A 122857-nucleotide genomic window follows, 5' to 3' on the forward strand; every position below is an offset into this window, starting at 1 on the left:
TTTTGATTTTTGCTGGAAAGGAAGTATATCACTTAACCAGGTCATATTGCAGTTTTCTCAAATTACATTTACCCCTTTCTTGAAACAATAGAGGTGCTGCTAATTGGGTTACAACACACAGCACATTTCTGAATAGTGTGGTACATAATAAATCGACCTTTAGGAATGAGGGGTAAGCAAAGACCTGATAGAAACGCAGCCCTGAAGACCTTAATTAGCTGAAACCGTCTCCGACCTTCACTTGGCTTTGTCCAAGCAGAGCCTCCAAGACAGGCTGGAACACATTTATCCAATAAACTTGTCACATGAGAAAGGCTCTGCAGCAGTGCTTGGTTGGGCCTGCCTGCACTGAGAGGTAAGAGGATCTCAGGTTGTTTACCAGAAGGTGTTGCACAACGCACAAGTTAAAACCAGGCTGGCAGGCTCTGTGGGAGCCACACTGCATAGCCCTTCCCCAGCTGCCTGGGTCAAGGGCTTGCATAACATCAAGAAAAGTCATGTGTATCTATGATATTATTTGAAGAAGCTTCATAAAAAATATAATCTAGTGTAATTTTCCAACTCAGCATGCAATTTTGAATTCCTAAGATATAAAGAGAAAAAAGGAGTAGCTCATTGTATTGGCATATATTATTTGGTTGATTTCAGACTTTGTGGCACTCTCAGTAAACCATTTCACACATTTAGGTAATTTCTTGATACAATTGCATATGAATAATAATGCCAGTAAACACAAACTTGCTTTATGCCTCTTTCCTGCAGTGCCAAGTAAGAATCTCTGATGAAGTCAGAGCAGTTACTCCAATGTGAAATGCACGAGTCTCACCCTCACACCACACAGAGCAATGCTGTCACTATTTTGTTTTAAACACACTATTCTGTGCTAAGTCTTCAAATTTATGTTATTTGACTCAATAAATGTTTGATGGTCTCAGTGTAGCATCTAGTGGAGAAAGGGTAAATAACAGAAAAAATGCAAAGCAGAACGGTGCCATTAACCCTGGTGCACAGTGGGGATGAAAGTGTGTTCTTTTGGGGAGGGGGAATACTGGGAATATTCCCTCAGATCATTCAGTGGAACACTTTGGGGGTTTCTGCAAAGTGGCTGCAGTTAACTGGGTACAGTGCAAGGCTTCTAATCCAGGCAGAGCAGGATGGTATCACTGGCCTGAATTCAGCTCAGGAGAGTCTCTGTGTCTGAGCTACACAATTGCTATGAAGGCAAATTGTCCTTTAGAAACTTCCCTACTTAGTTTAAATTTGCTTTTGCTGCAGCAATAATGTTTCTGTCCTGGCTCAGTGAGTTTTGTGTTTTTTGAGTTCATGCTAATACTGTCTCAAATTAAACTACAGAGCCAGAGCTGCTGTTCCCCAAATTTTGTCCTGACTTAGCCCTTGCACAACCCAAACAATATCAGTGTTGCTGCAGCAGCTGGTCACACTGGAAACACCACAGCCAGATCTGGCTCACAGGGGACTTGGCTCAGGACTGGTCCAGGACCCGTGGTGCAGCCAGACCTTGCAGGGCTCAGGGAAGTTGTGAATGCACAAGCAAAGCAGGAATTGTTCCCGCTGCCTTTGCATATTTAATCTGGGATTCAAGGGCTTAGCTTTTGAGACATACCAAATCTCAGCAGGTCCTGAAAAATGGGCTCCTCTGTGTAATTACTTAACAGCAGCAAAAAAAGCTTAGTGTAACATTTTTAATATAATTTTTTCTGAATGTCATTATTATATTCTGTTTAGAAACAAATTAGAGTAGCATATCCTTGGTAAAAGAGAAGAAATCTTAATTTTCAATAACTGCAACCTTAACAGAGTAAAGAATAGAAGGCTTGTTTTATAATTATTTTCTTTAAACTTTATTGTGACTTTTTAAGTGCATAATGTTTTCAGTATTTCGTGGGGAGGTGAACAAAGAAGCACAAATCCATATACCAGAGTCTGCCTCTAGGCACAGTTCATAGTGAAGAGTCCTCCACTGTTAGAGGGGGGGAGACAGCTATGAAATTAATGATGGCTTTGTAGAGCCAGTTCCTCATGATATGGCATGGAAATGTGCTGCCTTGGGCAGGAATACAAAGTAGAGGGTATGTCCCTCATTAAAAGTACCTCTAGAGAAAACTCTGATTAATCCAAAATTATCTAAGATACAATTTCTTTGCAATTCATGAGGCCTTTGTATGTTGCCACATATGTGTAGCAAGCAATTACAGAAGAATCTGCATTAGCCTTGTGGCACTAACCAATAGGCAGCAGAAAGAAGGGTTCCCCATTCTGTATCTGTCCTTACTAAATCTTGGGAGTAAGACAGGCCAGACTGCTACCTCCTGAATCCCCATTAGCACATTGGAAGGTGTAAAGTGGGGGGGATTCCTGTTTTCCTACCTTGGTGCAGAGTGGAGCTGATAGTGCTGCCTGCAAGCAGTGGGACTGCCCAGCTGTCTTCCAGAATGCCTCCCAGGTAATCTAAAGTGCCTTTCAGCTCTGTGCTAATCTCAGTCCAGCTCCTCATTACTTGATGTTTTCCTGCTCCTCTGAACTGCTGAGGGTGCTGTCCCATGATCCCATAACAAGTTCACTGCAATGAGGGTAACTATCCTGGTTTTGAATACTTAAGAAATGGCAGCAGACATCACCAAAAAAACCCTCTCACTCCAGTCCAGTAACTGCTGAGACTGGAGCTGGACAGAAAGAGCTACAGATTTTTACCTTTTGATGCAGAGAAGAATATAATTACACTTTCTACTGTCTTAAAAGTGACTTGGGAGTATCAGTAACAACATTACTGGTAAAGGCAAGTATTCAAAAAAGAGTTTGTTTCTAAGATTGTGAAATAATATAGGTGCATTTTAATTTTCATTCTGTTGTTCTTTGGGGTTTTTTCTGACTTTTTAAATTTCCACATTTCCAAGTCCCTGCAACTATTATGACTAGAAATATTGTCATTATCACTCATCATCAGTACCATGGCTGTTGGTAACACTAGCACATGAAAGCTAAGATTCTTAGATAACAAGCAAATTTTATGAGCTGTGGGTAACATTACAGACCTGCTATAGATCAGATAAAAGCCACATTCAATGTGCAAATAAATGCTAGCCTTGGTGGTGGTGTCAGCAGAGCCACGAAGCACTGAGAGATCCTGCCCTCTGTGTGTGGCCCCTTTGGGGTTGAGTAAGGAAGGTGCAGGTAGAGCAGTGGTGTAAGAGCAATATTGTGCTTTGCTGGTTTCAATGTTGTCAGTCCATAGGGCTCCTAACTCACCCTTCACTGGCATCTCTCTTCTTCTATTCCCTGGTAACCCAGAAGCCACTTTTGTGTCTGTGAAAGCATCTTTCCAGGGTTCTATTCACCAAATGGCAAATAGTTTGAAAATTCCTGCTGGCTCTCTGGTCCTCTTGTCTTTGCTGAAAGTTTCAGATGTTAGCTGGTACACTCTACCCATGCTATTGTTAGGAAACAAATATTTTTATATAAAAACCAACACGTACAACATTTTGCATTCTTGATCTGAAAATATTTTTCTGCCTGATTAGAAAATGCAGTGAGCTGAATTTTCTGTAAATATTGATGCTTTTTTATTATAATTGGTCTGGCTAATTTCTACATGATCAGCCCAAGCTTTCTAAAATTTTTTCTGCTTATGACATGAACTTTGGAACCACTTCAGGAAGCCAGAAAGTGAACATTCTATGAATCAAAAGTGCAGAACAGGTTATACAGTTATTGGAAGAACTTAACCGGTCAAAAAATCTGTCTTGGCAAATTTTTTTGCAGGAGGCCAGAATGTGGGTGTACCAGGAAGTATTTTGCACATATGTTTTGTTTAGTTGAGTTGCTCCTGTGCCATATTTGTCTTTTTCTTAGGGCAGGCGAAATTTGGCAGTTTTCTGTACCACACTCTATTTCAAGGTCAGAGCAAACCACAACAGTCAATAAATGCTCTTTTATTTTCCTCTTCAGAAATACTTGTAAAGAACACTTACTTTGGAAACATGTCATGTTATACTGCAATGGACAAAGGAATTTTCAGGACTGGGGGTGCATTTCTGGCTATGTTTTACCAGCAGGGGAAAAGCCCTGCACTGCTGCTGGCTGCAGGCAGACAGTGGTGACCTCAAAACCACAACTGTGAAACTGTGGCGCAGTGAGAGGTGACACACGGTCTCCACTGGGCCTCACATGGGTGAGGAGTTCTGTGCAAACTTTATAAAGAAGCCTGGGAAAGGCTGAAGTAACCAAGCACTACAATATTTTTTTAAATCCTCAGGAAAAAAAATGGGAAGGGATGACAGAGAGGCCATTTTCTCCTCTCTTCTTCTATATGTACTGGTATTTTTCAAAAGGTTTCCTGATGTTGTACTGGAAACAGGGCTGAAATATGAAACTGCCCATCTGAAAGTGTGACCTTATTCCAGTGTTTGTCTTGTAGATCAAGGAAGCAAAACCAACTCAAGAAACTTCTTTTCCAATGTACAGTGTGCACTGCTTATCTTCACAAGTTGCTGTCACCTTAAGAGAATAAAGTGCTTTGGCCTTCACTCAGGGATCTTAGCAACAGAAATGTAAATAGCATTGAGTACAAAACACAGCAACCTGTGCACTTACATCATTGTTATTAGAACCAGTGCTATCTGACTTCCAGCTTTGAAAGAAAACTGTCTACTTTCTGGATAGTTACCTACAAGTCAGTCAAATAAAGGTCAACATAAAGTTAGGGGAAAACAAAGCCTGTGAAGGTAAAACTTGTGTGTGTCAGCTGCTCATTTCAAATATTACTTCAATTTTTTTTATCACTGTAGAAAGAAATCAATAGTAGGATTGAACCAATTCCACACAAATGGAGCCCACTTATACTCCACTTTTTGCATGTATCTTTCTCTCCTCCCAAATACTCCAGAAATTTTCTGAAGAGTTCCAAATCCAGAAGGCTTTAGTGGCAGTTGTCAGTGCTGGGTTGCTTAATGATGGGCTTAGAAAAAGGGAAAAAAAAACTATTCTAAAACTTGCAACACAGCTCAAACCAAAGTTATAGGCTGTTGCAGAAATTACTGGGTGAGGTTCTTTGGGCTAAGTCAAAATGAAGGTCTAACTAAACCATCATTTTTGGCTTTGTATCTATGCAACTGGTTTGCTAAATTAAAATCTTAAAATGTTGATTAAATCCCTTTTAAAGTTCTAAAAACGTTCATTAGATGTTCCATTGATTTAAATGTTTTACTGGGATTTCTCAGGTTCAGTCCCCACAGGGTATGATAGGAAGCAGGAGGTTGGAGGTGGGGACATCTCTCTGCTGCAGCTGCAATGCAAGAAAGGCTGACCCAAGTCACACCAAAAGTCCAGGTAACCTGGTGCCCTGCAGCTCCCTACAGTGGAAATATAAGGAGAGAGCAGTTAGAGCCTAATTTACCAGTTCAATCTCTGAATATCTAAGGATGGAATTGGAGGCTCTCTCCATTTTCTGCAAAGCAGCCTGTTTTTCTGCAAATTTGTCTAGGAACTTCTTGCAGCCCTAAGTATTTTTGGCATCTAAAAGATCTCATGATGATGAATTATCCAAATTAAGCAGATGTTGTTTAAATAGTACTTCCTTTTGCTTTTTTTACACTTCCATTTGAAAAAATATTATTAGATTCATCGTTGTTCTCATAAGAAATGAGTAATTGTTCCCTATTCACCTTTCCCATGTCAGACTTGATTTTTGATACCTGTATTACATCTGCCATTTCTCATCTATATTCTAAGTAGTTGCAGAGTAATTAACCTGTCTTAGAAGGCATTCCGCCTTTCTGATCAATCTGGTCACTCTTTCCTGTTTTTTCATGTTTTTCCAATGCTTAAGATGCCACCACATCTCAAGATGCTATAAGCAGAATTTTGTCTTGTATTAAAGGAAAGAACACGATTCCTAAATATTTATAGGATAGCATTTTATTGTTGCTTTATCATTCTCTTCTGTCCTTATCAGTCCAAACTGCCTCTCTGAGCACTGAGATAACAATTTCAGAAAACTTATCCATAGTGACTTCAAAATATCTTTGCTGACTGATATGAACTAATTAGAGCCTACTATGCTGCACAAGTATGTATTTTTTTGTTTTCATTTCATTGACTGATCGTTGCATTTTAGCTGTAATTTTATCACCTACTCCATCTTTATCATGATGGATTTTTCTTTTGGCTACTTTGTGTCAGCAGTTCTGGTTTTGATTTTCCTGAAGAATTGTGAATCCCTAAAAACACTGTCCAGTCCTGTTTCACTTACCACTTGTGAACATGTTGTAAAGCTCAGGTGCATTTGGTATCTCACTGGTTACTGCCTTTGTGATAATTTACCCATCCATCCTCCCTTTGAAGCAGTTACCAATCAGACAGAGAGCTTGCCTCCTGGGCTTTGTAAAACTGTTTGGGGAAATCTTCAAATGTGATTGCTTCATCCAGGCTGCATGTTAAATGTTCTTCAATCATGTCCATAGCTCCTGCATGGGTTGGACTGGGAAGATACCCCGAACATGCTCTGTCTCCCCTGGTGCCACACATTTGGATTTCCTTTCTGTGGCAATTAGACTGAGAGTAAAAGCAAGCTGGGAGGAGGAGAGGAGAAAGAAGATAGCAGGAGCTTGTACAAACTTGGTCTTCTTCCAAAAGGGAGTTGATTAAGGCTGAAGATCCAGAGTCCCAGTATTTATACAAAGTCTACATAAGCCAGCTCCTCTTTATCAATATTTGCTGACTTTGCTGACATTTTTAAAGCTCTACCAGGTTTGCAGTTTCCACTTCTTCTCATTACATGGTGATGAGCCATGTGTTAGACTGACTGGGTTGTCATTTCTGTTTTCTCTGAAGTCTTGTCTAAAATCTTCTATTCTTACAGAACTGGGTTCACTCCAAACCATAAATTACAAAGCACAGTTAATAGTTTGGCGATTTCAGATCCAAGCTCCCTTTGAACCCTGGGGTAAAAAATACATTGTCCTGGCAGTCAGGTACTGTACAGTTTACTGACTGGCTCCAAAACCACAGACACTCACTTTTGCACATATGTTTTTTCTGACCATGCCCCTAAAAAAGGTTTAGTTGTAGCAATCACCTCAAAATCTGCCAAAAAGAACAGTGACACAAAAAAGGTACTTAGTTTTCTCCTGTTTTCCCTGAATGCTTTTGTTTCATCTCTGTTGCCTGCTAGTTCCTCATATTCTCTGGCAGATCTGCTCTTGATGTGTTTGGGGAAAAAAAATTATGCTTCAAAGTATTTTTTTACCTGGTTTATTATGGTTTTGTTTTGCCAGTTTATGCTACTTGCCAGCATTTCTCCTTTTGGACAGAAGCAGAAAATAACAGTGTTCCACGAGTGAATGCGCAAATGGACTTCACAGAATCACTGGGCTGTTTGCAGTGGGTATCTAGAAATTCAACCTTGTGGTACTTTGATGTGCATTAAAGGCAAAGAAGTTTGTCAAAGAAGGCTGGCTGGAGAAAAAAAGGACTTGGTGAAACATGGTCCAGAAACTGTAAGTACTGATGTTTCCATTATCTTTTTGTTTTTGTATCATTTCTGAGCATTATCTATAACATATATTTATAAAATAAATACAGCCAGCCTCCAGACTGGATGATAGCTGCAACAAGCTTATTACCACAAATTGCTATTTTGCAGTATTCTAACAATTAGTACTGTGGAGCCCTATGGCACCAGGTATTGCACAAACTTGAAGAGAAAGTGAGTCCTTGTCCCAAGCAGCAAAATTCTTCTGTCCCCATAGCTTAGGACACTGCTAACACTCACATTCAGTATTTATGTCCATACAATGCACTGTGGATACAGTAACAGTGATCCCAAAGCACAAACTGCTCTGCCATTAATGCTGAGCAGTGGCACTGCCCATGTGGAATTTGGCCAACTTTAAGGTTGTTCCCTGAGTAATGTGTGTATGTTGTAAGGGCTTTGCTGAATTAGGACCTCACTTTATAGAAAACCCATCTGCTAACAAACACGTTATGCTTGATCAAGCTTAGCGTTAAGATTAAGTGCCTTGTCTCCTCTTTTCACAGCTAAACTCCACCTGTAGTGAGAGTAATTTATCTTGAATAGCTTTAATGCAGTGTTTAAGTATGTCTTCTTGGCCACAAAGCAGTTTGCATGTATTTCAGTGAGAGGCTTAAAATCCCATTCACATTTTTCATATACAGTTTTCTCAGATAAATTAATCACAGCTCGGTTGGCAGGTCTTGCATGAGTAATAAGGTTGTTGGCGCAAACACACACCACGGGTCTGTTAGGTAAAGGAGAAGCTTTTGTTTGCTTCTATATTTACCCAAGAGGTTTAACTTGTACAAAACAGTTTAAGATAGTGGTGCTTTACTAGCAGGACACAACAGGCTGTGAGATAACATGTCCTCCCCAAAAAGCATCAACAGAGTACAGATAAATCCCCACACACTGGTTTGAAAATTAAACTCTTGCTATGCGAAATATTTTCACAAAATGCAGTTTCCATTACTTATGTACACAGGCAGACAACAGCCAGAAACTTGCTGTTATATGAAAGAGCCATGCTCTTGAAAAAGAATTGAGCTGAATGCACTTTTTACATGAGAAAGGAATGTGCTCTTTTGAGTAAATAATGACAAAGTGACATTTTAGTTTGCTTTTTCTCTTTCATTCATAATTTTGGGAAGTGATTGCTCAGGGTTTATAACGTGTAACTCAGAATTCTGCAAAGTAAGTTTTTTGCTAGATTCGTCTGACCAATATCTGCACTCAAACATTCTGCAGTGCAATTTTGCTCCATTGCTGTTGTAAGAGCATGAGCTGGAGAGCTTTGTCTCAATATCCGTGTAGTGCTCTTGCAATTTAGGCCTGACCTGAGGTACTCTGCACATGGTGGGAATCTTCCACTGCCTCGATTTAGGGCTTTCAATCAAGTCTTCTGTAAACAACAAAATGCAGAAAAGACAATGTATTGCAAGGAATTAACATTGGAATGCACATATAATATCTGTATGTGTCACTAATTTTGTGTTAGATCAGCAAAACAAATCCCTTTGTACCACTGCAAGGCTGCATTTGCCAAAATGATGTTGTGTAGTTCTACAGTCACCACAGGGAGTGGTTTGGGTTGCTCCTCCATCACACACTCTGTTGAAAGCAATGTATTAATTATTGTTCTTCTCAGATGGAACATAACTTTATGTCTGACACAAACCATGCACAAGAAAATGATATGAAAATGTGAGAGGCAGAATTGGAATCTTAAGTGCAAATGGATTGAAATGTACGTGTGCAATTTGTGCCTAAATCTGACATGAACTTTTGAAAAAGAATTATCAGGCAACCAAGCCAACTCTGCAGCCAAGGATGTCTTTAATGCCCAGAGGAACATATGCCCTGCTGGAGAGGCTGGCAGCAGCTCACAAATGCAGGATACAGTGGTGGGATGTCTCTGCTTGCACCACAATCAGTCTGTCAACTACAGAGATGTTCAGGAAGAGCTGGAGGAACAGGAATGCAACAAGGAATGGCATTACTGATGCTGTGTGTACTATTTTGGGGCTTTATGAAATCATCAGTCTAGGAATTGTTCAATCTAAGTTCAATTCACATTTCAAGCTTTGTCATCTTTTAGATTTTTGTTAATAAAATGTAAATCTCAGCAATTTATAAGTGTTTTCTATTCATTATCATTAAGAAGTCTATTATTTAAAAGAGCTCCAGAGATTGTGATCTGAAATTTCTGCTTGACTGCTTTCCCCAATTTTGGTCTTCTCACCCCTGATTCACATTATTCCTGAAAGAAGTCATATGGAGTATCCTGTATTATCATAATACTCACTAAGTAAATGGGAAAGGTTACAAGTCCTTGGATTATTTAGCCCATTATCATGGAAGGGGTATGACTGCTTTATTAAAAGCAATTGAGGGAAAACACTGCTAAGAGGGAAGGAGTATTTAAGCAAAAGAACAAAACTGGCACAAGAACAATTTAGGCTGGAAATGTATATAAAGTTTGCAAACATCAAACAAATGAGATTTTAGAAAGCTTCCTATTTAGAGGAGAACATGCAAACTCCTTCAGTACTACTCCACATCTTGCTATGGTTAGGAATTTAATTGTGAAATCCAAGAACTCATTCCCAAACATTGGACTCAGTAATCTTAAGGGTCTTTCCCAGCCTAAATGATTCTATATATTCTATGTGTCTGTTACTCAGTAAACACCTTGTGAGAGGTTGCATTTTAATAAGTGGACATTAAAGACATTTTTAACCAAACCCTTTCATACACAATATAAGTACATCAAAGGACCGGGTTGTGTTAAACCACGTCTTTGAACGCAAACCTTCCCATGGGCCACATATGAAAATGTTTATGTGGCCAGGGCGCACAATACACCTCATGCTCTGGAAAGCTCCGGCAAAGACCTACAGGCAGTAATGACCCCCTGGGACATTTGCAGGGTGAGGCTGGGCGGCCATGTGACCAAGACGAGGGTTACGACATTAACACACCCCCACTGCTCCACTGTGGCTCATTTTTCCCTCGGAACGGAGCGGGTCAGAAGGGCAGCGTGCGGCTCCCACGGGCACCAGATCCCTCAGAGGACCCCGTCCCCAGGGCGAGCTGAGCGCGGCGGGAGCCAAACCGAGCCACCGAGGGCAGCTGAGTGCCGCCCGCCCCAGCGCACCGCCACAGGTGTGAGTGACGGCTCACCTGACCAATCAGTGCTCACCGCCGGCTTCAGCCATGGCAAACCCAACCAATCAGAACGCCAGCTGCACTCTCGGTCCTGCCCCCTCCCTTTTACGGACACATGGCGGACCAATAGAAAAGGGAGCACAGCGCCCGCCCCCCATCGGCTCTCGCGAGCTCTCGGGGGCCGCCTCCCGCCCTCCGCCGGGTGACTGCGCAGCCGCCATGTTGGTTGCTATGCTGCCCGCGTGAGGCGGGCAGGAGGGCGGCGATGAGGGGAGGAGGCTGCAGGTCCTCCCCCCTCCTCCCCCACGGGCGCTCGCTCGCTCGCCGGCAGGGAAGGCGCCTCCGCAGCGCCCCGGCGCTCCACCTCCCCCCCGGTCCCCTGTGCCTCCCGGCCGGGGCTGCGTGCGGGACAGCCGCCGGTCCGAGCGAGGCAGTGCCGCGCTCCGTGAGGGACAGCCCCGGCCCGTGCGGCCCCTCCGGCCGGTCGCTGTGAGGAGAGGGGGGAAGGAGAGGCCGGAGGGTGGGGGTGTCCTCCGCCTTCCCCCCGGGGCTCCTCCGTCCTCTTCTCCCTCAGCTTTTTTTCCCTCTCCTCCCCCCCGCTCCCTCGGCCCAGTCGCTGCAGTACGATGCGGCGCTCGCCGCTGCGGCGGGGCGCGGGGCGGCTGCTGTCGCTGCTCCCGAGGCTGCGGCTCGGGCGGGCGCTGCGGGAAGACTGAGGAGGGGGGGCGGCGAGCGGCGCCTCCGCTCCCGGTCTCGATCCCGATCCCGCGGGGGTTGCGGGCGCTGCGCGTGCCCGAGCGTCTGCGGCGCGCGTGCCCGTGCGCGCGCCCGCGGAGGCGGGTTGGGGGTCGCGCGGGGCGGCGCGAGCGCGCAGCCCCCGCGCCTCTCGCCTCGGCGCTCCCCGCTCCATCTGGAACCAGGACGTGGATGGTACATGAAGGTAAAGGCGGCCGCCGGCGCGCTCGGGGCTCCGGGCTGGGGGCTCGAGGGGTGCTGCGAGCCGCGGCCGTGTGTGTGCTGTGACCCCCCCGCTCCCCCTCCCGCAACTTCGCGCTCAGCTCGCCGCGGGCGGAGAGCGACTGCCCTGAGCCCTTCGGAGAGGGGGGGTGGCCGTGTGTGTGCGCTCTCCCTCCGCTTCCCCCTCCGAAAAAGCAGCAGAGCCGGCTCCCCTCGGCCAAGGGGGTGTGTGGGGGTGGGGGGGAAATAGCCTCGAGGGGAACGAGCTGCGGGGGCAGGTCGGGGTCTCTAAAATGCACAGAGCTCCGCCGAACGCCCGAAACGGATTTTTATTTTAGCGTGTTTAATAAAAAACTTTGCGATCCTGTGCTTTCTAGGCACATGTGCGCGTTGCCCTGGTTATGGGCAGGGAAAATAGGTTTGAGTGCTGTCGCTGCATTCCTCTGGTACATTTTTAGTGTCTCCCTCGAGCAGAAGGCTTGTATAATCGCTGTGTCTATATGCGACAGAGGCTTTTCGTCTACCTGGTGATGGGTTAACTCGTGCATGCTGTTGCAGCACCGGCTGGAAGAAGCAAAACGTCTTTTTCCTTTCAAAAATCTCCAAGAGCTAGTGGCTAAAACTAGATAGCAGCCGGTGTACGTGAGATGTTCCCACCTCTGGTCTGTTCGAAGGGTATATGCATCGTTCGGACGTAAAATACACGTGAACGAACTTTATGCTGTTATTTACAGCCATCCAGGATTTTAGTGTGGCCAAGCTGTTACAATTTTTGAAACTGTGAGGTAGAAAATATTTGTGTGACTTGGTGTATTACAGAAGTGCTAATGGATCTCAGCTGAAGGATAATTTTTAGGCTGCGGTGTGCACATACATTTGCTCACCCACGGGGCATTTCTCTTGCCCTGAGCTAAACTCAGAGTTCGGTGGTGAGGGGGTTTTGTGAGTGCACGTTTGCCTGCTTGTTTTGGCAAATAAGTGCTCTGTAATGTTGGGAGCCACCGACGTGTTCACACGCATGCAGGCATGGTGTGCTCCTCACATTGGAAATGTGCATTGCAGGAATACAGGAAGGAGTTACATTAGAATTGGTAAAACCATTTTTTGTTAGATTTGTATATTGTAGGAAAGTTTTCCAGTTCGTTGCTTGAACATAATATATTCACTATTGTAATCTTATGGGTGCCATTTTCTTGACAATGGATTTCTTGCTTCACTGACCTAAAAAGTTGTTTTTACATATTGGCACGACTCTGGCTTGCACCATGTTGATAAAAAATGATTCTGGGTGATAAGCTTACAAATATGTACATGTGTGTCAGTATGTTTCCCAGGCAAGTTTATACTTTGTAAACTCAGAAATGTACTGTCGGTCCGATTTTTTTTGCTATAATTTTGTTGTCATTACTGTTTCTTTGTATTTTTAGATGATGTGCGTGTTTTTAATTTTAGTTTTTCAGAGTCAGATTAAACATTGAAATACAAATGCATATTCTTCACAAGCTGAAATGTATTAAGTAATTTTACCTTTCAGTATGTTTTCCTTACGTTTGCAGTTAAATTTGTTTGGAATCAGATTTACCTGTTTAGAGTTTACTTCGATGGTTACTTCTTGTTCAGCAAAATTGTCCGTGGAATGTATTGTTTGTTGCCATGCTTTACAGTTCTCATGTCCTGTTAATGTCTAATTTAGGATGTACATAGCAGTATTGATTGAACACCCTTGCTAAAAATACTTTCAGGGTTGGGTACACTTACACCATAGTAGCAGGAAAGTTCAGCCAATACCGTTTTTCTGTGACTAGAATTAATTCATTATTAGCAGCTATACTTTTAAAACATGAACAAAACCCAAAATCCTATAATCTTAGAAGTAATGCTAATGGCTCTCTGTTAATGAGCAGGGTTCATGTAGTACTATTTACATGTCACTGTCATTAGCATATTTGAAATATATGGTAAGTTAATACTCAGGGTACATCATTTTGGCTCAGGTCCTGCAGTGGCCCCTCTGTGGGCAGATGTTTGCACCTGCACAGAAGTTGCTGCAGGAACTTGAGCTCCAGCATTGGTTCAGGAGGCATCAGGCCTGTGTTTGTCCTGGGCATTGCTGTGTGTGAGTGTGGTGTCACAGGGGCTTGTGGGCATGCAGAGCTCCAGGGCTGGCAGCCTCATACAGCAGTGTGTGACATGATTGTGGGGATAAAGGCACTTCTAAAAGATTGCTTTCATACTGTAACAGCACTGCTGAAAGGTCCTGAGCACCATCTGGGGGCTCCATTTCACTGGGCCATTATTTATGGTTGCTACTTTGTAAGGATTTTGCTGAGTGTACATGGGAGTTGTGTGCCTTGGTTTGTGTGCACATGTAGAAGGTGGGATGCACACCAAAGGCAGCCAGGACGGGTCAGCCCTCAGCTCACCTGTGTGTGGGAACAAGAGCAGCTTGCTTGGGGCAGTTTAGGCTTTGGATGTAGTCAGTGGGTTGGGTAAATGTCTTCTTAAAATTACAGTGGAATAATAGTCTGTTCTAACTTTTCAACTGGTCAAATCTTTAACTAAAACAAGCAGTAGACATGTGCATGGCTTTTTTTGGTGTTGGAATCAATGTTAGACTATTTTCCCTAAACTGATAAATAGTGCATTCCTATGGTTTGTCTTCTTGGGTCTTCTTACTAGTTTGATCCTCTGATTGCTCATGATTGTGCCTTGCTCCTCCCCTCCCCCAGTTTGGGTTTAAATTTGGTGCAAGATCATATGAATCCCATGCCTTCACATCCTGTTTCTGTGTCACCTCACTTCCATTCTCACCAATTAAAAAATGGCCAAACAAGAGAATCTTTCAGCAGATGGTTGACTGTGCTTTTTTTTTTTTTTTTTTTTTTTAAATACAACACTTTCACTCTGATGCTGTCACTTTTCATTAAATGCCCAGACAGAATTCTCATGGGTATTAATGTCCTCCAACCTAAATAACTGTAAAAATGGTTTGTGTATGTATATAATATGGAATTGTTCATGGGGGAAAGTAGGAACTGTGAAGGTGGAAGAGCAGAGGGAGGGGAGAATGGCCTGAGCAGGAGACAAAACCCAAGGAGCTCAGCAGAGTGCTGGTAATACAACAGCAGGTCTTTACTGGCTGCACCAGCTGTTCATATATGCTTGTTTGGGAACAGAGGCTGGTTTTCCTTCAGGACTTGTAATCCCCTGAAGTAGCACAAAAACAATTTTCTGTAGGCTTTGGAAAACCTTTAATTTCTAAAATTTTGGAGTTCCTTCTAAGTCTATATATATATATATATATATATATATATATATATATATATAATTCTTACAGTGCTATATATGCAGGTACATATTCAAAATCTCCATCTTTATTTTGGAGAATTCCAGAATTAGAAAACTATTGCTGTTTGCCACTTAGAAAATAAATTACTTCAAGTTTATAGCAGTTAAAGTGTTCAGAGAAGTTTTATTGATGAGCTGACATACCAGAATCAGGGTCCAGATGTGTGGGTTAAAGGAATCAGGTTAACAGCACACTGAAGTGTGTGCTGGTTGTGTGCAGTGTCCCAGTACATGCACAGAATGTTACAGCTGGTGGTCACAGAGATTCTCAGTAGGTCACACAAACATAACTTGATGAATTTCTCTTTGAAATGTGAGAATTGAGGCAGCTTCTCCTTTCTCAGCTGATGCACCTTCAAACAAAGTCTGGTAGGGTGATGCAATTGGGCCTCTCTTGGCACCCTGCTTTGTCTGACGCTGCAATTACTCTTGGACAAGTTTCCTGTGACTATTGGATGATAAATGCAATTCCAGTTGTGTGGTTTATGGGACACTGCCATCTCTACAGTTACATGAGGAAGGGGAAATGGCTAATATCCATTTTAAAATAAACAGTCTTTTGATTATGAGTATTTATGACCTGTAATGAAGAATGCTCTGGGAAATATTTTTCCTGACTGGAGTGTGAAGTGAGCTCTTCATTGCCACTTGACACTTTTCAGTCTGACCCTAAGATTGATGAGGGAGAAACAGACAACCCACTTCCCATGGCACGTGCATTCTTACATTGCCTTTCTGGGTATTTCTTATCTTTTTCAGGGTAACTAGATTAGAGAATAGTAACTGAATTATTTTGCATGACCAAAAGCCCAGATCTTCAAATGACAATCAAATGTAGTGCTGCTAGAGATTACCATTTTCATACTTGGAATTTTTACTTTTTTATAATTAGAATGGTGTAGATAAGCTTTAAGGAGGATGTATTCAGTTCTCTTATTAGCCTGGATTTGGGACTTTAATTTAAAAATTGCTCAATATCTGCTAGTCAGAACCTTGTTCTACTGGTGCTTTTTCTTGGGAAACATCAGTTAAAGTCTGAAGGTATTGAGTTCTATATGATTTTGCTATTTTGTTTGATAGTTTTAATAAGCCAATTGAAAAAAAAAATGAAATATAAGCTCTTTTCTGGTGTTTGCTAGAAGTAACAATTTAAATTGGTTTGGTTTTGTGCTGTTAACTGTGCTTGGATTAAGCAAATGATCCTCATTTTGTCTCCAGAAGGATATTCACTTTTAAGACAGCTGAGCGTATTTTAGCTTTTCCTGAGTCCTTTGGCCACTTTTTTGTGTTTGTGCACCAACATCTCCCTGACCTACAAATCCCCCACTCTCCCAAAAACCCACCCACCCAACCAAACCTCCAAGGAGCGTTTTGTGTCTGCTGCAAAAGACAGAAATGAGAAACAAATGATATCAGTAGTGCTCTGCAGCTTGTGTCAGTTACTGAGTGCAATGAAAGTTACGTAAGTGGTGTTTTCTTAGATGAGAAAACGATTCTTAGTTAAGTTGTTTGCTTTTTTATGTCAGGTTTGAAACCAGCAATTGAAACTGAATCTGCAGCAGATCCTGTCCACGCAGCAGCTGGTGACAGAGCCTGCTGTGGCTCCTTTGTCCCAGAGATGGGCTGGCATGCTTTGTCTGGGAGGAGGTGAACAAGCGAGATTTCTGTGTTCTCTGGCCACAGTGGAAGGTGCATGTGCAGTGGATTTGATAACACTGCAGGCCTGTGCTTCTCAAAGGAGAAATTCAATGTGACACACCAGAGCTTGTGCTCTCTTGTGTGTGCCAGCAGAGATACAGGGCTGAAGTAACTCCATACTTAGTTCAGGCTTGACTGGAACTGGAAATGCTGTTGATTCCTGTCCTTCAGGTAGAGAAATTACCACATAGTCAGTAAGAGCACCTGGAAAATACACCAGTCAGTGGAAGAACAGTTATTGCTGCTGATGCTCTCTGAAATTCCAGCTTAGCACAGTTTTGTATCCAGGCCAAGAGAGAATTTCTTGATGGTGCTTTCCCTTATATTTTCCTAGGCCGTGAAGTTGCAAAACATATTAATTGTAATTAAAGTTCTTATAACTGATTTGAACAAAAAAAAAATATCAAAAATGTAATGTATTTCTTTTGGTACTGAAAAAAATTGCTTCTCAGATTTTACAGCTTTGACTCAATGCTTTTGCTTTTAAAAATGACCATTTATGAGGAAGACATAATAAAACTGGGTTTGTTTTGTTTCTGTTAGCCTTGTCATTGAATTCAGAGATGTTTTTGGGGAAAAAAACTGCAGTCTTCCCATGAAAAATTGGCTTTGGAGAGAGTTAAAATTAACATATGTCACTTTGCATTTGTCTGTCTTGATACGTGCAACAAGCTTGTAGTGTCATCTGAAAAAGTGAGAGATATTTTTGTCTTTTGATGTGTAAATAGGGTTAAAGATGGCCAGTGCTGATGTCCAGTGATGTGTTGCATTGTAAGTTGTTTTTTCCCAACGAATTGTGTGTGCACTGCATATGCCAGTTTTGCATTGTCTCTGAACTGCATAGAGCCTCAGTACTGCTCTTAAAATGTTTTTCTGAGTTTATTCAGTGCCCCTATTTAGAAAAGCTTTACTTTGGGAGCAGGGGTGTTTATCAATTTGTTTGACTTAAAAATAAAATTTTATGGAACTTGGCATTTGAGTTTGAAATCTGTGGCCTGTAAGCTCCAAACTGTGAGCTGCTATTGACTTCCCTTGGAAGAGGCTCTTGCCTTTTTTTGGGAGGCAGGCTGCAGTTAGGATTGATGCCACAGTCTGTTTTTAGTGCTTGGGTGCAAATGAGGCTATGGATGGGAATCCTCATCTACCAGTAATTCCCCACTTACTCTGTTTTAGGCTTGTGTGTTGGTTCTGTAAGGAGAGAGTGCATCCTGTTAGCTCATCCAAGTGCACCTGCTTTCCATGGAGCAGATCTCTTGAATATTTGCAAGGGTGTAGTATTTATGAAAAGAAGGTTTTGAAAGACTGAAATGTGTCTGCCTCTAAAACTGAAGGGGTGTATCATCTTTGTCTAAGTTGGGATAGAAAAGAGGGGAAAGAGAAGGACAGCTGCCCTGCAACAATTTTAAAGTGTGTTGGGTTTTGGTAAACATAATGAAGAAGGAGAGGTAATTTATTTTTTTTTTTATTGTCCACAAATCTCATGACCTGTTGTGAAGCTTGTGCTGCACTAACTGTGGCACCCACCACCACAGGAGGGAGAAACTGAAATGCAGAAGCTGTGTTACAATGGAACAAACACACCAGATGGTTACATTGTGGGGTCTTACCTCCAAGTGATGTGAACTTTTTTTTGGGCTTATTTGTTTCCTGTGGGCTTAAGTGAGACTACTGATTTGGATTGTCCAGCACTGAGAGCTGATGCAGTTGCTGCTAGTTGTGGTTCTGTCACCTGTTCTCAAGTTTGCTATACATGCAGCTGGGTGAGGAGGGACAGAACATTAATGGTGGCAAAAGCTTCTTACCTTTCTTAACCCTTCCCTAATTAACATTTTGCTTCTCCTTTCATTGTATGATATATTAAAATATACCATATAAGTCAGATTTGTAAATTACTCAGGCTGGAGGTGGCCTTAGATATTCAAATTTGGACTAAGGAAATAATTTTGGAATTTGTTGTTGGGAAAGGGTTATTTTTGCTTTGCTTTTCTGGGTGGTGTAATGTGGTTACAATTTTTTGGCACCTTCACCTAATAGGTTTACTGTTACTTAAGAGAATTATGGTATTGGTGATACTGTCTGTTCCCTTTTCTCATAGGATAGATTTGAGTATTTTGTTCTGCAGTTCCTGCATCTGTCTGGGGAAGTGACCATGTGAGTGTGCCTGGGGAGGGATGCACTGTGGTGGATGTTCCTGGGTTCTTCTGGTAAATCTCTTTTTGACTTTCCACAGTCCCCATGCTTGCAGAAACTCTGGATTATGTTCAAGCCTTTCAATAGTTAAGTAAATTGTATAGGATTGAATAACAGACATTATAAAGATATTAATTAAACTATCTCTGCTTTCAAAGACATGCCACCTGAAGGATGGAGAGCTGTACAGTAAGAAAATGAGGTGTGAGTAACCACTAAGGATGTGTACATACAGTTACACTTGGAACAGAATTCCTCAGCAGAGGGCTAGAAAATAGATTGAAAATGAACATCTGACAAAAAGTCCTCCAAGAGGAAATTCCTGCAGGAGAACTTCATTCTTGAGATTAATTAAATGCAAGATTAGAAATTCTCTAGATAGCTGTAAGCTATTTAATAAAACTGAAGTGAGCAATTAAAAGGCTCAGTTGTAGTTAGCAGCAGAAGCATTGCCTCCCTTTAATGATCGTGCTGCTGTCCCCTCCCCAGTTCCATATGCTCTCCCTCCTTCTACAGGAAAGCTGTATGGGAGCTCATTAATGCTGGGTGCTTTCTGCAGCATTTTCATAAAAAGCATCCTTCTCTGAATAAGGGTCGTGTGGATAATAACTTCTTTGGCATTGGAAACACATACACAGTCCTGAGAAAACAGAAATAAAAGTGCTTTGTAGAAATTATACTAATGAAATGTATGTGAGAGAGTAGCTTGAAAGAGAAACCTGATTAACATCTGCAACTTCAGCTCATGTTCAGCCACCTTTGAATAGAACTTATGTTGCCAGTGAAGCTACTTTGTCAAATCTCTGTTTTCTATTTCTAAGTTACATGGATGTAAGCATTTTCCAATCCACCTTTTTGCAGTATTTTTTTCCTTTGTTTGCCAGACAAACAGATTCATTCTAACTGTTGTGGGAAATGATTGTAGCTGCAAAAGCCTTTTTCCACTGAAGTCTTTCATATTCATGTGAATATATTTTGTGTTGTGGTGTGCCATGATAACTGTGTGTGCTCCAGCAGTTGTGTACAATAAGCTGGGATGTGTTACATGACCAGAGATCCATCCCTCATTGGATAGTGCTGTGTGATAGCAAATTATGTCATCATGTTAGGGACAAAGATGTGTAACTGCAGATTCAAAGAAGTTGCTGTAGTTCAGCAGAATGAGTGTGCCATGAGTAATTAGGAAAAATAGAAAAAAAATTAATATATGTATTGAGTAATGCTCTAATAATAATAATTTTAAATTGCTTCAAAATAAGATACTACTTAAGTTGTTGAAGAGCACTCTGTGGTAAGATTATTTTAGAAGTGCTCATTACTTTCAATGAGAAAACAAATGTGGTTTCTATTAAAATAAAAATAGGCTGATACAGAAGTTCTGAAGATAAACTTATTAATGTTACTATTTTTCTGCTGTAGACAGAAAGCTACATTCTAAAAGTCTGCTTTCCAGACTTAAATGTCTCTTGTTAGTACTCAGAAAAACCCACAGTGAAACCTTTTCTTTTGGCATTGTATAAATATCCTTATTTTCTTAGCATAATTAACATAATACACACTTTGGATATATCTGTGTGCATAGTAAGTAAAATATCATCATATTGGTGGTGGATAAAAAGATGGAGTGATTGCATTTTAAAATTCTGTAAAATAAAACTATGTTTTACTATAGATTATATTTCAAGATTATAGCAAGTAATTTAGAAATAATGTCTGAGAAGCAAATACCAGTGTTTATGCTTCCTCTTCAGGAGTGCTGGGGAAATGTATTTTGAATATTGTTTTTGTATTACACTTATTTTCTGTCAAGCCATGTCATACATGCTTGCACTTCAAAAAACGTTGAAATGTTCTGTTGACTTTTTGATACTTTTTGGCAATGTGACACTCTCCATTTATTTTGTCCCTTGTTTAAGAGTTTTTGTGTGTGTTTTCAAAAGCACTTCCATTCACCATTCAAGGAATTCAATAGAATTCTAATAGGAACTGCTCATAAATAACTACAGAAATCAATGCTTCAATTCAGCCAAGAGTTTTTTTGTGACTTCAAAAGCCACAAGAGCATTTATTATTAGAAACATACAATTGACTTTTCTTGTATTATCATTTTGCATAGTGATTTGGTTTTTACCACCACAACAAGATGTTTGACAGTTTCATTTGAAAATGATGTATTTACATTCAGCATTCCAAAACAGTGTAATTTTTATCTTTTCACTCGAGCTCTATTCATGTTATTTTGCATGTTGAGCTCTGTGCTAGGGTTGTTAGTGAAATATTCACTGGTGGGTTTTTCCTCAGAGATCAACCAAATGTTAGGCACAATCTCCTGTTCTTATATTGTGATGAAAATGTAAAAATTGTCTTCAAAGAGCGGAGTTTGATTAATTTTCATCTGTTCAACTCATGCAGTGTAAAGCATTTCCTCTCCTCCAAAACTCTCAATTTTCTGATGCTAGCAATCACAGAAGTGACCAACCTGTGATCATGCAGGGTTAGGCTGGAACACAGCCTCTAGTGTTCATATTACACCTCAGGCCATGGCTTCTGGAACAGTTCCTTTGATCCTGAAGGTTTTAGGTGGGTTCTACGAAGTGAGATTATCTTCAGAGACGTGGTTTGAGCACACCAGAATCTTTAAAAAATTAATGTTTGTCTTTTGAAGTAGTCCAAAGATGATGTGATGTGAAATACAGCGCTCTGTGTTCAGTAATGCTTTACTTTTCTAAAGGAGCCCTTTGAGTGGTGTTTCTCTTGGGCAGCTGGGGCAGTTCCCCTCAGGTAATGGTGCAGTGTTACACCTGGGGTGGGGAGCGCATCTGCAAGGGAAGAGTTTTGTTCTGGTTGTCAGCAGGGTACTCAGATTAATGGATTTTTCCGTGTTCTAGTTTTACTTTTCACTGCTGCTGATAATTCAGAGAGCCAAGTCAAGGTACCAGCAGGACCTTTTAGATGCTGGCTGCCTTTCCCCACCCTCCCAATCTCCTCATTCCTGCTCGCCAGACAGTCTGGTTCTGTGTGAGGAGAAGGAGGTGTTAAGAGCTTCTTTGTGGAATTTCATCTTGAGAACCAGCTAATGCTGAGGCTTACTGCCACCAGCCCAGTCACTTGAGATGCAGCCCCACAGTCCCCTCCTCACCTCCCTTGCTGCAGGAGCAGCTGCATGTTTTGGCACTTGGGAAGCATTTCAGCTCGGTGGAGGCACAGGGAAGCATGGCCTGTCTCTGGTCCTTCCCTGTCCTAACACTTGGAGTGCAAACACTCTTCAGGTGAAATTTACACTGCACCCTGAGAAGTGTTTTGCTGCTGATGAGGGAAAGAGGGTCAAGGTGGAGTATGGTGAGGAGCAAGATTGGTACCACAGACAATATCATAGCTGCAGAGCCACTGGTGTTCAGTGGTCTCATTTGGAATGATATGCATTTGGGATTTAAATCCTGTCATGGTGTTACCTTAAAAAAAATAATAAAGTGAAATGAAATTAGATCTTCTGTTGGTTCCTCAAAGTTCTTCCCCATTTTCCTTTCCATTTCTAATTCAGATTGCATTTCAGTCAGCTGCTTTCATCTTGACACTTATGTCATTCAAGGATCCACAAAGTTAGTATGTTAATGTCTGCATTTCAGCTGACTGATAGGTACACCAAAACCTATCTTAATTTTGTCACTGCAACATGAAGCTTCTTTTAATTTCCAAGGCTGTTCTGCATTTATCAAAACAAGATAATGGAACATTGCTGGCACAATTTGTAATCCTAATGTTTAAAGTTTATTAAACATGACTTTTTTTGCTTAAAACACATTCTTGCCCTTCCTCTGTTCTTCTAGCTGCTTTGAATGTAACAAATTTATAAGCTGGAAGAAATAATCATGGGCATCTAAAAATAGTTTAGGTAGGGAAACTTGGTTCTGCTAAAGGGCAAAAAATAATTTTAAATCTCTCTAAAAGTGACCATCACTCTGTATTTTTAGGTTTGTCTGTGTTCTTTTTCTTTATGAAAATCAGTTCATGGCAGTAAGCAAGAGAAACCAAGTACTTCATGTTTTTTTTGACACAGGTCAAATATTTGTGGATATTATCAATCTTCTTTGGCAGTGCTGTTCTTAAACAGCCAACCTCAAATATATCAGAAAACATTTTGATACATTTTACATCAAATGTTTATAATTTGTTTTGAATGCAAGAAGAAGAAACAGAAGTGGAAAAACCAGAGAATGCCAGAAGTGGTAGGAGACGAGGGCGACTTGGAAAGCAGCAATCTATCTAGCTCATGCAAGTAGGTGCCAGAAAACCTGAAGCAGGGATATAATAAAATATAGTACTGGTGTGGAGCAAGAAAGAAGTTATTATTTGGTACAGCATAGTGTGCTTCATAGCTCCCCACTGTCAGGTAATCCCTTTTATTGAACTTTGTTTTGAAGTATATACAAGTATATACCTTGTTTGTGGAACAGGTAGTTAAAAATGTATCTCAGGGACAAAAATACAGTCCTAAATTTGAACTAAATCCTTCCCTGACCACTTTAGTGTGTTTTGTACTTGTCATCCCTTTTCCAGAAGTGCTTTCTTCTGCTAGAGCAGGGTTTGTGAGTGTGTTGCACTCCTCCTTACCATAATAAAAGAACTGAATCTAATATCTAATTGATGTAACATTGAGTGTCTTAGTAAGCATTCCATCAACTATATATGGATAACAATTGTTTCAAAGTGTTTGAAAGCTGTGATACATTCAATTTCTGTGGTATTGTATGAAGTAACTGGACTGTTCTTATTTGACCTGCATCTGGGTTATGAAGCTTCAAACCAGGTCCCTTTGAGGTTTTGCAATGCTGAGAATCCTGAGGGAGGACCTTCATCTGTCCCGTGGGTTGGGCACCTGACTCTGTATCCTCAAATGAGGGATTCCCTCTCTACAACAGCATGACATAGTTGGTTTATGTTTGTGTCTTATGACCTACTAAAAATATTCTCTTGCCTTCTCACTTACCTTCTAAGATCCTCTTCAGCAGAATTGGTGTATAACCACCTTGTATGCAATTCTGGTATTTTGTAGTGAATTGTGCCTGCTTGACAGAGTAAAGAAATTCTCCAAACTTAGGAAGGAAATGTATGTTTTCAGAAAATAGTTTTCTTTTATTATTCTGGATTGAAAGCTGAACATCTGAAGCCACTTGCCTTGATCTTTTGGAGGAGGCTTTTTTATTTTTATTTCTTGAGGAAAAAGATTTTGTGGAGTCTTTTTATGCATCTTAAACATCTCATGTATAAAAATAGAGGGAAGCAGAAAATATCAATGCATATGGAACATAATATTTGAACAAGTAAGAAATAAATTCATGTCATGTGATAGTTAAAAACTTCTAATTCTTGACATTGATTCCTAAGCACTTACAATTTATGTTATGGAAAGTAAATTTAAAATATTATTTCAGTGTCAGTCTCTGTTTTAGAAAGAAAACATTGCTGTCTGCAAATCATCTTTCAGTTTGTAACATATAGTTAACTAGGCTGTATAATAGACAAGTACACCTAAAAATATATAGGGATATTTCTTCTCCTTTCCCTATGCCAATTAAACATTAGCCTCTGTGTATAAATATTTTTCTTCTGTAGCAATTACTGTTCCATGCCAGGTAGCCACTTTGCAGAGGATGTTAGCTTAGCCATGCATAGTTAAGCCCATGTCCCCTCAGCTCTTCTCACTGCTGCATTGCCTGCCACTGACTACAGCAGTAATACATCCCTTGAGCACTGCAGAAACTGTGAAACACAGTTATCTATGGCTATGCAGATTCCAACGTGCATTTTAAAAATAGAATTATTCTAAATGTTATGCATACTTTGGCTTCTCAAGGGAATGTTTACATTCACTGGCAGCTAATGAGTTGTATTTGTACATCAGAAGCTTAAGAGCATGTGTGTGTACAGGTGGGGCTGCTCCCCACACCTGTGGGAGCCTGCAGTGTCCCTGGAGGGAGGTTGTGTCATCCAACTGCCTTTGCCTTTGTAAGTCCAGTGCCACCATCCCAGTACATGTCGTGATCTTCGGTCACCAGGGTGTGACAAGGGTGTGTGCTCATTGCTGATGTGGATTGATAGGTTTTTAATTGGCGTGGTGCAGCAGAAACAATCACACAGGGGCTCAAGCTACATTTAAATATCTATATTTAAATGTTTGAAAGATCCATACCATATCTGTTTGAAATAATGACAGATGTTTAGAAAGGAAGGAGCAGATCCTGTTTTCTCTCTTCCTTCAGCTGCTGGTGGTTTTCTGCTTTACCCACAATAGGTCTTTGGAGTCTGTGTCTGTACAGTTACATGGCATTTTCAGGTGGTAGAAGTTGTATCAAGCAGCTACATAATCAGCTTGGCCTTGCCTACTCACCCTCTGTTGCCTGAGCTGAGAGCTGTAAGCCAGTTCTGTTGAATGCACTGGCATGAAACTCTTCCTAGCACAACCTCTGTATTTCCATACATCAGAATAGCATTCTTTGGTTTTCATTGGCAAAAGTGGCAATTGTTATGTCCAATATGAGTTTATCTATTTGGACTTGGACATGTGCAGGATAAGAAAAACTGTGAATTAAAAGTCTAGACTCCATCAGTATTCTGGCAAGTGGTAAAACTGAATGCACAGTAAGAAACTTCAGTGAAAGTTCTGCTGCAGAGATTAGTTGTGGGAAAATGTATTAGCACCAATTACAACAGTCTTCCTTTTTGGAAAGGTCTCCAAAGTCATTGATGAAGATAAAATGCAATCATTCCCGTGGTTGTGTGCCAAAGATGATATGCTAAAGGAATCATAGAATTGATGCCAAGTTCTGTGGGTTTTAAGAATTGCTTGTTAACTAGAGGAGATTTTTTTTCTTTGAGTTGCATAAATTAACCTTTTTTCTAACAATTCATCTTTTGTTTATGTGTTACTGTTCCTTGTTCATTTGTACTGTCATTGTCATTCTCCCCCCACCCCTCATGCTCTAGTCACTTTTCATACCACAGGGGGAAAAATTCTGCATCCAAAGGGCTGGCACAGTTATCAGCACATGCTGCAGATAAGAATGGGAGTGCACTCTGGGATCAGATAAAAGATCCGGAACTCAGTAATCCTGACAGTGATGAATAACATGGAGATGTATCAGACTTGTGTCCTGTGTACAGACAATCTTCCTTGGTGTAACCACATACAACTGATTATAAATCCATTCCTAGGTTTGTGTGGTTTGAACATGTAGCTACTCATAGCTATAACTTTTATTTTGTAGAATATTTAACTATTTTTAAGTGTTCATTGTAAACCCAAACACAAAAGCATTTCTGGTATCTTTCAGTCAAAGAAATACTGGGCTGGAAAAAGAAGGCAGTAATGTGTTATCTTTTAAATAGAGTGCACTGTATAAGCTTAGTGTTCATTTTCTGAGCAAAAGAAAGAACGAGCATAAATTTGAAATTGTGAGGATCATGTTGTTGATACATATGGATGTAACTATTATAAAAGACCTTATTCTAATGCCAGTACCTGATAAGAACAGCAAGAGATGTATGACCAGTGTGGGCTGCTGCCACTGACTCACTGTGTAATGACAGGCAAATTACTTGGTTTTCTGCATCTTGTTCTATTCCTTTATAAATGAGAAATGGTTTCCCAGTAAAACTCTGAGATCATTGGATAAAAGGAGATATTTTTTGTACGCCTACTGAGTATATAAATTTGAAGATAGAAAGTGCAGCAAATACCAGGTTCTGTGCAGGTCTGTGCAGTACAGACACAGTAGGGTGAGTCTTGCTGCTCATTATGGATTGTATTAAGCCACGTTGTACTTTTGAAGACCTCTTAATGCACAAACAAAACTAGGGGTTTAGGTCAGATTCAGCACCTCAGGGTGTATTCTGTTCAGTTTCTTTTTGTCGTTAAGTACAGCTTCAATAAAACTTCTCTGCTGTCTGCATGGGTAACTACCATTCCATTTTCTGTGATATGCCAGACGTGGCACTGCCTTCAGACGAAACAGTGCAGGGAGCCCTTTAGAGTAGCTCACTGTCAATCTCCATCACCTCTGTCATGTTATGTCTTTGGCTGCAATTTCATTTTGGCTGCCTTCATTTTCATAATGTTTTGGGGAACTTGACCTTTTCAGAATTGTCTGCATTAACACTATAGTCTTAATCCTTCCCCTGGCACCTCCTGAAACAAAATACAAATTAGTGATTCAGACACCACAAAACAAATCACATGCCACTTGTTTCTTCCCAATGATTCTTCATTGGCATTGTTTGCTGTATTGTATGCAAGTCCTTGTGTGTTCTGTGGTGAAAGGGCCTAAATAAGGCAGGAAATTTTAAGGGAGGTCTGTAGCAGATAAGTAGGGAAATGATGCAACAGTTTCAGGTATATATATAAAAGATTATTTGGATCAACATAAAAAGAAAGGCATTATTTCAGCACTGACATATGGAAATTAACAGGTTTGATGTGTGCTTTGTTTTTTTAATAAAGTTGTACTTTTATTGTGATAGCCCATAGGTACCTATGGAAAAAGTGGGAAATATGTGAAATTTCTGGTCTCCAGAGCTGTTTTTGCACCTTCATCTCCTTCCAATCTGTTTGTCATCATTCTTAATTCCTTTTTAATTTGCTCACTTTCTTAGCTATTTTTCATCACATGAAATGCTTCCTTTAGCTTCATAATTTTAAAAAAATCCTGTAGATGATTCTAGTTATCACCCCATTTTATCTGGTTGTGTTCTGCCCCAGATTCAGGAAATGCACAGTCAAAAGCTTCAGTTTTGAGTTTATCTTCACATTTTCCCCACCTTTTCAACATTTTCCACCCTTTTGTTCTTATCTTGAAAAGGCATTTAACTAAATGGAGGAGTGAATGATATAAACTTGGCTGGATGCTCATACCATTACTCTTTGCCTTGTTTGACCATGAAGGAAGCCTTCCTCTCCTCATGGCCACCTGCTGCCCTCCTTGTGCTGCTGTAGTGCTTCTGCCACTGCACAGTGAGTCAGATTGGGGAATTGCTCTGACTGAAGAATAATTTTGCCAGAATTGTGTTGCTTCTTATTTCCCCACTCTGGTTTACCATATGGCTGTACAAATGGCTATGTCAGCAGTAGGGAGAGGATGATGCAAGGCTGGAAGCAAGAGGCCAGACTCAGGAGTGGGTCAGGGATGCTGTGTTACCTAACACTGCCAGGTTATGTCAAAATAAAAAGAGTTTGTCAGAGTAAAGTCTAGTTGTCGGTGATACTGTCGCATCCTACTTCTAGAATTCCTGATCTCTGCTGCTTTTTTCCTTAACCTCTCCCCCTTAATGTTTGACATATTTTCCAAAGCTCCTTGTTTATCTCTTTCTTAGAGTAACTGATCAATAACTGCATCAATAGAAAGCCTCCATTTCTTAGTGTGCACAGAAGGAGGAGCCTGTTGCCCTCAGTATAGGTTGAAAACCTCCTATTTGAATAATTTGTGTGGACATCATGAGTTAAACCTGTACTGTCATTTGTTCATACCCATAAAATAATTACAGTGAGGTTTAGACTGGCAAGCTGTTTGAGTTAGATATGTATAAGTTAAAAAATTTATTTAAATCAGTAATTGTCCACATCAGTACAGTATGGTACCTGCTTATTGTGAAATTTGAAAAACTTTAGCCATTGTGGTAGAATCATTGGTAACAAAAAAAATGTAATGCAACCTAACCTGCTTTCATAGTGTCTTTCCATCAGTGACTGGATATCTTGACAGCAAAATATTTCATGTCCCTGAAATTAATCACAAGATGCTCTTGGCAAACCAATGCAGTAAATAATCCCTTCCTTTTCCTAAGTCTACAGAGATGCACTTGATGACTTTGCAGTCAAGTTATTAACAAGCAGCATGAAAGTGTTTGGTGTTTTTTCTTGTTTCTATGTTTGTTGGGGGATGTTAGTTTTACTCTACAGATATTAAACTGATGCTGAAATGATAAAATGTACATCTGAACATAAGTTACCTGCAAATATGATAATTTTCCTGAACTGAGGTTAAAGTGGAGGAAAAATATGAATTCCCCTCTAAATGCAATTCTGCATGCTCCCATGTAAATAGACTTGTTCCAAACCTGTAAGTAATGGTGTGGCTACAAGTGTTGAAGTCTCAAAACGTCTCAGCTGATGTAAGAGTAGAATATCTTTTTGTTTTTCCCAAAAAGTTAATGTATATTATGTTCCTTCTATTCTAGTACTTGTTTGGAAAACAATAACAGAAAAAGTGGCATTGTTTAATAGAGTGATGCACACCATGGAGACAATTTCTGCAGCTCGGTGTGTACAACTTTCCAGAAAGGAGTGATATTAGTTAACCTCTGGTCAGTCATATGATCTGTAGTCCATTGTCTTGTCCATGCCTTCTTTCTGGCTATCATAATCTCAATTATTGGCTTTGTAAATTTCCATTTGTTTCTATACAAACGAATTAATGTTTGGTTCTTTCAAAGACTGAGTAAAACAAGAATCTGAGCTTAATGCACCAAAACAGACATGAGCTCACTCAGGCTACGCACGATCATTCAGTATTGGGTTTTTTTAGTAAATAGGTCATTTTCCCAAGTTTAATACCAGGAATGGATGCATGTGATGAAAGTGAACCACCAAATTCCAGTGTCTTGAAGTATAATCCCAAATTGGAAATAGAAAGCAAACTGTCTGTGGCACATAAGGTGTAAATAAATATGACGTTTTGTGGGTTCCTCTCTAGCTCTTATCCCAAAATATCCTCTGGCCTTGTTATGTGCACATTTGGGGATCTGATGCTCAGATCATCAGGCTGGCAGCACTCCTGGGAGCTCTTCCCATCACCTCCCTCCTGTTCTCAGTAGTTGTGTAATGTCTTTTTAGCCTGTATCATTCTGCATTGCTCTTGCCTGCTGATAACGTAGATCCTACTGCCTGCTCTTTTCCACAAGCCCTTGAACCCTGTTCTTTTTTCCCAGCTGAAAGGAAGGCATGATCTTCATTCAGGAGTTGCTCTCAGATTTCTCAGGTAATACATTCCTGGATCTGCTGCCAGTGGAGACAATGGTTGTGTTCTCTTTACCTTAACGTTACTGACAAATTTTCAGCTATTTGTCTCCTGTTGCCTTGTCTGGATTTCATATAGCTCCCATAGATGTTGTGGTTTTGTGTTTTTATCGGTAATTGTTCTGAAAACAGCAGTTAAGTAATAGCTCTCTGATCATCTCTAACTCTGATATAGTTACTCTGGAAAGCAATTTTTTATTCACTTAAACTCTCAATCATATTCAATAGAAAATGGAAAGAAACTTCTTAGTGAAGCCAACAAAACAGGAAAACAAGCTAACTACAACAGTGAATTTTAGATAAATGTTCAAACACCTACAATTTTAACACTTTTCTCATCCCTTGTGGTTGAGACTAAAAATTCACCAGTCCACGGAACTGCAAGATGAGATGTAAGAACCAGATTTGTAGTGGTATTAAAACTTGCCATGTAATGGTGGCATGGCTGCTCCTACTCCAGCTTACCAGCATCTTCCTATATCATTTTTCAGAGGAGTATTACAGTCATCTTACAAAGTGGCTTAATAGAATATATAGAGGCAAAAATATCAGTGGCCAGTCGTAGATTTTTTTTTTTAGTTATTTTGCCATAGTGACCACCATGTGACAGAGATGTCCAGGTAGTGTAGCCTCTCTATCTGTTAAAAAACAAAGCCTACCACAAAGTATGCATAAGCTGTAGGTTTGGGTGTGTGTGTTCTTGAGTTACTTATTTTGGATTTCTTGAGAGCTAGATGAGATTTTTCTGCACTTTCATGAGCTCTGTCAGCACTTGTTCAGTCTAGTTGGCACCTTTTCATTTCTCTCTGTTTTTTTCAGCAGATTTTCTTACAGAAAGGCGGATGATCTAAGACTGTGAAGAAATTCTAATTTGTGTTTCTCTTTATATACTTCCAGAGGACAGATGGACACGTCTGTTATTTAATAATGCTTATGTTACATCCTTCATGAGGAATCAGAATAGCTTGTAGCAGTCTGCCTGCTTGTCAGTAGCAGACAGAAGCTTCTTGCTGATTTTGTGTTAAATAACAGGGATTTCTGCTCTCTGGGCTCTAGGTTTCAGAATTTGAGAACAGAAAATTCTCAGATGGGCATTGTAGATTGTTCATACTCTTAGCTGCTGAGAAGCTCCCTCAGATATTTTTGGGTGACCTGGTAAATAGGCATGCTGTGCTGGTTCTTGGAGGGTGGGAGGTACTTTTCATAAGGATAATGTGGTGATGGTATTAAGCTCTTTACCATTGCCTCTCTCTGTGATGTACATAACATCACGCTCATCATTCTTAACAAGTTGCCAGAGCACCCTGACACCAGTTTCTGCATCTGGAAAGGACAAACCTTGATACATTTGTCTCCTGAATAGTCAGAACTGAAGAACTCTTCAGATACTCTTCAGCTTGAGACACCCTGCCATCGAGTAATGCTGAAGGAGTCACTGTGCATGGCACTGGCCACCACTGTTCCATGGGTGGTGCATGTTCCTGGGAGCCTCAGTTCAGTAATTGTGTGATCCATCTGGAGCTGCATCAGTTCTTCCTTGCTTTCACAGACTCCAGCTTTGGACCCACTAAGACTGACTTTGGAGGAGAGGACCTGTTACAGCAGTGGACAGAGCCAAAACTTGGCAAACCTTTACTGGACTGTAAAGGGGCTCATTCATCTGTTGGTTTTTACTCTCTTTGCAACTTCCTGGAGCTACCAAAACATTTCCAGTCATGGGTCATCAGGATCTGCTTCCTGTGATCTAGGGAGCAAATTGTGTCTTGTCATGTCTTTCCACAGAAGGTATTAACAATTTCATGGTACATTGTCATTGGTGCTAGTGTGCTGACAGTTCTGAGACTCTTGAATTCTCCTGTCATCCCATTTCAACAACTGCATGGTTGTACCTAGGTGACTACTCCATACGTGTTTATCCATGGCAACAGACACTTGCTCAAGTGTACTTGTTCTGTAGTCAGTTCTGCTGATGCTGCTGGTGGTGGTGGCTGGAGTTCAGAAGGATTGATTCAATCTGGACTTTGTCAGAGACAGAGTGCTCTGCATAATCATAATGCAAATGTGGTGGCTTCAGATGTCATTTTTTATTCTGTTTAAAAATGTTGTTTCTATGTCTGTTCCCAGGTTTAACCTGTAATGGGAAAAGAATACTTTCCTTTTTGTGGGTTGAAGATTTTTGCTTTTTCATAATATGGCAAACTTGTTCATCTCTGTCACTGATCCACTGATTGTGCCAGAGAAGATGTAACTGGGAAAACTGAACTAAGAAGCCAGTGGTTTTGGTTTGGTGCTCTGCACTTGGTGAGCCTTGCTATTCTGGGCTGTCCTGTACATCTTTGTGAAGAGGAAGCTTGTTGCTAACTGAGTTTACAAATGCAGTTTTGAAAGTACTGGATCTCCTAAGGTCCCGATTTAAAGTACTTGTTGCAGTGAAAGGCCCGAGTCCCCAGAAGAACTGACTCTGATCTCTGATGCTCTGATGAGTCTGTCTTGCTGTTAAGAGAGAAAGTGACTGTGTCTCACTGGTGAGTGTGGTGGCTATGGCTAGTGTCTTTATTTTTGGAAAATACCTCTTCTGAGCATTTCTGGGAGCATGGGGAAGAGCTTTGTGTCCTCAGATAAGCATAGTGCCACTGTTCAGAGAGACCTTTGCTGCAGACCAACATTCCTGCTGCTTCCACCTGTGGCTCCTGCAGCTGTTTCTAGGGAACCTGGGCTGTGCTGCAGAGCTGCCAGCAGGGAAAAGTGCACGTGAATAGACTTGGGAAATAGCAGAAACGTGTTGCTTGGTTTTCTTTGTTAATGTGCTCGTTCCATATCCTGCCATATGTCACTCTTGTGTAGCCTTTTAATTCTGGGATGCTATAGTGTAAAGAGTTTGGGGAAGCTGAGTTTAATTACAAAAGAGTGCCTAAAGAGGCAGGTGTGAGAAAGCCATTTTGGCCTGACTGCAGGGGCACATGAATGAACAGAGTTCTTAAACACAGTGCCCAAGAGGAGCAGTGCAGATGTGCTGACTCAGCTTGTTGCCTTTTAATGCCATCTTCATTTGTATGTTGGTAGACTGCTCCTTCTCAGTGCACTTTGTAAAATAGTTTCACTGTAAAGATAGGTGAGTGTTATCTCTTGTCAATCTGAGTGTCTCTTCACACTTAGAATCTTGGAATTGTTTAGGTTGGAAAGATCTCTAAAGATCAAGTCCAATGGTTAGATACCTAAGTCCAGCTTGATAGATAAAAAGCTTTGTTTTTAGGTATCAGAAAACTTAGCAATGTACTCATGTCACCATCAGTGTGTTTGTGCATGTTGAGAATAAATGTGTACTTAATCAGTTTTCCTTCTGGGTCTTCTGTTTTGAAAGTCTTTTTGTTTTGAAGGAGGTTGTCCCTAAGCATTACAAGCTTGACTTAATTTTGTTGGTGAAAATGATAGAAAAATAAACCATAGATTTAAGTAAAAATGTATGTATGTAGGAGACTGCTAGGGTGAAATAACTTTACTGCATGTTCTTCATGGATTTTTGTAATGGTTTGGAAATCTTTCTGTACTGCATGTTAAAATGTGTGAAATTTAATAGCCTTTTAATGATTTTTGGTAATGCTACCTATTTGATTAGGTTGCCATTTATCCCTTCCATTCATAACCACATGGAAAGCATCTCAGGAGAATGCATCAGACATCTGTGCTGTAACTCTGACTTTAGATGTACCTGGCAGCTCTGTATTAACCTTGGGAGTGGACTTGGGCATGGCTCTTGTCTCTTGGCTGCAGTTTTTCTTACTGCCTTCAGGCAGAACTTGTTTGATTTTCTGTGCATTTGGGGACATTCTTGTGATTTCTGTTGTTGTTCCATCTTCTGTACCCACCCCAAAGGAAGAGGGCATTGACTAAGCCAGAGGAAATTTGAAATGTGATTAGAGAAATGGACAAAATGTAGGAAAGGATTTGAGTGAGGAAGGAAACTGAACAGTTAGAAGGGGACTGTTAGAGCTTTGAGAAGGAAAGAACATACATGGAAGAGATCTGGAGTATTTGCAGTAAGTGAATGGTAGAGAACTGATGGTTTGCATCATGAATTATTACTTCTGTGGTTTCAGCATGGCTACCTCATCAACCTGTGAATGTGACCCATGTTTGTACCTGCCTATCCAGGGAAAACAACAGGAGCAAGAGCCAGGCTATTTTAAGATTAATTAATATATTGTTTAAATTGCTAGTAATGTCCAATGACTTTTAAAGTACCCCATTGAAATGTCCAAAAATCTTAACTTAACAGTTTATGTTTTATGTTCAGCTTAACAGTATGCTATCTCCATTGTCCATTGTTATCTGTTATTTCTGTCAGGAATCACAACATACTTGCTAAGACAAAAAATCTTGCTTTTCATGTCAAATATTTATAGAAGAATGATTCTCCCAAGGGACACCTTGTGTCATTATAAAACAAGAAAGTATATTGGAAAAAATTGTATTTTTTATATTATCAACTTAGTAGGCTGGTTTTTGATCATAATGGTATTCATAAAAATATCTCAAATATTCATTGTTGTAACTTGTTTTCATTTCTGTGCAAGTCTGTGTTGATACCTTTGAGCTTTTTATTGTGACTTAACAAACTCTGGATGTAAGCTAGAATTGTAGTGGGAAATGTTAGAACTGCACTTCCCTTTATATAAAACGAAAATGTCTTGAGAAAGCTCTTTTAGAGCTTTTGGAAAACTAAGCCAGAATTTTGTCAGAACTTGCTCCATTCATTATTTTTGATGTTTGCTTATTGAATTGTTCTTGCAGGTAAGATTTCTCATTTTTTCAAGGTAGCACTAGTGGTGAATAATCACCCCTGATCTTGTGCTGACATTTCCTATAAGGACTGCTGGTAATCTGGGGCTGGCCCAGGCTGACCCCGGGTTGAATTGAAGATGTTCCTTCCTTTGACCATCAACAGCCTCTGCACTGGTGTTATTCAGAGGGCAGCACTGGACAGTCATTTGTGCTCTGTACTTTGAGAGGTGGAGGCTTTTTTCCCTTTTTCTCCCACAGTAGCTTCTGTTCCCTTTTAGAAAGGAGAAATGAATCTGTCTCAATGTTGACTACTTGGCAGTTAAGCAGGAAAAAAAGTGTTTAATGGTGGATTTAAAGGAAAGGTATTTAAGGAAGTGGTGATTGTACTTGCTGGCAGCTTCCCTCCCACTGCTTTTATCGACAACAGCTAAAAATCTTTATTCTCACCTTTACCAAAAGGATAAGAAGTTGGGAAACTTGGATGCATTCTGCAAATCTTTTTCTCTGTAGGGACACTTACATTTATAATTTCTGTAAAGAGTTTTGAGGTTTTTTGGCTCTGCAGGCTTGTAGGAATTTCAGAGTTCATTTGTCAGAGATTTGTATCTTCACAAAGCATTTCACACTGCAAGTATGGGTCATGGAGATCCTTGAGAACTGTAATGCTGGGCAGAAACTTGCCTACTGATGTAGGTCCACTGCTGTGTTTGGCTTTACCATAATTACACCCGAGGATGTAGTTGTGTCCTAGATTTAAGGACTGCAGCCCAGTTTCTGTGCTTAGTTCTGACCAAGGAGTTACTGCCATCTTTCATAGTGATTTATCATCAGCACGTCTACATAAAGCTCGTATGAATTACCAAATGTTGAAGGTCTACTATCATAAAAGTATATTGACTTGTGTAACTGAGATGCTTCTCAAGTAGCTTTGGAGTCAGGATGTTGCCCCGTGTATAAAAATAACAAATATGATACCAGGGTGAGTTTTACACTCTGACAGTTTCTTATGCTGTCATTGCCAACCGTAGATCGGCTGCTTGAAGTGTGTTCCTTGCAGGCTTTTGGAAATTGTGGGATGTTTGTTTTTCCTTGCAGATTTACATTACCTTTTTACTTGGACTATGAAATTCCTTTCTGGTATTTATAGTGTGCCCACTTTGCTGCAGACAGGCTTACTAAGTCTTGCTTTGGGTCTCTGCTGTGAGGGTTTTATAGGCTACCACGTGCTTCCAGTCGTTGTTACGAATTTGAAACAGAGAGAGACATGCAACATAATCACACGTTCTTAGGAACTTTGTCAGTGGAATGAAAGGAGAACTGAGAGCACTCGGTTCAGATCTGTCATTCAGAGCTGCTGCCTTGCATAGCCCCTGCCTCAGCAGGGCTGGGAGTTGAGCACTTGCCTGAGGCAGCAGAGAACTCACTGCAGGGAGAATGGGACAGCCCTGCAAAGTTCTGGTTTCTGACAGCCTGGGGACTAGAACTGCTTCTGTCGTCTTACAATCTCTCTTACCTGCAATATAGTGGAAGAGACTATCCAAATGAGTTTTTTGCTAAGCATTTTGTAAAGCTGCTCTGTGTTGAAAGGTGAATTAGCTTGCATACAAGGCTTCTAAATCAAGTTTACAACTTCAGTCCTTTGATTTAAAAAAAGAGTGCTATGTTCTTAGTTTTATTATAGTGGGAAAAGATTGTTGAAGACTAAAACATGGCAATCTCTCCTGTATACAGCTGAACAGTAAAGTTCATTTTTGACAGTAATTTTCTGTGCAAGTACTACGATTCTCAGGCATAGAAAGCTAAATTAATCACTGGATTAAGACTTCTTCTGAGAGTAACTATTGTGCTTGGATTACTTTATTCTGAAGAAGTAGATGTCAGTTGTAGGCACTATAGTATAAAAGTTCATTTGTGTTACACTTACTCAGAGTTTAGTGACTAGATATATAATCTTCCCTGACAGCATGATTTTCTTGGGATTAGGCTTTATTGAGAAGAAAAAAAAAAATTGGTCAGGTCTTTCATACCACAAGTTGGAGAAAATTTGAAGTGGTGACGTGGACTTCTGTATTGGGCTATGGTTACAATCAAGTTGGCATTTAGAACTGTTCTAGGGGAAAAATCAAAACCCAAACTTGCCCCCAGCCTCTTGGCAGAGACATAACTGTGTGCTCTCAGCTGCAGCACAGTGAAAAGGCTCGAGGTGAGGATTTGAACCATACTGCAGTTTTAGTGACAGAAAACATGTTTCTACAGGGTCCTTCCAGACCTCTGGTTGTCTTACAAGGAAGAATAAGAGGTAATGTGAGTCATCAGTGCCAATGAGCCCTCCCCACACTGGTTTGTGGCAGGAGGTGTGTGCTTGTGTCCTAGCAGGGAATCAATTTGGCCAGATGAAAGGAAGGTCCTGGGAGCAGCAGAGAAGTAAATGCAATTGAAAGCCCTGTGACATGCAGGTGAATAAAGTGCATTCAGGGTTTTGTTCTTGCTTAGAGTTGGTAAATGCATGAGAGAAAGCATAAATAGCAGTGTGATGAAATAGTAGCATGACATGAAGCCTATAAATAGCCTTTTATAATTTTGTACTACTTTCTCCTTTTAATAGCTTTTTGCTCTTTAACTTCAGCACACACAAACTCTGCATGTGTAGGTTCAGTTGCCCTTATTGGTAATGTTTTATTCCACTGGAGTTGTGATGTTTCTTTTATTGCTTTGTTTTCAGTTGAATAACTGGTTTGTACCATGGTTATGCGCTGTTTTCTCAGCGGATGTGAAACTTGATACTGAACTGAGTCAATATCATAAACAAGCATTAAAGCCTCAGTGTCTTCCTGAACATGAATGCATTAGAGGAGATGGTAGAAGTTGTTTTCCTTCTAAAAATAAACTCAGTAAATAATAGAATAATTCACTTCAATTAATCTCAGACCAACCAAATTGAAAGTTTCTTGCTGGTTCTGAATGGCAGCTGATTGTAGAAGTTTCCAGCTCCAAGCAAAATGGTCAGGTAATTTTTCTCAGTGGGTATTTTATTAAATTCAAATACACTAGATGGCTTTTTCTTTATAGAACATGTATACTCTATACCTGGAAAGTGATTTGCTAATATGCTAGTAAAAGAAATCTAACTTCTAATGAAAGGTTTGAGGTTGAGTAGATGAGAGGTATAATGCAGAAATATATATATATATATATATATATATATATATATATATATATATATATATGCAGTCAGTGAATTTTGTTTGTCAGTGAATTTTAGTTTCACTGGGGTATCATGGTGTCTTCAGTCTGGAGCTATAGTGCATTATAAACATTGTGTTTTTAGCTCTTCCTCCTTTTCCAATTGTATACTTTCAGCTTTGTGCCTTTACTTTTTGGATTTAGGAATGTAGGGATTTCTGCTCCCCCCACAGTACATTCATAGTTAGCCATGACAGGGTTATGTTGCTTTTCACACCATTAATAGCATCTGCTATTTTTGTAAAGTTAATTTTGTGAAAACTGTCAAGTATTACTGTGTAATTCTATAAAGAACAAAAGCTAAAAGGAAGAAAAGACCCATATTCAGAAACAAAAAAATTAAACTTTAAGGGGGTTTTTGAAGTTTGGTTTGATGAACTCTGATAAGAATTACAAACTTTTATGTAATTTTGGATCTTGTCTTTCCTTTTGCATTATTCCCTTTTTTTTTTTTTACAGATGTTTCTGTAAATTTGTCAATTTATTTTCAAGAGAAGGAATACATCCCAAAATGAAAAGTGTTTTTAGATACTCTTAGAAATATGCATGAAGATCATTTATCTTCTTACTTATGTCCAAACTTGAGTGTAGTTTAACAATTTTCAAACCTCTGAATGCATGAAGATGAGTGCAGGGGGCCTGCAGTCTGCCCTTAATGTGTAAGGGTGTCATAACCCCTGACAAGAGTGAGCCTGTTGAGGTCAGTATGCCACAATTTTGGGAAACTTTTGATTTGGCTCAGAGCTTCACTTTGTAAGAAGTACAGATACAATTGTTACAAAATGGATTTTTACAATTCAAAATCTGTGGAGTATAGACATCTTTAAGATACTTTGCTAAAGAAACTAAACACACAAAAATGTGATTTTATATTTCCTGTTCAAAATTCCATTGCATGTGAATGATTATAAGATTTGATTGCTTGAACATCATATGCATGATATTTTCATTGTCAGATTCATTCAGGCAATTTTGAATTTCTAATCTTGATCTGGCTTGAAAATGGAAATTATTTCCTCTTAAGAAAGTCTTTGAAAAGAGGTGGAAGTCAGAAGAAAACTTAAACTGAGGTGAAGTTGTGAAATGTAGTAAATAAATAAATAAAAGGAGGCCTTGCAATTTGGGATGATGTAAAATAGGATGGTTCTTTTGCAGCTGTGCAGGTGCCCCAGCTAAAGTGATCCTGCCTCGTGTGGGGAGCTCCTTGTTCCAGTCCCTGGTTTGCTCTGGGGTCTCTCCAGTGCTCATCCCACAGCCAACCAAAGGTGCCCTGCTGCCCTTGACAGCCAGGGCGCTGTGAGGGGCTGAGTGCAGGGCAGGGTGGCTGCAAGCCAGGGCCATGGGTGGACTGGAGGTCACTTTCCTGGGCAGCCCTGCCAGAAGACATCCCTTGGTTTGGGTTCTGCTGGAGGAAGAAGTGGAGTTGACAAGCGTTTTCCAGGCAGGTAGCCAGACAGGCATTATTTCAATGTTTCCTGCAGAAAATCGGTGGGCTTTGGCAAAACTGAAAATTTCCACGTGAAAATTTCTATTTCATGGAAATGGTGTTTCTGATTTAAAGCTAATCTTGATGGAAAGTGTCCAATTGGTTACACTGAGCCATAGAATTAGCATCGGCTGTGTTTAAATCTATTGAAGATAATTTGGCTTAGGTTTAGCAACTCTGAACAAAATATACACAGACAACTTTTCCTCCCCCTGTCTAATACCTCAGTTTTAGTGCCAGCCAAAATTCAACTTGAAGCTGGCTATGAGTAGAATACAAGCTTTTTCTGAGTTTTGCCAGCTTGTTTTCAGTTCAGACTGCCTTTAACTTGAAAGGCTTCACAACCCAGGTGCCACAGCTGGACCTACAGCTGCTGGTTCCACTGGCTGCTCTGGACTTGTGGGTCCTTCAGCGTGCAGCAGTATTGATCTGTGGGTGCTCAAGTGCCTCATGGCAAGCCCACAGACTTTCTCCATCATATATTTTCTGTCAGTGCTGTTTTCAGATAATTGTGGTTGAGGCTTGTACCACATACAGGATACAGTGGGACTTGGTGTTCATTTACAGTTGCACCAATTTAGAATGTGTAATTTTGCATCATTTGGTGTTTTACCTGTCTTATCTGCTTAATTGTGTACAACTGTTGAGGACCATCAGTTGCTATTTGCATGTAACTTTTCTCTTTTTGAATTCTTAAATTGTGTTAAAAACCCCTCTTATTCGTTGATAGAAAAGCTGAAATCAAAACCTAATTTTCACTTGCTATATTTCCTCGATTCAGGCTGTGTAGTTGGGTTGTTACTCAAATTTAGAGCTGTTAATAATTAGTGTCATGAAAGGACTGTACTTGGTTATTCTAGCTACAGGCAGTTGTGCATTGTCATTAAAAGCTCAAAAATGTAAAAGTCTCCTTTTATATATTGAGGAGCTTTAGTTTTCTACTAGGTCTGTGGAGAAATGTAAAGTCTTTAATAGGTAGAGAATTTTTTTAAAAGTCATATTGCAAAGGGGAATCAAATTTAATTAAGCTTTGAAACCTTTGAGGAAAACTGTAGGAAGAAATTTGGATTTGGGGGGTTTTGAGGTGGGGGTCTATATTCTCCCTCCCCTTAAGCAAGACGTTAAATACTAAGTTCTTATCACCTGGTGCTTCTGAACTTACTCTGATTTCAGCCCTTTTTTCTTTTGATAGGTAATATTTAGGCTTCCTGATCTTAGATTTAAATCAGAGCCAGATTTCCCTTTAATGAAAGATCTATTTAAATCTATTTAACCTAGTTTAGGAACACGTTTTAAAAAGTACTGGGGATTTATTTTGAGAAGTCTCTGTCAAGATATTTTAGTAATGTTTCGTTATAGTCTTCATTTACTACATCTTATTATAGCTTTGAGTCATAAAAGCAAGAATAAGAGATCCAGCTCCAGGAATGGGAAGAGATGGATGTAGTGATCATCTGTGTGAGCGTCATGGATTACCATTTGTAATGCTACTTTCAAACAAGGGCAGGTTATGGATAGAATCTAGTTTAAAATAATGGAGGTGGAACTCACTTGGAAAACTTTTCTATTTATTCCTAGTAATCTTTAACATGATAAACACCTCCAAATATCATGAACTGAGAGCTGCATGCTGGCAAACAGGGAGGTTTTATGTCTTATAAATGCATTTGCATATTTGTTTAATTTAGAAAAATTTTTAAATATAGGAGAATAGTTGAAATCACCATTTCCTGATATTTAAACACTGCTCCTCTTCCTGTTCTTGTTTTTCCTGGCAGACAAATCCTTTACTGACTGCTTCAGCTATCTGCCTTTCCCACAGGGTTTGATTGACTTTTTAAAAAATAAAGTTAGATTTAATCTTGTCCCCTGCTGGCTTTGCTGTTTCCATCCTCAGTGGCTCGTTGGGAGTGTGGGTTGCTCTGCCGTGGTGTCTGTGTGTGTTTGCTGCCTCCCTGAAGTGGCCACAGCTGTGCCTCGGGGCCTCTTCCCTCTCTGTGGCCTTACTGCCTCACGGGCTGGCCCTGCTGGAGCTGCTGCTTGCCATCAACCTGTGTTTTCATGTAACAGGCCTTACATGATACCAGTATTGTTACATAAAGGCATTTCTAGCCTCAGCTGCCTTCTCTCTGTTTCTTCACACCAAGGTATGTATGGCTCCCTAAGCCATTCTGTAAAGCAGTCACACTGTGATCAGGTGATTCCTGAAGATCAGCTATAGGCCATTGCTTAATAGGGGGATAGATGTGCTCTTTTATCTGGTCCTTAAGGTGTGTAGGGTGTATTGCATATTACAGAGAAATTTTCTGTGGTTTTGCTCAAAGTAATCTCTGAAACCTCATGTGAGGTTCTTCACACATCTTGTTCACATGTATGTGTGACTTGTTCTGTAAAACCTCCCTAACCCCTGAAAAGCACCTAGAAATGAAAAGTCTCCAGGTCAGAACCAAAAGAGCTGCACAAATTCATGTGATGTTTCCACTCTGATTGTGGCTTCAGTGTGTCACCTGCAGGACAGATGGGTTTGTGTTGCTTGTGAATAACCACAGGTGCTCCCTGTGAAGCTTTGCCTAAAGGCATGTGCACTCCAGGCATTTTTCTTATATTGTGTGAAAGGTCTTGTCTCTTCTGCAGCATTGTAATCATCAGGGCAGTGAGTACTGAGCCATGAGCTGGCAGGAGTAGCTGGAAGGAGGCTTTCTGTTGTCTTTGCATTTGTTCACACTCTGGCCTGTAAAACTGATGCAGTGGAAAAGGAGATGGGGGCCCTGATGAAGCAGGAAGGGCTGGGGGGAAAGGTCTGACTGTTTTAATCGTAGCTTTTTCTTGGTTCCAGACTTTTAGTCTATTGGTTGAGTTTCTTCAGCCTCTCTGACAATCCAAAGCTGTAATGTATTTGGACAGGTGTTCACTAAGACTAAATTTGAAACTTAAAAATGGGTTTGAACCATATTGAGCAGTTTGGAATGTATAAGTCTATTTGCCTGTTTTATTTTTCTACTTCTTTTTTCTTTGCTAAAGAAATTTTAATCTTCTCAGGCTGTTATCTCATCTAGAGTCCTGGATAGTGAGGATGGAAAGGTTATTGTCTGCATGTGAAACATGACTGAGCACAGAAAGTGCTCAAATAAGTTCAAAAGTTCAAAATAATGGTCAGTGTTGATGGCGTGGTTTCTAAGAACTCTTTTATTTATTAATATTGCTCCTAAACTGCCAGTAGGTGTTGTAATCTCTAACTAATGGATTTTATCTTGCTGTTATGTGTTTCCTGCAATGTTGCATGCAGGAGCAAAGCAGATACCAGTCTTCTGTACTCTCCTGCTTCCAACTCAAACCAGAGAAAGGGATCAGCTGAATTTGAGAGGCTTTTTTGTGAGTGTGGCGCATGCAGATCAAGCATAATGAGTATTGACATTTAATTAGATAGGAGTGTCATTTATAATAGGCTTCTCTGTTAGCTGTGCCCTTCTTCTTGGGGGCAGGGAGGAGCAAGGGAGGGAGTTGTCAAATTGTCCAAATAGTTTATTTCTCAGAGAAAACAGTAGCGTGCTACAGTACTGTCTCACTAATTTGCTGTGTTCTGGTGTACAGCCTCCAGCTGTCTCTAACAGATTCTGTGTAGAGTGATTGAACACTCATTAATTATTATTTTTATGTTAGAAAGTATGAAAATCTGGGTGTGACAGAGCAAGGTATTTCATCTTTAACCTTTGTCTCTATCAGTAATTATGTGATTATAACAGTGAGCATCTTGCTGAAATCACACAGCAATTGTTCAAATTTGAAATTTCATTCCAGAGAAGTAGATAAAAAGCATTATTCAAGGAGGTATTGAGTAATTTTTTTACTGAGAATGCTTATTAATTTAGGCATCAAGACTGCACTGAGATCCACAGCCAACCCTATGAAACCCTCATGTTCATGAGGTGCATTAACACTCTTAGAAATTTATCTGAGTAAGTGACTAGAATATTAAATCAGTTCTCTGCTATTGGCTCATGTATAGGAGAAGCTGATGGTGGAGGAGAGGGGCTAAATTCAACTTCTTTTCTCTCAGCTGTTGAAGTTTTGGCCCAATATTTTCAGAAACTGTCATATAAACTAAGAACTAATGCTTTTTTTGTTGGATTTGGCTCTTCTTATGACTGAGGATGTGGGAAAGGAGGATGTAAGAGTTGCTTATGCATTTAAATGCAGGTGAGATAATGGATGTTCTGAGGAGAACGTGGTATGTTTCTCTTGGTGACTTTGAGAAGTGAAGTAGGACTTTCCTTTACTGTTCTATACTTCTGGCATCCATGAGGGATTTGCTCAAGCAGCTCAGTGTCTGCAGATAGCAGAGATCTTGGAGGAATGTGTAGAAGCAGCTGCAGATGAGCTCAACTTGTGTGCTGTTTTTGCACAGGAAGGGTGGAGACTGCTCAGTGCCAGGCTGTAAGGGAGGATGCAGGAATGCCTGACCCAGGAGCAGGAGAGTTTGGAGTTGGCAGCTGCCAGCCCGTGCAGGTACCAGGCTAAAGAGCACGATCTGGTTACCCACCAGTGGAGAGAAGTACTGGGGGTTTGGGGAGCTTGAGCTCCATAGCTCCCAAAGGCATTTCTTGTATCCAGTGCCCTTCCCGGGACTGTTTGGGAACTCAGTAGCACTGAAGGACCAGTGGCTGTAGTTACTTTGTATGGTCAGAGTAATAGCTGGTCAACAGTAAAGATGTGATATCCCTCTTTTTCAGTGAAGCTTTAGGAAAAGTTTAATAAGTGGCCATATGATAACTTTTCAGAATTATATTATCTTCCTTATGTAGAATGAATGTGGTCAATTTATATATAACTGATATTAAATAAACTTGAAATAAAACAAAAGGATTTGATAGAGCCTGGGATCATTAAGGATGCTGTTGCCTGGCCAGAAGTCTTGCTGGAATCCTTGCACCTGTGACTGCAAAGTGAAATAAGTCGGTGTTTACATAGCAACTTTAATGATACTTTCCATTATTTGGTCAGCATAAAGCAGGAAGGAATCACAGAATCTTAGACTATCCTGAGCTGGGAAGGACCCACAAGGATCATCAAGTCCACTCTCATTGGAACAATTTCAGGATTGTAGTGCATGGGTCGAGTCACTTAAATGAAAATGCATTTCTCCTCTGCTTTCATTTATAAGCAATGTCCTGAAGCTGTGTACTGCATCAGAATTGCTGAAAGCTTTCAAAACAAATTTTTTAAAGACAAAAAACAAGACAAGAACAATTTCTTTTGATTTAATGTGGAATTCCCTCAGAAAATGCATGACCAGCTAATGTTTAGCATTTTCAAACTAGTTTGGATTGAAACATTTAATGTAGTGTCACTAATGTGTTTTCAGTAAACCTCTGTGAAGATGGGCTCTAGGTGTATCTCAGTGTTTGTCTGAATTGCAGTATGTTGTATTATTCTGTTAAAACCTTCATAGTTGTCTTTGTACATTTAAAAGGGTGGTTTTTTGTTATATATATGTAATTAAGTTGTCTGGATAATTTTAGTAACAATGGGGTCTGCATTTTATTTAATATATTCAAGCTGCATCATGTTTAAGGACATGGGTCTTCTATGAGTCTGACCTACTTTCCTACTTCTTGTAGGAAACTGATGTACTGTGTTAGACCCAAATGAGCAGGTGGGCCACAGTGCAAATCTGTGCCTTCTGGGTTGCTAAAATACAGACTCCTAAACAAATGGAAGTCTGACAATGCGTGAGCTTCTTTAGCTGCTTTAGATGAGCCATGAAAAATGAAATTTCTCATGTCCTTGCATGCACATGTGCATACAGTAATGTGTTAAGGGTGGTTGTTTTTCTCTGCATTACATCAAGAGTTCTTTTAAAGAAAGTTCACATCAAGTCAGCAAATTGGCTCCACTCTTGGATAAATTAAATTTCAGTTAATTACCTGCTTAACCAACTGCTTATTTATTAAGCTGCTTAAAATCAGTCAGTTTATTGTATGCCCAAGCAAATTGTCATTATACTGTATACATTTACATAAAAGAATAAAGGAGGCCGAAAATTCACTTGTGAAGCTTCTGTGTGCTCTTTAGTGCCCTAACCAAGCCAGTATTGCAGGAATGTTCTGCCCTTTGATAGGGAACACTCCCTGGAATTGCTTCACCACTTGAAACCTGAGCTCAGGCAGGAAATGTACAACTTACTCCCTCCACAGACCTGAGAGGTAAGAGGAGTTACTTTGCACGAGTTCTGTCCTTCTCCAGTTGCTGTAGCAGCATGTTCTTTAGACTGTTAATTCACATAAATATTACATGCTTACCAGAAGATGCTGAAAAATTATAAGCAGAAAATCTTCATCATATGCAAAGATTAAGTCTGGTTTAAATAATCCACTTGCATGTATAAAAATATTTTAGCATTAAGTGCCGTGGCACTGCCCACAACATGGATATGCCCACACAGTAGTACCTTGCTGAAGTTAACCTGCTGTTTAAGCCAGATGTTCTCAAACTGGTTTTTTGGTTAAATCTCAGCTTTTGTTTTTACTCCTATTTCTTTTGAGGATGCAGATTTTACTTTGGAGCTTAAAGCAATCCTCTCTTCCTTACTAACATTATCTATAATATTTTTATTGCAGAAGTATGCAATGAGTGTAGCTGAATTTCCATCAGATTTTCTCATTTTATATATCAATATTTGTTAGGAAATCAGCTGTAATTTGTAACCTTACAAGCAAGAGCTAGCCATCTCACTATTAGTAATTTTCAAAATATATAGCAAGAATGGCAATATATGTTTGGGAGACATAATACTGTCTGTGTTCTTGGTGTATGTATTTCTGAAAGAAAGAAGTCACAAAGATGATATGGGTACAGTTGGGGCCAATTATGTTGTAAAACAATTGTGTCAGTAAAACCAGTAATTGCAGGGTCTGTCTGTGCTTAACAACCACGTCCTTTTTGTTAAGTGTACATGTGCTGATAGAGGTTTAAATATGGGTTGTGTGCACATGATTGGCCACAGAGCAGTTCTGTGTAATAACCCTGACAGGTCTTAGAAGGAGGAGTATTTTTGTAAGTGCATGTGATGGTGAAGGTGTTTTAACATATTCCCTACATTCTTCCATAGTTTCTTTGCTGACATATAGGGAAAGATTAACTTGGAATGTGGATAAGAGAAAACAGTCAGTCTCTTGTCACCTTCCTCTCTATTAGTTTCATGGCTATTTATTTTGATTTTGTAGGTGTATTTCGGGATTTGAGTCATTCTACTTGTAAAACTGTGCTCTATAGTTGCAAAAACCTCTCAGTTTCATGCAAGAAACTTGTCTGCTATGAGATGTTGGTTCCAGCTACTGTGTATTTTGTATGGGACATAGAATGTAATGTTTTATTGCATAATCTGAAAGTACAAACCAAAATTTCATAAATCCATGAAGAAAATGTTCATGAATGACTGATGTCCAGCACGGTGGTGCTATGAGCTTCATACCAGGAAGATGCTAAACTCCAGACTGGAACAGCGTGAGAGGTGTGTGTGTCCTGTTTGTTGCCTTAAAGAGAGTGGAGAAGGCATTGCCCTTCCAGTCTGCAAGCTACATCACCTGTTGTTCTGGCCCAGTATAGCTGCTCCTATTTCCATAGCCAACTCATAATACAGTGCCTCTTTCTGGAATTTGATAATTGCATTTATGTACATTGAGAAAAATCCCGTCGTTGTCTGTAACTATGCAATATTTTTTTGTTTGGCTGGAGCAAAGATGATCTATGTTACAGCAAGAACGTTGATAGATCTGCAGGTTGGGTCTGTTGAAGGGACAGAGTGAATGGTTTCATGGTGTTAAGGATTTTGAGGGTCACTAAGGGATGATTTCTCTTTGCTCACTCTTTTGGATTTGTTGCTGTGTCTGAAACCCAGTTTTCTGTCTAGTTTAAGGCAATGAGGAAGGAAAAGGTATGGCTGCTTTTGTCTTGATCAGCAGATATGACAAAAATAGAGGAAAGAACAGGAGAAAAGATGAGACTTACCTTTTTCTTCTCTTAAAACATGATGGTTTTAAGATTGTTTTCTAGTTTTAAACAAGTCCTTTTTTCCCCTCTGCTGCAAAACTATGCTTTGTTGAGTTAGACTCTCCCAGCTTACTACCAAATGCATTTGTGAGGACTGCAGGACTTGAATTTGAAAGCTGAACAGTCCTTTGTGCACTAGTGTTTGTATTTGTGGAAAAGCACTCTGAAGATGACACTCACTGTTTCTTGGTGTATTTGTAACTTTTTCAAATCCTTGTATATTACACTTATCAAGGAGTTGTTTCTGTGGTATAAAGAAACTGGTTTTAATCAAATTGTGTGCTTTCCTGAAACCTTCTTAGTTTCAGCTCAGCAGCAGATACTGTCCTAACATTTTGGCTGTAGTTACCAGTTGTGTAGCTGCACTGATAATGCCAACCTTTATGCCATTATGACTAGTAAGGCTTGTAGATTGTGTCTGTGTGGCAGAACACTGTTTGTGAAATGTTACATGGTTGGCTTGGATCACTGATATGGAGGTTCAATTCCTATTTGGTGTTTAAAGGTTTTCTCCTGCTTTTTATTATTGAGGTCTGGAGAAGGTAGAGCAGAAGCAGCCTTTCATTGAGGAGTTGTCAGATGGACTTTGTTTTTAGGGTTTACTTGAGAGTTTTAATGTTTTGACACAATTTTTCATAAATTTTAAATTAAGACATAGTCATAAATTTAGCAGCTGGTGGCTTTATCTGGTGTCTGTATCATTCAGTTTGTCTTGTTGGTTTAGCAAAACAAAAATAAACTTGCTGTAGTTCTACATGAATACAGCATTTCAGTTTTGAAGCCAGTGACTGAGTAGCCAAAATAAAAAAGCTGTCTGGTGAGGAAGCAAGGTACTAGTTAATCTGAAAATGCTGAGTAAGTCAGAACAAGCATTTTGCAAGGATGGATGACCATCAAGCAGATTTTTGTATGTCTCAGGTGTGTGGTCATACTTTAAGAGCTGAAGATGTGATCTAGAAAAGCAAAATACCTCAGGGCAGTTGCTGAGGAGATTGTCTGCAGGCAGTGGGAAGATGATTGAACCGCCAAGTCCCCGCTTGGTTCTTGGTATTCCACTTTCCCATGAGAGCCTATCTGAGTTACCAACTATTTAGGAGGCATTGATTTTTCATTTCTTACCCCTCCCTCTTCATTTATGTATATTGGAGCACAGATACCTCTTATGATCCATGTAAGCTCTCTAGTCACTGCTGGAATGTTTGCTGTCCTCTGCTGAATTGTCCCTTTTTGTTTTTTTTTTTGTCATCATATGCTCCTGCCCCCCTCCATAAATGTGAAGTTAATATGTAGATGTGTTTGAAGGCTCCATAATCTTATGCAAGATCAGGAAAATCAATCACTTTATATTCAGTTTTGAATGTACCTGTGTTCTTTTGCTACTCTTAGGGTATTTTAATTTTATGTCTCAATATATTCTCTACTTAAGTTATGAAACTTTCTGTTTGCTTACGCCCTTGTCAAAGGATGTAGAAATAGTTTGCTGAGTGTGTAATTAGGTGAATCACAGGCTCTGATCCTGTGAGGCACTTGAGAAAGTAGCTGGTATCATTGGATAGAGCTGATAGCTTCAGGTGGGCCCATAAGGACTTTGCTGGGCTGAGGCTGGATGATAATCACAAGAATCTTAGATTAGAAAAGTGGATTCTATTGCATTCTATTTATTGGCTCTCAGCACAGGGCATACACTTGTGATGGTCATGGTTGCTTCTGAGAGGATGAGAATTGTTTGTACTCCCAAACTAAATGTGTAAATCCAATCAAATTGACATAGACAGAAGATTCAGTAGTTTGACAAACATTAAACTATTCATGTTGTAATTTAAAAAAGGGGGGGGGGGGGTAGAAACGATGGTAATGTTTTTGTTACCACTGTACATTCTCATATTTTGTGATTTTACAGTGAATGCACAGGCCTTGCATAATAATGCATCAAAGTCTGTTTTGTTTGCTGTTTTCTTTCTCTCCATAAAGCTTTTCATGTAAGCATTTTTTGCTGTTTTGCACTGAAATTAGTTACTTAATTGCATCTAATATCAGGAAGCTAGTAGCCATAATGCCTAGCAATTACAAAGCTTTGTGAATTGAAAAGGCTGTTGTGAATCTTTGAAAACAAACAAAAATCCCAACGAGAAAACAGCAAACCCACAAAACAACCTTAAAATAGAGAGGGTGTGGACAATGGGCAGAAAGTAAAGGACTGAGTATTTTGGTATAAGGTTGTGTTGTAACATGTAAGGCATTGCTTTCTTATTGGCTACTGTGAATTTTGTATTCACTTTTCTTCTGTCTGTAATGGACTTTTTAAATAATGGACTTGCTGTCTTTTCACCTTTCTTTGAAGTGAGACATTGTTGCATTTGCATTTTTTGGCTCTTTGTAAGAGTTGTGTTGGTTTTGCCTGCAGCCCCTGTGTGGACAGTAATGACCGCACGTTTCCGATTGCCTGCTGGCAGAACCTACAATGTCCGAGCGTCTGAGCTGGCACGAGACAGGCAGCATACGGAGGTGCTCTGCAACGTTCTTCTCCTGGACAGCACTGTACAGGCTTTCAGAGTTAATGTAAGTACTGCTCTTACTGCACATCCATATTTGCCTTATTGCAGATCAATATCCTGAGCTTGCCTTCCTTTTCTGCGTTTGTGGGGCTGCAGTTTGACTTTCAAACAGTGAGAAGTAGAGAATAGAAGGGGAAGTTGTGTTCAGGCAGGCATGCTTGTACACGTGTGCAGTTACTGGGAACTTAGTCATTCTGGCATCCTCTGTCATACTAACACATCTTCATTTCAAAATCCAGTGTATGGAGCATAATCTATTTCTAGTAATTCTCTTCATGGATTAAAGTTGTCCAGTGGAAATGGAGGACAGTTTTGCCATTGAGTTGAATGCAGCTTTTGTTCTGCTACATTCTGGTTTTTGTATTTTGAGCACGAGTAAGGTGGAGTGGGAACTCTTCCCATAGGTGTACAACTGACTGTGTTCAATCACCTGTATGGTTATACTTGGTCACAGCTGCCATCTTAGAGTATCTCCCTGCTCTTTGCTTTCCTCAGATAATGTTATTGTTCTGTGATTTCCCTCACTTCAGCTCACCGCCTTCTACTACACTAATGAGAATGACAGGAAGGAAAATGGAAAGCTGGTTGCTGAATACTGAGAACTGTTAATGGAAAAAATCAAAAACTTTTACACATGAACCAGAATTTAAAATAGGTTATTCATCCCATTTTCTAATAAAAATGTTCATGGTGTTGTGTATATGTTACACGAGTGCAACCCTTTCTTTCAGCTTCCTGAGGGGTAACAAAAAAACCCCATGAAAAATAGGCAAGGACTTCACAAGAAAACATTAAAACATTTAAAGTCATCTGTGTGTGAGAAAAACTAGAACTCCACAGGAAAGAAGCTGTAGGTTTTCCTGTGGTAGTAGAACTCTGCTTTTACTTTGAAAGCTATAGAATTGATGACTTATATAGAGAAAGGTTGAATAATGTGATGGTGAAAGTTAACAGGTGGCATAATAATTACAATTTTTCAGAAGGAAATTGAACTTCAGCAAATGAAGTGTAGGAGTATCAAATAAGACTGTGGCACTTTGGATGGGAAGTGAGGGAGAAAGTGAAGCAGTTGTCAAATCCATATGGACAAATACAGTTCAGACTATATGAAGAAATCCTAATGCTCAGTCATTATATTGGATTCTGATACCCAGTGTTCAGCAAGGATATTGATATATTTGAATGTTTCAGGGAAGATTTGTGAGAGGGATTGCCTTTTTCTATTCTGTAATCAGTGGTTAGAGCCTGCAGCTGCTGGTCATAAGTGAAAGCTGTTATGTGGCAAAAACTTGCAAGAACTCAGCATTCAGAGCTTAAGGTTCAGAGGCAGATCTGGTGGTTATTTGTTTTAGATATGTCAGTCAAGATGGAAGGGTTTAGGATAGTCTCTTGAGGCATTTTTGTAGTTCATTCAAAAATTTCTTAATTTTCCTGGACTTCTGAGTAGTAAAGTGTGGGAATTTTGGATGATGGAGCTGAGGGACAGATTTTTAAAGACTTGAATTTATTAACATCAAGCCTCTTTTCCCTTCTGAGATAATTTTTTCTATATCCTTTCCCCTTTTCTGTATCTCTTAACTTCTCATCATTGCTAACATTTCCCAGTCTATACTGCCTGCCAAAAAGCAGTATGTGCAAAATGTAGTTGGATATAAAGCGTTAGAAGTGCATAAGAAATTTTAAAGGTTGTCATCTTTCCTTTCAGGTGCATGAGTTTTCCATTAAAGTATCTGTCTTGTGGTTTTTTCTTATGAAGAAAGTAAAAATAGGGAAGAATAAGGAATAATTGTTGGGCAGTAGGTATGGGAGATGTGCTTTTTTCTGATCTAGGTGTTCAAAAGCTGTACATTTTTAGAGGATACTAGTGCCTCTAAGAAAAGCAGAATCACCAGCTATGAATCCTCAAATGTCTGTTCTGTCTCTCCCGAGAAAAAATTATGTAATATGTTCTTACCACCTCCCTAGTGTACTAAATATTTTAGTCACATGGATCATGCTTTACTGCTTATACAGATCAGCCTGCAAGTTTGTCTATTAAAACTGAGTCTAGAGAATAAAAAGTTCCTTGGTGCTGAACATCTTGATCCCATGTCTTAGCCTCAATCTGTTTTTTCACAAATAGGCAGTAATAAAGTATTCATTTGTAGCAAATGTAACCTACATGCCATACAGGTTCTCAGGTTTTATAGCTTTGGTTTACTTTATTGTGGTTGACACTATACTTAGCCATAAATATTTATGGACTTGTTTTCAAAATAAGAAGAACAAAGATAACATCAAATAAATTAGCACCTTTTTTTTTTCTCCTGGTGATTGCTATAGGTATTCTGCATGCTAATGATTGTAAAAATAATCTGGAGGATGCAGTGGTGTGTTAATAAAAATGTACTCAAATGCTCTTTCTTCTCCAACAGCAAAGTGCTGATCACAGACAATGTCTCTTGATAATTTATGTGATATTCTAAGTTCACAATTCAAGCAGCCCTTTCCATTGATCTGAACAAAAGGCACCTTTGTGCTAAGCCTTACCTTGTAGAGAGCATAACAAATCAAACCAGGTAATCCCCATGGATTGTAGCCAGGGAAAGTCTGCACTGGTTCCAGGCAGAAGAGTCAGTGGGAATTAACCTGTGCCTGTGTTTGAGGAGTACAAAGCCTTTCTCTAAAATGCTCTGCTTACCAAATGAAGAAATCCTCCTTCCATCCTGAAAAGCAGATTTCAGTAGAACAGGTAGCTGGAAGAAGGAAGGCTGATGTGAGTTAACAACGTGATCAGGATGATTTGCATTACCATAAAACTGTTTCTTCAAGATCAAATTACTTTAATTTGTTTTAATTACTTGTTTAAATACCTAAAATTACATCTTTTCCATGAAGGCTGGCTTATTTATATTCCCTGAAAGCCAGTATGTCAAGGTAGATGGGGTGGGTTGTTCTGTGAGAAATGCTAATGGTCATGGACAAATGTTTCAATTTGGAGCCTTCACTATCCCAGAACTTCAAACTTAATGAATTTACACTCTGATGGAAGCAAAATGTAAAAACCTGTAAAAATAACTCAAGCCAAACAAGAAAAGAACAAACCAAGCAAAAAACCCCATACCACCCTTCTGTAATTTTAGATGTTTTTAGTAATTCTTAGTAATTTAATCTTCAGCATTACTTTGATACTTGCCCTTTTTCCTTTGACAAAAAAAAAAAAAAAAATAGCATGAGTTGTAGAAGGAAAGGAGAGAGTTGAGCAGTGTTGGGGAGTGCATCTCCTGGAGCATCAGCCCAGGCATTGTGGTGAGCTGCAAAGGAAAGGGTTTGTGTTGCCAGTAGTGAAGAAGCAGCACAGCCTCCCACAAATGTGTGAGCAGCAGAGCTGTGACCCACTCCAGGGAAGCCCAGAACCTGTCATCCCCCTTCCTCTGGCATCAGAAATCCAAATTTTTTTGGGCTGACACGGCAGCAATGTCTTGTGTTGTTTGCTGTGGGTGCAGGCAGTTCTGTGGGCAGCAGCAAAACCAGAGTGTCAGCAATGGGGACTGAGGAGAGGGTGGGAGCTGGTGAGCAGGCATCAGACCTGTGGCCTGTGTAATGTGTAACCCTGCAGGTGTCTGCCTAAATTTTCACACATGGTGTGTGTGAACAAGTGACAATCATTTTGCAATTAAAAAATTAATCTGTATATATCTAGTGATACTAGATATATAGTTCTTAAAATAGTTCATAAAATGCAGTTCATGTGTTGATGTCTAGTGTCTATGTCAAATTTGGCCTAAGAGGCCAAAATTTGTGACACATTCTGTCTCCAGCAATAACTAATAAGTGCATATAACCCTCTAATTCTTCAATTCAGAAAAAAATGGACATTCTTGTGTCTAACTCTTGTGGTTTTGTCTTAGCTAGTTCTCATTTTTCATACATGTTTTCATTATTTCTTGTTCTATGAGGAAATAATGTTTAACTGCAATCTGTAGCAACAAAACAAGTTTCTTATCATGCTCATTTACATTTATTTGGTTTGCTTTTTTATAAAAAACCCCAGATATTTAAACTTGCTTTCATACTTTTCATATTTTTGAGCAGCTGTTCAATGTTATGATAGTATTACAAGTATTTTGGATCTTTCTCAACAAGCAGAATTGTGACCTTCACCTGCTTTGGCAAGCAGCAACATCATTACATAAATATCAGAGATGGGTTAAGCTAAGGTCTGGTTTTGCTAGATGCTTATCTTTATTTTGCACTAAGTAAAACATTGTGATCCAAACAAATGCTTCATGTTGAAACCTGTCTTCTCTTACCAAATTTGCTGTTCAATTGCAGGAAAAATACCTTCCTTGTGGTTGTGGAATGATGTTCTGTGTTTCTTAACTCAAACTGATCAGCCAGTTCTAAGCTTTTCCATTAGGAAACATTTGTTCAGGTTTTTAAGAAACAGTGTACATTGGCAGGATTAGATTGGAAAAAAGCTACAGAGATGGTATCTGCATGCTGTTAGAGGAAGTAACATGTCAGCTGTGGAATTGCAAGACTAAACTTAGGTTCCAAACATCTCCCATTTTCTGGTAGTTTCTGTTATAAGTTCTTAGTTTGTGTTCTTATTTAAATCTACGTGGGAAAAATGCCAAGAGGCAATTAGTGTTGCTATGTAATTTTAAAATTAGCTTTATTTGCTGTAAAAACTGTACTGATTATTGGTTTATTTCAAAATATTACAGAAACTTCTAATTTAGTAAAAATTTAAGTGACTATATTTGGATTGTATATAGAAATGCCTTATGCATTTATGCTGTTGTACATTTATTGTGTTAACATCTGTTTTTTTCTTTGCTTGTTTTTAGTAATTTGTAAAGTAAATTTTTCAGTGGTGGACTGCTTATCAGTGGTGCTCCTACATTTTGTAAGACATCTTCTCTGTACCATTTAAGGAAAAATGAGGTCTTTTGCAAAGTAAATACTGGAATTCTTAGGTCAGTTCAATTTAGCCAAATTTATATGGGACCTGAAATATATCCCTTATGTAATTTCAATTTAAAGATATATGCAAAGTTATGGGTATTATTGTCCTCATGGGATTATTTCAGACATAATTTGTGTATAATTATTCTCTACATTTTTATTATTTTGAAATTAATTATCATGATTCTTGGAGTTTTTAGGCTCAAACAACTGCCTCTGACAGTTTATTAAACTTCAGTTGAATTCAGTGTAGTTTCATCTGAATAAAAAAAGTTAGTTTTGATAGGATGCTCTTAGATGTTAACAGATATCTGAAGGTAGATGTGTAGATTTTTCTCTTGTATGGGTAATAATGGAACTCTTGCAACATTATCTTGATCTTTTAGCTGCATACTTCCATTTCAACAGCTGTAAAGGTAAACTGTTATGTAATCTCTATGCAAACCAGGGTCCTTTGGGAGCAGAACAGCAGGGATTTTTGTTCTAAAACTCTAAAATTATTCTTACTGCCTACAGTAAACAAGGCAAGATGTATCAAATCCACTGTAGCTGCAATAATACTTGGCACCTAGAAGATTATTAGAAGCTTCTCTGCTTGGTGACAGAAAGTAGAAAATCTGGGTGGAAAATGTATCAATCATCTTTTTCACATTTCTTCTTATTTGACAGTTCTTGCAGAATTTTGCTTGTCTTTTGTATTTCAAGGTGCTATGACACTTTTAACTTCTTTGGGAAACTCCCTTCAGATTTCACCAAATGTATTTATTGAGTCCTGTCATAATGGTACACTCAGTTTCAGTTACTATGTTGGCAGTATTTCCAGGTTAGGCAAAAAATTGCTGGGTACTAACAACTACAGATTCTTTTTATATCATTTTGTGGGTAACATTTGTCCCTGTAGTGGAAATCAAGATTGTTCACTTGACTCTGAAAAGAAGTGTGATGCTACTCAGTTACCTTGAATTAATTAAAATAGAGTGAAGTGCTGTCTTAGAATGTATGTAAATGATACTTCTTGGTTAGGTATTTGGCTGTTTCAGCTGTCTCTGCCATTAAACTCTGGAAACATGTTCAACATGCTGGTTCATTTAAAGTCAGGAATAGATTTTGAGATCAGGAAGGATATTTTGTGTAGGACCTGTATGTTTCAATTCGGTGACCCAAACAAGATTCATGTTTGCACGGAGTTCTTTATTAATTCCTGACTGTTTTTTTTCCTTTTATGCTCTCCTTTTAAATATCAAATTTGGCTAATAAAAGGCTTTCAGAAATAATCATGTAGCTAGTTGAGAAGTGAGAAGTTCTTACTGTCAGAAAATGACAGAGAAGAAAAATTATTTCCTTACATATGTTTCAAAAAGAGATGAAGCTTGTTTAAAAATAGTGCTGCTGGGATACACTTTGTGATATTTTAAAAAGTGCTGCTAGAGCACATCTGAAAGAATTGATATGTGCTCTACCTGCCTGAAATCTGTGTGTCCAGTTATATATATTTATTGATTAAAGAAGAGGTCTGTATTTTTTCTCCGCAGAAACACGATCAGGGCCAAGTTCTGTTGGACGTAGTCTTCAAGCATCTCGATTTGACAGAGAGAGATTACTTTGGTTTACAGTTGGCTGATGAATCTACTGATAACCCTGTAAGTTATCCCTTATAAAACTGTTTTATAAGTACAGTCTTTAAAACTCATAATCATGTTCATCACTGTGGTTTGTGTTATTTGAAGAGAGGTAAATAGAAGCTTTTGTAAGATTGTGCTATCCTCCCCAGCTGTGTCATTTGTGAGGGCCTCTATCATCTTTTATTGTAGTTACAATAAAATTGCATGTTAATAGTCCCAGGTTTGGAGTAAAATATGGAGTTCTGTGCTTATGAAGTAATATCTTAAAAGGATATTGCTTGTTTTGTTATATCTGTTTACTAGATTGCATTATTATTGTCAAAAAAAGTGAATCTGTTTTAGATTTGTGGTTGTATTTGTCATTAGGACTTACAGAATAATGAGGGGGTTTTATATTGTTGTGTATGAAGTTTCTGTTTGTAACCCAGATACCTGCTGATCTTTCAGTAGTGCTTGGTATGGTCCAGTATCTGACAAGGGCAGTCATCTCATCAGCTTAACTAAGAAGGGACTGCCTTGGAAATTAGTATTTACAACAGTTCATGGGCTTAACTGAAAGGAAATTCTACACAACTGAAACTTTGTAAATCATGAGTAGAAACTAAGAGATGCAAATGTAACATTCACTGCACTAGTTACAGTGGTACTACTGGGATCTTGATTGCCTCGAGAGCACTTCTTGGATATTTTCTGTGATAAGTATCAAATAGTCACTACTTGTTTTGCAAAGTGCAGTTTAGCTAAGCATTATTGCTTGTAAGACAGTTCTTTACCTAATTCTTATTATATGTGCAGCACAATGATGGGGTCAAAACTTACTTCCCAATTTGTACATCAAAAGTCAGCCACATTCACTTGTTGACAGTTTTGTTAAGACATTGATGGACTGCCTCTGTAATATTTTTATTCTAAACTTTGTTTCAGGCTTAAAAAACATAGACAAGCAGAAGAAAAGGCTGAATTATTTTTCATATTTTTAAAAGTATTTAATTGAGTATTGCTCAATATTTCACTTGACATACAGAAATTTATCTGGCTTTCCAAAGGGTAGACCACTAAGCTCTCTTTCTTTTAGTTTATCTCTCTGGGAGCAGCTGAGCACAACACTGTAATACAAGGATCTGCTTAAGGGTTAGTCTGAAGCAGTGACTTAACAGATATTTGGTACAAGCACATACTTTAAAGTTTTTTTAATTTTTTTTGTTTCTAAATATTTTGTCTCTTCAGCACTATCTAGTTGCCATGAAAACAGTGTGTCAGAGCTAAAAAGAAATATTACCTATATTAGTCATGCAAGCTTGAAGAATGCATGGGTTTGAATAATTTCAGGTTTTGATACACATTTACTTTTACACTTGGTTCATTTGGACAAGGAAACCATATTAGGTTGACAAATGTTCTAGTTATTTGTGAAATAACACAGCAGAATATTGCTAAGCTATAGTTAATGCAGCAGCAGATAAAGATGATGAGGAAAACGGGATTCTGCTGATTGAGTGTGAAACCTCTAGCATTGTGTTTAAACATGGATCTCATGAATTGCAGAGCCTTTGTGTTTTCTTATAATATTAATATCAAAGGAAAAAAAGTATCTGTTGACATGTTTTGAAAGATTCTTATATAAATTACCTATATATCCATAGCTAGAGTGTTCTTTAAGCTTTTACATTTAGTCTTAAAAGTTAATTGGTCCTGCATGAGGCTTTTTTTTTCAGGTATTCACTTTTGAGGCTGTATCAAACAGTCTCTTTACTTCCCTTTGAGCTGACTGCTACAAGGATACAGCATGTAGATCTAGTCATCATTATTTGTTATTCCTCATGAAAAAATTACTAACTTCAGGCTAATGAATTAAAAAATGACAAAAATGACAGCACTAACTTCAGATCACAGTGTGTGTTAGGTAGCTCAGGTACCTGTGTGTTTGCTTCCTTATCCCTCACCTGAAAAACTAAAAAGCCCTGTGATAAGTGTGAGGGGGTTGCAGGCTGTAAGGGGTAGGTGTCTGTCACTGCTTAGGAACTGTGCCCATATAACAATTTCCTGAGGCTTGTGGGCTTGCCTTGCAAGGCAGCTCAAGGAATAGAGCAGTATTAATACCAAAGATAGACTTAGGAGGTACCTGGACTGAGTTGGTGTGTACAGAGACTGCTGGATTGCTGATGGGCAGTGGTTTAAACAACTTGCAGAACTTTCCAGGCAGATGTACTTTCAGCTGAAATTTGCCACATTGATTTTTATAAAGCTCTGCCTGTACACAGCAGTGTTCTCTTGCAGAAATAATCAATATTTGGAACTGTTCAGTAAAATTATTCTGTAGTCCTTAATCCAGGAGGCTGAGTGCTGAGTCTCTGGCTTCCAAGATCCAGTTAGTGATGTAGCAGTGCTGACAGAGGCTGACAGAGCCAGTGGGATCACTCCCTGGATGTGGCACTCAAAATCCAGAGTCAGAAGTACTGGAAGTAGTTAAATTACTTCTGAGTTGGGTAAATGAGCCTGCTTACAGCTCTTCACTAGGTTTGGTGGCTCTTCTTAAAGAGTAACTGACAGTTGTTAAACACAACATAGTTGGGTTCTGACCTCTCTCAGGCTCCTGTGACAATCATGGAAGCAACTCAAAGGGGAATTACTGCTGCAAAACAGGTATCTGAACAGCATAACATAGGTTAATCTTGGGGAAAGCAGAGCAGTAGCAGTTGTTGATGATAGTGGTGATGTCTCCAGAATCAGTAATAACCCTGTGTAAGCCAGTGAGGTATTTTGGTAAAAGACCAAGTACAAAGTAATAAAAAAGCACCAGTTTCTTGATGTATAAGGCTGTGATTTGTACTTTCTTTCTCTGAAGTTTGTGTTACAATTTGTCTCTTTCCAGAGGTGGTTGGATCCAAACAAACCTATCAGGAAACAATTAAAAAGTGAGTAATGTATGTATTTTGTCAATTCATCTATTGTTATTATGCTGTTTTTCCAGGGTGCCCTGATTAATTAGAAATAACTTTTCTTGACCATAGGAGGATCTCCTCACAGTCTGAACTTCAGAGTTAAGTTTTTTGTAGGTGACCCAAACAAGCTCCAAGAGGAATATACAAGGTAGGTTTGGTTGCTTTGTCAATAAAATACTTCTCTAGAACAGTCAATAATTTCTTTAAGTTATAACATGGAAATTTTCTTTTAACTCATGTTTGTTGTATGTACAAGCTTCCAAGTTTTGTCTAATAATTACAGATATGAACTATGCAATTGTACCAAATCAGTATAACAAAAAGCCTGTGTGAATAAACTTATGAATTTATATGCAAAGTGAAGTAACTATATGAAGCAGATGCTACCAAGTAGAAACAGAAAAGGGAAAATAGAGAAAAAAGGAAGAACTTAATCCCAGTATTTACCAATAAGTACAAATTTATAATTCTATCCTTCCCAGTGACTAAAAAGTTGCTGAACATTCTGCATGTTTTCCTCCCCAGTTTTCTACTTAAAACTAATAAAATTAATCTCTGTGGTTGGAGTTGTAGTTTGAATCACGTAAGTTTATTTTGATAGCAGTATGTTGAAATCTGTTAAAGAAAATGCTTAGTGTGAGTCAAAATCAGAGGCTTGTGAATTGCAATTAGTCCCTGAAGAAATGCCTCAAATTTTCCATATTTTTAATTACTTCTGGCCCTCTACAAAAATGGCATGAATTGACAGATTGGAGCTTTGGATGTCGGCCATTCTGAAAACAGGTCAGCCCCATTCAAAAAAATTATTGAGGATAGCTTTTGAAACCTGAGTACCAAAACTGTGACAATTTGAGTCCACATTTGTTTATCATTGCCTTTAATTTGTCATATTTTGGACAAAATTCTGCACATATCTATGCAGACAGAATTCACTAAAACGACTCCCAGAGATTCTGCATGAGACTTTGTTTTACTGAAATATTTACTCTAGGAAAATTTGCCAATTTACTCTATCAAAATAATGAATAATGACAAACATGTTTTCTGAATTAAAGGAAAATATGTAATATTCCTGAAGAGATGAAAAAAAGGATTAATGTTGATCAGTGTGAAGTAAACCATAAAGAAGGAGAGAACTGGAGAAGTGCTATTCTCTAAATACAAAGCTATAAATACAGCTTTCTTTTAAATGGGAAATAATGTATGGTTTCTGTATCTAGGTCAGCTCTGCCCATTTTGCTAATAGGCCTAATTGCCCCTGAGAAAACTCATTTGTATTTGGAATTATTACAAAGAGAGAGATATTATCCATGGGCTTCTTTGGAGTGAAGTTAGGATGCCATGTCACAAATATGGGCCTTTCACATAATCAGTATTCCCACCTCAAAAAAGGGAAAGAAAAGAAAGTGCAAACTTCTGACAATTCCAGCTGAAGCTGAGACTGCTCCAAAGTGCTCAGTTTTTACAAATCCAATGAGAACAGAGGAATGACTCAACACATGTAGCAGCAGGAAGAGCTGTCAGGGAAAGCTTCAGTGTCTTGTCAGCTCTCTGTAGGTTCACGTGAGCGAGGCAGGTTTGAATGCCCCGGGTCAGGAGAGGTCAGCAGGAGCTCAGTGTGTGCTGCAGAGCTTTGCCTGGAACTTGGCTGGGGAGGGAATGAAGCTTCATTAGTGCTCCTCCTGGCAGGGAGAACTGCTCGTTAGCGTTGACTCCATTAGCAGTAGTTCTGTCCTGCCCTTCTCTGGCTATAGCTATATAAGCAAGTTGAAAACATGGGCATGCAGTGCTGCCTTTGTTGCTTTAGTGGAGTTTGTTGTTCAGGCTTTTGCAGATCTGCTTTGCTAAAGCTTCTATTGATTTCCCATTTTGCTCAATAATATGTGAGGCTTCAGTGTCCAAACTGGTGATTGGCTCACAAGCCATTAACCTCACTGTTCACTGAAAACAGTGGACAGAAGATGAATTCTACTTGGTGTCCCTTAATCAAGATGTCCTTCAAGTACCATGAAATATTTCTAGTAAAGCTTTATACCAAAAAAATCCAAATAAAATGGAAGTGCAGCTGTATATTTGTGAAGAGATGCTCAAGAAAAGCATGGGAAGCATATCCATTTAATATATAAATTTAACTTGTAATTTTTTGCATTTATTAATCAGTTAAGAAATTTACTTCATCTATTTTTTATTTCAATATGCATTTTAAGTATTTGAAATATTTGAGATCTCTAAAGTCTGGAGAAGGGCTAAGTTTTAACTTCTTGAGGTTAATATCTTTTAAACAAAGCTTCTTGCCTTTTTGGTCAGTTAAAGCATCTCTAGATGTTTTTGTAGGGATTGAGCACATGGACTAATCTTTGCTTGTCAGTTCACAAATGTTTTTCCCTTATATTCTTACAAACTAGTTATATGTGTTTTATATATCTATATCTATATATATATATGTATAGCTTTCTACTGTTTTATAGCTTGTAAATAATTGGATTTCTCTGTGAATACTTGTAAATGTTTGTAGATAATCCACTTTCTGGAGACTACACAGTAAGGAGAAGTCATGTTATATGTAATAAAGTGATATATTTTGGCTTTAATTTCTTAGTTGAAGTTGTTACTGTGAAATAAGTATTTAATATTTAGTGCTTTTCATATGTAATATTGATGTTTGTAATGAATGGGTGTAGCCCAGCTTTTGAATCAGAACTACACAAAGAAGACCAGGTGATCATTATAATAGTAATAATGTAGGGTTTAAATTTATAAGAAAGCAGGAATGATGTTTACATTTGCCACTCAGTGACACTTTTATTAAAAGATTTAAAAGGCAGTGGAGACAAATTCTACAGCAGGTTTTATGTTCTGTTACAGGGATTTTTATTCTGAAAGTTTAAGCTTTTGCTAATATCCTGCCACCTTGATAAATCTTGTTTGGCACCCCAGTGCAATCTAGTTCAGTGAAGCTTTGTAGCAGATGTGATTTGCCACTTGATGTACATGTTTTACTTTTGTCAAATTTTCTAAAACCTCTGAGTGAAATGTGAAGGAACTAAACTGAATGAACAAAAGATTCATTCTGACACCTTAACAAAATATTTGGGGTTTGTTGGAGAAACAAAGGAAGCAATTTAGAGGGAAATTTCTTTGTATGTTAAGTCATGGTGTTTCTGGTGCTCCTGTTTGGTGGGAAGTAGTTTATGTTTTAAAATGTTTGGCTGTTCTATTTGTTATATCAGTCTCCTTCCTGACTTGAAAGAGTGGGCATGAAAAAGCTAGATGAATTTCTAAAACAAGCTTTTTTCACATCATAATTTAAAGAACACTTTGGAAGCTCAAGGGAAGTTAATTGAGAGGTGTTTGATATAAAAGAGTGCTCAACTTTAGTAATAACAATGTAACTCCAAAATACTAAAAATAATGGATAAAAATAATGAATATAAATGAAAACACTGCAGTATCAAATACTCAGAATATATTAGTTCTACCTAGAGTACAGATCATTCTTATGAGGGTACCTCCATACACAGATGCAAACTGCAACTTGTGTTTGCTGTATAAAGCAGGAAAAATGTGAAATTTGTAGCCTTTTAGTGAAATATGAAGTATAACTTCATAGCCTGTAAGTCATTTAATTTGCCAAGTTTACTAAGCAAAGTTTCATTTCTTTCCTATTAGAGTTAAGGAAACAGCATGCAAAATGTCAATTGTTAGTTTTACACTAATTGATAGCAAATTATATCAAATTGATGAAAAATGATGGAATAATTTTAATTTTAATTGTAGTGTTTTTCGTTTGCTTTTTAAATAAGGTACCAGTACTTTTTGCAAATTAAGCAGGACATTCTTACTGGAAGGTAAGACATTTTTCTTGTGTTAAGCATTTAATGCAAATCTGGTCAAGAAAAAGTTCATAATGGGAGATTTTACCTGCAAAAATGAAAACATATTAAGAATAAATCACTGTCTATGAGTTTATAATAAATACCTGTCAAATTTGTCCATAGACTATAAAAGACTAGATTTTTCAAAACCAAATGTCATATGAAATATGTAATTTTATTTATTTATCATTTTAAAAACAAAACAGATTGCCCTGTCCTTATAATACTGCTGCTCTTCTGGCTTCCTATGCTGTTCAATGTAAGTATAATTAATGTTGTGTACTTGTTAGTACTGAAATATATAAAAAGTCTTATTGATTAGTTTCTAAAGAATGTACTTTGTATAGTATTATACTGTGGTGTTTGTGGGCATGGTGCTAATTTTCTCATGATTAAGGACATTGATTGGTTGTCCTCCCCCAGTATGTTTTGCTGAATTGGATATGGAAAAAATACTTAAAGCCATGCTGTTAGAAAACCCCAAATCAATACTCTTTAATTTCTGTGCATTCTGAGGCATGGAATTGTGGCCTTGAGAATGATACTAAAAAGTATTTCTTAAGACACTAGAACATTTTTAACATTATATACAGTGAACCTCCAAATAGGTGTGGAAAATGAAGTTCTGGTCTTATCTGGCCAAAAAGTTCAATACCTGTCTTCACAATTTTAAGCCACCCAGTGAGTAGATGAGTCTTGAAAACTGAGATTTAGTTTTCCTCCTCACTCAGTTTTTCTTCATAAGCTGAAATGAAGCAATCCCAATATATTCATTCACATTCATGTGTTTTTCTACTGTTGAAGATACTTACATCTACCTTAGTATTTTGTATACTTTGTACATATCAGAGAAACAGTGTCCATGTTAATACTTTCATAAAATATATATAGTAATGGTAATGTCATGTTTTATGCATGGTTTTGCTCAGTGGTCACCTTTTTGTAGGTCAATCAATAGAACAGTTTCTTTTAAACAAAACTCCCACACTTCAGCTGCCTGAAAAATGTACTGCAAATGCTGTCATACCATAGGAATTAGTCTTAGAAGAGATGAAGTATTTGATAACAGGAACTGTGAAAACCTGATAACATTTTTTTGGGAAATACTGTAGAAGTGGTGGGTATGCACACTGCATTGTATTTACGTTTATCCATGACATCCTGCTGCTACTAAGTTTGCCAGTGTGCAGAGCTCTATCTAATGACTCCTGTACCTGCTTAGTAATAAACTTCCTGGATTCTTTATAAATACATGTAAATAGTAGATCTCAGCCCTCTACTCTTGGATTTCAGCAAGGAGTGCATTCCGTTATGAAACCTGGTCCAATTTTTTAGTTTCTAAATTATTTGTGGTGATGCAAGTGACCTTCCCTTCCTTTCCTCATGCTCCTGCTCAAAAAGTGCCTTCATCTGCCTTGTCAGTGCTGCTAGGCCTGCCCAGGACCCCAGATCATGATATATTACTGTTATCTCTCCTCTTTTCATTTTATGTTTCTTATCTATCACTGTCGATCTGCTACATGGATTGCAGATACTTAGAGCTGAATTTTTTTCTACTGTGGTTAGAAAGCTTCAAAGAATTTAAGCAAATGTTGTTTATATGCTGTTTTCTGACAAATGTGATTGTAATCTATTTCTTATAATTTTAGGAAAGTGTTACAAGTGATGTAAACACACTTTTTAGTAGTTTCAAGTAGAACAGTTTCAATGTAGGTGTATGTATGTGTACTTTGTTTCATACATACAAATGAATGTGCAAAAAAAATTTTTCTAATGCTTCTGAATGCATTTTGGTGCAGAATGAGTAGCTGGACTTTGCAGATCTTCATAATGAAATAGCAGTTGTAGTGTTAAAAGAACAAAATTGTGTAATCACATGAAAACAAGCAAAAGTAAAATAGTAAGAGAAAATTGAATGCTTTCCTATATATATATATATATATATATATCCTACTTAGTGCTAGCTGTAATGACAGCATTTATGGATTAATTTGTCTGTTAAAAATTAAACACTTTATGAACTTCCTTCATAAGTGCATAATCAAAGCTCTCTCTAAATAATCTCAATGATATTCACTGAGAATGTGACTGTTTATTCAAAAGGGAAAATGGGAGTCCAAATGTCTTCTCTATTTTTCTTTGCTGTGGATCATAAATTATGTGGGAGCAAACTCATGTGAATTTGGGGGCATTGCACAATGCCAAATACAGCAGTGATAAACAATAACCTCTCTTTTTAATATTTTAGCTGAGCTGGGAGACTACAACCATTCAGAAAACTTGCCAGGCTACCTCTCAGAATATTCTTTCATCCCTAGCCAGCCTCAAGACTTTGAAAAAGAAATAGCAAAATTACATCAGCAGCACATGTAAGGATTTACATCAGAAGATACTGACTTTGTCAAATCCTGACTGCTGATGCTGTGCTATTATACAAAACAAAATAGTGGTTTTTCTTAAAGGTTTTGGGGTGGGTGGGTTGTTGGGTTTTTTGGTTCGTTGGTTGGTTTTGGTTGTTTCTTTTAAGATAATGTGATTTTTTTTCTTTTTCTAGACTAAATACCTGTATAATAAATACCATTGATGGTTTATACAAAATATTAATATCTAAATTAGTGAAATAATGAACATGTTAAGTTAAAGGTTCTCTGAAAACAGTATTTGTGTGTATTATGTTGTATATTAACTTGGGCAGATACATTTTCTTTAAGATTTTTTTTCAGTCTTTGGGATTGTTCTGAGCATAAGGGCTTTGTTGTCATGATGCTCTTTCCAGTAAAAGAGTTGCTTTAGAAGTAACAAAGTCCTTTTCTTCAATATCTGCTCTTTCCTGTACATGAGTCTCTGACCTTTCAAAAAGAGGAAAAGGCAATGAAGCAATGGAAAATATTTTTTTTCAGTATGTAACATTGTGGTACTTTCCAGTGATGGTTCCTTCCTATTTTAGAACTTAAGTGCCTTTTGTTAGTTAAATGTAACAAAATGTAAGCCATATTTATAAAACATTTGCTTGATCAGGTCATTTTTACTTTCAAAAGTACAGAATGTTGCATTAATTTCAGATAAAGGCTTAAAAATTTTTCTTAGCTATGTAGCTATGTTAAAGACACTTGAATGAGTTGATGGTAGTTTAAATTACCAATTCCAAATACAGAACTGTAAAACTAATTTCCAGATTCTGGGGCTCCACAAACATTTAAATGATGAAGTATATTAAAATAAAATATGTTGTGAGCTCTTGTCAAGACTTCTGTACTTTTGGAAACATAAATACTTTTCTGTTAAAATTTTTGAGTTACAGTCTGTTTATCATAAGAAAGGAAATTCAGATTTCAGGGCGGGGATAGTAGTAGTAAAATGAATGCAGATTTTCTGTCTGCACTCACCTGGGGGGTCTGATGTGGGAGGTTGTGTCAGAACATTTCTGATTTAGCTGCTTTCTTTCAGAGGGTTGTCTCCTGCAGAAGCAGAGTTCAATTATCTCAATACAGCACGTACCTTAGAACTTTATGGAGTTGAATTGCACTATGCAAGGGTAAGTTTGGATGAACTAGTGTTGCAATGTAAAAATGTATTCCTCTGAGATTTATGGGAAAATACACTTTTCTTTTTGTGAGCCTTCCTGGCTTTTGCTTACAAGAGAAAATAAGAGAAAAAAATATTATACTGTTAGGTGCCTTACTGGGATTTACTGATTGAATATCCACTGTTTCACTATAGAGAGGGCATTTCTTTGCTCCTATTTGTGCTTAGTTATCTGTGTGTTAATCAAGTTGAGCTTTGTTGCCTTGAATGCCATATTGAGAGTTCCATAGCAGGTGCTTGATTAGAGTGCAAACATATTTCAAGAAAAAAGTGCTACTTAAATATGCTTGCAATATTGTTTGCTTTAGAATCTCTCTTCTCTGTGTTCTGAGATTGCAGTTTCCTTTCAGGTAGGAATTAAAGTTGCTGGTAGCAAATGCCAAGCCAGTCTGTTAGTGCTGCTATTCTTAATAAACCAGAATGCCCTTGTATTTATTTCATCAAAGTAGGTGAAAGACAGAAGATTTAACTTTAGAAATTAAAATTTGTGGTAGCTTATAAGGAACTCAGAGCAAACATTCAGGTTTGTCCTAAAGAGGAGGGAATAATTTAATTTCTTATTTGTCTTATTAAAACACATTTCCTTTCACATTATTTTGTGTATTTAGACAGAGATGAGAATGAATATATATGAGGTTTGAAAAGATATTTATAATGTTCTTCAAATAATTTTCTTTATTTTAAAGGATCAGAGTAACAATGAAATCATGATTGGAGTGATGTCAGGTGGGATACTAATTTTTAAGAACCGTGTACGAATTAACACCTTTCAGTGGTAAGGACAGCTGTTTAATGTTTTTATTTGCTATTTCAAAATATTTTTACCACTCTTAAAAAGACTGAAGTTTATATTGTTTTTTATCACGTTGAAATTATTTATGTCATGTGCCATGGAGAATTTTGTGTGGGGTGGGGAAGGGTTTGTCCTGGTCTGCATGTTGTGCTGTTAAACAACTTTGAAACTCTAATGAAACTGTAATGAATTTCAATACTCTTATTCTTCAGGAGTTTGCAAGCATACTTTAACTATATAGCCAGGGCCAGTGTGGTGGGCTAGCTCACAGTCTTTAAAGAGACAGGTGAATTGAAAAATATTAACTAGATATTGACTGCTTTTACCTGTTTTGTGACCTTTAAATTAATTGTACTGTGTGCTTGAAATTTAATGTAGTTGTGATACTTGTGAATAACTGAGGTGGAGCATTTAGGATGTTGTCATCTCTTCATCTATAAATAACCATTTTCATTATATTATCCAAAAAGTGCATTTACTGCAGTAAATCTTTTAATCTCTAAGTTCTTTAGAAGTACTCTATAACCTCTGTGGTGCTCTGCAGAAGTTATGTCACCTTTCTGGAAATGCCTTTCTTAGTTCCTGCAGAAGTAACCTTCCCTTGGTTTCCTTTGCTGGTTTGGAGCTCACTTTGACAGCCTTATTACTTGTGTTGCTGAGTTGCTATAGCTGCATTCTGAGTGGGTGAAGTCAGTCATATAAGATTATCATAGAAGATATTAGTTCACCAGGCACAAAAGCTGTTAGTTCAGGAGAAATTATCAGAACTGTTCATTTGCTACTGATTTTCCATTTTTGTTTGCTGCTGATGTGTGTTTGATCTTTTCTGCAACCCAGTGAATTTCTGAGATATTCTGGTTTTCTGTGCTAGGCTTAGTCTCAAGGTTTATTGTAGGAAGTTACATATTTTGTGGTTTATCAAGCTGAGAAACAGTGTCATTGGTTGAATTTTAGTTGATTTTTGCAGAGAAAGAAAAAATGAAGCTATATCAAAGTGTTATCTGCGGCCAGTACAACTGAATGTGGTGAACATTTTACCTGTATGCCTTTGAAGAAAAGTAAGACTGAGACAATTACAAAGCATTTAAATTTCCAATCTTCGTGGTTATTGGCTAAATTACAACTGGAACTTGCAATGATAAACCTGAAACTACTGTACCAGTCAGTCAGACCTGCCCTTATAGTAGTAACACATCCCAGGAAAGAAATCCTTCATGTGGTGAGAGTTTAGAGATGTTGGAGCTATTTCTGGGCTAAGGCTGCTTTACAAATGGAATGCTGTAATAATCAGGAAGGTTTTATTTCAGTCTGATTTTACTGCTGTTATTTTTGGGAAAACAGCAATAGTAGAACTAGGTTCTGTAAATCACACTGGTAAATTACTGAGTACGTACAATCTAAGTCATAATTAAGCTACACGTCACTAATGGAAGTTGGAGGTTTCTCTGAGTTCTGCTTCATATTGTTTGCATGCCAGGGATGCTGATCTAAATTCTCTTAGTGTGTTTTTTTTTGTGTGTGTAATTACCTAAACAGTTCTTCTTTGTATTCAACCATATCAGCTGACACCAGGGATATTAATTTCTTGCTGTGAAAACTATAGTTCCAACATAATTGGTCTTTACCAAAAAAAAAAAAAAAAAAAAGAACCACCCTTCCCCATTTCACCCTGTTAGAGGCTTTCTTTTGCTAGGAGTAATAATCTGAAATACCAATTTCCACAATATAGCTCAATAATAGACATATTACTCTTTCTTTCTATCCATAGTCATGCTGCTGCTTTTGTGCCACTAGTACTGATACTACTTCTTTTTGCTACCACTTACTCTTGCTCCTATGCAGCTGGAGCTATGTAGTGCTTTATAGGTATAGTAGATATTTGGATAGCTGTTTTTCAGTACTTCTGAGTTTTGAGACAAGTGAGAGGATAGAAGTGCATGTACATGGGAGGAAATATTTAACTGTATTGCTTAGAGAAGAATCAAGTAAAATGTCTTTGCCCTATCACTCTCAAATTTGATATTGTATCTAAATTGCTTTTTATGAACCTTTTGATATGGGGAGAAATTAAACAGGAGGAAGACAAGTGTGGAATAGAGGAAAACAAAGGACACTGCCTTTTATCCATGTGTCCTAACTTGATCTTCCTGTATTGTATATAATTCTTCCTTTCCCTAAACTTTGCTACCAGGCACTGAGACCTGGGAATCCAAGGAGATTGAAGACCAAAGGAGCAGATCATGGAGTAGGTCAGCCTTTCCTTTGTTACTAGACGACCTGTTCAGCAGTTGGAAACGTGCTTTCCTTAGCCTGTTGTTTGTGGTTCTGTCTCTGGAAAGCTTTGGTGCCTTTTGCATCCAGTGCCAGTTGCAATTGCAGTTGTGCTGTGGATCTCCTGGTTTTACCCCTCAATGATTAGGTGGTACTGTGTTCTTCCTTGGTCTTCTGATCCTGCTTACACATCTTGTGCACTTCTTGTTTTTGAGCCAAATCAGCAGTTCTGAGTGCATCTTGGCTGGCCTCTTTTCATGCTTGCATATTTTCTAGCACATCAGGATTGTTCTGGATTGAGAAGATTGTCCTTTAAAACTGACTGCCTGTTCCTGTGACCAAAGGCAGCTTCTGTGGGATTTTGCCCACCAGAGCTCTGAACAAACTGGAGTTCCCTCTCCTGAACCCATGGTTTAGTCTTCTGCATCCTTCCCCTTCCTTTCAGATCTTTAGCTTCACCATCTCCCAGCTGCTGGAGGCCTTTTTGTCTTTGGCTACTAAATCTGGACAATCCTTTTTTGTTTGTGAGTTGGGCTGCCAGGAGTGTCTTCTCTGGGTGACTGGTTCAGCACCTGTGTCCAAGAGGTCTTGCTCAAGAAATTTGCTGGATTGCTCATGTCCTGCCTTATCACCTCCCAAGGGTTGGGGTGGCAAAGCCTTTGTGAGAACCAGGGCTTGGTATCAGGAGATTGCTTCCACATGTTCGAGGACAATCTACATTTTGGACTAGGATTTCAAATTTCTCTTCATTAAAAAAGATATATTTTATTATTTAGGATGTCTGAGGTGACTGTAGATGGGAAATCATACCAGGAAAATAATATTGATGCCTGCCTGTTCTTATGCTTTTCCTTTTCTATCCAGCAGTGCCAACAGTCAGAGAGAGGAAGCATAGACAGGATGCCTTTTCCTTGGGCTCAGTATGGAAATGCTCATTCAGTGCCTAGCAGGAGATTAGCACTGCATAGGAACTCTCTCATCTGCTGTATTTTTTTTTAAATAGCTGGGAATCAGCTTTGCTGAGTCATTTCTTTGTATTTGAATGGTGGCTCTTTTGAGTTGAGTTAGACCTTATTGGCTAATGTTACAGCTTTGAGTCTGTTCCAAATGGTTTCAGGCTTAAAAGTCAGCTGACCTCACTCTGTAAGCCTAAATTATAGGATGACATTAAAACCCTGTATGTATTATTCTCCTTGAGTGTGTAAATTACCAAGAGTAGTAATTTCTTTAGCAGAAGAGGAAACCCCAAAGAGTGAGAGATAGTAAATGTTTTTATAAATGGAATAATTGCTAACTAAATCTGATATGTGTATGCAAAGTGTATGGGGCTTAATTTTTAGAAAAGGTATATATTAAAATGTTCTTTTAATTGCCCTGTACACCAAAGTGTTAGAAAAAAATAGTCTAATTTTTTTTTTCTGTTTTTCCCACAGTCAGACTGTTAATCACTAGTGTATGTCCTATCCAGCAAACATATGACCCATCCTACATTATCCTTAAGCAGGTTTTTGTCACAGGAGGTTCTAAGAAGATTGGTGCATTGCCAGGGGAATAATGTGATTTCAGTAGATAAGATATAACTCACCTTTAAGTATCAAATCCTTGAGAAACTAACTCCAATAGCAAGAATTTGTTAAGAATGAAAAAAAACCCCAACTAACAAATAGGACAGTTATTGCTGCTTCTTTTTTTAAAGAAATGTTTTTATTGTTAACTGTTAAACTAATGGCAGGGCTGGGAAAGAAAAAAGAAACGGGAAAATATGTAAATAACCATAATTTAAACACTAATATTCATGGAGTGTCTTTATGTTACTGCAGATAAAGACTCCCACAAATGAGGACATCCCACATAGGTTCCTGCTCTGAATAATCCCCTGGAGAAAAATGTTTTTATTTGATTTAGTTAAGAAGATAATTTCTATATATAGATATCCAACTTAGGTGTCTGTTAATGTTTTGCTTCTCATCCTTCCTGGTCTAAAGGGGTTTTTATTCAGCAAGTGATAAATATGCAAGTAGTAATTCCAGTCAGTTTGCAGTATTTTATCAGTTGTTCATTTTTCAAGTAAAAAAGTTACTATGTTTTTCTTTTTACAGTTTGAACCTCACTTTTTTACTTGACCAAAGTGATACTCCTGTATATTTAATAAAATATATTGACTATCCTCACATTACATTTCTTTGAAGAAGTGTGTCATTAGATTGTGATGAAAATACAGCCAGTCTTTTCCCATTTTGTGTAGCTACTATCAGAGTGACTATCCAAAACAGTCTGCAATTAGTGTCAGTATTTTATATGTTTATAAATAACCTGGAAGGTGAACATGTCTGCAGGCAGATTTTTCCCTTTCATGTGTTATTTAAATGTTTTTTCCTCCTAATAATGTGATCATTTTTTTTAGGGTTGTGAGTCCTATCTCTGTGCTTACATCTTATCTTAACTATTTTACTAAAACAAGTTCTGGTAATATATAAAGACATGTAAGAACATAGAGAAATAATGTTTTTCAGAGATCAGGTGAATTTCAAAGGATTTTTTTCATATTCTAAGGGATAATGAAAGCAGCCTGAGAAAAGAGAACATCTGCCTGGAATGACCTGAGGATAGAAAAGCTCTTTGGGCTTTGGAATGGGGAAAAGATACCAAAATTAGCAGCTGCCTTGGGTTTGGGATGTAAACAAGTGAATTTGGTGGATAACATAAAGACACAGCTCATAAATTTCAAATCATACAAACTATTTTATATAATCTTTGATACCTTATTTTTTTGTCCATGGAAGGGAAATATGTTCTCTCTAGAAAGTATATTTTCAGTAGGTGTATTTAAGCCTCTAACCATAATTCAGGATATGAAATGTTTTAATATTGTGGTTTTGTTTTTCATTTAGGTTGAAGATTGTAAAAATTTCTTTTAAGTGCAAGCAGTTTTTTATTCAACTTAGGAAAGAACTGGTGAGTACTGTCTTACATTTGATCTGAAAGCAATGACATTTCTTCTACTGCCTGTCTGCATTATACTACTGATACTATGCTGATTATTTGTTTTTTCTGCAATTAAAAGTCCAGTTTCACCAACATTCTGGCTCTTTTATGTTTCAAATAGACCATTACAATGCTTTATAAGTTTTCTTTTTCATTTGATTTGCCTTATATTTTAGATGCTTCTAGTTTTACACTTGTATGCAGGAAATGTAACTTGTTTGTGTAAGATAAATGTGGAAAAGGTTGAAGGTAAATCAATATTATATATAAATTTCATGAAAAACCAGACTCAATGTAAAGGTAGTGCTTAGTGCTGCTTCAGTTGTAAATTAATATTTGATAAACATGTGGATTTGTATTATTCAGATTTGGTAATCCATGATGACTTTATTACTTACATTTAAACAGAGGAGATAAGAATTCCTTTGTAGTTTTAAATTACATATAGTATATTTTTATGGCTACTTCTGAATTTCTTGTGAGAAGGGTTGGAGCCGAATGTTTCACTGCTTGAGTTGTGTGTTTGCTACTCCATGAAGCAGCACAGGACCACTGAGCATTTAATTCAGCAGCAAAGTGATTGTTCTGTGCCCCTGAGAGATGAGCTTCCATCACAGACACAGCACTGGGGAAAGATGGAGGAATTTATTAAAAATATGAGTATGTGATTAACCTGTCAGATTAGTTAAGAGGTTTTTTGCAATTCTTACATCTGAAAGGCTTTACTGTGAGGACTGTGAGACACTGGAGCAGGTTGTGGGTGCCCTGGCACTGTTCAAGGCCAGGTTGAACGACCTGGTCTGGTGGGAGGTGGGTTGGGATTGGATGATCTTTAAGATCTCTTCCAACCCTTAATGTTCTATGATTCTGTGATTTGAAGACCTGAAATGCAGAGTTACAGACTAGATATAAAAGATAGGCAGAAATGCATCTTGAGTACTGTAAGGCTGTTCCAGGTTTTGAGACAATGTGGTTAAAGAAGAGAAACACCTGTTCTGTCAGGTGAGGCCCATGTCTGGTGACTGCTAGTAGTGCTGAAAACAGGAGTATCTTAAAAGGAGTATCAACAGGTGCATCTTAAAAGCAGATCCTTCACAATCATGAAGTGAGCAGGGTGTCAATATGAGCAGACATCATGCAACATGAGCAGAAAAGTAGTGATACAAAAAAGGTGGAGGAGGAATGTTTTATTGGGGTGACACAGCATTTTTGTAAAACCCCGCTGGAGCTACAGGTCTCTTCTCAAAGGCAGGCTGAGGTCAAATTTTGCCATGATACCAGTGTGTGTAACTGCCTTTACAGTTGCAGGAAAGTTGTATTTGCATGTGAGGTGAGAATTTGGGTTTTTTTTGGAATTCAGAAATTACGGACTGCAATTATTATGGACTTAGTTGTTTCCTAAATTAGAACTTGATGGAAAGGCTGTGGTAGCAGAGTTCAGGACCCTGAAGATTAAGATACCTAGATATAAAATAGGATTGGTACTGTGTACTTGAGTATTTCATCTATTTTCTGCAGAAAAGAAACCTGCTTATAATAGAAGGTAATACCAAGATAGCTTTCTCATCTTAGTTCTCTCTTGCTTTTTAATGCTCCACATATTATGACTTGCATGAGAATGTAGTTTATATAATTAATGTAATTTCTCATCTGAGACATCTTATCCAAGCCGACAAATTTAGAAGTCTTGTAGTGTTTTTCTTTAAACTCTGTATATCAGATGAAAACTGGTGGCAAGAACTTTATTTTCATTTATTCCAAATCATTAATATTTTAAGATCAAAGCTCAAATTTGGCTTCCAAAGAAGTCATACTTAAAATAATTTTTTAATCACAGCTAATATTAAAATTATTGTTTCCAGAGTTACTTTCCCCGGCTAGATTAATAGGATAAGATTCATCTCACCTATATTCAGCTTCAGTTAGGTTAAAAGAACATATTCTCTGATTCATGATACTTGGCTCACCAAAGCTCATCATTACATTTCTTCTGTAATAATCACATGCAAAGGCTGAAACATCTTGCCTGAACAGGAAGTATGTTTTAGGATGGATTAAGTTGTTCTCTGGTGGTATATTTTTCCTTTTGCTTTTGTTTTCTCTCCCATTAACAATAAAGGGAGCCTAAATGACTCTCTTTAGGCAGCAGAAACTAGGTGAAGTGACTCAGTGATTGCACATTTGGTATGTAAAATATCTCTGGTCTAGTGCTTTGAGTGCATATTTTAAATCACCTATTTACGATATGGTAGGGGAAATACATTTATGGTATGCTGATGATGTGTTTCAAACTGGTGTGTAAATATATAACAAATTGTACATCTGAGAAACTGCATTTATTTGAATGCAGAGCTGAGATGCTGTAGAACATTAAGTTAGTGGACTTGGGAAAGGAATTTTCCACTGGTTTTGTTTTTTCCCAACTGCATTACATACACTTTTATATGATTCTAAAAAGATATTTTTCAAATACTGCTAATAAGTGTTGAGAGCTTTTAATTGCAACTGTCCTCAAAAGTGCAAGTGCCTTATCTCATAATCGCCTATTAAATTTGTTTGCTGACTTGGCATACCTTAAAGGCAGCAACATAAGTAAAGAATTATTTGCCTACTTTCATTAGATTATATCAGTGTTTAAATAAATCACTTAAATGAAGGGAGATGAAGCAGTTGAATGTCACAGTCATTTTCCAGTGCTAGTATAATGCAATCTTGAGTGGAAGCTGGTGGAATATTCTGACGATCATATGGCTGGAGCATATTTCCACTGGAGTAGGTTTTTTCCCCATTGTTTTTTTATGATTTTGTGGGGGAAAACTATGTTATATGTGGGACTTCTTCATCCAGCATTAGAAGCCTCTTGAGCCATTCCTTCAATAGCATTTTTTTCCATCGTACCTTACTTTCTTCTCCCTGCTCTATATGCTGCTTCCCTTACATGCTTTGAAGCTGCTTAAGAATAATTCAGTAGTTTTGTTTTTCTAGATGTTTCCCTAAACTTCTCTGGTTGTATTTAGTTGCACCCTTGGCTGTAGTAATATCAACAACCAGCCTCAAGCTCTTAATGCCATCCAGTATGTTTTTGTGATCTTGACTCTTTGACAGCCAAAGAAGCTGTTCAACATTTTCTTTTGCTCTTCAAGAAGGCAAATGTCCATTGAAAAATTACCTGAGTCAGGAACTAAACAATATTATAGGTTTATGGCCACAACTGAAACCTTGTTTCAGTGAGTGGCCAAGATAATTTATTTTATTTTTTTTAATTATAGGTTATGTATATGAAGTTTGTGCTTTGAATTTTGTCTGAATTTTTTTGACTGACTTTTAGAAAGAACTTGGTCTGAAATCACAAGGTGGCGCATGGGCTTATCTGCCCAAGTACATACTAGATCTTAAGTAGCACTGGCATTCATTAGATGCCTACCTGATTGCTGCCTAATTTATAAAGCACAACTCTGTCTCTCTAAGATAGGGTAGGGAATTTCTGCTATTTTTTCCCCTGGGATTTTTCCTTGGTTAGCCAAAGTAAGAGAGTAAATTTTTCAACCCAGTTTCTTTCCTGAGCAGCAAGAGATTGGAGCAGTGCTCTGGAGTCACTGTTTCAAAGCAGGCAAAGGTGGGTTTGAATGAATGGCCCCACTCAAGGTGCTGATTCAAGTACTGAGCTGTTCTGTGTGAGAGGAGCACCAACATCCAGGCTGCTTTTTTGTTGAGTTTGCGTTTTTAGTAATAGGAATCACAAAGATGACTTGGACTTCACTCTCTCCTACCTCTGTTTGTCTTACTGTAGTTTTGTGCTGGGGCCCAGATCTTCATTATCAGTATTTCATCCCAGCTGCTTCACTCTTCCTCTCCATGGCAAGCAGACTGTTTTCCTCTCTTTAATAAAAACCACAGACATAATTAGTAAGATAATAATTTTGGAGCAGAATCCTGCTGTGAGTCTCTGACACTGTCTAACACAGCAGACATAACTCCCTGAAATGCCTGCATGTCATTATCAGACCATAGAGCATGCTGCATCTTGCTGGAGCCTTGTGCCGTAAAGGCATTCCTTGGGCTGCAGGGCTGCAGTAGAACTGTCCTGTTACTTTATGTGTTTTCAGCTGAACTACCATGGATATTGCATATGTCAGCCTGGGGTCCTGTGCTGAGCCCACATTGGTTCAAGCCTGCTGTCTCCAAGGAATACAGGGGCAGCCTTTCTCTAAATCCAGCAGTAGAACCAGACCTTGCACCCCAGAATCATCAGCTAAGATGAAATTCAAGTGCCCAAGTTACACTGGAATGTAACAAAACCTTCAGGGGTGAATAGGGGAGGGATGAGTGCACTTAGGAGTCAATATCATATATTATTCTTTATCCTAAACAATGTTTCCTAGCTGTAATTGAGATGAAGGGTAGGGTTTGAGAATCAGTTCTCCCCGCACTGCAATGAAAGCTTTAAAAGCTGTGAATAGAACTATTGTTAAGGTACCTTTAAAGCTCTAGCACACCAAGTTCCTGTGAAAGTGCTGTCTTGCATTACAATTAAGTTGATCTTGCTGCAGCTCCTTCTCATCCTGCCATACCAGCTCCTCCTTCATGCTTCATGTCTGATCTACTGATCAGATGGTGGAATGAGATTCAGATCAGCTCGTTTCTGGAATACAAACTAGGGGAAACAGCAGGTTATGTTTTTTTTCCCCAACCCATAATTATAATACTTTGAATGACATTAAATGCATGATCACCAGCTCATGTAACTTGTCAGAATTTCTTTTCCAACTGTTTAAAAGGCTGACAGAACATGAAAATTTGCTACATCATGATTACTTGTTGATAGAATCTAAAATTTTAGCTGTTTCATCCTTTACTGGATCCAGGTGAAGGCAGTCCATAATTATACATAGTTGCTCTCTTGCAGAATAGTAATCTACCTTGTTTATATTGTTTGACCTTTAGGTTGTTGATAAAGCCTTTTATAACTGCATAGGTAATGGGCTTAATTTCTGTTATCTTATTTCTGATTTCTGATTTTTAAATCGTTCTGTTCTCATGTCTAGAAAATACGGGGAACAGTTGGCAATACTTGGAATTTAAAAACAAATATAAGTAATCTTTGTAATTGAATTAAAATATCAGGATTTAGTTTCTTGAATATAATTTCTTAAATTTCATCAATAAGGAGTAAGAATTTGCTGTTTGTTTTAAATCTATTTTATTTTGCTCCAAATTTGTCCGGTGGCTGAAAACAGTGTCATTCTTATTCCTGAATACAACACTGGGGGAAGAATTGCAGGTCTCTGTGCCTTGGTTTCTCAGCAGATCTGAAGATGAGCAGACCAACAAAAGCTTAACTTGGAAAAGGACTTTACTGCTAAGTTAAATCAGTTAAGGTGTGCAAAATGTTGGGGAGAATTTAGTACTGTGAAGAGAAAGAAAAATGCTGCTGATATCTCTGGACCTACAGAGGTTGTTATCAAGCTCTCTCAACAGGCAGAACAGCTTGACTTGCTTTGCCATTTTGCTTTTTGCATTTCCTAGGAATCTAGTCAATCATTTAGAAGTAGAAACTGTCATTTATTCTTGAGATCAATACCTGTTCCCAATCTTCAACTGCCATGTGTTCATGACAATTACTCATTTTAGCTGTAGTTTTGAACAGAGAGACACATTGTCTTTGAGCTCCCAAATCATGGAATTCTTTCCATGTTGTTTGGGTCATACCTTTTAGAATTGTTTCTATATAACTAAACAGACTGTTAACCTTTGAGCAGGCTGTTTTTAAAACAAAAATAACTCAGAGGAACAAAAAAATTTCTTTATAGAAATTGTAAAGGCATTTCAAAAGGGTTTCTTACATATAAAGTTAATAGAAAATTAAAGTCCTACTTCAAAAAAGCATTATTTAAAAAAAATACCCCAAAGCCAACAATATTTCTTACTTTCAAAAAGAACTTTAAATAATTCTTATGTGAAATACATTTTTCTCATTTTTTAGCATGAATCTAGGGAAACATTACTGGGATTCAACATGGTGAATTACAGAGCATGTAAGAATTTGTGGAAAGCTTGTGTGGAGCATCACACGTTCTTCCGTTTGGACAGACCCCTCCCACCTCAGAAGAACTTTTTTGCACATTATTTCACTTTGGGTTCCAAGTTCCGGTACTGGTAAGTGCTGATTTAAAATATATGGGGAAAAATATGAGTAGTGAGCTCGGGGAATGATCTAGAATCTATATTCAGATGTAATTCAAGTAGGTTTTAAATCCTGCAACTGTTCCCCTTCCCTGTTGGCCTGAGTTTCAAATTTTTTAAGATAGCTTGAAAATACAATTATTACATTATTAGTGGTCATTGTTGCACTAGTGCTCTAAGATTGTCTCCCAGGCAGCATTTCTTGGCCTGTTTTCCTGCTGGGTTATGTTTAGCTTAAAAATGTTGTCTCAAAATTTCAAAGTCTTTGACCTGGTCTTTTTGAAAACTGTTGAGTCTCAGGTACTGCATGCAGCAATAGCAACAAAACAGACCTAAATAAATACCAAATAGAAATCACTGAAAAGAAGCTTGTACAAGTAAAGCTCACTTATCTACATGTATACAAATAGGAATTAGGTGAAAACAAAGGACATACATGTTCTGTATCAAACCCAGAACTTTAGAAAATGAGGAGGAAATTAAATCCATAACCTTTAAGGATGAACTTAAAATTACAGGCAAAAAGCTTGGAGGTGCACAGAATGAATGTGGAGTAACTATAATCCCTGTAATGCTGGAGTGGGTGGTTTTGGGTTTTGCTGGTTTATACTTTTTATTTAAAAGAAAAAATTTCTGTTCAGTGACTGAATTAACTGTCTCTGCAAGTAATGCAGAATGCCAGTGGTTTAAATCATGCCTGAAACAGAGAATAACAGAGCTGCTACTAATCATCCATCTAGAATGGCAGTAGTGTCTGTGACGTACAAAGGGACATGATGAAAAGCTAGAAAACAGAATAACAGGCTATTTCTGTCGCACTTGTGAATCGCATAAATGTATAAAGAGGAAAGTAATTCAGAGGCTAACTGTTTATAGCATCTGTTTTTGACCAGCATTCACAGTACCCATTTGAGAAACAGCACTCTGAACATTCAGACTTGACTCAATGTTGTTGTAGAGAATTTCAGGAAGCTTTTTCATTTCTGTAAAGATTTTGAATCTGAATCATTGTGGTTACTGTTACAGCTCTTTGATGATGACATCAAACTTAAGTTAACATAAGATGAAAAGGAAAACTGCATGAAAACGAGGAAGGTCATTAAAGTTGCTGGAACAGCAAAAAGGCTGGAATTTCTGCAAGTGGTTTGAGAGCTTGTTGAGAGGCAGTGTAACAGGAATAACATGGCCCACAAAGAGAGGTTGAGGGCTCTAGGCTTGTTTAATCTGGTGAAGAGGAAGCAAAGGGGGAATTCAGCAGCAATCCTAAAGCTACTTCAAGGGTGATGTCAGTACTGATGGACCCAAGGTGCTGGTAAGAGGCAGGGGAGATTTCACCATGAAAATCCTGGATGGACATGAGGCAAAGTGTTTGGTTTTTTTTAGAGCTGTGTTGCCAGAACAAGTTACTTGGACTGGCTGTGGGTTCTTTGTTAGAGGAGGCTTTCAAAAGTCAGCTAGACAAAGCCATGGCCAGAGATGACCTGGTGTCAGCAGGAGATTGGACTAGAGACTTCTAGCCAACATCTGTGTGATCAAAAGGAGTCAGTAAAATACAGAACTGACAGGTCTTGACAGAATTATCTCCACTTTTGAAAGAAATTGAGGATATGAAATTTTTGAACGATTGAATTGTTACATAATCTATTTCCAGTGGTCTAAAATACTTCTATGCATCAAATGATAAAGAATATTTAGGATTTTTTTTTAATAGAGCTTCCAAGAGGGACCTAGAAGATGGTTAGTGAGCAAAGGTGACTTCTTTACACTGCCATTGGGTTTTTCTAAGTGGTTCTTACAGTATTCCTCACCAAATACTTGTGAAAAAACATGAGGAGTTTTACTGTGTATTAGCATCTCTTTTAACCAGATGGGAAACAAGTAGGTTCCTTTTTCACACTGGAGGGAATTTACCACTGCAGTGATGCAGAGTTTTGTAGTAAAATCTGAAATCAACAGTAGGTTTTGGTGGTGTTTCACAATGAGGGGTAAATGGGCAATAAAATAGTAGATCAAGTTCAGTGCTGAAAAAAGAAAAAAGAGCAGGAGCATTGTCTGAAAACCTTAAATCAGTTACTAGTAGCAGTTATAGAAGGACAAATAGAATTATAGAATTATTTGAAAGGAATATAGGCAAATACAGCCAACTTACTGCTTGTTGGAGTTTAAAATGTGTAACCCCAGCAATTTTGCTGGCAGCAGGTATGGAAAGAGAAGTTTCCTGGGTTTGCAGCATGGCAGAGGTTGGAGGGCAGCTCTGGACACTGTTGAGTCCAATGCCCTGTTCTAACAGGGTCCACTGTAGCATGTTGCCTAGGAGCATATCCAGCCAGGTTTTGAATGTCTCCAGGAAGGAAAACTGCACCATCTCTGAGCAACCTGGTGCAGTGTTAAACTATCTTAAAGTAAAAACTTTCTTTTGTCTTGGTGGGTGATGAGGATGTTGTTTTGTAGCCCTGTCCTTGCTGCCTGCCCTGATTAAGATGTCTCATATTTCTGTTTGTGCTCATGGCCTTTTGTCCTGTCTCTGGACTCCCTTAAGAAGCATCTGGCTGTAGTTTTTACTTTCCCTTTGTGGCATTTGGTCCTCCTGAGCCTTCTCTTCCTGAGGCTGAGCAGTCCCAGCTCCCTCAGCCTTTCCCCATCCCTCAGACGCTGCAGAGCCTCAGTTGTGTTTGTGGCCCTTTGCTCTGGAACTCCACCAGGCATTCCAGATGTGCTCTCACCTGTGCTGGGCAAACCTGCTCTCCAGCCAGTTGGCACTCAGCCTGTGCAAGGGGCTATTCCTCCTCAGCTGCAAGTCTTTGCATTTCCCTTCACTGAATTTCATGAGATTGCAGCTGACCTGTTTCTCAGGTCTTCACACATCCACTCGTTCTGTGATATGAAGGTGGAAATAGCTGATTCTTTGCTTTCATTATGTAAATATCCCTGTAGGAGGCTCTGTGCTTGTTCTGAAGTTATTAATGGAGAAGTGGCTACAAGAGTGAGTGTTGCTGGTATCTTGTCACCAATTCTTAAGTGCTGATAGATACTCAAAAATGATATTTTTTTCTAGAAGAGAAATGATGAAATATTATTAAGAATCTTTGATTTGACACAAGACATCTGGTCTTGTATGAAAAGTCAGCAAGTTCCAAGATCTAAACTTAGTTTTGACAAGTTGCATAGAAGAATACAATCCTGATGTGCTAATCATGTAATTTTTTCGTCTTATTTTACTAAACTAAGTAGCAACTAAGTTACTAGCAATTCAGTGAATAGTTTAAGAAGAGCATGGAAGAGATGCTGTAAATGTTTAACAGTGGCTATAACAGGAACTATTATTATGTGTTACCCTGAGATCCAAGCAGAAATTTCTTATTGCTTTGGTTAAAAAAAGCAAACAAAAGGGAAAGGTTTTGTTACATCTAAAATTATTTGGAAAGAAGACCTACATTTCTACCAAATGCTTTCTGAGGTTATGCTGTACTGAAGCTAGGGCAATTGCTTGAGCATGACTGAAAACAGAATTTAGGCATTTTGTTGAGATGGTTCAATTTTTAAAAAGAAATTGTTATTTAATCATGTTGGATTTAGTGGCTTGATTTTGTTTTGCTTTCCAGTGGGAGAACAGAGGTGCAATCTGTGCAGTATGGTAAAGAAAGAGCAAATAAAGACAGGGTATTTGCAAGGTAAGTAGTTTACATTCCTTAATATTTCCCCCATTTATGTATTTTAAACACTTAGGATAGCCTTCAGTCTGCATAGTTTGTTGTTACCTGTATTACTCTCTGTGCTGTTTTTATTACAAAGAATGGTCTCCTGCTGTTTAAAGACTCCATTAAAATACTGAGTTAATGGGTATTTTTGTCTGTAATAATATCTTGCAACTGTACACGTGTATTTCCTTTAGAAATAAGTGCAGTGAGTCTTACTTGTGAGAGCAGCTTTACCACTGTAGTCTCTGTGAGGTATTTTACTATGAAAAGTGAGCTGCTTCTGAAGGTATTTGGTCACAGAGTGGCTGGCTAATCGGGAGTATATTACTTAATTTTCTTCCGGGCTCCTGAGCAGTTTTGTGATGACAATAAAAGATTTGAAACATAAATTTAGTTGTTTCTTCAGAAATTATGATGCTGTGTTCCATAGTAAAGCACCTGCTACATCCACCTGGCAGTTTGCTCTGATCATGGATAGAATCCTTGTGGGGAGAGAGGGCAGACCTGTCCTTTTTTTCTGCTTCTACTTTTACCAAGATCTGGGATGTCTTTTTGCCCCTTAAGGAGCTCCGGAGTTGAAATTCACACTTGAAAACTTCTAGTAGTAAATCCAGCAAAGTGCTGCCATTTTCCAAGTGCCTGCAGACACAGTTCCTAAGAGCATTGGTGAATTCTGCCTTGATTTCCTTCCCTGTCTCCACCCCTTCTTTCCCTTTTCTGTGCATTAGAATCTACTTTGGGTTTTAGCTCAGCCCACCAAAGATAGATAGCTGCATACTAGGTTTGGGGGGCAGAAATGCTGGTTCAACAAATAGATTTTATAAAACCATTTTTTTCTGTGTAAAACTCTTTTTTTACTCCATTTAATTTGCTTTGGAAATGTGAGTTAATTTAGATTTTTACTTGGAGCAACATTTTTTAGTACTCAGGAGACTCAGCACTGTGACAGGTGAGCTTTACTGCACTGAATGACAGTTGTGAATCAGTTAAAAACTGTTTTTCTTGGTGCACTCTAAACTTGGCAATTCCCCACAAGTCAAGAGAGTGGAGGAGAGCTGATACTTTGTGTTGAGAAGTATTTTTATCATTTCAGAAACTCTTATGCAGTAGATGGCACTCTTCCCTTTGCAGCAAAACCCAGCAAGTTCTGCTGGGGGTCACTTGTAGTTTATAAAATATAGTTGGATAAAATGGATGAAGTCAATAAAATCAAAAGCCATGGCTGGAGCTGTTCTTATTTTCATAAATCTTGGCTTCTTTTAGTTAATAAAATGCTTGGCTCTTCCATCCTCAGGAATTTTATTTTCTGTTGTTGCTTTTTTATTAAGAATAGAGCATTTATCCATGTATTTTGAGTTTCTAAGTGTTGATGATTGATGTCTGAGGCATATATGTTTATATCAGTGAAATGAAATAATGGTGTATTGTAACAAATACATCTCAAAAGGCTTTTAAGAAATCAGCTACTTCTTCTGTCTTCCTCATGATAGTGTGCAATTAATTTATTTTCAATTTTAAAGACCTTTCATATTTTCAAGAGTGAAAAAAGCTTGAAAGAGAAAACATTTCTAGAACTCAGTGTTGTTCAAGAAACTTAATTTAAGAACATTAATTCTTTGTCTTCTGAGCATTTGCATCTCAGGTTGACATGCTAAGTAGATGTCAGCCCTTTTGTATTCATACAGAAGATAAATTTTGTTTTCTAAGATTTTCCAGCTATAGTGTGGGTTTTATTCCTGTAACCTGCCTTTCTTTTTTGTGGTGTGTCTTTATCAGGCAAAGTCATGGTAGCATTGAACAGCTTTTTAACCTCTCAGGCAGTGGGATTCTTTTGGTGGATTTTCAAGGTCTTTCTTGAGAACTAGGCGGGCACATGTGTTGAAATAATTGCTGTTGCTTTTCTTATTATTGCATAAGAAGATTAATTCAAGATCAGTTCAAGCAATATTTTCAGTGGCTTTTTGTAGAGTTATCCAGATTTACACTTGGATTTCTTAAAAATACCTAATTAGAAACTGCCTTATTTGAATTAATGCTGTTTAAGCAAACCTTTGAATCATTTCATGGCGAGAAAATGAATATAGGGAATTACACAGAGATGTTACTGGAGTGATCTGTTTGCTCTAAGTTGGGAAATGTTGATTGCCACAAGTAATGGCTAGCTGCTCTGGCCTTTACATGCTGAGTGAAACGTGGGTGCAGAGCATGAGACAGGGAAATAAAATTTTTTAACAGCCATTTAAATAAAACAAGCAATTTTTATCTACAGGAAGCAGGCTTAGCTGTTTGTTCTCAGGATTTTACTTTAAATTAGCTGAAGGATTTTTTTTTTTTTTCTAAATTGTAGAAACCTTTACATTTAACCTTTAAACATGGAATTTTTATTATTACTGTGAAGGATATATTCAGTAATAAATCTCATACATTATGTAGGTGCTGTTTTCTTAATCTTCATGCAGCACTAAATTCAGCATTCAGAAGACCGTTGCAGCAGTTGTTTAGCTTTTTTGTGGGTGTTTTGATTTTTGGTTGGTTTTGGGTTTTTGTTGTTGTTAGGGTTTTTTGTTGTTTTGGGGAGGTTTTTTTATAATTTTCATTACAGCTTTTCTCTTGGCCTCATTTATTGCAGGATATTCACAATCCATGAAACGTCATAAGAATTCCCAGAAACCTAATAAAAGTACATAATAAGAATAGAAAAGGTTCAATCAAGTCATGAATTGAGAGAATTCTTAAAGGGTTAGGGTTTCTCTTAGAGTTCTTGCAAAATATTCTAGGGCTGCTCAGTTCTGGTGTGCACGGGGGGCTGAGAGCAGGGACTTTGAGTGAGAGGGTGTCAGTCATTTGTATCTGCAAACTCCCTGTCATAAATTGGAGTCTCTGTTTCCAAAAATTCAACCTTGCTTTAATTATGCACTTTTTGATGTCTATTAAATAATTTCTCAGGTGCTTTAAATTGCATATGTCATTTGTGCAATGTACCTTGCAGATTTGTGCATGGTTTTGCCCTCTTGGTTGGCAGCAGTATTTGTCAGATTTGCTGAGAAATGTGTTCCCTGTACTCCTTGTCAAAATGCAAAGCAAAGCTGTGGCTTCAGGTTATGTTTCTTTTTGGAACAGAGATTACTTTTTAAATTCCCACCTGTATTCCCAAACAACACCTCTATTCTTTCCCACCTTGTGCAAGGTTTTAACCCTTCAGCTGTGGATGCCAAACAAATTCTGTATTTGAAGGCTTTCTGTACTGTAGCTGAGCTAATAAAATGTCATGGGTTTTTTTAGTTGGATTATGTAATTCCATCCCTGCTACTCAGTTTTGAGTGTTTGGGTTTATTTTTTGTATTTGCTATAACATTGCAGCTCATAAGACTTGGGGGCAGGTAAAGTTTTCAGTTTCTGTCGCTACTCAAATAGATGGGACTGCTTCCAACTTTTAGGAATGTCTCTGCAGGTACACCAGAATTAAATCTGAAAATGGCTTATTCTGTTAACTATCAGTGCCCTGTGCTGGGTGCAGTAGAAGCATCCAGGTTGAGCAGACAGAGGTGAAATTTAAAATTCAAAAATGTCAAAGTTTTATGCATCTTAGTTCTCCTCTCCTATCTACTCAGCTGCACTCTGGTGTGAGAAAATTATTTTAATATTGCTAGAAGTCAGAGATAAAGGACAAATTTATAGGTATATTTCACAACAAATCTTAAATGTTAATTAAAAAAAACCTTATTGTTGGATTTAGAAGTGTTGACAGGAGAACTAAAATTGGCACAGCACTAAGAAGTTCAGTTCTGCAGTGTGGTAATTTTTTCTTTGAAATTTCTGCAAAGACAGGAAATTGGGGCAACAAACACGAGTGGGTGGGGACTCTGAGGTTAGAGCTGTTAATAAAATAATTGAGACGAAGCTTTGGTGATAAACACTGCAGCTGTTTATCATGGTGGTAAGGTGATCTTCTGAAAGATCAAACCCTATCCACAATAAAAGGTGAGTGCTTTCTTGACATTGGACGTTTCCATATGGAAGAAGGTGATGCTTTGCTCATTTGTGTTCCTTTGTTGTATTGATTGAGGAAGTTTACATAAACATAGTTACAGACTTTGGCTTAAGATACAAAGCAATGGGGGTTATTCAAGCAGTCAAAAATGTAACTGTTGGAAAAACTTGGATTTTTTTCCCCACGCTATATGCTCCTGTGTCTCTCTTTGTAATTTATCTAGTTTCACACAGGCAAGTATGGTGCACTTATACTGTTGTTGCATGTTAAATAAAGAAAGCCCCACTTCCAACTTTTCTACATTCCATTTGTTGCTTTTTCACTGAAGGTAAATGAGGTTCAGTAATTGCCTTTACTGTATCTGCAGTCTGTACTTACCTAATTCAGCATTGGTTATATTACGTTCTTCTACATTTTTTCCCTCAGACTCTTCTTTGGCTGCCAGTAGAATCCAGGTCTTGGCAGAGCTGGCTCTTGGTGCTCATCTACTGGGTGCAAACAGATGATTAAGTGTCAGCAGGGTCCAGCTGATCAGAGCCCTGATCAATTAAAGAATAGCAAAGGGCTGGAATCAGACACACATTTCAGTTCTGCTGTTTCAGTTTCATGTTCTTTACCTGTTCAGAACTGCTTGCATGTACATGTTTGTGAAGAAAGATACCAAAGTGGTTTGAGTTGCTCACATTTGAAGTAAATTACTGAAATTGGAGTTTTGGTTTAATTGATCTGCTACAAAGCTAATTATTTTTCAAATCAAATTAATATTCCTTAAATATAGTGAAGCGTGCTAAGAAACTGGATGTGCTTCTCTGGAGGAATTAGTTTATATTTCCCTCTTTTCAAATATCAATGTACTATTAGATTTTTTCCCCAAGGTGAAATAACACCTGAAATAGTATTATTAAAATGGCCCATCTCACTTAACTGCCTGAAATTTGTCAGCTATTACTCAGTAAGACTTTAGAGCAGTAAAGCAGAGTGCAATACATGTTTAGAACTGCTTGGTGGGGTAAAAATAAAAATAAACCCTCCACAAGAACACCATCACTCCATTAGTACCAAACAGTATTGACATCTTACTTATTTGTGTCTATGAAGCTTATTCAATATAGTACTTGATTGGTTGTTGTTGTAGATTTTTTTGGTAATGTTGAGGACAATATTATCTGCTCAAGGTGGTGACTTGCATTGAGTTTTAAGTTCTCTGAGAAGCAAAAATACATATTTGTTAGCAAGTTTCCCGTTTTCAGAGGATGTAGTTTGTGTGCAGGTAGTTCCTTAATTTCTCAAAGTTCCTTCTTTCTGGAGTTGCTCTTTCAGTAAACCAGTAATAGTGACAAAGATAAAGAACAGTTACCATGTGTCACAGGGACAGTGAAGGGAGAAATTAATTTTTGATCTGAATGTATGGAGCTGCTCATACAATAATATGTTGTCACCTCATTGCACAAAACTGGAGAATTTAGTGATAGAATGTGAAGGTAAATGGAAATTAAATTCTTATATCACAAAAGTGATATAAGTATCACTTGAACTAGAGAGGGTTGATTAATTATAGATGAGAAATCTGAACTAAGTAGTTTTATTTTACTTCTACTACTATGAAAGCAGTAGAAGTAAAATAAAAACCTAGTAACACAAAATGTACAGGACATGTATGGATTGTTTTAAAGTATTTTTGCTGTTAGTTGAAGAATTTTCAGTTGAAAACAGCAAAATGTGAAAGTCTGGGTATGTTTTTAGTTGCAGGATGACTGAACCATCCAATGCAATGCTAAGAAAAAAGCAACCACAGATGATTTATTTGCTGCTTTCCAATATAAACTGGAAATGTATTTCAGGAGAGATTGCAAGTATGGTTTCATTTGTGCTTAAGAAAGAGGTGAAAGAAGCAGGAGCTTGTAGGCATCCTGGAATGACCAGAGAATGGGAAGAAAAAGTTTTGTTAATGTCAAGAGAGGGCAACAAGTAGAAAGCAGAATTCCTTTTGTATAAAAGCACTGCTGAGAATGACCTTGAATCTGAAGGACATTACTGGCACAAAACCAGATGAAGTTCTGTTACAAAGAAATTTAAATAGTTAAATAATATTATTGCATCTGTCTGGCAAGTGACAAGGCATTTTCTGGGAGAAAGCCTGTGGTCTTGATGGAAATCCCTGATGTCTAAACAAAACTTTGTAACTCTGTTGCCATGTTGTTGATTACCTCACTTTCAGTTCTTGAAATTCTTTGGGAGTATTTTGGCCTGATGTTTTTGTTGCTTTATTTTTCCTGAGGAGCTAAGCAGTTGTGTTACTTAGAGGGTTTTTTTTTTACTTGTTTTTTTGTTTGGTTTTCTTCTACATTTATTAAGTTCAGATCTCTCGGTGATTATGCTGTTTGAGTCATATTGTCTTTGAGGCATTAAAAGTCTAGTGAGTTTGCCTGTCTCCCTCACAGCCAACACTAGTTTATTAGTATTTCAATGGCGTTTTTTTTCAAAGTCCATTAAATAAAGTACAGTAGATGGAGAAAATACAGAACTGCCCATGTAAATACAGCTGTGCATTATTATGTTTCCTTTCTTACATATCATTTAGTTTCCTGTGATAGAACATCAGTTTCATTGTGGTGAGTTTTATATAATTTTGTTCTTACATCATACAATTTTTGGTTAGTCATTTGACTTTCTTCTTCTAGATCCCCCAGCAAACCCTTGGCACGGAAGGTCATGAGTGGGATGGACTGGGAAGTAGTGAGCAGGAACTCACTGTCTGATGACAGGTTGGAAACACAGAGCCTCCCATCACGGTCCCCACCTGGAACCCCAAATCAGTGAGTAGCATCAAATCTCTCCCTACAAGTGACTCTCTACCTCTGATGGGAGTGACCTACTTGTGTAATAAAGGGATTCATGGGTTATGTAGACAAATAGCTTCAAAAAATATGTGCCAAATGATTCTCTGTAACACTTGGCTTCAGATTAAAAAAAATTTTTTTAGGGATGAGTTTTAGGTGCTTCTCACCTTTCTCACTTGACCTATAAAAAGTGTAGGATGTGTCACACTACCCTAAATTTGAGAGTTTGAGTTTTCTAAAGCTCAGTTAAAACTAAGCTATTAATTTGGTGTAAAAAAGACCCTGATAATAAAATCTATGGGATATTTTAAACATAATTTATTTCACTTAATACCACTTTTTTAAACATCGGGGAAAATTACTTTATTGGAAATCCTTGCAAGTTTATTCCTCTCAATTTTTGTGCCTTTGCTTTCAATGTTCACTCTTCATATGATAGAGCCTTCTGTTTTAAGTGAGTGAAAAAACATTCCTGATTTCATTTGGAGGGTAACCAATTTTCTCAGTGTGCTGAAACTTGCTTAAGAATCAGTGTTATTCAATTTTGTGTTACATAAATGTCAGGATTTTAAGATTCTACAGCATATTATTCACAAGATCAATGTTGTAAATACCTGTAGCATTTAAAAATTACTTTAATTACTTAAAAATTACTTAATTACTTAAAAATTACTTTAAAATTGTGTAATAATGATGCTTAAAGAATAATATACTTAATTCATACATGTTTAAAAGAATTTTAATATTGTCATGCTAGTTTTCAAATAGGAAAATACTGGGTTCCAGAAATTATAAAACTCTCTGTGCAAAGCTTGTGATTCTTCTAGGGGAAGATTCAGGGGATAAATTGTTCATCTTAATAAATTCCGGTTTAAGTTCTGCCATGAACAGTCAGGATTTGTCTTCTTAGGAATCTATTTTTCTTCTTGTTGACTGGGCTGCTGGCTTGTTCATTGGAGCATAATGGTTTCAGGCTTCTTTAATTAAAAGTAAATAAATTCTTTCAATAGCCCTTAGTGTTTATTAAAGTAATTTTTGAAGACTTAAAAAAATGAAATACATGTTGATCTGACAACATAATTTTTTCAGTGATTTTTGAAATTTTAATAAAAATATGTGTACGAACATGTGCTTGCACTGAGAGAAAATAATTTTTTTAGCATCCCATTTTAGTGGGTGTTATCAGAGATGTAGATTAACAATAAAATTGTTGTTATTTCACATTGCACTGCTCTGCTTTCCCTCTCAGTCGCAACTCTGCCTTCACTCAAGAAGGAGCCCGGTTACGACCCTCATCAGTGGGACATTTAGTGGATCATGTGGTTCACACCTCCCCCAGTGAAGTGTTTGTAAATCACAGATCTCCATCCTCCACCCAGGCCAACAGCATCATACTGGAATCATCCCCGTAAGTTCTGCTCCTACCAAGCCACTGTGGCATGCAGGGCTGCTGAAGGGAATCTGAGATCCTGGTCTTGAAGAATTTATTGCTGAATGTGGGGTCAGGGAGAGCCAGGCAATCTAATAAAAAGTGGTTGTTATTTAGGGGTATTAGTGTAGGTCTTACTGTGAGAAAGAGCTACAGATACAGAGCTGAACACCTGTGTCTGACATGTTCCAGATTCAGGATTACAATACCATCCTCACCAACACAAGATGTGGGTTTGCTGTAATGTGACCATCAGTGTCTGGATGTGGAACCAAAAGTTGGGTTTTTGATGGAATTGAATGAAAGTTTTAATTCCCACAAGTCTGCAAATGTTGCTTTTTTGTCAAGTCACAGAAGTGAGATTTACAAACTACTATGTACCTTTTTGGCAGCTGGGCATTTGGACATTGCTAGTATTGTTACAGAGTTAATTTTCTATTTTTTTAAGCTGACACTTAGGCTTAAAAATAAGCTTTTTAGTCAGGCTATTTTTTTTTTGTTTTTAATAATGATGAATATTCTTTATAGTGTAAGCTTGCTTACCATTGGATGCAATGGGTGAAATAAAAACTATTATTCCATACTGGGTCCAGAAGGAAGACAAACAAAAATCCCCATTGAGTTATTCAAAGATACTGAAATACTCAATAAATTGTGTTCAGAATGCAGATTAATAAGGAAAAATATTTCAATATATACCATTTTATCCCTGGCACTGTACCCTCTTAGTGTAGCTGATAATGTAATGCCAGATATGCCCTCATAGTTTTGTATCATAATCTCTATTAGCAGGGAAAGCATACAAATGCTTTCAGTTGAGAACTCTAAAGCAGCGCATAGCTAATTACATGTTTATAAACAAATGGTATGTCTCAGGAAAAATTACTGTGGAAAACTCTTTAAACACAGTTTAAAACCTTGCTTAGACTGACTGTGCTTTCAGTTTTAACAATTCTAATTTTTAGGAGGGAAATAGAATACAAAATTTTAAAAGTTTTCTAATATAGCACATGATGCTTTTTACAATAGACTACAATATTTATAATTTGACTCAGCTAGTTTCTTAACTTTCAGGGTTACGTAATATTAATTTGACTTAGGCGCGTAAATTCTCCTTTTTTTTGGTGGAATTTTAACATATTCACATGCCAAAGGACTCTCAGAACTGGAACAGATGAGAATGTTTTCTCATATTAGAGTTTCGTTGTCCAAAGGCCACACAGGGTCAGGTTCCTTCTGTTGTAAGACTTCCATGTGAAGTCAGTTAAGAGAAGCCCTTACTGAATGACACATGGATACAGTGAAAAAAGCACAATTATTAAATCTCTCTTTTATTTATATCCCTTTACTTGAAGTTGTACAAGATCTTCCTGAGTGTTTAGGATTTGTTTATTTAGTACTTATTTCTTGAGTAAGTCACCATAGAAATGAGTCTTAGAAAGAGAGGAAGTGGTTTCTACAACTATGGCTTCTTTTTCATGTTTTTGCACTTTTTATGTCCAAGCACTAAGTGTTAGGGCTTCCATTTTGGGGTTTTTTTTTCCTCTTGTTAGAAACTTAAAACTGAAATTTGATATCCCGGTATTGATCTCTAGTATAAGATACTTTCAAGAATGGGGACATTGACTTTCAAAAATATATGAATTCCATTAAGGTATTTTGAAGGTTTAAGCTAATGTTATTGATTCAAGATTTGCCATTTATGAAGGAAAATAGTTGACATGAAGGTCATAGTAGCTATATAATTTTAAAGTATACTGTTCTACAGTCCAAAAAGCTATTTCTTAATCAATTTGACCTTTCTGGTGGAAAAGATTTGAGTAGTCCATGTGCTAATTTGTCAGAAACTCTTATTTATTTATCAAATTTATATGTGTGCAAAAGAGGGGCTAACCTGACTGGCAATAGGCTTGGTGATCTTTTTGAGTTTGGAATCAACATAGCAAAAGAAATTAACAGTTTCCATGCAGTTCAGAAGTATATTATAGTTTAGCTAATATGACCTTTAATTGGACATCTTTTCTCCATCTGCACATCCTGTTCAACACTAAATGGAGAGATAATGCTTGTAGTTCCCTTAGCTAATTATAACCTCAAATTCCAAAAGCACGTGGTAAGTGTTTAGTTTAATAAATTTATGGAGGTGTGTATGGAACTTTTGCTAAATATATTAAAGAGATCAGACCGGATATCTGTAACAAAAATACCCAAAGCTTGCCAGTGCCAGGGTTTGTATGTTATTTTATTATTATGTAAATTGCTGAATTCAGTAACAGAGAGCTGCTTTGCCTGCAAAATAGGCTGCTTTCACTGCCATTGTCTGAGCATTCATAAGGAAATTCAAAGCTGACTGGGCAAATATAAAGCACTGAAGTTTATGCCCGAGGCTTGATTGTTAGTTCTCACAAATCATTATGCTAATATATTACAGAACTTGCATTGCTGCTTGTAAAATGCTCATTTAAGTAACTTTTCAAATCCTTTCTTTAAGTTTGTGTGTTAGGTAGGAATTTACTTGTGTTTGTTGACATGTATGTACAGACATCTAGTCAAACATCAGATCCATCTTCTGCTTTTATCAGAATAACTTCTTTTGTGTTTCTATTCATGTTTTCTGTTCCTTTTTTCTTTGGTTCCAAGCTCTCAGGAGTAATTGTTTTCAGGAAAATACATAACTTAAAAAATTGAGTAATCTGTGCTGGCCAAACTTGAATGAATGAGTGCATAGGCAGCTAAAAATCTCTGGGTGACCTTTGTAAGTCGATGTCTAAATAGTTTATAGCTGCCTTGCAGATTTGTTTTGCAAATGTTGACAATCATCATATTTTTCTCTCCACAAAAATGAATTTAGAAAAGCTGCTTATCTTGAAAAATGAAATGTGCTCTTTTTTCTGTTACTTGCACTGAAAAGTGTTAAGAAATACTATTTTTCTTCCCAACTGTGTTTTGAACATAAGGTTCTTCAGACATCAGACTGAATAATTAGTGCTTTTTTTTTCTTGTAACACTTCCTGAAAAAAATATTTTCTGAAAGTTGAAATAAAGCAGAAAAATAGAGAAAAATATTGTTGGGATCTTTTAGAATGTGCTGTTTTCTCTCATACACTGACAAAAACGTTACCAGTTTTGTTTTCTAAGACTATTGACTAATTTTTTTTAAACTGAAGCAGAAAATGTTTGGCATTTCCAAGTGAAGTGTTCTATTTCCCAGTTTTCATGCTTTTTGAAAAAGGTTCTTTTTTTTTTTATCTGTATATTCCATTTTGCTGAGCTTTTTATTTTTGAATATGTATCTGGGATCTGCCTTTCTTGAATTGCACAGAGACAAATTTTATGGTGTGAAGTTTGATGTGTGCCTTAGGTTTTCAGATTTGCAGCAACTTGAAACCTTGTGCAGTCTCATACTGAGAGTCTTGCCCTGCTAACAGTTCACTGAGGCAAGACTACTGAATACAGCAGGGCTGCTCATGTTTGTGTCTTTTGGAAGGAGTTTTGTGATGAGTTACCACTACAGCTTGCTGATAATGAAAGGAGCAGTGTCTTCCTTTTGCCTCTGGGAGTGTCCTTCCCTCCCTGCATGGTGGCCAGCTCTGAGATAAACTGGAGGACCCAGGCTTGTCCAAAAAGTGGTTTTGGTTGCTTGGTGTAAGCTGCCTTAGCCAAGGGAGGAGGACCAGTTCTTCAAGGAAGCAGCCAGGGATGTGGGTGAAAGAACAGACACCCTATTTTTGGTGGTAGCATTCTCTTTAGATTCAGCTATAACCTGTAAGTTCATTCTTGATGGTTTATGGATCTGGTATAAGTTGGCTGTTGTCTGGAATCGTTAAATGACTTAATAGCACCTTTTCATGGGGTGCTTGTGGAGGAGACGTATCCTGCTGGTATTTAGAAACTGGCGTTCAAAAAAGTTACTGGGAACTGTGAGCTCACTGCCCTTTTGAGCCTTTCCAAATGTTCTTTTTAATTCTTAAATATAAATCCCTATAATGAAAGATGAATCATATATTTATGTAATACGAATTACAGAGTTTAGCTTTTATTCCAAGAGGACTAACAAAAGGAAATTCACCATAATATACAAAAACACAGAGAACATTTGTATTAATCTACAATGGAGTGCTTGCAGGTCAGAAGTAATGGGTTAAAGCATGTAAAACCATTTTTAAGAAGGTTATAGGTAAAAGATGAACTTGCTGGTTCTGTGTACAGTTACTTGTCGAGAAAAATGCTGCAACAGGTGCAAACATAAGCTGCCAATATATTCTACTGCACTACATTTTGAGGTTCTAAAAATACCTACAGATAACCATCTCTCAAACTCTTTGAGTTTGTTCTAGCGTTTTCAGTTTATTTGCAGCCCTGAAAGAACTGTCAATATCTCATGGTTGTTCCACTTCATATTTCTATTTTGGTATTTAGATCTCAAGAGACTCCTATAGATGGGCAGCCTCCAGCGTTGCCACCCAAACAATTTAAAAAGAACAGTTGGAACCAAATTCATCATTCACACTCACAGCAAGAACTGGATAACCATATTAATGAAACTTTTGATGTTCCTGCATCACCTGAAAAATCCACCGTAAGTTTTTTGATCCAGTTGAACCATTCTGCTTTTTATCAGAATGATGGTCCTATTGTACATGGGCTTGGTTCTGAGGCATTTCAGAGCTGCTGTGTTTGTGCATTACATTGCAGCACTACTGTCCCTTCACTGGCTCCTGCTGGTTTGACTCTAGCTGCTGGAGAAGTGCTTTGTCAGTTGATAACAAATCACTACATTGGGATGGTTTTGCACACCTTTTGAGCATTAGCTTTTCAGCACATGCAGAAATTTCTGCCTAACCTCTTCTTTGAGAAGCCATTTGCCAAAAATTTTAAAGACATTGCAGGTGTTTAATCTAGCTTTAGCTAAAAAGCTAAACTTGAAAATGCCTACCAGCTTCTAAAGCAGTTTTATCAGGGGAAGCTTCTTGAGTCTGTGGTTGCATTTCTCATCAGAATTTCCAAGAAAGAGAGTATCTAGAGGCCTGTGATAGCAAATACAAAAATATCACCAGTTCTTTTTCCATAATCAAGCATGTGTGAGATGAGTAAGATAGTCAGTTGATTGTCTGACTGAGGAGAGATCTCCCTGATCACTTTTGTGGTTTTTGTCCTTCCAGAAGTTTTCCAGTGGTTCTAGATGTTATACCAATGTGAACAGTAAATAGAACAAGAAATGTGTTGGAGGATGGGGAAACATCCAGATGTAGCAAATACTGTGTAAACAGTTTTGTCAGCCTCAGGCATTCAAAATTGAGTCACCTCCCCAAACTGATATTTAGAAATGCCTTAGTTTGGTTTTTTTGCATCCTGAACTGTAAACCTCTGGAGTTCTGATCTCTCAGGCCTTACAACAAAGTTAAGATTTCCATAAAGCCCCTGTTTCATTTCATAGCTGGGGTTCTAATAAAAGACTAAAGAGTGAGAGTTTTGAGTGTTTTGGGAATGTTGTAAAATTTTTTTGTTGTAATTAAATAATGAAACAGAATTTGTAACAGCTTTGTCTTCAGGCAGTGCTTACCTGAGTCACATTAAAGTACTGTTGCTTTGAAAGATAACACTACTTTAGTCATCAAGTTTTTCTGCCCTGTATTCAGTTATCTTTACCAAATTGACAAAAATAACTTTCACTTGTTTTTTTAACTCCTTTTAGTTCTGCAAAACCAACACAGCTGTGTGAATGAGTTGGTTTTTTCTCTGTGCATTGTCAGTGTGATTGTTTGCTGTGCTGCAGTGGGACACATTTATGCAGGCTCGCTGAAGGCAGCTCACTGTTGTAATTGAACATCTAATTTGGTCTGCCGATGACTTTTTATTTTGGGGATTGCAGAAGAAGGAACATAGCATGACTGAAATTTTTGGAATGTTGCTTTGTTTCAAAATTGCTTTTTCTGACCAGAATCCAGGTTCCTGCGCTGCTACAGTCTTTTGCTGTTCCATCTCAAATATTTTAGAGAGTACCCCTCACCATTTTGACTTCATAAAACTTTTGAATTTTCTTTGTTGCATGTATGGAGGGTCTATGCTGAAAGGTAGTAGGACACATATGGGAATGACAACTTTTTACTCCATCTGCAATCCCCAAGTGTCCAGTCTGAGAATGTCAGAAGTATTTGAAAGTACTTGAAAACAGGTGTGGTCAAAATCCCTTCAGTCAGACACATTAAGGATGGCATACAGTCCTCTCTGCATACTTGCATTATAAACTTCTGCTCAAAATAGCATCTTAAAGCAGGAAATTAGCATTTCCTTTCTGTCTGGGGAATGCAGGGGCACAAAAACTGCCAAATGCTGCAGGTGAGCACTTGGTAGATGTTCATTCTGTCTATCTCCCACACCAGTAAGCATAGGCTGAAGTGATTGGCATATGATCAGGCTTCCTAATGCCCTTCCTTTTCATTAATATCTCTTGTGCCATTACTTTCCCAAATTTTTCACTCTTTCATTACTATGAATACATTTGGTGAATTTTGTTTTGTTTTAACCAAGAACAGAAGACACCTGCAGCTGAGTTAACTTCTAATGAGCCAGATTGTGCAGACTTCTTTAGCCTAGTGAAACTCCAGGTTCTGAACTTTCTAACATATAAAAGTACTTGCTTTTCTAAGTTCTTCGTTTATTTTTCTGAGTATGTGTCTTCTGCTTTGCTGTAACTAGTAACATTGAAAACTTTCTTGAAAAACATTTCTTTTTTTACTTTGCACTCTCACTGTAGGAACTATGGAAATGCTAGCTAATGTTCAGTCTGTGAAATAAATGTAGATGGGAGCCAGCTAAAAATCACTTCAATGGCACTAAGTTGTTTTTTTTTCAGATTAAAGAGGTAGCTAATATTCCTGAGTTTATTGGCATCTCCTTTAACAGTGTTGTTGTCATCCCAATAAAACCAAGAAGAAAGCAGCTAAAATTTTCAGAGGTGAATCAGTGCAGAGCATATGTCACACCACATAATCTACTAGACTGAAAATGGAGCAAGGGATAGGGAACCAGGATTTCCTTGCTTACTACTGGCATATTGCAGTTAAGAGAAACAAAAGGACAATTATCTTCCTTTTCATTGTAATGCATTCTTATTGCAGCTCTTCACTGTGGTCGTAATTAAAATAAATTTAAAATTAATTTAAGAAGTTTCCATTTAGTAAGCTATTTTTATTAGAGTTACGAAGCCAGTTAGTCTTTTCTAATATTCTTTCTTACTTTGAGCTTACTTTGACAAAACAGGCCTTTAAATTAGTTATGTCCAAGACTCTTAAATGTATAATTTTTCCCTTTTATGCAAACCCAAGATGTTTGTGTTCTTGCTTGATATTTTCTCAAGTGTCCAGGAGCAGTTATTTGATAAGGAAACTGCAGAATTATTAAATACAATATCCTCCAAATCTAACTGTGAACAAAATATATACTAATATAATATCACTTTTGTCCAATAGCCCAATGGTGGTGTCCCCCATGACAATCTTGTTATGATCAGAATGAAACCAGATGAAAACGGAAGGTTTGGCTTCAATGTAAAGGTAACAGTACATCTATTCCTTTTACGTTTATTAAGGTTCTTTTCTGACATTTGGGATTTCTCACTAATTTAATTTGTTTTTAAAGGGCGGATATGATCAGAAGATGCCGGTAATAGTGTCCAGGGTAGCTCCAGGAACACCTGTAAGTTATCAAAAAAGCAGACTTGGTAGCAATATCTGTGTATCTTGAAGGATGTACTGAAAATTATAAATTGTTTTCTAGCTGACTATGAAAATTAGGTTTTGCTATAAGGTTACCAGAACAAAGCAAATTACATGCACTAAAAATTTGGTGGGGCTGTATAACATATTTTTAAAATATGTTAAATCTTTAAAAGTATGTCAAATCTTTAAATATGTCAATCTTTAAAAGTATTTTTTCCCTGCTGAAACAAAGTTTAATTTCTGAAAATTACAAGGCATTACAGATGCTCAGTATGTACTGGTACTTAAGCTGTTCCATCCTAAAAATACTTTTACTTTATTGCTTTTTTTAGATATAGACATTCAGTAATTTCACATAAATTACATATTGAAAGAGTGTTAAAAATAACTAAAATAGCAAATGTCTTACTTCAGTGACAGATGTAGCTGAGTAAAGCCAACATGTAGATTAAAACCAGACATTATGAATCATTCATCAGGTCTGATTGTGTGTTGTTACTGATGTTTAGTGACTATAAGAGTGTCTTCAAACTAGGCACAATATTTGTCAATTTATTGCCAGAAATCCTGACCTGGTATTCAGCTGACTGGAGTCAGCTCTGTCAATAGGTGTTAGAGTGGAGTTAACCATTTATTTGCCCTTTTTTTTTTTTTTTTTTTTTATTCTTTGAAAATATTGAAATGTTTGCTGAAATAATTCTTCATGTGTCTTGTTAATTATTATCCCTGAAATATTTAATAACATGAATAGTTTTGGCTTTAAAAATTCACTCTGTAGGGAGAAGATAGTTGGTGATGGCTTGAGCTCTTTCTTTTCTGCAGTGATGTTTAGAACATGGTTATAATAACACTTTTTATCACCTGATTCCTCTCCCTGGGATTACTGGGAGTTGTGCATTGTTTTTTGCTATTACCACTGCAGTATTTCAGACCTGAAGCATTTAAGCCTGTGAAATTGATTTGGACACGGTTTTGCCATGTTTCTCCCCTCCCTGCTAAGATAAAAACATCCTGCTTTTTATTTGCCTGTACAAAGGGTGATTCAAACAGAGGAGCTTTCTGCATCAGCTGAGGGGTAGAGTAACAGCTGCTGAAAGACACATTACAGTGCCAGTCACCTCCCAGCTGCAAATGGGAATGGCACTGCCTGTGGATTGTGTAACTCTTGGATTTATCATTTAAATACAGTGCAGCAGCCATAGCAACAGGGCTGTTAGGATTGGAGAGCCCAAGTATAGTTACTTTAAGTTGTTATTTTGAGGTAAGAAATTGGTAATGGCTTGTGTTACAGATGGTTTTGGTTTTTTCCCTCAACCTTGCAGGCTGATCTGTGTGTCCCTCGTTTGAATGAAGGGGACCAGGTTGTCCTGATTAATGGCAGGGACATAGCAGAGCATACCCACGACCAAGTTGTGATGTTTATTAAAGCCAGCTGTGAGAGACACTCAGGGGAACTGGTGCTCCTAGTTCGACCCAATGGTGAGTGGCTTGTGCATCATAATTAAAAATAAAAATCCACACCCTGCTCTCAGTTTCTAACCTCCATTTTGTGTCCTGGCATGGAAGGTGTAACCTGTAAGAAATAACTCCCTTCCCTGAAAAGGAATTGTCACAACAGAGTGTATCGATCCCATAATCTAAGGAGCTGTGTATAACTAAGTATTGCAAAATAATAAAGTCAGGCATAAAATATTTCTAACAGTGAGCTAATTTAAATTTTGTTCTCACTCTTATTGATAAAAATGTCCAGAAAGCTATATGGATATTGAATATATTTCATAAGGTTATTATTGTTCTCTTAAGGAAAATTTAGAACAAACACAAACAAAAAATCCCCTACCAAATACTCAGTGTTTGGGTGACATTGGAAGTCAGTACATACAAAATCCTTCCATATATTTTTAAATCAATCCAAAACCACTGGTAACATTTCTACTGAGGAGTCTTAGTAGAAGTGCTAAAATGTAGTCTAAGTAAAAGCTTATGTAGTGTATTCACAAAATACACTGTTGGAGCATAGCCAGCAGATGGGCCCTGGATTTAATTCTGCTGCACTTCCTAACTTACAGTGGAGTTGGAGAGGAAAAAGCAGAATGAAAAATATTGACGTTTAATTGGAATAATTGAAATTACTTTTGCAGAGTACCTCATTCACCTCATAATTTTTTTTCCCTTTTTCACTAATTTGCACTCCCCACTTACATGTGCTGTCATTCTGTGTATAAGTTCTCTTGCAGCTTTTGTGTGCTTACTTTCTTTTCAGACAAAATTATGAGCTTTGTTTGCACATTTTCTAAAACAAACTGTCTTTCCCTTTGCATGTTAATTACCTTTGTATTCTGGATAAAAACATGTGAGTTGTAGAAGTGAGGAGTTGCCAGTTTCCTTCTTTGTAGTGATGTAAAATAATTTAAAAATAGGCTTTTGAACAGCATATGTCTGTTATGTGTAGCAGAGGATGCATATAATTTCTGAACTTATAGGCAAGAAATCCATAGAGCATTGATAGCTTTATAATGCCATGTATCAAATGCAATTTTCTCAGGTGGTCTCCACATCTTGCCCTAATTACTGAAGCCTAAAATGAGTTCTGAGTGAATTGTAAGTAAAATATAAAGGCAGCTATAATGATATCAGAGGCATGGTGTGAGAATCTGAGATTTGAGAGTTACATCAGACAAGGCAGGGTATAATGTGAGTTTTGATCAAAATTTTAGCTGTTAGTGAGGGGCTTTCACTTAAAATTACTATTACACTAAAGAAAAAAATAGTTTTGTCATGGATTATAATGATCAGTGAAGGCTCTCTGTCCTTGCTGATGGGGACTAAAATCAATGTGCTAATAAGTGTGGATTTTTCTACAGGAGAAATGTGGTAGTTTTGCTATTTTAAATAAATAACTTATAGCTAACTTTAGTCAAACAGCATCTTCAGAGCATTCATACCTTTTCTTGTTGTAGCTGTCTACGATGTTGTGGAAGAGAAGCTGGAGAGTGAGCCTGATTTTCAGTACATCCCTGAGAAATCTCCCCTTGATGGTGTCCATCAAGATGATAATGCTCTGAGGGAGTCCATGATTCAGTTAGCAGAGGGGCTTATCACTGGAACTGTCCTGGCTCAGTTTGATGTGAGTACTGAATTGCCTGGAGCTCGGGGCAAGTTCCACCTCTTTTGGGACAGCAATTATTTTTAAATGAAGCAGATTTCAGTTAAATTTCAGTACAGTCAGCATTCTTTGGGAAAACAATTGCCTTACATTCTCAAAAGAAAAATAACCAAGGGAAAAAAATCAATCCTGTATTGTATGTGCAAATTAAGAACACCTAATCCTGGGTTTTAGTTTTATAAATAGTTTTATTGATTACTTACACTTCTTGTGATTATCAGGGACATGCTAATAAAATACTTTCATAAAGATGAAGGCTGAAGAATGTCTACCAAAATATGTGTTCTGTACTCAGGCCTTCATTCCATACCTAAGTTGCTGTAGAAACTGAATGACACTGACATTCTATAGGCATTCTTGATGAGGGAAGGTGAAATAACCAATGGAAAATACTGCCCTAATGTTAAAGGCTAATGTAACTGTGTTTTTAATAAATGGTTGATTTTTACTGACATATTTCAGAACAGTGGTGCATTTTCTGTGGGGCATTAAGCTGCTGATAGCCATGGTCTTTCTTCAGCACTGACTTGGTGATATCCCTCTTAAATGCATGAGATCAAGTGGCTTAAAGCAGGAAAGTGTAGGTTTGTAAAACACAGCAGGGCAAATTCTGTGAATTCCTCACCAAATGAGACCTAGCATTGTATTTTGCAACATATATATATAAAATACATTTTATATACTATTCTTTAAGAACTTTGGTAAAATTTCCTTTTATATTTAGAAAGAGCAGATTTTTTTTTCTAAATTATTAAGAATTCTGCGTTAATACAAGTTTTATTCTCCCTAGCAGGTTCAATGTGTAAAAGTTTTTTAAACTGCTTTTTTTGAACCTGGATCGTTTCACTGATGTTTTTTGTAGCACAAGGGTTGTGGCAATGCATGACTAAGGCATGAAAGGGCAGGAACCTCTCAAAAGCAATTTTGTACAGGAAAAGAGCAAAGTAACCAGGATTTGCTCTAAAGTTATTGGAATACAGAAGGACATCTGGGGAAAAAACCAAAAATTCTGACTGAAAGGAGTGCAATGTAGTTTGATGCCTATACACAACATAATCTGCTTGTCCCAAATGATCAAGTGGGATGTCCATATCAGTGAGTTCACTTACCACTATACAATACTAGTTTTTCTCTGGATTAATGTTCTAGTGGAAGATTGAAATTTAATGTTCATTTTGTCTTTAACCAAGTTTTGGCTACATCTTGGTCATTTTCAGTGATCCCAGAGCATAACTAAATTTATAGTGCTTTATTTTTAAATGTGTTTTCATGTTTGTGGAAACTACTGTTGCTCCATAGTGTATGTCCTAAAAAGCACCTCTTTTTAGAGCAAATTCTCTTTAGGCAAATAATGTAATAATGAGACTGTTGCATTTATTATGTTCTGACCATCAGCTTTGTCTTTTAGCAATTGTATAGGAAAAAGCCTGGAATGACAATGTCTTGTGCCAGATTACCTCAAAACATTTCCAAAAATAGATACAGAGACATTTCGCCTTGTAAGTATTGCTATGTCTGTATGTGCTCTGAAAGTATTTTACTGTGCTTACTAAATTAGTAACATCTTCCTGAATTTTTTCTTCAGATGATGCTACACGGGTTATTTTAAAAAGTAATGAAGATTACATCAATGCAAATTATATAAATGTGAGTAGTATTTTTCAGAAGTGCTTCTGATATTAAGTAATTCTATAGTTTTTCAATGAAAAAATTAATTTTAAAAATCTTTTTTCATTAATCTAGTTCAGGCTGGAATACTAAGCCTCTAGTCAGGTGATTTGAAATTTCCTGTAGACAATTTCCTTCCTAATGTTTGGTGGCACATCTTTTCAGAAATGTTTAAAGTCTACCCCTGCATTTAATGTGAAAAAATGCAAACTGAAGCCAGCCCTCTCCAGAGCCATTAATTCTTCTTTTCTGATTACTTTCTTGACAGTTGTGTTCAACAACAGTAAAGGTTAATTTGGCATCAATTTCTTTTGCTTCTTATTTTTTTCATTGTTAGTAACAGAAAAATTACAGCTACTTACTGTAATGAAAAAAACTCCAGATATTAAATTCTGAGATCTGTCTTTTAAAACCTATTGTCAAAAAGCCACAGAGCAAGAAATAGTTGCACCTGAATTATTTGCCAACTGCTCTGTAATTTCTTTTTTCACCCATTAATCTTCATTGTGGCAACTACATGACTGTCAGTAAAGTGTAAAGTGTATTTGAATCTTTGTAGTAATTTGCATGTGAAACACTTAAAGAATTTTTATCTGTGCCAATTCATATTTGCTAGCCTGTAAGAAATAGAATTAATGTCATGGCTGCTTTTTTAAAAATCAGTTGCTAAACTGTAAATGTCTGATGCCTGACTTTTATTTGCTGTAGGAATTGAAATAATGACTTTGTCTTCTTTTAGATGGAAATCCCTTCTTCCACAATAATAAACCAGTACATTGCTTGCCAAGGTCCATTACCAAACACTTGTCCTGATTTCTGGCAGATGACTTGGGAGCAAGGCTCTTCCATGGTTGTGATGTTAACAACTCAAGTAGAACGGGGCAGAGTAAGTAAAACATTTCCTTAAATGCCACTTCCACAATCTTCTAAAAAACTGTTGGTGATTAGCCTTTAAAATATTAGAGGAATATATTGTGATGGCATATAATATGTCAAGGGGATAGTAGGAAGTAGTATTAAACTAGAAAAGTGTACGTAGAGTAGATATAAGGAAGAAATTTTTACAATGTGAGTGGTGAAATACTGGCACAAGTTGCCCAGAGGTGGTGAATGTTCATCTCTCTGACTGAAGGTCGTGTTGGATGGAGCTCAGAGTAACTCAGTCTAGTTGGAGAGCTCCCTGCTCACTGCAGGGGGCTGGACTGGATGGTCTTTAAAGGTCCATTCCAACCAGAACTGTTCTGTCAGTCTGTAACTGTTTTTCATAAGAACAGTGCATTCCTACTTCTTTTGCAATGATGAGTCTGAGATTTTAAACCTTCTGGAGTTCTTAATGCAGCCAATAGTTAAACTTTGTTCAGTCCTGAAATACACTTAACTCTTCATGTATTTCCTCAAATACTTTCAGTCTGCTTTGTTAGATTCCTTATTGTAAAGTAAAAAGCATCTAGAATTTAGCTTCATAGAACTTTTTTTCTCCAAACTTCAAATGAAGGAACTCCAAGAAGTTCCATCAGTTTTCATAGAATACTTCTTTGATATGTAGTGAGATTAATTTTTAATGCAGCCTAATACAGCTTTGTAGGGTTAATGTCCCATGCCTGGATGGGTGTCTTATCAAGGGTTTTCCTAAAACTTGAACTCTAAAATTTCCCATAAAATATTATTCTGTTATAAAGATTTGTTTAATCATGTGAAATAATCATTGCCCTTTAATTTGTATATGAAATGTGTTAAAATAGAATACCAGTAATAGAGTAATTAAGAGTTAAAATTAGTAAAAATAATTGTGTGTGGTGCTATAAAAGGCCTCAGGTGAATTTTTTTGGCTTGTTTGGTTTTGGTTTAAGCTGTAGTTTCTCCTTAATAACTTTGGATTTCATGCAGTTCTATCCTTTGGAGATAGGCAAAACAATCAGGTGTGGTCATACACAGTGTAATTCCTGAGTTACTTGGTTTAGTCTGGAGCATTCACAGTAGCACTGGCTGGTTAAGTGTGTGGACAGAAATGACTGTCTGCTATAATTCAGTGTAGTGGAATTCCTCCATATCAGGATTTCTTTTGAAGATGGATTTATAATGGGTTGTGGTTGTTCTGACCAGCTTGAATTGTAGTTAGCTGTCTGTATGTATTCTGACTTTTTAACAACCATATACTTGCTGTGAGGTCAGGACTCTATATAGAATTAAAATAATTGAAGGGAAGTTGCAGTGGTTTTAAACCATTTTTCAGTGACTCAATGTTTGCATGATGCTGCCTGCTCCCAAATAACCATGATTAGAGGGAATTTCAGTACAAGTGCCCTTTTACTTTGAGTTTTCTTTGCAGATCTGCTAAGAACAGACTTGCAATAGCAGTTCTCTGAGGTTCCCCCACCCCTTCAATAATGATATTTGTGGAGTTCTTTAGAGAGCTGCTTAATAATGAAATAAAAGGCCTTATCTGTCTTATACCCATAGGCAGACTCCCTGCTCTAAAGCTGATCATGAGGCTTCTGACATCACTATCCCACTGCATGCCGGGATGTCTCAGTGGAGCAGGAAGTCTGCAAATCTGGCTGCTCTTAAAGACTCGCCAGGTGGGTTGGAAATGCAAAAGCACACTTGAGCTGAAATGACCTCTGTCATTAGGCATTCAAACCATATTTCAGAAAATCACAGTGTTTGAAGTTTTCATTCACATTTGAGGACTTGATTGGGAGTCCCTGAAGTCCACCATCCTCATCCCCTTATTTTCTGCATTAGCTTAGCAACTTTTTTGTTGCGTATTTCCCTTTTTTTTTGTTTGTTCTTTTCCCATATAAGTGTTCTTTGAGAAGATCAGATTAGGATTCTGAAGGTCAGAAATATTTATAAAGCAGCATCTTTGTCAGTCAAGTGTTAAGATGGAATATTTATAGACAAAGTCTTAAAAAAATTGTAATGGATGTTAAAGGCAGCATCCATCTTCAATTAAACTAATGCAAGACCTGGTGCATGTGTCCTCTTGGAAAGAGAAACAGGAAATCTTTATGATACCCTATTTTATAAACAGTAATCAGGTAACAAAGTCTATTTGGTAAGTAATTAAATAGTGTTTACAAAATGATCAAAATAATCTGTAACAAATAAAGGTATAAAAACTAGAGGAAATGGAAATTATACACTGAATTTAAACACAGGCATCCTTAAAAATGTGTTGACCTTAGGTTAAATGCCATCAGTACTGGCCAGAGCCATCAGGAAGCTCATCATATGGGAATTTTCAGATTACCTGCCATTCAGAAGAAGGAAATCCTGCTTATGTCTTTCGAGAAATGACATTGACTAATCTGGAGGTAAAATCTTAATATATTTTCATGTATTATCCTTGGATACTACCTAAAACATGCATAGATTTTCTTTTCAACTTGGTGGCATATCCATATAAATGAGACTGTTTATTTCTAGAACCCTCTAGAAAACGAATTGTCATGTACTTTCCTAGGAGAAATTCTATCCATAAAATGATAACAAACTTTTCAAAAGTGAAAATATCACTGAGATTCATTTTTCATAATCATATTAATTGGACCACATGAAGGATATATCATTTATCCTAAAAGTTTTTATTGGAGTATTTCATAACCGGGCCAAAGAAAAAGAGTAATAAAAGAAGTTGAGAAACTTGTTATTCCCTTGATGTTTTCAGAACATGTGAGACATTAGAGGTGTTTCATCATCACACTGATGATGAAAAGTCTTTGTAGAGGCAAATAGTTCTTAATTCCATCTTGAACAGTACATGCTAGAAGATGGAAGATAAATCCTGCTGAAAGATGAATCTGGAGTGGTAACTACATGTAAACAAGGACCTTTTTGGACATGCATTGCACGATTGTCAGGGCATATGTAGTTTTCAGAGTCTTCCCAGCCAGCATTTCAATGTCAGAAATGTTTGGAAATGAGTATCTGGAATTTAGTTCACGTAGTTATTTCTCACTGCTTGAGTTGCCATTTGAGAAGCCAGTTTTATACAGCTGCCTTTTAGTCAATTTGCAGTTAAAATTCCTGCCCTGTGTCCTGTTGAGACAATTGCTCATCTGCTATCAGCCGTGGAATCTCTGTAAATGATTCAGTGCCTAAAGGCTATTTAAAGTGCAGTAGCTCCTCTTCTTTTGAAATTCGACTCCGGTTGCCCGGTCTGTCCCCTCCCCTAACCAGAGGCCGATTGATTACATTTGTGATACCACAGCAAGGGCCGCGAGGGAGGGGAAAACAGTGTCATTGTGCCTTGTAGGTGTAGGAGGCTCAGTTTAAGCCAACACACTGCTGCTGTTCACACAGGGTCTGAAGGAAAGCTTTTTTGTCTGATCTCCCCTCCTTACCCCACTTCTGTCATTTGATCTTGTAAGATGCTGTCTCGTTCTGTTAAATTTGGTTTGCTAAGAATATGACCACCTTCTTGTACATCTAGTGTTCAATTAGATTGCTGGTATCCTTTAACTGCTTTTCTATTACATGCTCTGTAATTTTTTTCACCTGTTGAAGATGAAAGCATTTGTGGATTTCCTATTTTACTTTTAAGGAAAAAAAAAAGTAATTGTAAAATCCAGGATGACTGATGGTTAGCTCTCACAAAGCACTGCTAGTTGCCTGAAGCCGCTTTGATTATGGGTACAAGTTGCTATCAATGTACTATTGATGTTTATATTATTGTTTTTGGTGCTTTTTAAAAATGGGACTTGAATTACCCTTGATGAAATTTCATGTTTCTGATTAGAAAGAGGAAAGCCGCCAGCTGACCCAAATCCAGTACATTGCATGGCCTGACCATGGGGTTCCTGACGATTCCAGCGATTTCCTCGATTTCGTGTGTCTCGTGCGAAAGAAGAGGGCTGGCAGAGAAGAACCTGTTGTTGTTCACTGCAGGTATCACATCTTTTTCCCATTTTATTAAATCATCAAAGGGAACTTTTTATCATCAAATAGCTGTTCTGTGCTTTGTTCCTGAAATAAGTATTTATTAGTATCTGCTGTGGGGATGACAGGAAAACTCAAACCTTGAAATAAAACAAATGTTTAATGTGGTAATCACATTTCAATAAGCAAGATTTTGAACAGCAACATGTGTTGATCTGTTCAGGCATTTTGCTGGGATGTTTTGGGTTTTTTTCCAATTTAAATGCTTGTGGTAACAATCTACATAATAATTCAGGGAAATGGCAAAAGATACTTGGTAACCATGAGGAATAGGTTCCTGTTCTACAAAGCTCTAGAGTAGTTGTGTTAATAATCCATAGTGGAAAATGTGGCTGGTTTATTAAAAGATCAATTAAAACATATTTTCTCTCAAATCTGCAGTCTTAGGCTATGTGGTATTTTGATGCTTACATTAAGATGAAACATTTTTCTCAACAGTTTACCTTTGTCATGAGTTAAAATAGCTGTTGTTTAGATCTTTACATACACATGAAACGTAATTTTTCTTTTCCTTGTGCAATACTTTGTTATAGCATCCTCCATTCCTTTAGTGAATTTCAAGACCTTAATCATTTTAAAATACCTGATTGGCAAACTAGAATAATACCAGTTGTTTTCAAATGAACATGTGCTATCACAATTCCTGGGGAGCAGTTCTGTGAATATTTGACCTCTCAATTCTGAATACTCCCCAAAGAGTCAGTGTAACTGAGCCAGGCATATATCGTTCTTTTCAGAGAGAAGCTGAGAAGTGTTAGGGATAAAACAAATTTGACGACTACAAGTAAACTGGACATTTATTGAAGGAGATGAAAGAAAAAGAAAAATACACCTTGTGTATCAGAAATTGTATTTCATTAGTTCTGCTCTCAAATTCTGTTTTATGCAGGTCAGGGTGAATCTGACTAGGGAAACTAGTACCAGAATGCCAGTGTCTTAACTGGTACTGCTTCTCAGCTTCCATTATTAATATACTTCTGGTTAATATGGTTGTGCAAAGATGGTGAAAATGGCAGCCAAATACACCCTCTATGTTATAAAAAGTGCAGAAACACTGGAAAAACAACATTGGAGAGTAGGAACAGTTTCATTCATCTCAAGGAGGCACAAGTTCAGCTCCAAACTGATAATTTCAATGTGCAATTGAAGCTTTATGAAAAATTTATGTTTCACAGAAGAAAAGAGATGGATTATCACAGTTGAACATAATTTACTTAATTGGCCCAACTTGGTGGCTGTTGGGAAGTATAACCAAATTCCAGCAGGGAGTCAAGCAGAAGGAGCCCAGGTGTTCCTCCATATGGTGCACGCACTCTATTTTTAACATCTCTTCAGTATAATGGGACAGGGCATTAGTGCAACAACATTTGTTTTCAGGACTAAGCCACCAACTTTAGTGTGAGGAATCCAAGTAGCCAATAGAAAATTATTTTATTTTGTACAATAATAATAATAATGTGAAAACAAAATGGTCCATACCTATAGAGATTATAAAGCAACCAATACCTTAAGGAGTTGGAAAGGTTTTTGTTACATTGAGCTGCATAAACCACTAGTTTCTGATGTTGTATCATGTGGTTATTTTTATCTTTACAAACTCTTACTAGTTTTGTTGAACAGTTTCTAATTCTTGTTCTAGATGAGATAGGAACCACCCATCTTGTCCATGCCTTTCATGATTTTTATGCCTTGTCTCAGTGTTCTACTCCATCAGTCAGTGATTGCCTTTTCTAAGCTGAGGAGTCCTACCCTACCTTATGTTTGTCATAGGGGAATTATCACATTTTCCATCGTTGTTGCCCTCTGAATCTTTTGAAATTGTAAAATGAATCATTAGGTTCCTTGACAGTTACTGTTTGTTTGTGCCTGGATTTGATAAAGCATTCTGCATTTAAGTTCTGTACATATAAATTCTAGAAATATAAATATTACTGAATCATTTTATATAACCAGCACATGTACAGCTTGTCTTAAAATTCTTATGGCATCACTGAAATATAGAGTAGCTTTAATGCCACCTCCTGGACAAAGATTCAAATAGTAGTTTAGCCAGACTTATTTTGAAGTCACTCTTTAAAATCAGAACAAGTGACTTCCAAAGTTTGAAATGATTATATTAATCACTTTAGATCCAAATAATTTGATTTATTGTATGAGTTAGGATAATGCTGGCATTTCAAAATATGTATTTGTTCCTGTATTCCAGTATGGGGAAACATTTGTTGTCCATTTCAAAAATGCAACATTAATTGAAAGATTTGAAACTGTTCATTGAATTCAAGGCTAAATATTCAGTCTTCAAGGCCCGCCATTTCTGGAAAAGCCTAGGTGTACATAAAACAAAGTAGATGAATCTTTAAGGACAACATATTTTTCTGTAAGCTCTCTTGATAATTTTTCCATTCTGAGATGTGTATGTTATGGTACTTCCTTGTCTTGAAAGGGATTGCTATCATGTATTCCTTTTAATAACAAGAAAACAATCCTTATTGTCAGCCTACAGAGGTTTCTAGTAATTGTTGTTTTACTTGGAAATAGGAAGGTATGCATTGCTTGAAGGACATGAATCTGATTTTATTGGCCCAACATTGCAGAAATCATTTCAGCAATGGCCCAGCTGACACAAAGTGTCCAGCATGCACTGGTGTTTTGTTATCCCCTAGACGTCAGTGTGGTTTGTAACAGGATCCTACCAGACATCTCTGTCAGTTCAGCTCAGGGGAGTGGCTGGGTGAGGCACTTCCTCCTCCCAGGAGGGGCAGTTCTGGTGGGTACCTGATGGGCTTTGCTCTGTTCAGCCAGGACTGAGGCTGCTTCCAGACACAGGCACCAGTCCTGTCCCTGCCCCAGCAGTATGGGAGCCATAATGGGCAACCCTGAGAATCCAGGAGAAGGAAGATCTTTAAGTATGAGCTGTACTCCAGACACTTGGTTTCATTTTCCACTTTGTGTTTTTGTTGCTGTTGCAGTGCTGGGATTGGCCGGACAGGGGTTCTGATCACGATGGAGACAGCCATGTGTCTCATTGAGTGCAATCAGCCTGTTTATCCTCTGGATATTGTAAGAACCATGAGAGATCAAAGAGCCATGATGATCCAAACACCTGTGAGTATCATCCCTGCTGTTCTGGGCTGCAGAACAATGATTTCCTGTGATCCAGTCATACTGGATGGGATTTTAATGCACTTGTTGATCATAATGCAGAGATCACCTTTATCCAGTGCAGCTGTAGCCTTGGCTCCAAGTAAAAATAAATTCTTAAGGCTATTGGAAAGGAGCAATTCTTTAAATTTCTACAGAGAAAACTTGAAAAAAGGGCAGCAGCTGTTTCAGGGATACCTGGCAAATAATGACAAAAAGGTCAATTTTAAGCAGTGTAAAAATCACTCAGAGAAGAAAGAAGGAGCTTAATTCCAGTTGTTAAAAATGGGAGTAGTATAAAAGATAAACACAGAAAGAACCAAAGTATGCAAGAAAAAACTTTGGTGATAAAATTCAGTGATTTTATGATGCCTTAGTTGTAATGGAAACAAGCCTTAATTATGCTCTGTAAGTGACTTAAAGGGAAGTGTTCAGAGAAATAATATTTGTAAAAATCAGTGTGTTAAATCTAATGTGAGATGCATCAAAGCAATCCTAAGTAATTTTTTCTTTAGTCTAAAAAAAGTAACTTACTACAGGATTCTTTTGAGGGTTTCATACCTTAAGATACCAGAACTTATCATGCACCTGTAACGTTTAGGTTTTGTGAGATAATTCATGTATTATATTTCAGATTTGTGAGAGTTTTAGAACAGATTTAGAGACTTGTTATTCTATCAGTCAGGTATTGCTTATCTATAAAAGCAGTTTAGTGTAGTGTTTACATTTTTAGAAAGTACCTAAAAAGGGTGAAAAGTTTGAGTGGTGTTGCCTTTCAGAAAGAAAAAAAGAAGATTGGATTTTTGGTTGTTCCAAACTTCGGATAGTTGCAGGTTTTTTTATTTTTTTGAAAAAGTAATCATGAGTAATTGGTGTAGTTTTACTCACAGTATACAGCATTTAGAGAAAAAGCATCTTGAAGGAGAAAAGGCATTAGATCCAGTATTGAATCACAATTACTTGAAGGTAGTTGCTGTAGTAATTTTCATGTTCCCGCTGCTGTTCCTCGAATGAAATTTGAATAAATTTTTTTTTTCTTCAGAGAGTATTAAGGCTGACAAAAACTATGTATGTGTCTCCATTTCTAGTTCATCAGTCATTCAGTGCTGCTGAATTCGTGTTCCAGTACTCATGTTTCACTAAAAAGTTGTATTCAGGTAGCACAGGAAGGATGAGAAAGGTGATGATACATGAAAAATAGCAAAGGATGGCTCTTGCTGTTTGTGACAGCTCTTCAGGATGGATAGCTGTCTCTCTAACATATGTAGAGGGGGAGAAGGTGTTATTAGTAAAGGTAGGAGTTGCAGTGGTGAGAGGTTCTAACTGCATTTTTTCACAGTATGTGCTCAATATAATCTGGTGTAATATAATCTAGTTTCTTAATTTTTCTTAGAAAACAAAAAATGTCAAGGTTCAGTGAAAAGCGGGTGTTTAGTGCATCGGAGGGAGAAGCTCTAATAAAGCAGTCGCGGTTTTTTAGGTTCCATGCCCCTCCGCCGTTCCCGCTCCTCCCCCGGCGGCCCAGCCGGGCCCGCGTGTGCCGCGGTTCGCTCGCTGTCCGCGGGGGGGCGCTGTGCGCGGCCGCTCCGCCGCCCTCGGGCGCGCTGGGGACAAACGGGGATTTACCCCCAAGGAGAGAAATGAATGTTTCATATACACCCGGCAGGATGGCAAATGATCGCTCTAGTGCTAGATGTGTTCATAACCTCTCAAGATCTGACATCACTAACTGCTGCATAGACAGGGCTGTTCCACAGCACTGACAGTGCAGCTGTGCTGGAGTTGTAACCAGCATAGACTCGTTGTGCAGGATGCAGTGTGAGTTGTGGTGCTTTGCATTTATTTCAGTTTGTTTTCATTATATTCTAATTTGATTACTGTCGGGTTTTTTAACTCTTATTTGAATAAAACAAACTGTTAGTCCCCTCTGTGTATGCAGGTGCTAGACTTCAATGCCTTGAAGAGTTAGACATTATATAATGTTAAGAAACGGAAGGTTTGGGTTTTTAAAACATGAAACATTTCTTTTAAATCAGATTCTGACAGGGAGGTGCCAGTAACATGCCTGAGTTAATGTAAGTATGAAAAAGTGCTTTGAAACTATGGCTTCTAAATCCAATGGCATGGAAACCTCAGTGAAATTTCAGCAAGGAAATAAAGAGGAGAAAATTGCTAAATAGGTGATGTTGTAATAGTAATACTGGGGTTTTGGGTTATGACTTTCGGTATATATTTCAAAGGGCCATTCATCCTATTCTTCTGTTGAGAAACAAAATGCTTTCATCTAAAGTTCCTTTTGGATTATGTTTCCTAAACTAACTTTGAAACACAGTTCTTGGCCTGTCAAGAGAATGGGGTGGGGAAATCTTAGAGGCCTTTTGTGTTTCCAAATGACATTTTTCAATTACATTTCTTTTCAATTTACTGAATCTACTTTCCTTTTCAGAGTCAGTACAGATTTGTATGTGAAGCTATTTTGAAGGTGTATGAAGAAGGATTTATTAAACCTTTACAAGCATCACTGCATAAGTAAAGAGCAAAAAACCTATGATATCAATTGAGGAATCCTGTCCTCTATAATGAACTGGCAACATTCTTTGTGCCATAATACTGCTTGCAGGAAATTATAGTGAAGTACAGCAAAGAATTGACAAAGGACTTTGAAAACTTCAGCACTGTTGCACTTTACGTTGAAACAAAATCAGTCTCTGAAACTCTTCTAACCTTCATCTGTTTGAAGACTTTATTTTCGTGATTTGCTCCGAACAAACCATGGACTGAAAGAACTGATTGTGTTCAGGGTAATCGCTGATGTTTCATTGTAGTGCCATATACTGCGCTTCTGGTTGAATTGCTACAAACAAGGCTTGGAATTATTTCACTCTGTTTTACACCCATGTCTCTTAAAATGAAAAACAAATGAAAAAATACACTAAGCCATGGTCTTTTTCCAGTGCTAGGTTTATTTACTATGTACAGACTCTCACAGTTTTGTTTTTTACAACATTAGCAATATTGCCAATACTAGATAGATACACACTGCCTACTGATGCAGCACACTTTGTCCTACACCCTTACTAGAGACCAGCTGGTTGTTAGAGGAGAGCTGGCATCTGTTAACCCAGCAGTAGCTGCATAATGCCCACTTACCAGCATCTTGTACAAATAATAACAATAAAAAATTTAAAAACCAACACATAAATAAACAGCATTTCTTTGGCACAGCTCGTGTGTCATACACTGGTGTATTCTGATTTGTGTGACTTCAGATTATGTGATGGGAACTAGTGCATGCATTATGTCTTAACCCCTTAAGTGCCTTGAGACTTACAGCGTACATCCAGTGAGAGGCACTCATGATTCCATGGGGGTGGTATTGTCCTGTCATATTTATCTTAATGGGTTCAGATTTTTTAAATGGCCCTTGGTGCTTGAAGTATGTTACCACAAGGGGTCATGGAAATACCATTCCCTCTTTTGTTATACAAGTACCTGTGTGCTACTCTCTGTAGCAAAAGCACCTCTGCCAACTTACTGAATGAGCATTGTATGCTGCTGTGCTGTAATTATATCAAAAATCTGACACATTCCTTCATTCCTTCCAACTAGTAACTTACTAGCATCTTACTACAAAATGCTGATAGGTCATTAGAAGCTGATACCTTGTTTTATCCTTTTATTGAGAATAGCTGTTTTACTCGATTAGACATAACTCTTTAATAGCACTGATAATTAAGTTGAACTTACAATCAGATGTGACTTAATTCCATTACCTTCTAACTAACCTGTTCAGTCCTCATAGTTGATTTCAAGCCATGTTCGTACAGGTCTGCCTTTTATTTTATTTGTTTGGAGGGGAGAAGGGAGGAGAACACTATGAAGTTACCCCAGAACTTAATTTTAATTTCATAATGACCCCAGTCGCCTTCTGTTATGCTTGTGCAAAATTGTTCCAGTTGGTATGGGTTGCATCTTATTTAAGTAGGTAGAAGATTAGTAAGAAATGTCTGTCTGATACAGTATCTGAGCTCATTCTAAAGATGCATAAGTGTCCCCATTTTTAAATATTTTTCTAGTATAGGAGAAACCAAGTCAGAAGCAAGGTACCCAGTGTAATATACTGTAAGAAAAAAACAGTCACTTATTTGACTGCCCTCTGACAGCATAATTTTGTGCCCTCTATTTAAAAGTTTTAATTTATTGTATTGGTTTCCTGAAAATGTTTATCCATTAAATTTTGTTGTAAGCTATATATATAGCATAGAATTTAAATGGAAAATTCTACGCTACATAATTTTTAACTATTGAAGAATTATATTGTATAATATACTTTGTTCTATGGACATTTGAAACAGATCAGCTATGAACTATTAAATGAAAAGGGATTCAGGCAATGTGAAATCCTGGCTTATGACTTAGTAATGAACAAGAACTACAATGCCAAATGAAAGAGAGTTTTAAATATTTTTCGAAAACAAAATAATATTAGGAGGGCTGTGGCCCTGTTACTTATATTTCTAGATTTGATGCTGAAGTCAATGTTATCCCTCAGTGAAAAATAAATTTTACAAGAATCTCTGGATCTGAACTGAACTGAAAAAGAGTAATATGGTAGCTTTAATCTCAGTTATATTTTAAGCCATTTGCAACAAATAAAAATTCTTTTTCATAATTCTTTAACTTCCATATGATGAGGTCATTAGCTGAGTTACTGGCTAGTTAGAAGGTTATATTGAACTCAGCACTTAATGTCCAAAAAATAAAAAAAAAAAACAACATCCATTGTACTGAAAGAAATTTTCTTCATAATTAAGTTGTAAACAAAAATAGCATTTGCCCTGTTATCCTGAGGGAAAGCAGAAATGGAGTTTATGCAGCATAATATATCATTGGTATGTCACATATTTAAATATTCTTATGTAAAATTGCCATAGCAGTTCGAGTTCAAAAGTCCCATTTATACCACAATTAAGTGTGGGATATGTATTGGTCATCTGTCATTACTGTTTTGATTACAAACACAGGCAAGAATAATAGATCTCCTCAAAATTTTCCTCTGCACTGACTTGTAGTTTATTATCTTGCTGCACTGGGGAAAAAAATTGAAACAAAGTACCTATTCTTAATGAATTGGCCATTAGCAACTCAGTGGCTTTTGGCTGTTCCAAAGCCAGGATAAAGGTAACCAAAAACTGCTTGGGAAAGAGAATAGCACTGAAGCCTTTCTGCAGCATAAATCAGTCATTTAAATTTTTCTACCTGTTGTGGTATAAATGGCCTTTAAAATATTTTTATATGGCCAAAAAAAGCAAAACTGCTTAATATTTTACTTTGGGTTATGAAGATCTGTATCATCCTTAAGAGTTTTTTAAAGACGTTTTTGTATGTTTCATGCTGTACAAAACATGAATGTATCTTTCGGACATAATGACTTATAGACCTATATGTGATTGGTGTTATGACTGTTGGATTTTATGAATAATTATTTTCATACCATTTGATTAGGAAAAATGTTGGGTGGGTGTGGGAAAGAGTATGTTTCTAACACTTCCATGATGCAAATCCAGTTAAAGAAAAACAAAAGTAGTTTTCATTGTAAATAAGAGCAATATTATGACAAATTTGTGCCAATGTAAAATGTTAAGATTTTTGGTTTTACTTTTCGGTTCAGATTGAAAACTACCACTACCATCTCTTGTTTAAAATGGATTTGAAGGGGGTTTTTTAGTAGAAAGACATGGGGCTCTAATGGGGGCTTTAAGTGGTTTTTGGGAGCATTTTTTACTTTTGCTAAATATGAAATAAGATACAGGTGTTATTTAATAACCACCTACAGACTGTCAGCCAGTCCACTTTGAGAAATAGTGCATTAGATATCCCAGGTAACTGAGGGCTGAAAATTTCATTTATCCTGACCTTGGAAGCATTTGGTATTTTCAATCACTTGTAGGTCTTAAGCAGTAAAATATTGCTTTTATGCATTTTATTTTTATCTATTCTCTCCCCGTTACGAGAAAGAGAACACCTGGGGATTTTTCTCACTAGATTTAATGCTAGCTGACATTCCTTCCACATTTCTCTGTTAAATCTCAAAAGCTTATATGCCATAGAGATAAAGCAATAACACTTCTTCTAGAATATCTGATTACAGTCTGGCACACCATCTAGTACAGAAAGGGTGAGAAAGCAGTTGGGACATTAAGGAACATGAGGAGGTTGTTATGGAACTTGTGTAGTTGGCAACTTTCCGTGGAGACCTTCCAAAAAGCTTCATGGTACCTGTGGGAGGGCCAAAATGCAGCAGATGTGCTGCAGTTGTGCTACCCAGGGAAACAGGACGAAGGGAAGGTCTGGCACAGAGCTGTTGGAGCTCCAGGCATGCTGTGGAGCTGAATTATGTGATTTTTTATGCTTATGCAGTGTGTGCAGGTATGTGGGTGATATTTGGTGGCTCAGGGAATTAGCATGAGCATGAAAAGCTCTACAGATGCATCAAGCCAAGCAAAAGAAGGTTGTCCAGTACATATGCTGTATTTTGACTGTAGAGCCACTGTGCAGGCAATCAGCAAGCCCCTCAGCCCTGAGGATAAAAGGAGTGATTGGTTATGGTCCACATGAAAATTTTGCATATTTGGACTTCCACCAAGTAGAGGAATGATGTCCTCTACTATCAGTTGCAGTCTTTTTTGTAGCTCACATCTCAGGTCCCTAGTTAGCTGGGTTGGGTGTATTTGCCAATTTTAGTGTACCCATCTTTTGTCTTGAGACTGAAAAAGTTCTTTCCCATTGCTACTTGTAGTGCTAGGATCCAGTATGAAGATCTGGTAAAAACATATTCATTGATTAACTGTGGATCTTGCACGAATATGCAGGTATTTATAATTAGTGGTGATTTGGAAGCTGTTAGAAGGAGGAAATGGTTGGTTTGTTTCAGTGTAACTGTTTTGTCCAGTCTCTGTTATCCCACTGCACTTAGTCGCTTGTTTGTTTAGAAGTTTGCAAAGAAGGCCAGTTCCTTATCACTGGATTTTACCTCTGTGCTTGTTACTCCCACAGATGTCTGTCTTTTCATAGGACTTCTCCTGCTACAAGTTTTGATCTGGTGCATAAGCTGTAAGTTCTGGCTATTGGCTTTGGCATGTTTTGCTGATTGAGATTTCAATGGTAAAAAGGAGACATTAGCAACTTTCTCAAAAAAAAGCTGAAATATTCCATTTTTAAAATTTAGACATTTTGATTAGTAGCCTTATTTGAAAAAGCCACTAAAATGTCTGATTCTAGTCTGCTGTAGGAAGAATGATGGTTCACAGACTGGCTGGCAGCTTGTTAGTTGTGGTATTTCATATTTAGCAAGCTTACACATTTTAAAGGATAATTTTTTTCAAAGTGTTTTGATGTTTGAATAGTAGCACTTTATGTCATGCTTACTACTGACTGAACTATTGGACAAAATAAATTGGGTTTGGAGAGAGATGCTTAATGGGTTTCTGTACAGAGATGATTTGGCTTACACCCTGGTACGAATGCTTGCTATTGTTGCAGCCATTTCTTGTTGATTGTTCACGTGTTTCTGAGGGATTTTCAGAAAATAGATATTAATAAGATAATTCTATCATCTCAATTTTCCTGTCTTAATACAAATATGACGCCTACATTTGGGAAAAAAAAAAAACAAAAAAGGAAAAAAAAGGTGCAAATAGAATCTTACAGGGTACTTGTAAATTTATGTGATCTCTCTCATCTAGCTGCAAATTAGCTATGTTTACTGTAAATGTTTCTGCTAAGCATTATTTTTAACATTAGATCAATTACCTGGAAATCAGTATTCTTTTTTTTTTTTTTACTTAACTTATTTGAATTTTGATAACTAAAGATAATGCACAACAAAGTTTAAGGAAGTTGTCACCCTTTTGCACCTAGGCCAGGGGCCTGAGACATGAGTGAGAGGGTTAAACAGTTTATGTTAAGCTGTTTTGTTTAACTAGAATATATCCACGAGGACTAGACTGTAAATGATCCAATGCAATTATCTCAGTACATTGGGGCACCACAGTAACAACCCATAATAATGTTACAGGAAAATTAAGGTAAGAGAGTGAAGGTTTTATCTTATCCAGTGTATCCAGATTTGTTTTCCATTTGGTTTGCTTCATTTACCAGTGATCCCATTTTAACCAGTCAATTTGGCAGGGCTGTTTGTGTAAGGTTTGGGGTTTTTTTTCTGTAACAGGTGCTATACTATGTGTAAATACAAAGGGAAGAGTACTATTTAGTTCCATCATTAACAATCAGACGGTGGCAATATTTTTGCCAGTTACTTCTGGTAATTAATTTGCATTTCCAGCTGTGGATTTCAGTTGTCAGATTTCATCTCAGTTTCATACTGCTGAATGATGGACTGCAAGTGTGGAGTAAATCATCTCAGAGTTGAACAGCTCTTGCATTGTTTAGACTAACTCTTGTGTATCTTTATTAATACTGGGGGGATGCAAAGGCTCTTCCCATAAGTAGACTTCTGCCTATAAATTTGTTTAAAAGCACATGAGGGGGAGGGAAAAAACAAACCAACAACCTAAATGCATCATCTTGGCTTAGCAGCCAGGGGGGTTGATGGAAAACGATGGAAACTTGAAATTGGTCAACACTGGACAATGTGAAAATAAATTCAGCTTTTGTCACTGCAGCTACTGTATGCTTTAAAGGGCCTTATGTATTTGTCCTCATTTTGATAAAATTAAAATTCTTGCCATTAAAATTATACACTAACTTCTACCGAAAACCAGCAGTTCCCAGGATAAATATGCTAATTAACATTTAACAAGTCTTGTTTTAATCTTAAGTAAAATTTCATTCTATTATGTGAAAAAATGCTGTTATGCATATTTTGTGGATATATTTAATTTCAGTTGACAAATAGTTGTCTAGGTACAGACTTGAAAATATATATATAGTTTACTTGTGGATCTTAATTGTTTAATTGCAAAATAAAGATGTGCTTTAGTAATTTAAAGTTTAATTTTTTGCGATTTTCTTGCTACTGTACACACGGTTTTGCTGTGCCACATTTCTTTGTGTCTGGTGCCAGATAATGTTCGCCTTGTATTTTCCTTCTTGACATTGTATAACATAAATACACCCTGTGGATTGTGCATTAGAAGAGGTTGCAAACTATCAGGAATTAAGTTGCTCAGTTAAAGCATCAGCCCAAGTTTTTGCCTGAAAATATGTAAATACTGCAAGATCTGCTCTAATGGAAAAATAACTTTTAAATTACCTTTTATGCAGTGAGTGTATTTGAGATAGTGTTCAGCAGAGATGATAATCTGATCAAAAAGCTGAGGGTATGATAAACACTGGTGTGAAGAACAAAAACTCCAGATGGAAGCTTGTGATGAAATATTTGCTGCCACAAAGTGAGGGGATGTTCAAAACAAAAGTGGGTAAAGATAATGAAAGGACTTAGGACACAAAACAAAATTCTCGGGAGGGATGTGTGTCTGAGACCCCTGTATGTTCTTAATTCCACTGATAAATACAGGACTTTAAAGTGAGGACAGGGTGTTTGGATTTGAAGTACAAAAATATGAACCAGTGGGAAAGCACTTTAAGGACAAAAACAGATGTAAGAAGAGGTTTTTCAATAGGAGGAGATTTGTTTAAACTGGAATAGGAAGACTGGATATAAGACAAGTAGCAGATAACACAGCTGAATGTGTACTGTGCACACTTGGACTGTATCTGAGTAGCAAAGAGGGAGGAAGGAGCAGACTGTAATTACAGGAAGAGTAGCAAGAGGGTGGTGTGAAGTAGAAATTGCAAAAATGAGCAACTGAGTCATTGTGTCACTAAAGCTACAGGAAGGACATAACCTTTGTGAATGGCTGGAAAGAAGTTCAATTTGAGGAATAGTTGAAGATGGTTAGAGCATTTAGGGACAACGTCCAAGAATCAGGGAATTCCCTACAATTCTTGGTCATGTAAGAGAATGTGAACTGCTGTAGACTCAGTAGGCAGGAGACTCCCATTTACCTGGCAGATCTCCACTACCAACTAAGCATCTTTGATATGCAAACCATTGGTTAGTTGATCTGAGAATTCATCAGATATCTGCAAACCCTCAAGATAAATTATTTTTCCACATTAAATATAGTAAGATTTTGTATGGTTTCTTTGGGAACTTTATTGCAAGCTCCCACAGGTATTTCATGATAGGCTACTGAGAACAAGCATAGTCCCTGCTCCTCTGATAAAAAGTAAATATCTAAATTCTCCCCCGTTTTGTAATCCACTTTTCTGAATAAATAAACAGGCACATGAATGTGAATCTCACCTTTCCTCAGAGCTCGCTCTGCTCCTCCAAGCGGCAGGAGAGTGGCTGTCAACCTGTTACTTCGTCAGCAAATGGTGGGCAATTACCTGCCAGCTTTTTTAATTTTTCCCCCATTTAAGTAAATGACATCAAAGGAACTCGATGTATATTCAGGCACTGGAGCTGAGGTATTAATGAATGTGGGGTTCGTGATGCCAATTCCACTGCCTGGCAGGGACTGACTGGTGTCAGCCCGCGATTCAGAGCTGAGCATAAAAAATGTTGTGTTATCTTTAGCCCAATATCTGCTCTCCCAGGCTATTAGATAGGCTGGAGTCGCAGTTATCCCGGGATTTTGAGGTGTCTGGAGCTCCTTTACGCCGAGCTTTGTCACTCTTAGCAGACATTACGCACGAAAAGTTTAATATTTCTTTTCCTCAAATACTGACTTGGACACAAATATTTATGTAATAAAAAAGCAGAGTCTAGTGCAGCCCTCAGTAATTGCTGCCGAGGAGCGGGGCTGGTGCCCCGGGCTGGAGTGACTCGTTAGAAGAGCGATGGGAGCGCGGGGCACCGGCACAGGCTGTGCGGCTGCATTTTGTAGTCGCTTATTTCAGTGTATAAATATACACTGATTTAGTTATAGTAGTGAATAATATACAGTTAGTT

General features: G+C 37.7%; 1 protein-coding gene across 1 annotated transcript; it reads left to right on the top strand.

Moving 5' to 3' along the window:
- Positions 1 to 11416: 11416 nt before the first annotated feature.
- PTPN4 (protein tyrosine phosphatase non-receptor type 4) lies at positions 11417 to 116733 on the top strand. The gene is made up of 27 exons (XM_058810028.1): positions 11417 to 11639; positions 49925 to 50079; positions 56558 to 56665; positions 59520 to 59562; positions 59659 to 59737; positions 63393 to 63437; positions 63671 to 63723; positions 65713 to 65833; positions 66912 to 66999; positions 67736 to 67824; positions 73005 to 73068; positions 79082 to 79254; positions 82884 to 82952; positions 89652 to 89786; positions 91060 to 91218; positions 95659 to 95818; positions 98712 to 98795; positions 98881 to 98937; positions 100283 to 100439; positions 101921 to 102087; positions 103535 to 103625; positions 103712 to 103773; positions 104534 to 104680; positions 106983 to 107111; positions 108536 to 108684; positions 111705 to 111840; positions 114323 to 116733. Exons 1-27 carry the CDS (start codon positions 11627 to 11629, stop codon positions 114407 to 114409), a joined length of 2820 nt encoding a protein of 939 aa, XP_058666011.1. The 5' UTR covers positions 11417 to 11626; the 3' UTR covers positions 114410 to 116733.
- The last annotated feature ends 6124 nt before the right edge of the window (positions 116734 to 122857 follow it).

The sequence above is a fragment of the Ammospiza caudacuta genome, chromosome 8 (genome assembly GCF_027887145.1).
Source record: "Ammospiza caudacuta isolate bAmmCau1 chromosome 8, bAmmCau1.pri, whole genome shotgun sequence".
In the NCBI taxonomy this organism is placed as follows: Eukaryota; Metazoa; Chordata; class Aves; order Passeriformes; family Passerellidae; genus Ammospiza; species Ammospiza caudacuta.

What these genes read in the sequence shown, in the direction of transcription:
- PTPN4 (XM_058810028.1), top strand. An exon ending in CAGGACATTCTTACTGGAAG is followed by an intron (nt 63,438 to 63,670) that starts GTAAGACATTTT and finishes AAAACAAAACAG; the next exon opens with ATTGCCCTGTCCTTATAATA. An exon ending in CTCAAGTAGAACGGGGCAGA is followed by an intron (nt 104,681 to 106,982) that starts GTAAGTAAAACA and finishes TGTTGACCTTAG; the next exon opens with GTTAAATGCCATCAGTACTG.